The 144179-nt window shown below is 35.7% G+C and overlaps 7 protein-coding genes and 1 pseudogene across 10 annotated transcripts in view; 6 read left to right on the top strand and 2 right to left on the bottom strand.

Annotated features, from left to right (window-relative positions):
* Positions 1-14444: 14444 nt before the first annotated feature.
* On the top strand, positions 14445-59201 carry LOC108985172 (rRNA biogenesis protein RRP5). Of its 2 annotated transcripts, none has more exons than XM_018957364.2 (42): positions 14445-14738; positions 14852-14923; positions 16255-16472; positions 16633-16841; positions 18772-18912; positions 19211-19384; positions 21670-21769; positions 22078-22196; positions 22292-22414; positions 22507-22578; positions 23081-23173; positions 23613-23726; positions 23825-23947; positions 26042-26227; positions 26380-26454; positions 38427-38563; positions 39884-40018; positions 40558-40709; positions 40818-40883; positions 47723-47829; positions 47953-48033; positions 48124-48198; positions 48302-48403; positions 49407-49575; positions 49666-49814; positions 49968-50051; positions 50150-50250; positions 50620-50764; positions 50977-51051; positions 51178-51322; positions 52364-53000; positions 54215-54275; positions 54781-54926; positions 55014-55197; positions 55523-55621; positions 55880-56256; positions 56371-56547; positions 57975-58071; positions 58165-58320; positions 58396-58626; positions 58706-58789; positions 58919-59201. In XM_018957364.2, exons 3-42 carry the CDS (start codon positions 16295-16297, stop codon positions 59024-59026), a joined length of 5787 nt encoding a protein of 1928 aa, XP_018812909.1. In that variant the 5' UTR covers positions 14445-14738; positions 14852-14923; positions 16255-16294; the 3' UTR covers positions 59027-59201. The 2 variants fall into 2 exon arrangements, with proteins under 2 accessions (XP_018812909.1, XP_018812911.1); XM_018957366.2 differs by having other exon boundaries at positions 14446-14738; positions 40564-40709.
* Positions 59202-73770: 14569 nt separating this feature from the next.
* LOC108985169 (metallothiol transferase FosB-like) lies at positions 73771-74966 on the top strand. Its single transcript, XM_018957360.2, has 3 exons — positions 73771-74026; positions 74174-74291; positions 74422-74966. The coding sequence occupies exons 1-3, from the start codon at positions 73863-73865 to the stop codon at positions 74710-74712; spliced, it is 573 nt and encodes a 190-aa protein (XP_018812905.1). The 5' UTR covers positions 73771-73862; the 3' UTR covers positions 74713-74966.
* A 3332-nt stretch (positions 74967-78298) lies between these two features.
* LOC108980667 (B-box zinc finger protein 19-like) lies at positions 78299-80185 on the top strand. Of its 2 annotated transcripts, none has more exons than XM_035693676.1 (4): positions 78299-78649; positions 79443-79539; positions 79683-79798; positions 79930-80093. In XM_035693676.1, exons 1-4 carry the CDS (start codon positions 78557-78559, stop codon positions 79975-79977), a joined length of 354 nt encoding a protein of 117 aa, XP_035549569.1. In that variant the 5' UTR covers positions 78299-78556; the 3' UTR covers positions 79978-80093. The 2 variants fall into 2 exon arrangements, with proteins under 2 accessions (XP_035549569.1, XP_035549568.1); XM_035693675.1 differs by having other exon boundaries at positions 78301-78649; positions 79923-80185.
* A 12359-nt stretch (positions 80186-92544) lies between these two features.
* Positions 92545-98089, top strand: LOC108980668 (probable serine protease EDA2). Its single transcript, XM_035693686.1, has 12 exons — positions 92545-92978; positions 93091-93216; positions 93355-93510; positions 93978-94160; positions 94261-94377; positions 94513-94566; positions 94637-94708; positions 95063-95268; positions 95391-95485; positions 96787-96861; positions 97169-97252; positions 97746-98089. Exons 1-12 carry the CDS (start codon positions 92796-92798, stop codon positions 97859-97861), a joined length of 1467 nt encoding a protein of 488 aa, XP_035549579.1. The 5' UTR covers positions 92545-92795; the 3' UTR covers positions 97862-98089.
* Positions 98090-101509: 3420 nt separating this feature from the next.
* Positions 101510-101902, bottom strand: LOC118349214 (secreted RxLR effector protein 161-like). The gene has a single exon (XM_035692832.1). It carries the CDS (start codon positions 101900-101902, stop codon positions 101510-101512), a length of 393 nt encoding a protein of 130 aa, XP_035548725.1.
* A 7905-nt stretch (positions 101903-109807) lies between these two features.
* On the top strand, positions 109808-113002 carry LOC109015976 (probable pectinesterase 53). 2 transcript variants are annotated; one of them, XM_018998436.2, is made up of 4 exons: positions 109808-110176; positions 110277-110466; positions 111625-112067; positions 112164-113002. In XM_018998436.2, exons 1-4 carry the CDS (start codon positions 109875-109877, stop codon positions 112315-112317), a joined length of 1089 nt encoding a protein of 362 aa, XP_018853981.2. In that variant the 5' UTR covers positions 109808-109874; the 3' UTR covers positions 112318-113002. The 2 variants fall into 2 exon arrangements, with proteins under 2 accessions (XP_018853981.2, XP_035549439.1); XM_035693546.1 differs by having other exon boundaries at positions 109832-110176; positions 111625-113002.
* LOC108980665 lies at positions 112477-115840 on the bottom strand (annotated as a pseudogene).
* Positions 115841-140317: 24477 nt separating this feature from the next.
* LOC109010694 (zinc finger CCCH domain-containing protein 44-like) overlaps positions 140318-144179 on the top strand; it is a 7860-nt gene continuing 3998 nt past the window's right edge. The window contains exons 1-5 of the mRNA XM_018991592.2: positions 140318-141109; positions 141456-141535; positions 141951-142135; positions 142722-143640; positions 143739-143866. Coding sequence (XP_018847137.1) covers positions 140691-141109; positions 141456-141535; positions 141951-142135; positions 142722-143640; positions 143739-143866 — 1731 coding nt within the window. The 5' untranslated portion in view covers positions 140318-140690. The remainder of the gene's footprint in view (positions 141110-141455; positions 141536-141950; positions 142136-142721; positions 143641-143738; positions 143867-144179) is intronic.

Consider the following 144179-nt stretch of genomic DNA (forward strand, 5'->3'; position numbering starts at 1 on the left):
GGAAACATGAGGATGTAATCTGTTGGTTAAACTGTTAGTTAGTCATGTGATGCGCACATGTTGATTCAAGGCTTAATATACGTTTATGTCCTCACTTACTTACTTAGAATTACTACAATACCCTTGTTGTAACGGTCATTAACAGTCATAAGACTTCTATAAATACTGAAGTCTCTTATCATTTAAGGCATTGAACAAAGTTAATAAAAAGTGTTGGAGGTTTCTGATCCCTCGAAGATTAGCAAGTTATTTTTTCCTTTTGTTCTAGTTTGTTGCTACAGAAGGCCTTAGGCTACTGGGCAATGGTGGATGGTGGAGCTCGGCATGGGAGAACACTCACGGTGGCGTTCATGGTGGCGTCACTAGCACTCGAAAGGAGATAAGCCTAAGAGAGAAGGAGGGAGTGCAGGGATGACAGAGAGGAGGCCTTGGGCTGAGCTAGGCAGGGCAAAAGGCATCTGCGAAGGGGCAGTGGCGTCACGGCATGGTGCTGTGGCACACGACGGTGGATCTGGGCGGAGACAGTGGGAAACCCGTGAGATAGAGAGAGGCTGCGTGCTTTGGCTTGGCTGCAGGGAAGAGGTCATGGGGCCAAGGGGAGGAGAAGGGTGGTCCGGTGACTGGGCCTGGTGATGGCGCGATTGCTGCGGTTGGCCGGGGTGGCTGGGAAGCCGAGAGGGAGAGGGAATCGGGGAGGAGGGGCGTTGACTGCTGAAGGGTGGGAGGAGAGAGAGGGAAGGAGAGAAATGGGGGGCTAGGTTTTCTTTTGAGTATTTAACCCTACATTTATGATCTCCAACTTAGATTCAACGGTGAGGATTAAATTTGAAATGAGTTAAATTAAAATTAATAATTAAAATATTAATCTTTAATTTATAAAAATCAACTTTAAGTTAATTATATCATATAATTAAAATCAACTTTAATTTATAAAAATATTAATCTTTAATCATTAAATAAATTATGAAATTTTGCTAGACATTTTTTTAAGAGAAATAACTTTTTTTAAATAAGTAGAGCTTTTAACATAAAATAAAATAATGAATATTAAATAATACTCTTAAGAAACTAAATCATTTAAATAAAATGAGTTACTAAAACTACATTATTTACGGGGCTTCGCAATATAAAAAGACTTACTTAAAATCATGTTTGGTTCAATAATACTGAAAATACTCTATTTACAAATAATTTTAGACATTTAAAATATTTCAAAGACTTTAAAACACTAGACTCCAATTAAAAATCACCTGCAATATTTAAAATACAGCTTCAAGGTTTAAAACGCAAAGGCAAGACTCATGACCAATCGAGAAAAAAAGTGACGGGTTGTTACAGCATGAGACATCATGGAGTTGGGTGGTTAAGGCAGAAATTCAATTACCTTTATTGATGATGCATCTGGTTCAGGAAATGCTTATGGTGATGAAGAATATTCAAATGAAGAGGATCTATCCGCAGATGAAGAGTCTGTGTCATAATAGACAACCTGCAACAAAATTGATAACAAGTAAACACCATGAGTTACCTCTTTTTAACCTGTATGCTTACAATACGTACAAACAATTATGTTCCTTTCGACTAAGTTATAGATGCTCTAGTTAGTTGGGATCGTACATTATAGTGTAACCAAATATCCTTTTATAATCAAAATTATTAATATAAGTATATTTTGACCAGCAATTGGTTGGAAACATTTGCCAATTTGACGATTAACAATTTAAAAAGTTTGTAACCATAGGGGCATTTGTGAAACTACTAAATGAATAAACTCCTAAGTGGATGTTAATTTGACATGTGAGAAGTATATTTCAAGTGTACCTAGATTGAACTGTAACTAATAAATAAATGGGCTTAACTTGGCAAGGACATGGTTATTAAAAATCATTTGCAAAGTGCAAGACAGTTAATTACGACACTATGCAATCCCTACTTTGATTTATTTATTAATAACCATGAGGTATACTTATTGATGAGGGGACTGCAGTAATATACTGGAAATATTATGATTTTTATAGTTTATCTTATAACATCATTGAGATTTTAATTCCTTTAAATTGGTTCGGTAACTGAAATGTATGATATTGTTATATCTCCGGTGGGGGGGAAAAGGAAGGCTTTGTTCTCAATTTAGGGGAAAAATTGGCGTTGGAATGAATGAGACAGTTGTGCCTTGAGAATAAAAGCTTCAACTCCTTGAACCCTTGAACACAAGGTATAATTTGATTTCCTTTGGTATGGACAATTTGGTGGGTGCTACCATTAAACTAAGTGTGCAGGTCACTTTTTTTGTAATTACCCCAATAGAATTTTGATGGATACAATATGTTTATGCATCGTTATTTTAGATTCAAACCGTTAAAATGCATCACAATGAGTGGGTGGAGATTAATGTTGATAGGTGGGTTGCTGGATTTCTTGAGATGTTTGAAGAACGTTGCTATAAAATGCTAAGCCAAATAATGCATAACCAGTTGGATATACCTAGATAATTATTATTGTGTATGAGAGCATGTGCTTTACCTACTTGTTTACTAGAACATGATCAAGATAATAAACGAGTAAATATATACACTAGTTTATAACTTGCAAGTTTCAGTACCTGGCCGGCGTCTGAGGTAATTATTTAGCATGCAGCATTCAACCAAGATAACATGTTTTGTAAGCAGGAAAGAACCTAATTAAGTAAGTTTGTGCTAAGAAAATGGCCATAGCATAATGAATTTATATATAATATTGTTTGGAGAAGAGAATCTCCATGTTTTATTAGTTAATTTTATGTTTTCTTAAGACTACTACTAAAAATGTTTCTGGCAACAATTTGGCTTTTCAAACATATATTTTAGACTACATAGTTGTAAAATGTTGATTCATGATTTCCAACTTGAAGGGAATATATATGCCAATTAATGCACTAACCTAGCTAGTTAGGAGAAGTTTCAAACGTACAAGCTGAAAGATGACCCACATAAATATATACAAACAGGCTTTCATGTCATCTATCATGCCAATTTGATCCCGAGTATCCCAAGTTGTTCAATTAATTATATGAGAAAAAGTTAGGTATGAGTTGTTTAATTTTGGATTTCCTCAAAATAAGTTAGTGAATCCATGGTCAGAAACTTGTGAAAAACTTGATCTTAATTATTATTTTAGTTCAAAATTTGAACAAAAAATTGATTTCAGATTGTGGGAATCCTTTTATACACTAAGATAAAAAATAATAATAAAACAAAAATAAAATAAAATAAAATAAAAAACAAACAAATTAAGTTCAGATTCGCCAAAGAGCTAAACATGTGCTTAAACTAGTCAAAAGGCATGGTTACATCTTCGTATTAGTTGATGTTGTTCAATGCATAAAGTCATCTCACATTAATTATACAAAAAGTTTACACAACTACAGCAATACAATAAGTTTTGTTATCATGGTTATGAATCTTAATTAGGATAATGCATCTTATCTATAACTTCTTGTTGTATACTGATGCATTTTATCTATAACTGCCAGATTGATGTATGCATGCCAATTACACATTGAAAATATCCCACCTGTCTAAGGACATGGTTGCAGTGATGTTGAAGATGTTCCACCCACCCTTGCCAAAAAGCATATTATTATTGCTGCCTACCATCTGTCTATGTAAATAGAGGAGCACTTATATGAATGAATGAAGAGTGCAAAAATCTGTTAGGCTATGATGTGTAAAAAACACTATCGTTGCAATACTACATACTTGCTTTCCATTAATGCACCAGTGTATATATAACTACATTAATGCCAATCTGTCAATACTCATTTGGATGAATGAATGTCCTTTATTAAATTAGCCATCTTAGTTGCCCTGTAAATTTGTTAATGGGGATCTTACATGTTCATCAGAGTAGATCATCAAAGTTTCATATTTGTCCTCTATATATGTTTCTAATTTGTAAACTCAATAGTCTCATGCCCATAGTGCATTGGATCAATAGTCTGTATGTGCAATGAGAATGTGGTTACTACTGTTCATGTCCATTAGAAAAATTCCAATTGATGAATTTATATATTTTACCTTATTTAGTATTATGTTACAGGAAATTCAACATTAAAAATGATTAGTCACTAACAATTTAAATTGTTAGTGACTAATCAGATTATGATTTCATAATATATGGCCATTGGAAAACACATGGGTTGCTTTAATTTTTATGTAACCAGAAAAATTACTTATGCGGTAGTAGGAGAAAACATTGCTAAAATGTTATTTGAGGCGATTTTCGAACTCGTTGGAAAAAAGAAAACTGGGCGCTCAATGCATATATTGCGGCGATTATAGATGGACGCAAAAAAAAATGAAACTTGGACATTTTCTTTTGTGGCGCAATACATTTTCGTTGAAAATGTATCTATTGCGGCGATTAACTATCAACGCAAAGAGATTCTTATTTTTTGTGCCATAGTTTCATATCATCGGCATCTCTTTATTGTGGTGGAATTTCATCTATTTAGACGATGCATATACGTCCCAAACATGTAATTGCGATAGTAAGGTTTAACCGATGCAAAAGGTTATGAATATTTACACCGATTCAAGGATTATTTGTGACGACATTGCATGCTGTAATAAAGTTTTCCCAATGATAGCTTGTGGAGTTTGGTCTGCTCAGTTACTACGAAACATTGGGTAATTACGAGGGAAAAAAAATGTCGGGAATAAGTACTTTCTGCTCAGTTACTTTTTGCTTCCACACAGAAATGAACAAACGACATGCAGCAACTTAAAAATCGACGGAAAAATACTAATGCGGTGATTTATGCACTTTTTGCGATGAAACAGGGCGTTGAAAAAGGCTATTTTTCTTGTAGTGAATTGGGTTTTGATGATCAACAGGGTCTTGTTATGCCTGCAAGGACTTTAACTGGTATGAATAGTTAAATTTTTCTTATGTGGAGGATTTTGTGTGATGTATAGATCGATTTTGTTTTATTTTTTTAATACCATCTGTCTTTTCCACAGACTGGTTAATAGAGATAGATCTATTAGGATTTTGGGTTCGAGAAATTGTCTACGTACCTCTTTCTTTGGAATGTCTTCAATCCTACGCTTGCCATGTCCTAGTGTTCTCCTTTCTTTTTTTTTCCCCATTCCTTTTTATCCATGTAGATTTAGGCCTGGTTTGGATAGCAAAATCCTTTTAACTCATCTCATATCAATATCCAAATATCACAAACACAAACACTTTTCGATTTCAAATTTTCAACATTTTATCTAATCATTATAACTTTTCCAGATTTCAAAACAAAATACAAAAAATAATTCAACTTTTTCAAATCCCAAGACAAAAATAATATATAAACTTTATAATATTTTTATTTAACATTTTATCTCTTATTTTTCAAAAGGCAAAATCCTATAAAACATATTAACTCAAACTATTTCACTGCTATTTACAAATTATCTCATCTTATCTCACTATCCAAATGAGGTAACTTCTTATGTTTGGCTAGGTTACTAGCCTACGATTTCAATGTAATCACATAATAAAAAAAAAGGAAAGTATTTCATTGAATGTTGAAAATATTTTTTTTTACTTAAATTAGTTCGACTGCATGAAACCAATCCAGGGTGGCTATAGAAGCAGCGATGGTGAAGTTGATGTTGTAAAAGAAGATGAGTCAAACGGTGGGTTCGGAAAGAGCTCAGTCAGATGTAAAGGAGATAGAGATGACAAAACCCATGAAAGCGAGGACCACTAGTCACTCCCAAAGTTGCTCCTCCTTGTGGTTTCGCAAAAAAATAAGAGAAAGATGAGTCGAATGAGTGGGGTTAGGACATGATTCAATTGAGGAGTTGGTCCGACCCTTAGAAGGCATAGGTGTGGTTGTGGGTTTGCAATCACCTATAGAGGCACGGTCTACAAGCTCCCGAGCATAACAGGCTTGAGAGGGAGTTAGACCTTGAGGAGTCCGATATACTTCTGATGAGTGTACGAAAGTACACTTTAAATACTCTATTATTGGACTAAAATGTTAGAATATGAATAGAAATTATAGGAATTAATGTGTATTCTTGAATTGAGTTTCTATTTCCTTTGGAATACTCCTAACCAGATTTTTATATTTAATTTCAGGGTTTATAAAAGAGCAAGTCAAAACCTAGTTAAATTTAAAGGACTTTCAAGTGGGTAAGACATTGGAACAACCTAATAATTTTCAACGAGTGTAGAACTCTTCAAATAAAGATAATGATGGGATTTGAGAGTAATTCAGATCAAGAGAAAAAGTCGGAGTCCAAAATGCTCTAGGAAATAGCATTGACATACTTCAGTATTTTGATCTTAACTTTCCACTCAAATATCGGATTGATGAGATTCTTAATGCGCTGGAAAGTTATCTTAAAGGGATAAAAATTTGTCTCTAATATGGATTTCGAAATTGAAACTCCTGAAGCGCATACATGGCTGCCAAGATGAGTTCTAAAATTTAGGTGATTTTGTATGCAGGAATATGAAGACATTAAGGTTTATTTCATACCCTATTTAAGCATATCATTAGTACGAAATTGAGAGCGTTTTAGGAGGGGAGAAGGCAAAATCTAGAGAGAAAAATTCTCTTTTTATTATTTAATTCTTCTATGTTGGGTAAAGCCTAGGGCGAAAATTGATAGGTGAAAATATTTTTACTGTTTTTCAATTCATAGATTAAGCTTTATTATTTAAAATTATAGGATTCAATTCTCTATTTTTTTTGGGATATTATAAGTTTGAGACAATTATATTAAATCTTGCTATGGTTTGATTTTGTTGAGATATAAGATTATGAATATATGATTATGACTTAAACAGACTTTTCATGCCAATAATGTGATCTTTTGCTGTATTATTATTTGAGAACATAGTGTCGTCTTCCCTTAAAAGTTTATTGGTCCAATGATGTGAGGAGAATTCTCCACCCTCGTCACTCTTTAAGATGCATATTTTGGCATCAAATTGACATTCAATATGTTTCTAGAACACATCAAAGTAAGCAAGTAGGTCTGATTCTCAACGCATAGGAAATAATCATGCGAAATTAGTGTATTCATCAACAAATATAGCATAGAATCGATTTTTTTCTCAACAAAGCACAAGGGCTGGTCCTCAAACACCACAATGAATCTTGTGAAAAAGAAATTTTATTGTATTGTCTCTAGGAAAAAATGGTAGTCTACACGATTTTCCTAGTTGAAAACTAACACAAACTGAAGAATTACTAAAGTGCAAAAAGGAAATTTGTTTATTAGAATGCAAAAAATCCAAGATCTGTTGATGAGGGAGCCTAAGACGTGAGTGCCAGCATTGAGAATTAGTCTTCTGAAAGCAGGAGGAAGGGCATCTAGCTTGTTATGTTCGGTATAGCTTTCCAAGAGAGTAATAGGGTTCGAGTAGGAGGGCATGGGAGGACATAATGGTTGTAAAAACTTGGTAGTCTTTGCCAAGACCATTGAGGAGCCACCACAATCATCGTAGATGGACTTGAAACGTCATAGGTAGACTGATAAAAAATTAGAACCCTGAGAAATCGAGGTGAGTAGTTGCTTAAGAACAAGGCTGCGATCGAAAGAGTCACAAGCAAATGAGTGCAATAGAGCATGCCAGACTTCAACTGCAGTGTTGAGGCCGACAACAATGCTAAGGACTTCTTCCGAAAGAGTGGTGATGATCCAACCTTTAACAAGTCTATCATTCTTATGCTATTGAATAAATGTAGGATTTGGATTAGACCCAGTAGTGTCACCTTCGATGGATGAAGGTGGTGGTTGGATTTCACCAATCACAAAGCCCTGGAGATCAATGCTCTCCAGGATATTAAGCATTTATGTTTTCTATAGAAGAAAATTTGTGGGTGTGAGGCGAAGAGAAACAAAGTTTGTGACATTCTGAGTCATAAGGTAGGGATATTCGGTGGGCAAAGTATAAGAAATAGAAGATGGGGAGGGACTAGCCATGGGGAAAAACATTCTCTCTCTTTGAACATAATTGTATAGGCTCTGTATACCACAAAGACTTTGAGAAAAATCTATATCACACAATGATGATAGAGGGATATAGTTCTATTATATAGGATGTTATAGTTTGACTTTACATGTAAAGGAAAATTATACAAGGAAAGGTGGTGTTGTACGTGCCTAGAATAGAGAGTATTAAAAAGAAATATACAACAATGCATAAATCACAGGGTGATGAGTTGTAGAGTGCTGGTATTCTATCGATCATGGCTATCAATTAAAAGGTATAAAAGATATTTGATTTGACCTCCAAGATAGATTCGTCATTCAAGACAAACACTTGAAAATAAATAAGGAAGAGGCATACTCCGGTCTAACAGATAGACCCAAACGTCATAATATATTTTTTATTGACACCGGGTGTCTAAAAAAAACATTTTGATTAATTTTGGAGGTGAATAGGCTCTCCTAAAAAATATGTCCTGCAAGTTCATTTCGAAATATCATAGTGCATCTTATAAGAAGAAACTCAATCTATGTTAGTGAGCATAGATCTTCATGAATAATTCATCAGAAATTTATAAGAGGAAGGACAAGACTCATTTATTAGTCCAGCAAACTAAAGATGAGAGAAACACCAAAGTCCTACCGATGACACTATAATGATGGTGCAATTTTTTGCATTACTGGATTAATAAAAAATTCTTCCTACAAAATTAGAAAACACCAATCAATTTTTTTTTAAAGCTTCGACAGATCGAAGAAATTAAAGGATGAGAATTCATATGAGCAGTTTTAGAGTGTACAAGTTTTGCACACTTCTTTTGTAAAAAGTGAGATCCACCATTAAAAAAATAATTTTTTCCTGTAAATCTTAGATTTATCCATTTTTTTTTTAAATATGCAAGCCTTGAACATCCTAACATTGCAATTAGGGACATTTCAATGATTAAGTCCGTGTTTATCATTTAGAGAGAGCATTTTAATAAATGAAGAGTTGTCAATAATAAATAGAGTTTTAGTACAATACTTTCTATGTTAGAGTATCTAATTTTTAATAGGATTCTTTTGAATAGATCCATAGATGTTCGTAATATGTAGAAAAGTCGTTAAATTAATTAAAAAGAGACTACTGATTTAAAATGGACCTAAGAAATTGCACAATCAGTATTTCAATACATGATTTTTTTGTAAAATGATGGTTGGATATTGGATACCGTTCTGTCGTATAACTCAGTTTTGTTTCAAAATTTGGACTTCCACGAAAACAAATATGTTTGCAAGCTCGTGCGCAAGCGGCACACTGTTGTGTTAGCAATTTTTATTTTTTCATTTTTCCTGAAAAGAACAAGGACTAAAGTTTACATTTTTCTATTCAGCAGTCTTACACTACATATCTACTCGTATAGATTTTCATTGTTTACTTTTTTTTTTTTTTTTACCACAGCAAATGTGTGGTGTAGAGTTGCTGAATATAATTTTTTTAATGTTTAATATCTCAAATAAACTTGAGTCTTTGACCATTCTTATTCAAATTTAATATTTTAGATATCTTATTTTTCATTTAATTTTATTTCATATAATATTTTGATAGAGAAAATTTCAAATCTTAGGAAGATTTATTAGAAAAATAATATTTACTTTTAAACACATTTAAAACATAGGAGAAGATAAATAAAGTATATTTATTTGTGGTCATTAATATTCTCTAAAATTTTATGAAGATTTTATATCATAATTTTTTTTTTGTTTGCTTAAACTTTATGTATACACTTTTTAATTAAAACATTAGATAAAATTTTGTTTTTATGATTTTTATGAAATGTCTATTTTCTTTAGGTTTTGAATTTATGTTTTATTTCTTACTCTTTAATCACTTTTATTTTATCATTATCATTTTGTTAGTGATGTTCCTAAAAGTTTTCAATTGAACTATTTATTCCAATCTAAAATATTTGCCCCCTCTAAAGGTATAATCATGCCTTCATCCCTGATGCCAAAGTTTATTTATTAAGAAAAAATACTCCAAAATGCAAGGGAATAGATTCAAAAAAGTGAGAAGGAGATCCAAAAGAGAGTGTTGGAGCTTATTAATGATCAGAATGAGCTTGAAAATCAAGTTAAAGATACTAATTATGCATGCATGCTACTCTGTGTATATTGGGGACTTTTGAATCTAATTTCACATGGTCTGTTAGGATCGATCAATTGAAGGTTAGGTATATGATAGGGCCTTTTGTGTATGTTGTTAATAGGTTTATCAACTTTGTGAATTTTATTGGTGTCTTCAATATAGCCCAATTGTGTACCAGACTAGTGACCTGTAATATTTATCTTGTAGTATGCTGCTGTTTTGTTACGTTTTCAATGCAACCCAATTATGTACCAGACCTGCTATATTTTCAATGTAGCAATGTCTTCAATTCTCAACTATAATATTTATCCTCTAATGTGCAAACTAGAGTACCCGACTTGTAAACACATTTGTCCTAAAAATTCCACTTGCATACTTCTCATTCATGCTCCATAACATATTTAGTACAATTGCATACAAAAATGTCATCAATGAGTTACAAAATACATCGAGTAGAAGGTTCAAATGACATGATACATCGAGCAGGATTACGTGAACATCGTGGATAGGGAATTGGTGGTTCAAACGATACTCCTGCCGATTTCTGCAATTTCTAATATCAAATTATAAATGTAACCTCGACACACATTTAAACATAAAAACTTCAAAAACTAAAGTTGTCACCTCTTTTCTCCTTAGAAAGGGGTTGACATTTGGACGTGGTGCAAATTGTGGAAAAAATATAGGTGGCATACTTCCATGATAACCATACATATAGTCATACATCGACCAATATGGTAATGGTATTGATATTTCCTAAAATAATATCGATTAATGATTTATAAAAGAATAATTTCAAATGATTAACATGACTTTCAAGATGTAGTAGTGTTGGTAGGTCTTGAAGATGTGCAGTGTTCCCTTTTTCCCATCAACTTGTACACAAAAAATGGACTTGTTTGGAGTAAAAAATTAACATCTTTGCATCAATCACACAATAGGGCATAATGAAATCTCAAATAAAATTTTCTGCTAAGGTATATACAATCTATCTTTACATTAAGCACAATTACCAGCACATTAATATATCTAATTAAGTGAGATGACATACATGAGCCATAGAATAACGAACATGACTCATTAAAAACTCCAAATCTAACCAAAACACTAGCCAAACCAAGGGCACACTAAAGTTAGCCAGAATCATGATTGTTTCTTTTGGCATGAATAACTCACATATCAGCTTGAATTAAATATAATGAGCTAGTAAAGAGAACCAGAAACAAGAAATACCTCTCAATAAACCCTAGAAACCCCATGTATTGCAAGCCACAGATTCGAGCACCCTATATTCATCCACAAAATCATTTGACGTCTCAACCCAAATCACCACATTAGACGCATAGGGTACATAAAGTTGAGAAGTTGGACCTACGGGCCTAATTAAAATTCCTCGCCAACCTCAATAAATAATAGTTTATGGGCATACCCAAATATGACCCATTATATTTAATTTAGGCTCAATAAAATTATTATTGTTTCATCACTAATAATATTGAGTCGGTTTGTTAAAATCTCCACTCCTTATAAAAATTCCATCATCGGAATTTGCTAAACCTCAAATGAGCTATACTTATCTGCCACGCTTCCATTGTGCCACTCTAATATCCATTCCTAAACCTTGCATAATCTCCTAATACTTTAGACGTACATGTCTGCGTACTTAGTGTCAACAATCATACACTTTGAAAGGTCAATTCAAGCTTAACAACATAATCCTCAGCAATGGGTTTGATTAAATCCTAATAACAATTTCTCCCAATTCCTTATCTTAACTCCACCAAAATAGTAAACAAAGTCTCCACATAAAATAATAAACTCAAATAAGTAGCACTATCTCCATAATTTGGATCCTAAACCTTACAACTCATGCTAGGCAATAAAATCGCGTTACCTATAGAACATAAGATATTTTCCACCAGTCGTCATAAAATATCATGCACCATACATAACATATGAAATAACCCTAAAACTTACTAGCTACATTCCTAATGTCCTCAAATAGAACTCCACAATTTATAAGACCATTTCCATCAATGCCTATAAACAAGAAACATCATCAATTCTAAAATCAAAACTTCCTAGTCTCATATTTTTTCTTGTGATCTTGAACCATACATGCATGATCTCTAGGGCCCATAACTAATCCACTACTAATTACCTCAATCACCCATGTAGCCATAACCATAAAATTTTCGAGCCTTGTGGTTTTCCTTTATTCCTACCTCATCCTTTAGAACATTCCTTAACTTAAGCACTAAAACCCTTTTACATAGTAGGTGCTGTTTTGACATGCATGTATTTAAAAATACCATAATACCATTCAAAATTTTCATTAAAAAAAAATAGTAACAATTCAAGATACTTATTGTAGAGCAAGACAAGTCATAAAGAGATTTCAGCCTAGAAATCTCTTATCTATCTTTTTTGCTTGTAAAAAAATTTATTTTCCTTGTCAAAACTTATTTCTTTGCAAAAATTTTATTCTCTTTTACTTTGAAAAATATGCAAAATCTTTTAACCTGAGATTTGGTACCAATTATAACACCTCGTTCTCACAGGATTATGAACAAAGTCATTTTTAGAAATTTTAGGGAATCTAAGTGATACTTACCTTGATTTTAAATTCTTTTCTTCTTAATGAATCACCAGATACAAAAGATTCTATAAATAAATAAAGTCAATTTTTATTAAAATACTTAAAATTTAAAAGAGAGTCTGCCAAAACACTTGTTAAAATCAATCAAGTCGTGTATGCTTAACTAATTATATTATAGGGCTTGCCTATAATTTTCATGGTTTAAGTTAGTTAAAAAACTGAACGAGTCGATCTTAAATTTTAAAAATGAGCTCATTTCATCCAATATATATTTTTAGACTTTAAATAAATTCTTAGACATAATATCAGTTAAATAGGAGTCCACTTGATCCAAATATAATAATATTAATTGGGCTTTAACATAAATATTGAGTCCAATAAAATTCTATAATCCTTCCTAATAAATTTTTAGGCTCGTACGCTATTCAAATTACCCAATAAATCTGAATTGTGTTTACCAATAGTATTGGCCCTAGTATCATCCAAAATCATCCACTAAGCCTTACCGTGCCTTAGAATAAAATTTTGGATCTATGGCCTAACTAAAATTCCTCGCCAATCTTAATAAATAATAATTCATGGATTTATCAAATATGACCCATTAAGAGTATGTTTGGATAGTGAGAATACTTGAGAAGTGTTAAGAATATTTGTGAATAGTTATGAATAGAGATTTGAATGAGTTTGTAGATCTCATTGAGAGTATTTTGAGTTGTTTAGATATGTAAAGTATGTTGAGTTGTTGACTTTTAAATAGATAGTTGAAAAAAGTGTGAGTCTCATAAATATTATAATGATTTTATTTTTACTAATAAATATTATAGTGATTTTATTATAGTGATTTTTTAATATTAATAAATATTGTAATGATTTTATTTTATTTTTATATATAATAATGATAAATATTATAATGATTTTATTTTTAATTTATATATAATAGAGATAAATATTATAATGATTTTATTTTCATATATATAATAGTGATAAATATTATAATAATATTATTTTTTATTTATATATTATAGTGATTTTATTTTTTATTTATATATAATAGTGATTTTATTTTTTTTCATATATATTTGACTTGTTATAAATATAAATAGATTAATAATTTAGTATATGTAAATATTATTGTATTATTATCATACACAATCAAGTAAAGAAATAAGTTAAATACTAGTATAATAACATATAATAAAATATTATAATATAAGTCTAATATATAAATAAATTAGACACTGTCAAAAATGAAAAAAAGAGAGGGTAAAATCGAAACAAACCGGACCATTAAAGCCTTAACCCATACCGACACAACACGAGAGGGCTTTAGCGGAACCCGTACAGCAAGATGATTGAAATTTGGGTAATGATACTCTTGCAACCTGTTCACTGCTTTTTTACTACTTATATTATATTTAAAATCTTTTATTATTATTTTTAAGTATTTTTTTAATATTTTTAATTATTAAAAAAAATTAAAAAAATATATAATTTTATTAATAATTACTTCTTTAATCATTAAATAAAACAGAAATTTAATAAAAAAATCAAATAAAAAAATAATAAAATGAATAATCTTATCATTTTTCTTGAAATTTTGTCGAAAAAGCCCTAACAAGGAGGGGCTATTTATATGGAGCATAAATGACGTGACAAGGGACACGGAGGACTCTTATCATTTTTTCGGTGAAAAAAATTAAACGTAAATTCCTAAACCCCTTAGAAAAAGAAAAGAAAAATACCTAAACCCCACAAAACCCTAATGGCAAGTTCGTCCGACTGGTGCTTATTCTTGAGCCCTCTCTAAAACCATAGCCAGAGCAACTTCGGCCGACTGCTGCTCATCTACCTTCTATTGTAAAAAGCGCTATAGCGGTGTCAATGGTATATTGTGTTTGATAATAGAGGCCAATAGCCAACAACCACTCTGAACTCTCAAGCTTGAAAACTCCTTGTCTCTGCCGCTGTGCCGACTGCCGACTGCCGACTGCCGACTCCGAGCTTCCAGGCCTTCGTTCCACCGCTTCGTTTCAAGGTCCCCCCCTTCTCTCTCTGTCTCAGCTCTGCCTGTCGACTCTCTCCGTTTCTGTTTTTCTAAGACTCTGACATGACTTTTTTTTCTTTGTTTCTCTCTCTTTTTTTTTTCAGTCACCCAAGGACAGAAAAGTTTCTTTCGTTATTTATGGCTCGGGAGAACTGAATATTACTGCTCTTTCAGAGGTACATGAGTCTTGGGCATTTGTTCTTTTTGTTAAGTTTATTTCTAGGGCTTCTCATTCAGTCTTAATTGGTTTAGTTGCACAAAGCCGTAACTTTTTCTATGTGATTTGGTCAAAGAGCTTGCAAATTTTTTAAATTCTGTAACTTGATTGTGTGTCTATGACTTGCTAATTTAGTCTGCTGATGATGGGCTGGTCTGCGTATGCTGAATTGAATTAAAGAAGCAATCTTTATGTGTCTCATTGCGTTTCTGAATTTGTCATTGTAATTTGATGCGTCTGTGGCTGCGCTATACGGTCACACACAAACACACTACACAGTCCTTAGTTTTGTTGAATTTTGAATTAACCAATCATCTGGCCATCGGGTTTCTGTTTTTCAGAGGCAAAATTTTGGTGCAATCACCCTTTCCTAAGATACACAGTTGAATCAAAGATTCAAAATATATCCCAAAAGGCAATGATAAAAAAAGCACACGAATTGTATGTACATTATATGCTAACAGAAGCAATAAAATGAAGTTCTAAAGTGTCAAAATTTAGGTATTGACCACATAAAAAAGGTCAAGGAGAGTAATAGTAGTTAAAACAGATAATTTATATTTTTTTCAAAGAAGTAAAAAATTCTGTTTTTGCACTCTAAGCTCACTAAAAAAGCACATGTTTTCTAAAAGTGCTTAGCAGCTTTGGCCTTGGTGCTTTGTGCTTATGTGCGCTTTTACCAACATCGAGCACAGTTTAGTGCAATCATCCTTTCCTAAAGTTTCAGCCTTTTGGCCTGAGTTACTCTGTATTTTGAACTTAGAGAAAATACGTCATTTAGGCCTCGTTTGTTTTCGGAGATGAGATGAGATGAGATTAAAGTTAAAAAGTTGAATAAAATATTGTTAGAGTATATTTTTTAATATTATTTTTGTTTTGGAATTCGAAAAAGTTGAATTGTTTATTTTATTTTGTATTGGAAGTTGGGAAAGTTGTAATGATTAGATGAGATGAGATGAGATGTTTTTCCAAAACAAACGAGGCCTTAAAAGACTTCATCACCTGAGAGAAACTACATTTTTGTCCTTGAGGTTCGTGTTTGATGAGCAAAGAGAAATTACCTTTTGTATCCCTGAGGTTTGCGTTTGATGAGCAGTGAAATTACTTTTTTGTCCTTGAGGTTTGCGTTTGATGAGCAAAGAGAATTACTTTTTTGCCCTTGATGTTTGTGTTTGATGAGCAAAATTACTTCTTTGTCCTCAAGGTTCTAATGTGTTTGATGGGTAAAATGACCTCTTTGTCCTTGAGAAAATGCACGACTAGACTCACCATTTACTTCTTGAGCCACAGGCAATAAACGAAGGAGTTCGAGCCATAAATTTTGGTAAATATGGGAGTGAAGAAGAATTTTAGGGATGGCCAGAAGAAAAACAAGTCTATCATGGACGGTTCCAAGTTCGGCAAAGCTTCCAAGCAACCATTCAAAACAACCAAGGGCTCGAACGATGCTGTTAAGTCTGCAGCGCTAGCCTTGCAACTAGAAGATGAAGTCCCTGATTTCCCCAGAGGTTTGCATTCTATTCTAAACTCTTTAGCGTTTCTTACTTTCCCGTTTGGGGTTCAGAAAGTTGACGAGAGGAAAAGAAAAATTGGTAGTAAATGGAACTCTGGATATGTTCGTATCAGGACTTGTTTCAAACACGGCTTTGAGTTGTCTCTAATTTTCAGGTGGGGGAAGTTCTCTGAGCCGACAAGAACGCGATGAAATCCGTGCTGAAGTTGATGCTGAGTTTGAGGCTGAGGAGTGGGATCAGAAGAAGAATAGGAGAAAAAAGATGCAGAAGAAGACTCAGGCAACAGAGGACGATTTTGGTTCTCTTTTTGGTGATGGCATAACTGGAAAGCTACCTAGATATGCAAATAAGATCACTTTGAAGGTATGGATTAAATAAACTTGGCTTGCCCATATGGTTGATCAGAGAATTCACCGGAAAAAAAATATGTGGTTTCTCTCCAGGTGTATATAATTTTATGTCATGATGATTTGTGAGAAACATACCAGTTGCAGTATAAGGCTCAGTTTTGTGAAAATCTTTCTACGATCAACCTCCAATAATGCAAATGCAATGTTATAAAATTTAGCTTTTTTTTTTTTTCTTTCCCGTTGACAACTAAGTGAAACAAGTATTCTGTATATTATATTCACGATGGGATTAAAATTCTTTGTTCTCACTTTATGGTTAAACATTATTTCTGTTACATTCTTTGTAAATCATAACGTTGTGGAAAATAACAGTCAACAAGGAAAGTATCAGTCATCAGTTTTTGATGGTGGTTTTTTCCCAAAAATATTGAGATATTCTTTTTCCTGGTATTTTTACTTCCCAAAACTTTGGTTTGAAAGATCAGAAGAGAGACTTTGAGTGTGGCGGACATATTTCTAGGATGGGATAATGGAATTAATGCCGTTGAAGAAGTGGTTTGGTGAAAGTTGTAGTTTGTCTTGCTGATGTTAGAGATCGTATTTACCTAATATCCATTTTATCAGACCATGCTATCTGTAACTTTTGAACAATTTTACTTGAGATGTATAATGTATTCAAGAGTTATTGTCAATGGTGGAATAGGTGAGATTATGATCTGGTTTCCTGAAGGACATAAATTCAACTCTTCCTATTAGTGCCCCATGAAAACTATATATATATATATTTTGTTTTGATAAGTAATAATCTTTATTGAGGTGAATGAAATTAGGCGATGCCCAAGTGCACAGAAAGTATACAAAGTGAGACACCTAATTACATTCTAGTAGGCTAGAAAGAAGATAAAAACTCATGAACATTCCCTCCCTTCAATACAAGAGCAGAAAACCACTGGAAAAGAGAGAATACAAAAAAGTTCCAAATTTCCCCCGCTGCACGCTCCTTGTTATTAAAGCACCTGTCATTCCTTTCCGACCATTAACACCATATTAAGCACAAAGGAATCACCCGCCACACGGCTGCTAGTTGGACACTACTATGAGATCTATTCCAGCATGCTAATAGAGCCACCACACTCTTGGGCATAGCCCAACTCTACTAAGAATACCAGCCCATAGCTCCCCAGCCACCTCACAAGTTGGACACTGCTAGTTCTACATAGCGATTGATATAAACTTTTCAGTTCTAATTCTGCTTCTTTATCCTATTGACAACTGTTTCCATGACCATCATGTGCGTTGTAATATTCATTGTTTAAGTTCTTAGAATCCCATCTGTAATTACTTATTTATTAGGGCTGCAACAGTGTAACTTCCTGTCAACATTTCGAGGCTGCATGCATTTTCAAAATGTACTAGCCAAAACTAGGACTCCTGATTTAGGTTTTTTTTCCTGATATTTATACATTTAGATCGGAAACTTTACTGGCTAGTTTCGGCATGATGGGTTTCTTATGCTTTTTTCCCCACCTCCTTCCTCTGAAGAGATTCTTCTTCAACACCTTATTTTCTTGGGCTTCTGTTATTGTTCGTAATGGGACTGGTTTTCATAATCTGCTTGTATCTCTATCTAGTTCCTAGTGGTTGCTAGGCCTTTTTCGTGTATACTTCATGTGTACTTGGGGTATGCCTACTGTTATTTCAATAAAATCTTATTCTTATAAAAAATAAAAATATGCATCGACTCTTTCAATCACATTCCATCAGAAGTGAAAATTTAGCACCTCTAGTTTCTATTAGGGTTGTATGATGCTGCATTGAAAATGAATGCTGCCCACAGAAAAAGTTTGCTGAGTCTTTTATAATTATTTTCTTTTCTTTTCTCTCTCTTTATGTTTTCTATTCTAGGATAATCTTCCAACCTTTTGTTCTCCAATGTATTTCAGAATGTATCCCCTGGAATGAAGCTTTGGGGAGTTGTTGCTGAAGTAAATGAGAAGGACCTTGTAATTGGTCTGCCTGGAGGCCTACGTGGATTAGTTCGTATGGCTGATGCTTTGGATCTTGACGTGAAAAGTGAAATTACGGTATCGCTAAGACTCTTTTCCTGCAGTTACACATACAAATTAGGTGTCTTCTCTTGTATACAACACATGTACCCGGGTTAGATATTATTATCAATAAAATTTTTGATTACCTATAATAAACAGATATAAAATTATTATTGTTGCCTTATTATATAATTGATTTTATCTTGTGCATATCTTTGTGTACTTGGACTATGACCATTTACTTCATTCAATAATAATTTTATTCTTTAAAAAAAAGATTATGAGTAATAAACGTTCATTAAGAAATCTTACAGTATTCATTTACCCTCACCAGGACTTGGAAAATAATATCCTTCCTAGTCGGTTCCATGTTGGGCAGCTGGTTTCTTGCATAGTGTTGCAGCTGGATGATGATAAAAAAGATGTAGGGAAGCGCAAGCTCTGGCTTTCTTTGCGTCTTTCTCTATTACATAAGGGTTGCACCTTGGAGTCTGTTCAAGAAGGGATGGTAAGCCTGCTTGTATGCTGTTTGTTTGCTCTTTTGTTGCATTGAGAAATACTTGATTTTCACTTTAATTTTTGAATGAGAAGGAAAGGCTATTTGTTCATCTCTCTCTCTCTCTCTCTCTCTCAGTCCCACTACTTTGAAACAGTCACATTTGAAGCTTTGAACTCAATGAAACAATCTTCTGTAAAGATATTGTTGTTAGGAAGCAGTAGCTGGAGATGTGTTACTTTATTTATCATACATCTGTATAACTTACTAAAAACTATTTATGACACCCATATCTAATTTCTATTCAGTATTGAGTATAAGAAAACGAAAGCAAGTACGGTTTTAAATCTTTAGTCTTTGCTGCATATCCTCTGTTCATATATGTACTTTTCCCATACACATGCGTCTATTTTTCTTGTTGTCTTTATTGTTCAACTTTTCAATAAAGGGGAGCATGTATAGGTTCTAGTTTGGGGTTTAATGGAAACATAGAATATATATCAGGCAGAGTGCAGTTTGAAGTTTGTGTATAAACTTACCTATTGATCAGCTGGCTGCTGGCATCTCACATGTGCGTTAAAATTAGTAATTACTATAAAATGTCCCATTCCCCGGGTGTTTGTGTATAACGTCGAGATAACTTTATGCTTTGTATAAATCAGAAGAGATTGAAATGCATTTTAAAATTTCTTTCAAGTTGTAATTCAAGTATAAGAATGCCAGATACTTCATCTTTGTATTGGTCTGTACCCTGCTTACAATAAGTTTATATGATACAATTGACTAAATTCTTAATTTTTAAAGTGGTGGTAGAATTTGTGTCATATGTATAGAATATGCATGCACAATTGTGTACTTGGGCTATCCTACTCTTTAGCAATAGAACTTTTTCTTATAAAAAAATGCATGCACAGTTAGTATTTTTTTATTAGAAGCCCTCTACATATCAAATTTCTTTAAAAGTTATGGTAACTGAATTTTGCACTCACAAAACATTTAGTAGCCAAGAAAATTGCCCTATGTAGGGCTGTAATCGAGCCCAGCCGAGCCTGTTTTTGGCTTGCCGAGCTCGGCTCGACTCAAAATGCTCGAGCCCGAGCTCGAGATTTTTTTTTATTCTTTGTTCGAGCTCGACTCGATAAGCTAAGCTCTCAACTCGAGCTCGAGCTCGTCCCACAAACGAGCTCGAGTTCGAGTCGAGCCGAGCTTGAACTCGAGCTCAAATTGTTTATTTTTTATTTTTTGAATAAGATTTAATAATTAATAAATTAAATAAAAGATCTAATATTGAATTTATATAACTAACAAGTAGAACCTCTATTAAATTATAAAATTATAAAATTTTATAAATAATTAAATTCTAATTTGTTGATATTTATCCAAAATAACAATATATTATATGCCTACATATATTATTAATACATACACTTAATATGATAACATATATCTATTTCATATATGGTTCCCACATACTAGTATATGAAATTATTAAATTTTATTAATTAATTATTATACAAATTATAAAATATACCTATGAAGTTCACAATATAGACATAAGTAATTAGATTACATATTATATATTTAATTATAAAAGTGGTATGCTTATATTATTAGCTAACACATATATATATATGTATATATACATAGGTGTGTGTATATATTTATCAATATATGAATGAGTTTTAATTGAGTCGAGCTAACGAGTCGACTCGAGCATAAACGAGCGAGTCTTATCCGAGTCGAGTCGAGTTTTGTCGGGTATGTGTCATTTACAAATCGAGCGAGTATTTGCTTTCACGAACGAGTTTTTTTTTTTTTCAGGAGTCGAGTTTGATTCGAGTTTAACCGAGTGAGTACCGAGCGGACTATTGAATAGACTGGGTCATTTACAGCCCTAGCCCTATGTTAATGATGGGCATATAAAAGGATAATTTCATCTTTTAAAAAAAAGAAGATTTTTGTCTTTAATTTACCGTTCATAGAATGTATTTAGGTGTTCTTTTGTACACCTCCTGTGTACATGGGCTATGCTTGTTTCATTCACATCTATAAAATTTATCTATTACTTATCAAAAAAAAAAAAAAAAGGAAGATAATGTTATCTTATGCTGGGGAGGGGTTCTTATTTCGTTTTATTCTTAGTCTTGTTATTATGTTCTTGTGGTGATTTACCTACCATCCCCGGCAACGGCCAATTTCAGCTTCCCCTTTTAAAGGCTTTTTAAACATCATTTATGTTGATAATTTTAGATGTGAACATGTGAACTTAGAAGGTGTTTCTGATTCTGTCACTGCAGGTACTTACTGCATATGTCAAGAGTATACAAGACCATGGTTACATTCTTCATTTTGGATTGCCTTCTTTCACGGGATTTTTGTTAAAAAATGACCAAGCTGGTGCGTAATTTGACCAACTCAGCATGCGAATGCCTCCTTAATCATGCTATGTATACCTTGGTGGTTGGTTTTGGGAGTTCTCTTTAATGGACCATTCACTGCTCAATTTGTCCCTGTAGTAGTTTGAAATGGCATTAACCATTTCTAAATTCCTTTTTCCTGCCATGCTTACTTGTTGGTTGCAAATTGCAACCAATTTCCATTAGACTGAAGTTCTGATTCTTCTATGTAGTTTTTGAATCTGCTTTATTTATTGAAGTCTTTCTGTCTCTCCCATGTTTCTCTACTTGATTTTGTGGTCTTTCCAGTGAGGGGGGAGGTTGACGTGAAAATTGGGAAACTTCTACAAGGGATCGTTGGGAAAATTGATAAAGTTCGTCAAGTTGTCTATCTGAATTGTGACTCTGACACAGTGTCTAAATGTGTGGTATGCCACCCACCTTACAAGAATTCGTCCTGTAATTTTCCCTTCTCTCACTGTTTCCATTGTAATTGAACGTTTTTGTGTTGTGCTGCATACAGACCAAGGATGTTAAGGGAATTTCGATTGAACTTCTCGTTCCGGGTATGATGGTTAATGCTCGTGTACAGTCAACTCTTGAAAATGGGGTTATGTTATCATTCCTCACTTACTTTACGGGAACTGTAAGCTTGATATACTCGTCATTTCTCTATCTATGACATTGTTGGAAATAATATTGAGCCATTGATTTTTTTTTTTCATAAAAACTTTGCAGGTTGATATTTTTCATTTGCAAAATAGTTTCCCTTCTGCAAATTGGAAGGATGACTACAGTCAAAATAAAAAGGTAGTTGTTTGAACTTACATCTTGTATTGATCTTGGCGCTTTTCTACCGCACTAATTTTAACAACTTTATGTTCACTGCTTTTGACTGGGATTTTTCAGTGGCAACTGGGAACAAGCATGTAATATTTTCACTTTGCTGACTTCTGTTGCATATGTGCACATTTTACAACTTGATCACAGATTGTGTATTACTCATTTAAAGATTTGGGAATTGTGAAAACTCATTAAAGCAATTCACATTCTATAAGACAAAACTTGATGCAACGTGATTTACTGCTCTTCTGAAAATTAGTTTTTTATGTAGTTCTCAGTTCTATTGCATGATTGCATTCTTGGTTGTAGGCTATAAATCACATTTTTACCAAAATATGATTTATGGCATACTATTGGTGCCCTCTCACTATATATATGTATATCTATGTGTGTGTGTTTTTTTTTTTCTTTCATGTATCTTTGAGTTCTTATTTGATTTACTAACTTAAATATCTAATCTTTGGTTTAGGTTAATGCACGGATATTATTTATTGATCCCTCGACTAGAGCTATTGGGTTGACCCTGAATGCGCATCTTGTTCATAACAAGGCTATTCCTTCAGTAAGTTATTAAGCATTTATGAGACTGCTAGGTTTTTCAAAGGAAATATCAGTCCGTGAGATGGATCTTTGATTCTATATTCCTTTAGTTTTTCTTGGTACTGAATGCGATTTGGGTTGTTTAGAGTAGTTAGATCATTAGCTGAACCCGGCTAAAGTTTAATTGAGTTTGGGCTGTTGACAATTCATGTTGTTGTTGGTCTGGCTGGTGGCAAGCAAGACGCTGTGCAGGGTTTACTTCAAATTCTGTTTGTAGGCTTGTTCTGCTGCATCTCTCATTTAGCTTAATCATACCAGAATGTTAAGAGTGGACTTGGCTTTGTTTTCAATTTCTTGTCGAACCCTCTTGCAGAATAACTTGAATGTGCTCTTTGGGTAACTTTTCAATTTATAAGGGGTCATGCTCTGTGCTAGACTAACATTTTTGTGATTGACACCAGAACGTTAAAGTTGGAGATATATATGATGACTCAAAAGTAGTCAGGGTTGATAAAGGATTGGGCCTTCTGCTTGAAATACCATCTACTCCAGTTTCCACTCCAGCATACGTTAGTGTATGTCAATATATCAGTTTTTTGGCAGCATATTTCCGGAACATTTTAGCTATTCAAGTTTACTGTATTGATGTTAGATATAATTTCTGTTGAATCAGATATCTGATGTGGCTGAAGTGGAAGTCTTGAAGCTTGAAAAAAAGTTCAAGGAAGGAAGTCATGTTCGGGTTCGAGTTCTAGGATTTAAGCACTTGGAAGGGCTTGCTACAGGGATTTTGAAGGTTGTCCTCCTACTCTCACATCATTTTTAAATATACGGAATGAATAAAATAAGACAAGGTTGTGGAAATGAAAATTTTTTACTTTTTGCTCACTTCTGATTATTGTGAACTGAACCAGATTGGTCATAAGTTTGGTTCGAGTTGAACTTTAGCAGGATCAAACCCTTCCATGTTGACCAAGCTGAGCCTTAACAGTGGGATGTTATACTTCACTTGACATGATTCCTGCCCTATAAAGAAAAAATGCTTATGATTCAAATATGCTGATCATTTTCTAACTTTATTTGAAAAATAGAACTCATGCGGTCATTTTTGTTTTTTTAAATTCATGAAGCTGCTTACCAGTTGCTAATTTGTCCTAAAAAATTCTTTCTAGCTTTCTAAATATTTTTCAAAAGATATCGGGGATAGTAATTATTAATTTCCAGTCTTGTTGTCCTTTTCGTGGTCTTGCTCCTATCCTGTGGTATATTGCCATACAAAGAAAAAATGGTTATGATTCAAATATGCTGATAATTTTCTAACTTTATATGAAAAATAGAAATCATGCTGTCATTTTTTTAAATTCATGAAGCTGCTTTCCAGTTGCTAATTTGTCCTAAAAAATTCTTTCTAGCTTTCTAAATATTTTTCAAAAGATATTGGAGATAGTAATTATTAATTTCCAGTCTTTTTGTCGTTGCATGGTCTTGGTCCTATCCTGTGGTATATTTAAAGGCTGACCTTTTAGGATCACTACTAACAATAGGTACCTGTGGATGTTCTTTAAGGGATTGGTTGATGGTTTATAAGCCCCTAGGTACCCCTCCCTTGTAAGCTAGTTTTCAAGGGTGAGTTCTACCTAGTGGGTTCATAACAAATGGTATCAGAGCCACCCTACATCTAAGGCCATGTTGTGACGGTTGCAATCGTGCGGCACGGGGGGTGATGCCGGCATGGCAGTGTTCGCCCGGAGCTAAGAAAAGACCTAGCGTACAGCCAGCCCGTGTGAGCGCCGGGACCGCCGTGGACGTCGGTTGCGGAGCATGGTGGTTGTTACGATCCCACATCGACTAAGTATGGGATTGGTTGATGGTTTATAAGCCCCTAGGCACCCTTCCCTTGTAAGCTAGTTTTCAAGGGTGAGTTCTACCTAGTGGGTTCATAACCAATCCATACCATTTACTTAATGGGTAAAGTGGTGATATTTGTTGAAAAGCAGTTATTTAGTTTTAATGGAACAAATAAATTGTATAATTGCTTACTGATTATGCCTAGTATTTCCTGCAATGCCTTCACAATGCCCTTAAATTGTAAGGGGGCCTAGTTTTACCTATATTACCCTACCACTCTAGTGAACTACAATCTATGAGTGCTTGATGCAAAATAAGTGGCACCCTCGGCCCCATTGTGGCAATGCTTGGAAATCTAGAAACGTTTAATTATAATATGTAACATCTTTATGAAGGCAATATGAAAAAAAATAAATTAACATTATATGCGGATCATATGAGCTGTGGCTAAGGGACATTAAGGGTTTGAATATCCATGACTTTATTGCAATAGCTGTTAATCATGCCTAGGACTGTTACTCTTGTATATATGCGGTATACATGAGCTATGCTATCTTTCTCATCATTAAAATTTTGTTTACCAAAATAGGTTACAATTGTTCATAAAAAAAGGTTACAATTATGAAGATTCTGTGACAATTATTCTAGGTTTACCTCAAGAATCCTCATCTAAGGTATATTGGTCAATGTTTATGGAAAGTGAACGGTATTCTAATGCATACTGAATGACTTTCTGTATGTTAGATATCATACCATATCCCTGATGTCTTTCGAGGAGCTCCATCTATGTCTTCACTTTGTAGCAACTAACACCTAACTGTTCCTGGTCATAAGGATGATATTCATTGCGTTTAAAATTTCAATGTTAATTTGGCATAAGGAAGATTTTAGCATCTATCTTTCTCCGTGTATGTTTTGTTTCCAATATTTTATGGTTTATTAAACATCTGTTGAATTTTATGCAAAATGAAGAGTTGCCTTAATGGTTTGAGAGTATTTGTTACTTGGTAATATATTGTGATGCTGTTTTTCTTTCAAGCAGGCTACAGCTTTTGAAGACTCTGTATTCACCCATGCAGATGTCAAGCCTGGGATGGTTGTGAGGGCAAGGACTCTAGCTGTTGACAGCTTTGGCGCTATTGTGCAATTTCCTGGCGGTATGAAGGCTCTTTGTCCCGTCCAGCATATGTCTGAATTTGAAATTGCAAAGCCTGGAAAAAAATTCAAGGTCATGCCCTGGCAGCATATGCCTTTTGAACTGTTTTTTTTTTTTTTTTTTTTGTTTATGTTTGCTGCAGACTATGGTGGACTATAATAGCTCAACGATGATTCATCTAATTGTGTTTTTTTCCTCGATTCCTGGGGGATGCAACTTTGCAGGTTGGAGCTGAGCTGGTATTCCGGGTGCTTGGTTGCAAATCCAAGAGAATAACTGTGACACACAAGAAAACACTTGTATGTTCTTTCATTTTTTAATGACTCATATCACTAGTTATTTTTTTAGCATGTTGACACGCACACATGTATATGTTTGGTTCGATACTTTGATCTATATTACTTGGGACGCCTGCAATAAATTGCACTTATTGGTATGACTAGATTAGTTTTTCAGAATTTTACTTATCAAAAAATAATTGGGGATGCCTGCAATAAATTGCACTTATTGGTTTGACTAAGTTAGTTTTTCATAATTTTACTTGTCAAAAACTAATTTCACTTCCCTTGGGTGGCCCTTATAAATCTTTGTCGATTTGGGATGGAGTGATTGAGAAAATAGAAAGAAGGTTAGCTAGGTGGAAAATGATCTATTTATCCAAAGGGGGAAGAATTACTCTAATTAAAAGTACGTTGTCCAATCTTCCAACATATTTTCTTTCCCTCTTCCCTTTGCCCGTTGGGGTGGCTTGTAGAATTGAAAGAATCTTTCGTAAATTTTTGTGGTGTGGTCTTGGAGATGACAAGAAGCTCCATCTAGTAAGTTGGGATAAAGTCTGTTCATCAGTTACTTGTGGGGGTTTGGGGATCTGTAATTTGAGGCTTTTTAATAAAGCCCTTCTCGGAAAGTGGCTTTGGAGATATCAATTAGAGAGGGATGCATTATGGAAAAATATATATATATTTTTTTGATAAGTAACGTTATGGAAAAATATTATTGATGCTAAATATGGGAAGGCTTGGGGGTGTTGGTGTTCTAATGAAGTTAGAAGTGTGTATGGTGTGGGCTTGTGACATATGGAATGGTTTGGAGGAGGAGATAGGATTCGCTTTTGGCATGATCTTTGGTGTGGGGATTTGGCTCTCACGAATGCTTTTTTTTCCCTATTTAGAATGGCAAGGGACAAAGATGCCACTGTAGCTGATTCTATATCTTTTTCCAATAATATTCCCCAATGGTTTGGAGGAGGAGATAGGATTCGCTTTTGGCATGATCTTTGGTGTGGGGATTTGGCTCTCACAAATGCTTTTTCTTCCCTATTTAGAATGGCAAGGGACAAAGATGCCACTGTAGCTGATTCTATATCTTTTTCCAATAATATTCCCCAATGGAATGTGAGATTTATTAGAGATGTTCATGATTGGGAAGTGCTGATTGTTATTGTCTTTTTCAGTAGACTGTATGACATAAAAATGGTGCAGGGAGGAGAGGACAGAATGTTGTGGCAACATGCTGGAAATTCAATTTTTTCTGTTAGCTCTTATTATAAAGTGCTGACGTGCCATTTTGTCAACCAATTCCCTTGGAAGTGTATTTGTAGGTCCAAGGTACTGACAAAAGTTGTTTTTTCTGCTGGTTGGTGTCACTTGGGAAGATTCTGACAACAAATAATTTGAGGAAGCGTGGTATAATTTGCCTGGACTGGTGTTATTTATGCAAGAAAGATGGGAAGTCAGTTGATCATTTGTTTCTCCATTGTGAGATGACAAAGACTCTTTGGGATGAGATTTTCAGCAGGTTGGGTATAGCTTGGGTGATGCCCAAGAGAGTGGTGGATCTATTGGCTTGTTGGAAATGATCTATGGGCAGCCATCACATTGCTGATATTTGGAAGATGATTCCTCTATGCCTAATGTGGTGTTTATGGCTAGAAAGGAATGAATGTTGTTTTGATGATAGAGAATGCTCGCTGGGAGAAAATTCTTATTAATTATAAAAAAAAAAAAAGAACGCTTGTTGGGAGAATTTAGAGTTTTTCTTTTGAATTCTTTGCTTTTGGGCAAAAACTCTTGTACTGAATGGGGATTTTTAAATGTTTCTTTTTTAGACTTTGCTAGTTCCTAGTTCATTGCTTGTATTTAGGTGTTTCCGCTTGTATACTTACTGTGTACTTGGGTTATGCCTATCTACTTGCATTAATAAATCTCTTATTACTTATAAAAAAAAGAGTAATTTGACGATATTTAATAAGGCCCTATTGGGGAAGTGGCTATGGAGATATCAATCGGAAGGAGAGTCGCTTTGGATGAAGTTCGGGGGGTTTATGGAAGGGAGGTGATTGATTAGAAGTATGGAAGTGCTTGGGGGGTTGGTGTTCTAATGAAGTTCGGGGGGTTTATGGTGTGGGACTTTGGAAGTTCATTAGAAAGGGATGGGAGGGTTTTATTAGTCATGTTACTTATGCTGTTGGTGAGGGATCTAAGATCCGTTTCTGGTTTGACATTTGGTGGGGTGATCGGGCCCTCAATACTGTGTTTCCTGCTATCTTTCGATTGGCTTCATATTGGTTTGCTACTGTTTCTGATTTGCTTTGTCATTCTAATGGCTCAATTCAGTGTGATATTTGTTTAACTAGAGCTGTACAGGCTTGGGAGATTGATGGAGTTTTAGCTTTCTTCAGTTTTTTGTACTCTTTGAGGCTTGGTAGTGATGATGTGGATAGGATGTTGTGGAAGTCTAAAGGGTGTAAAAAGTTCACAGTTCATTTGTACTATAAGATGTTGACTTCTTAGAATAGTCTTATTTTCCTTGGAAGTGTATTTGGAGATCTCATGTGCCTTCCAAAGTGGCTTTTTTCATTTGGACTGCCTCTCTTAGGAAAATTTTGACATTGGATAATTTAAGGAAGCGGGGTATTATGGTTATGGATTGATCTTTCATGTGTAAAAAGAATGGGGAAACTATGGACCATATACTCTTGCATTGTGAGGTGGCAAAGGCTTTGTGGGATGACATTTTTTGTAGAATCGGCTTGGCCTAGGTGATGCCTTTTTTTTTTGATGTCTGGGAAGATGTCGGGGAACCTCTCCAAGGCAAGGGCCCTTCGGACCCACCCCTGCATAGTAAACCCCTGTCCCGTGCACTGCACCCTCGGTAGTTTCCCTACACGGAGTTGGTTAAATCACTAACTTTTCACAGGGGGGTGTGGCCCCAAAGGATTGTTTGCACCTATGAGGTGTTGAACCTTGGACTTTGAAGGGAGTGATACCTCAAGAATAAGGCTTCACCACTTGGGCCAACCCTTTGGGGTTGCCTGAGTGATTAATGCCTTTGAGAGTGGTTGACCTTTTTGCGTGTTGGAACGGGCTTTATGGTTGTTCTCAAGTGGACACGACTTGATGATGGTTCCTTTGTGTCTTATGTTGTGCATTTGGATGAAAAGGGATGAGTGGTGTTTTAATGACAAAGAGCGTTCTTTGGAGCAACTATGGAATTTTCTTGTGCACTCTTTGCTGTGATGAGAATTTTGTGAATAGTAGTGAGATAGTTGGAGTTAATGTTTTATGGGGTTTTGAGAAATTAGAGAGAAAAAATTGAATAAAAATTTTTATAAAGTTTTTTTTTTTTTGATAGGTAATAAGTAATTCATTGATAGAAAGATAGGCATAGCCCAAGTACACTAGGAGTATGCAAAGACATACACCTATTTAGGAACTAGAAACAGTTAAAAGGAAATCATGGAAGCTGGAACCATTGAAATCTATAGCAATGGTCCACAGAAACAAAGTCTTCCAGAAAAAACTACGAAACTCTTCCAAGGAACGTTCATGATCCTCAAAAAGTCGCTCATTTCACACCAAAAAAATACAAACAGGGACCATCTTCCATACGGCTGCAATCTGTGATGTCCCAGTGATACCTCTCCAACATGCTAGAAGATCAACCACCCTGTCTGGCATTACCCATGCGACTCCCAGTTTGCTGAAAAAATAATTCCAAATACCTCTAGCAAACTCACAATGTAAAAGTAGATGGTCCGCCGTGTCACCACTATTTCTACACAAACAACACCAATCCGTGATGATGAAACCACGTCTTCTAAGGTTATCAATGGTCAAAATCTTCCCTAAAGCTGCTGTCCATACAAAGAATGCTGCCTTGGTTGGTGCTTTGCTCCTCCATATATTCTTCCAAGGGAAATTATGCCTTTGTTGCATGGTAATAGAGTCATAGAAAGAACATACCGTGAATTTTCCTCTCCTAGCAAGTCTCCATACCATGGCATCTTCATTTGTGGCTGCAATAGCAGTATTATACAGCAAATTGAAAAATTCCACCAGGATATTCACTTCCCAATCATGAGCCTCCCGAGTAAGATTAATGTTCCACTCTTGGGAACCTTGATGAAGTATCTGCAAATCGGCCATCATGGCTTCCTTATCCCTTGCAATGCTAAAAATTGTTGGATAAGCATCCTTCAAAGCCGTGTCACCCACCCACACATCCTTTCAAAAGCTGATCCTACTACCATCCCCTAAGCACAATCGAGTATTACTAGCAAAAGAGTACCAAACTTTACGTATGTACTTCCATAGCCCCACTCCGTATGTCCCCTGGCCCTCTTTAGAACACCTACCCCCCCGTTCACTCCCATACTTCGTGTCAATCACCCATTTCCATAAAGCTTCCCCCTCATAATTATAACGCCACAACCATTTACCTCATAATGCCTTGTTAAAAGCCCTCACATTTCGAACTCCCAGCCCACCATCCCTCATAGGAGAGCAAACCTTGTCCCATCCCACTAAGTGAAACTTAAACTCATCTCCTATGCCACTCCATAAAAAATCACGTTGAAGCTTCTCTATTTTTGTTGCAATGCTAGCTGGAAGAGGAAATAAAGATAAGTAGTACGCAGGAAGGTTTGATAAAGTACTCTTAATAAGTGTAATCCGCCCCCCTTTTGATAAATACAACTTTTTCCATCCGGCCAACCTACGCTCAAATTTTTCCAGCACCCCTCCCAAATAGACTTGGCTTTGAAAGCAGCCCCCAATGGAAGCCCAAGGTACTTCAACGACAACGAAGAAACTGCACAACCCAAGATGCTAGCCAACCCCCTAATATTGCTTACGTCTCCCACTGCTACCATCTCTGTCTTGGTAAGATTAATTTTCAGCCCAGATACAGCTTCAAAACAGAGTAGGATGGCCTTCAAAGATTGAATATATCCTACATTGGCCTCACAAAACAACAAGGTGTCATTTGCAAACAAAAGATGAGAAATAATGGTAGGGCCATATGAAGCTTCCACTGAAAATCCTGAAAAAAATCCTCCCCCTATTGTTGCCGACACCATCCTACTTAGTGCCTCCATCACTAGAACAAATAAGAGGGGTGATAATGGATCACCTTGTCGTAGTCCCCGCGAACTGTTAAAGAAGCCCACAGGATCACCATTTACCAAGACCGAGAAACGAACCGTAGACACACAATGCCTTATCCACATCCTCCATTTTTCCCCAAAACCACATCTACTCAACATGTATATCAAGAAATCCCAATTAACGTGATCATATGCCTTCTCCATGTCTAGTTTGCATAGAAGACCTGGAACTCCCGACCTGATTCTGCTATCCAAACATTCATTGGCAATAAGAACCGAGTCTAAAATTTGTGTTCTCCTCACAAAGGCATTTTGAGATTTAGAGATAATCTTTTCCATGATTGTGCTTATTCTATTAGCAAGAACTTTTGACAATATCTTATACACGCTGCCCACGAGACTAATCGGTCTAAAGTCTTGTATCTCCCTTGCACCGGCCTTTTTTGGGACTAGAGCAATAAAAGTCGCATTTAAGCTTTTTTCAAATTTGCCATAAGTAAAGAATTCCTGAAAAACCAGCATAACATCCTCTCTTACCACCTCCCAGCAAGTCTGAAAAAAAGCCAAAGTGAAACCATCCGGGCCTGGGGCTTTATCTTTGTTCATTTTTCTGATTACTAGTATTACCTCTTCCTCTTCAAAAGGTCTTTCCAGACACGTGCTATTTTGATCAATGCCCTCAAAAACTAGGCCATCTACTGTAGGCCTCCATGTATGAGGTTCTGACAACAAATTTTCAAAATAGCCGGCCACAAAATCCTTCAACACGACCTGATCTGAGGATGCAACTCCCTCAATATTCAAAGACTCTATAGAATTAAACCTTCTATGTGCATTAGCCATGCGGTGAAAAAATTTAGTACTTTTATCCCCTTCTCGGGGCCATAGAGCCCTTGACTTCTGTCTTCAAGAAATCTCCTCCAATAAAGTCAATTTTTCAAGTTCAGAAACTACTTGCTCTTTATGGTTGTTTTCGACTCCTACACCCTCTAAAATTTGTAGCTCTTGTGTCAAGCTTTTCATCTGTAAGGTTACATCACCAAACACTTGTTCATTCCATATCTTCAAATTCATTTTCAAAGTTTTCAATTTCCTAGCCAGCACATTACTCGAATTGCCCTCAAATAAATAGGAGCTCCACCATTGTCTAACCAAATCCACAAACCCCTCCTTTTTTAACCACATATTCTCAAACTTGAATGGCCTTCTACCCCCTATGATTCCACCACCATCAAGCATTACAGGAAAATGATCGGAACAAATTATTGGCTTACAAGTGGGTATTGAAGTTCCCATGAAGGGAAATGAGAAATCTGTCCAGTCTTGACCAAGAAAAATGGTTAGACCAAGTATACTCCCCTCCCATTAGTGGTATATCCATAAGGCCTGACTCAAAAATGAAATCTGAAAAATCCACCATAGCTTGATTTTGACGTCCCTCCCCTGATCTTTCACTGGCGAATCTTGTCACATTAAAATCCCCTCCAATACACCAATGAACCTCCCACCAAGAACAAAGACTAGTCAACTCATCCCAAAGCATCCGCCTTTCACTATCTAAATTAGGACCGTAAACCCCATCAAAGGCCCAAAGGAAACCATTGTCTATATTTTTAAACAAACACCCTACTGAAAACTCCCCCACAAACTCATCAGAGCTCTCCACCACCCTCTTATCCCACATAACCAAAATACCTCCCGAGGCCCCAATCGAGGGTAAGTAAGTCCAACCTGCATATGGGCAGCTCCATATGCTCCTAATAATGCCACGATTGACAAGTTTCAACTTCGTTTCCTGCAAACAAATGATGTCTACCTTCCATTGCCTTAATAAAACTCTTATTCTAAGGCGTTTATTAATCTCATTCAGCCCCCTCACATTCCAACTCAATATTTTGGGCTTCATTTATCAACTATACCACCCCTCCTCTTGTTTCTTCCACGACTCGTACTCCTCTCCTTTCCATCATAATTAATGGACCACATCAGCCTCTTTAACTCCCTATCTCTTCTTGACCCTGCACCATGCTGACCTGCCTCTATGGCTATAATCAAAGCCTTAAACTGCTCTTCATAGCCCATACACGAGATCCCCAAACAGCTCTGAAGTTCCTCTACTTTTTTCAGGACCCAGTCCGAGGAAATACTAGGAGGAACCATATTTAACGGAGTAGGATCCTCTCCTACAACCTCCTCCCCCTCAGAAGAATATTTGCAAGGGTCAAATAATGTCAACATACCTTCCCCTTCATCTCCGTGAGCCAACTCTTCACTGGCTCCTTCAGAACCGAAAGCCATATTTTCTTCCCCCCACGGCTTTAATTGTGTCTGGGCCAAAAAAGATGGTGACCCAGGGCCTGCCGAAGGAGACAGAGACACCCCATGAAGAGGTGACCCTCCCCGAGCAACACCAACACCATCAATGGCAGAAGCAGGTTCCGCGCCGTCTGTATTGTCTCCCACCACCACTTCCGGCAACTCTGAGGCCACCGCCGGACCACCACCTGAGGCGCTGTTGTCCATTGACCCTGTCTGTGCCGGACCCGGTTCGAGACTCGGGCCTGAAGTGGATGATTCGGGCCCCTCCCTCAAACTCGAAATCCTTGATTTCGGGCCTTTCTCTTGCCAAACTCGAAGTGGGTTTAGGCCCAGCCCATTTACAACTTTCTTCCCCTTTAAGTCAGCCTCTCCTCCTTGGCCCACCCTCCCAGCCTGAGGCCCATTAGTCTGAATCTGACCCACCTTTAATTTCCCATTAGTCTTAGGCAGCTCCTGAGGCCCTCTTGGACCAAAGCCCGCAGACTTACCCAAGCCCACTCCCAGCCCTTTAGACCCCTTTGCGCACCGTATCATCCAAACTATATTAGCTTGTAACAAATCCACTTGACTTTTCATTTCCTGTAAGGCACGCAACACACATTCCTCATGTAGACCGATAACAGCTCTGCCTTCTACCATCCTCGTCTGATCATCTACAGGAACGGCGACACCCCTTTGCAGACCTACCCCTCTTGAGCCTGCTGATGTGTCAGAGTGATGGCTAACCCAACCACTACCTGTGGACTGCAACACCTCCCTGTAAGTTCGAGAAGGAGGCTGATATGGAGGCAGAGGAGGACCTGCACTAATCACCTTCAGCGCCTCCACCATCTTCCTCCACCTCCTTCCTTCCCTATCCTCTGGAATGAATAGAAAATTTCGATACCCACCCCCCCCATATTCCATCAATGCCATGAAGCAACCTCTTGAGTTAAGGCGACGCTGAGCAACATAGCCCCTATCACCATCTCTATGAGCAGAATAATACCCCTGCCTCACAGCCTTCAAGCTATCCTCCAAAGCATGTAAGAACCACCTTGCCGTGCCTATCCTTAGACTAATCTCCTTCACCACCTTCCAACCTTTCTCTATTATATGGACAAACCTCCCCTCCCTTACTATCTCAAAAGCCTTGGATTCAATAAGCACTAGTTTCGAAGGACCCATAACTCACTAATAACAACACTAACCCACCACTGGATGCACCGAAACCTCACCGCTAACTCACTAATACATGCAAAACAACTCGAATTAATATATTTTTTTTATAAAGTTAAAGTATTGTTAGAAACTTAGAATATATATTTTTTAATATTATTTTTGTTTGGGGATTTGAAAAAATTGAATTGTTTTTTATTTTTTGTTTGACAGTTTGAGAAAGTTGTAATGATCAATTTGAAAAAGTTGTAATGATTAGTTTGAAAGTATTTGTGTTTGAGTGATGTTTGGGAAGAAGAGTAGATGAGATGAGATGAGATAAGAATTTTGGGATGAAAACTTTTTCCAAACAAGCCCTTAGTGATTAACAGCACTTCCGCATCACATGTCACTTTCTGTTTTCTAGAATGTATTTAGGTGTTTTCTTTTTCTTTTTTTTTGATAGGTATTTAGGTGTTTTCTTTTGTATATTGCCTGTGTACATTGGGCTTTGCCTAGACATTCGTTTCTAATAAAACTTCTTCTTACTTATAAAAAAAGATTGTTGAGAATTGCAATGATTCCTTCTTGCTGCATAGAAATGTTTCTGCTATATGGCATTTCTTTGCCAAAAGCATAGACAATTTGGAGATATCTAGTGATTTCACTCGGTGCAATGCAATTTAATCAGAATGGGTGTTGATTGGGACGTGGATGCCTGTACTGCATTCTGTATTACTCGAGTCTGAGACCATGCTGCGATAGAAATTTTGAGGCTCAAGGATCTCCCTTTCTGCAAATTTATGTTCTTTCAGCTTTTGTTTTCCTGATTTTCTTGATCTTCATCGCTCTAATTCCCAAAAAGGTGGGCACTGTTGAAATAAGAGATTTTCTCCCTATTAGCTTGGTAAATGGGTTGTAAGATTATTTCTAAGGTGTTAGCTAACCGCCTTAGTGTGGTTATGGATAAGATTATAACGAAGTCTCAGAATGCTTTTGTGAGGGGTAGACAAATTCTTGACTCAATATTCATTGCTCATGAGTGTTTGGAAAGCAGAAAAAGGATGGGGCAATCTGGAATTTTAGTTAAATTGGACATGGAAAAGGCTTTTGACCATGTCAATCGGGAATTTCTACTCTACTTACTTGGGAGATTAGGTTTTGGGGAGAAGTGATGCTCGTGGATAAGACATGGCATTTCGACGGCCAGATTTTCTATTTTGGTGAATGGATCGGATTTTTCAACAGCTCCCGTTGTTTAAGGCAAGGTGACCCATTATTTCCATTCCTCTTTGTCATTGTTATGGATGCTTTGAGTCGTATGATTGATGCAGCTGTTGAAGGTGGCTTTGTGTCGGGTTTTATGGTGGGTGATGAATCTCGGGGCTGCATCACTGTTTCTCATTTACTCTTCACAGATGATACTTTAATTTTTAGTGATTCCATTCAGGATCATCTTAGAGTTTTAAGAGCTTTGTTGTTGTGTTTTGAAGCTGTCTCCGGGCTTAGAATCAATTTAACAAAGTCCGAAATTGTTCCAGTGGGTACAGTCAGAAATTCTCTTGATCTGGCCAATATTTTGGGTTGTAAGGTAACTACTTTGCCTATGAAATATCTCGGGCTTCCTTTGGGAGCCCCTCACAAATCAGTGTCTATTTGGGATGGGGTGATTGAGAAGATAGAGAGGAGATTAGCTGGCTGGAAAAAGATTTATTTATCAAAAGGGGGCAGAATTACTTTGATTAAAAGTACTTTGTCTAACCTTCCCACAAATTTCCTCTCTTTTTCCTTTACCTGTGGGAGTAGCTAAAAGAATCGTGAAAACTTTTAAGGAATTTCTTATGGGACGGTATTGGGGAGGAAAGAAAATTTCACTTGGTGAGCTGGAATAAAATTTGTGTCCCGGTGTCATGTGGGGGTTTGGGCATTAGGAATTTAAAGCTTTTCAATAAGGCTCTTCTTGGGAAGTGGCTTTGGAGGTACAACAAAGAGAGTAATGCATTATGGAGGCAGATTGTAGATGTCAAATATGAAAGGATGTGGGGGAATTGGTGTACTAACGAAGTTAAAGGGGCATTTGGGGTGAGTTTATGGAAGTCCATTCGGTTGGGATGGGGGGATTTTGTCAATTACATTAATTTCAAAGTGGGGAAAGGGACTAATATTTTTTTCTGGCATGATGTATGGTGTGGGAATTCGGCTCTCAAATCTATTTATCCTAATCTGTTTAGGATAGCTAGAAACAAAGGGGATGCAGTGGCTGAATCGTATCGGATCTCTAATAATCTTTTGCACTGGAATGTGGATTTTAATAGAGAATTACAGGATTGGGAAGTGTGTGAAGCTGCTGATTTCTTTGCAAAGTTATATGATATGAAGATTGATCAGAATAGGGAGGATAGGCTGCTGTGGATACATGATTATAATTCCAGATTTTCAGTGAGATCTTACTACAAGGTGTTAAATAGTCATGGTGACTCAGCATACCCCTGGAAATGTATCTGGAAAACAAAGGTCCCTAGTAAAGTTGCATTCTTCTGTTGGCTGGTGTCACTTGAGAAAATTTTAACCGCAGATAATTTGAGGAAAAGAGTTTTATTTGTAATTGATTGGTGTTTTATATGTAAAAAAGATGGTGAATCTGTTAATCATCTTTTTCTCCATTGTGAGTTTATGACAGCCTTGTGGAATGAGATATTTGCAAGGGTTGGCATTGTTTGGGTTATGCCATTGCGAGTGGTGGATTTTTTGGCTAGTTGGCATGGTTCAGTGGGTTGTGGAGGCAGTGCAGAATTTGGAGGATGATCCCCTTGTGTTTGTTTTGGTGTTTATGGTTAGAGAGAAATGGGAGGTGTTTCGATGATCGCGAACATACTATGGGGGAATTTAGGGATTTTTTCTTTAGCTCTTTTAAGTTTTTGGGTGAAGAACCTTGCAAGGGATGGGAATACTTGTAATGTTTTGTTTTAGTTTTGTTTTTCTTTAGCTTGTAGTTAGGTATAATCACTTGTATACTTCCTATGTACTTGGCTATGCCTATCTACTTGGAATAAAATTTCTTATTACCTATCACAAAAAGATTTTCTTGACCTTCTTACTATTTGTGTAGTTGTTTCTTTTTACTCATTGATGAAGTTATTACCCATAAAAAATACTTACAGGAAAAAATGTTATACAAGCACATCCGTTCTTGTTACTTGGCAATTGGAAAACATTCACTCATTAGTTTATTCTCATTCTTCCGCTTTCAATGGAAGGCTTTGTAGAGTGATGTTGAAGATATTTACTACTAATGATAGTAATAATAATTAAAAAAGAAAAAATCAAAGTGGTAACATAATATTTGGAGGATTGTGTGCAAGCACATTGATTTTAATGGTTGTACACATTAGATTAATAGAAATTGTTATTTGGCTGATGCTTTTACAGGTGAAATCGAAACTTGGGATTCTTAGTTCATATGCTGATGCTGCTGAGGGATTAATAACACATGGATGGATAACAAAGATTGAGAAACATGGATGCTTTGTCCGTTTTTACAATGGAGTCCAAGGATTTGCTCCCAGGCTAGTCTCTAATCTTCTAGAATTTGGAATTTGTATACGTGATTTTTGTTCTGGTGCGATCCCCGCTATATATGCCATGCCAAAATCTGACCTCTAGAGCCATTTCCCACCTCAAATCTGGTAGACCTAGGAAATATCCCCATTCTTAACAAATGTTTTTCTGCACCTATTTTACTTATAAAAAAAAGGTTTATCCACACCCTTACTAAAAAATGCCTCTATTGATTGGGTTATAATACCATCCACCCCACATGCTCCCATACTTCATTTTCACCATTTCCTGCCACAGAAAATCTCTTTCTGTTGCATGGCACCATACCATTTGCCTAGCAGTGGAATTAGACATGATAAGGTTTAAGCCACCTAAAGGAATTGGAGCACATATAGTTGGTCAAGTAACTAGATGATACTTAGGCTCACCCTCCAGTCCACACCACACCTCAAGAAACCCCTCAAGCTTCTCAATACACTCTGCCAGACCTGCCAGGTGGGGAAAAAAGTAACTAGGTAAGTTAGAGAGAGTGCTCTCACTCAATGCAATCAGACCTCGAATTGTGGGCATTGCTGGAGGCAGTGACACTGCCCTACAACCAAGGATTTGAGCCAATACCCTATGACTTCCACATCACTAAACAAAACTTATTTTGATTTGGAAAAGTAGAATTTCAACCCTACGCATCAAAACATAAAAATAAGCATCGCTGTGAAGTGGCTAGGGTGCTCAATCTTTCACCTTTCGGGATTGATTGGATGATGACCCAATAGGTGGGGCGTATGGAGGATGGCCCCTTTGTGCTTAATATGGAGTTTTTGGAATGAGCATAACACCTACAACTTCAAGGACAATGAAAGAGCATTGCTTTTTGATGAGTAAGATAACATTTTATTGATAGAAGTAAATAGGCATAGCCCAAGCACACAGGAGGTAGGATAATGAGAGAGCATTGCCATAATTAAAAATTTCTATGCTTCTATGCTTCTTTGCATTAGTGGACAGCTGCCCACAATAACACATTTTTCTTCTTTCATATGCTTCTGGATTCTTGTTTTTCTTCCCTTTCTTAAACTAGGCCTTCCTCTTTTGTATATAAAAAAAATCAGTGTATCCTAGTTGGGCAGTATTTTCTGTGTAACCGTGATGCAGAGAATGGAGATTTGCTTGAGACTTTGTTTCTTCTTCTCCATCTCTCTGATCAATTAGGTTTTGCCAAGAGTTTTGCTTCTGCCAATTACCCTCGGTTCATGATGTTTCCCTGTGAAAATATTCCATCTCTTTTTTATTTATTTGTCATTGATTGATTGTTTCCCATTATGAACCAGGTCTGAACTTGGATTAGAGCCAGGATGTGACCCAAATACGATGTATCATGTTGGACAAGTTGTCAAATGTAGAATAATGAGTTCAGTTCCTGCTTCTCGGAGGATCAACCTTAGTTTCATAATAAAACCTGCAAGGTTTGCTTCCGTTACTTTCTTTGATTTATGCCTTTATCTTTCCTGCCATTGAATTTGATGATGGAGTTGAGTTCAAAATTTCTTTTCCGTTACTGGAAATACCTTGGGTCATCTTAAGTGGCATATTCAATGAGCTAAAGTTTAGATGGTGGATCAGTGTGAAGTTGTATGGGGGGTTATTGTTTTCAGGTTATTCTTTTATAAGTAAAATAAAGTTTTATTGAATCAAGTAGGCATATTGCCTCTACTTAGATAGGTCGTACCTTTTTATATCTTCTTGTGTACTTGGGCTATTCCTATTATTATTAATAAAATCGTTTACTTATAAAAAAAATAATAATTAAGAAGGCATAGCCCAAGTACGAAAGAGAACACCTAGTTACAAGTTAGGACCATGAAATGGATTGTTATTAGGTTATTATACTTGGAAAAATATGTTAGCAGGTTATTATAATGGAGTTCTATCTTATCTGTACTATGCAAGAATTAATGTTTATGCTAAGTTTCTTTTGTGGATTACATTTAGCTTGAATCTCAAGTGGCAGGGTTTCTGAAGAGGATAAGGTCACATTAGGTAGCCTTGTTTCTGGAGTCGTTGACGGGGTAACCACCCATGGCGTTATAGTCTATGTGAATGCAAAAGGTTACTCAAAGGGCACAATTTCTCCTGAACATTTGGCAGACCACCAAGGTATAGAAGTTTTTTGGCTGAAAAAAGTTTTTCCTCCACTTTTATCAGTTTTATGTTTTTTTTTTTTTAGATTTTTGGGACTGTCCTGATTGAGTTATTGTTATGCAGGGCATGCTGCTTTGATGAAGTCAGTTTTGAAGCCAGGATATGAGTTTGATCAACTGCTGATATTAGGTAGCCTTCAGCCTTCAGTTTTCTTACAGTTCTGCCCAAAAAACTGAAACCAAAGATTTTTAAATGGGTTGTTTATAATGGCTTTGTTTCTCATAAGAATCAGAAATATGTTTGCAGAAAAGAGGAGAGAGAATATAATTCTTGGCATTATCAAGGGGAAGGAAAATGAATATTATATGAAAAAAGAACTAAATAAATTTTTGGTGACCACTTTCTTGTCCTGATAAACAGCATTATATTTATTTGTGTGCACACCATGGCTGTGTTGGTGTGTATGTGATGGAGGGTGAGAAGAGTGGCACCTCTGATAAGTTCAAGGAAGGATAAAATTTTCTTCCCAAGCTTATACTGTGCTGCCTCCCCATCTGCTGTCCAGTCATGTCACCTCCGTACCCATATTACCACCTTTACTCCTAGTAGATCCAAAACTGAGACAACTTGGTGACCGGTTTGCGTCTTTAAGAAAACATCTGACGCATAAGTAGGATTTGATTCTTTAGAACTATTGTTTGTGTTATTGTTGTGGACCCTTGAGTTGTAAAAGATATGCTCACAAGTCCTAAAAACTATATAGTTGTATGTGATATTATACGTTGGATATACTTGAAGAACATAATATATAGAAAAGAACTAAAGGACACATTAAAATGACGTGAACATCTTCTCAGGATGTAAAGAAAGCAACCTTTGAAAAGAGGGTAAGAGAAAAAACTTTTCTCTTCGTACCTTTTTTCTGCTGGTTTTTCTTTCTATTGGTGGTGATTCGTTAATGGATTTTTGTGGAGATTAGCGTATCACAGTAGCTTTGGTTTATCGTAGTGGGTTCGATAAGATGGGGCTGTGCAACGAGGTTCTTATTGATCAGAAGTTATTCGAGTTTAGGAAGGTGAATGATAGATGGTGGAATATCATAGAAAGTAGTCGCCGTATAGTGAAATATATATCCTTAGATCAGGAAGCCCTGGGTTGGCTGGGCTTTACAGTGAAGGAATGTGTAGTGTCAAGGGGTGCCTATGAGTTTCTGAGAACTCATAGAAAAGGAGACATGGTGTTAATGGTGCGGAAGGGGCATAACCGCAACAGCAATTTTATCATTCTCTCGGAGTTTGGTCATGATAAGAGGAGAGGTTTGATAGTGGTGCTGGAAGGGAGGGAGGAAGGGGGAGGGGTGGAGAAACTTCGGAGATGCTTTAATGGAGCTCCATTCACCCTCTGTTTTGAGCATGAGAAACAGAGTCACTCATGTGGCTTAGGCAGGTTACTCTAAGTTGACCAGAGGAATTGGTGGTGGTACACCGTCGATGGTAGGAGGTGCAAGGTCGTATAGCGAGATGCTCCAAGTGAAGAAGGTACTGCCTTGAGACGTGAATGCCGTGGTGCCAGACGTGCCCATCGTGCAGAGGCATGAGGGAGAAGGGAGCAGGCTGTTGGGGTCAAAAGAGGAAACAATTCTGAGGGTACTTGTCGATTTGGAAGAATAAGTGGGAGTTGTTTTAGAAGAAATTAGTTACTTGAAACACTGCGTCAAGGGCAAGGCTGTGTTGAAAACTGAAGTGGGCCGTGTAATGGGCCATAAATGCAGGCCTATTTCATTTGGTGAGATGGGCCAGGCCGCAAGCCCAAAGAAGACTTGGAGGGCTGCATCTCGGGTGACTGTCGAGATTTCAGGTCAAGAACTGAATTGAGCTCTTGTGGAGTCTATAAATATGTTGTTGGCATCCCCACCGGCATAGAAAAAATCGCCGGTCTTCGTCGACCATCCTGATGAGCCAGTAGTGTTACGCTTACAAGAAGAAACGGAGGAGGGAGAGATTGCGGTGGAGACTTCTAGAGAGGATTTCCTGTTGTTGTCACTTGTTTTGGGGTTGGAGATTGGGCAGCCTAAGTCGTGTGTGGTGGTCGAAGGGGCGCATGTTGTTCCTGAGTTTGTTCCCGTGCATGTAGTCTTGTCAGCAGAGGAGGGTTTTTCGAGTTTCCCGTCGCCAGCTTGTGGGTTGTTTTGCGAGAAGGCACAGACTCAGCTGTGCATTGTGGACGAAGGTCCAGTGGTGATTCCAATGCAGTTAGAAGTGTTGGAGCAGGATCTCTTGGTACTGGGGTGTTCGATAGATTCTTTTTCATTGGAAATGGTTTCTTTTGAGGAGAAAAAGTGTGGAGATGGGGTTGAAGAATTAAAATTTTTGCTCCTGTCAGTGGGGAACCAGATTCATTGTGTGGCTTGAAATTGGCTGTTTTTACTCCTGCTAGTACTGGTAAGGAGGCGGACTTTCTAACTCTGTTGTGTACACTCCCTCTCTACACTAATTATGAGAGTTGTTCGTCAAAGTGGGTTTTCAAGAAAGTAGAAGAGATTCAAGCTGTCATTGGGATTTCATTTGGAGGTTATGAAGAACAATTTAAGGCTCTACTCATAGCACTTGAGACTAGCCATTCGAAGTCAGCCTCTAAGCTTGATAGAGAACTTAAAAAGCTAACTTGTTCCATTAATTATGATGTGAAAGAAGGGAGTGGCGGAAGGGATATAACGAAAGGGAGGGGCAATATAGTTTAATCATGAAGCCTAAGATTTTATCATGGAATGTACGGGGTCTCAATGATCGCCATAAATGCATTTGTATTAAATCAATATTGCGGATGTGGAAGGGTGATGTGATGTGTCTTCAAGAAACAAAGTTGCAACTTATTGATAGGAAAATTGTGCGAAGTTTCTGGGGGTGCTCGTATGTGTGTTGGACTTATTTGGCCTCATTGGGAGCCTCAGGTGGAGTGTTACTTATGTGGGATAAAAGAGTGGTTGAGTTGATTGAGGAGTGCATTAGAGAGTTCTTGGTTGTGACCCTTTTAAAAAATGTGGTTGATGGATGGGAATGGACATTTGCAGGCTCCTATGGTCCTAACGTGGATAGCGATAGGAGAAGGTTGTGGGAGGAGTTGACGGGTCTGTACGCCTTATGGGAGGTGTCGTGGTGCATGGGGGGTGATTTTAACACTATTCGCTTTCCTAGTGAGCGATTAAGGCATTGTCGACATTCTATGGCCATGGAAGAATTCAGTGAGTTCATTTTTGATTTGGACCTCGTGGATCTCTCTCTAGTGGGGGGGCGAGTACACTTGGTCAAGTGGGTGGGTTTGGTTGAGATTTGATAGATTCCTTGTATGTCCTTTGTGGGAAGCTAAATATCCGGAAGTAAGACAGAAATGACTAGCTCGAGTCAATTCAGATCATTTTCCTATCCTTTTGGATTGTTGGGGTATGCACAGGGGGCACATACATGTATTTCAAGTTTGAAACCATGTGGCTAACAGCCGATGGGTTTTTAGAGATGGTGCGTGTTTGGTGGTCTTCTTATCAATTTGTTGGTATTCTTAGTTATGTTCTTGCATGCAAGTTGAAGGCATTGAAACAAGACTTGAAGAAGTGAAATTTGGAGATTTTTGATCACATCGACAATCAGAAGACTACACTGTTGGAGGAATTGCAAGACTTAGAGGATAAAGAGTTATTGGGTGAAAACTCAGAGGAGGTGTTATTGAGGAAGGGCACGATTATGGCAAACTTGGAGAGGGTTTTGTTGTCAGAAGAGACTTCATGGGATCAAAAATTCAGCGCCCTTTGATTGAAAGAAGGTGATAGGTGTACGAAGTTATGTTACAAAGTGGCTAATTCACATCGGTGTAATAATGTTATCAAGTCATTGCAATCGGGTATGCAGGTGCTATCTTTTTCTCCCCAGCTAGAAAAACATATAGTACAGTACTATGAGACCCTTCTCACAAAATCGGTTCCTTGGAGGCCGAAGCTTGATACCTTGCATTTTGAGACAATTGACTTGCAGAGTGTGAGTGTTTTGGAGAGACTTTTTGTTGAAGAAGAGATTTACAAGGTCATATCTGGCATGGCAAATGATAAATTGCTGGGGCCGGATGGTTTTTCAATGGGTTTCTTTCAAACTTGTTGGGACATTGTGAAATATGACGTTATGCAGGTTTTTAGCGAATTTCATTCTTTTCAAAAGTTTGAAAAATCACTTAATGAGACCTTTATTGCTATCATTCCCAAGAAACACGAGGCTTTGATTATTGAAGACTTTCGGCCTATAAGTCTAGTTAGTAGTGTATATAAGATTATCTTGAAGGTCTTTGCTAACCGGTTTTGCCCTGTGTTGGAACATATTATTTCCAAATCCCAGAATGCATTTATTCGTGGGAGACAAATTTTTGATTCAGTACTTGTTATAAATGAGTGCTTGGATTACGGAGTACAGGAGGGAGGTTCATGTGTTCTGTGCAAGTTTGACATGGAGAAGGCATATGATTATGTGAATTGAGAATTTCTTTTATACATGCTTGAGAGATGTGATTTTGGGGATAGGTGGATTGCATGGATTTGTCATTGTATTTCAACAGCCCGGTTTTCAGTTCTGATTAATGGCGCACCTACTGGTTTTTTTTATAGTTCACGGGGATTGCGGCAGGGAGATCCTTTATCTCCTCTTCCATGGAGGCATTAAGTAGGATGGTGCAGGCTGTAGTTGGGAGATGTTTCTTATCGGGCTTTCAGGTGAGCAATGGTTCTGGTGGTCCTATTATCATTTCACACCTCCTTTTTCCATATGATACATTAGTTTTTTGTGAAGCGAATAGAAGCCAAATCCAAACTTTATGAGCATTATTACTTTGCTTTGAAGTTGTGTCAGGGTTAAAGGTGAATCTGGACAAGTCTGAGATGGTTTCTGTGGGTGTGGTCTCTAATATCCTAAGTTTAGCAAGCATTCTGGATTGTAAGGTGTCCTCTTTCCCAATGAAATATCTGGGCCTTCCGCTGGGAGCAACCTTTAAGAATAGAGCTATATGGGATGGGGTAGTGGAGATGATAGAGAAAATGTTGGCTGGCTGGAAACGGATGTATTTATCAAAAGGGGGTCGCCTCACTCTTATCAAGAGTACTTTCACTAAACTCCCAACGTATTTTTTTTATCTTCGTTTCCTATGCCTGTAGGGGTGGCGAACAGAATGGAGAAACTCTTTAGGGCGTTCTTATGGGGAGGTAAGGGGGAGGAGAAGAAATTCCATTTGGTTAGATGGAAGACTGTATGTGCCTCAGTTGTGAATGAGGGTTTGGGTGTGTGTAACCTGAGAACTTTTAATAAAGCGTTATTGAGAAAATGGCTTTGGAGATATCATGTGGAGGGGGGATCTTTGTGGAAGGATATTATTGACGCTAAATATGGTGTCGTTTGGGGTGGTTGGTGCTCTAAGGAAGTGAGAGGGGGGTATGTGTGGGTTTATGGAAGTATATAAGGAAGGGATGACGATGTTTTGTAAATCAAATTCGCTTTGTTGTTGGTGAGGGCTTTTGAATCAGATTTTGGAGGGACGTGTGGTGTGGAGACCACTCTTTGGAAAGGGTTTTTCCGGCCTCATATCGTATTGCAGTGAATAGGGAGGCTTCAGTGGCAGATGTGCGCTTATTTTCTCATGATGTACATCAATGGAATATTCTTTTTAACAAGGATTTACATGATTGGGAATTACTATTGTTTCAAAATTTTTCAGCTTACTATATTCTAAGGAGATTCCTTTGGCACAACGAGATAGTTTGAAGTGGAGGTCTAATAACCACAAATTATGTACAGTTAAGGCATATTATAGCATCTTGACAACACAACTTGATATTATGCCGTTCTCCTGGAAGAATATTTGGAGGTCCTGTGTGCCTTCTAAATTAGTTTTTTTTTTTTTTGTTTGGAGTGCTGCTCTTGGGAAGATATTGACCACGGACAACCTGAGGAAGAGAGGATGTGTAGTGTTGGATTGGTGCTACATGTGCAAGAAGAATGGAGAATCTGTGGACCATCTCTTATTGCACTGTGAGGTAACAAGGGTGTTGTGGGATGGGATCTTTTTAAGGGTAGGTGTTGCTTAGGTTATGCCTATGAGAGTGGTGGACTTGTTGGGTTGTTGGTCAAAGATGCAAGGCTGCCATCAAGTGATGGCAGGGTGGAAGATGATTCTGTTGTGTATTATGTGGTGCATTTGGACGGAAAGGAATGCGCGGTGCTTTGAAGATAAGGAATGCACTACGACCGAGCTGAAGAATTTTTTTCTCCACACTCTAATGTGTTGGTTTTCCACTATTGTATTACATGGGGATAATCTCCAGGATTTCTTGTTTTTAATTTATCGTTCTTAAAATGTAATTAGGAGTTCTTATGTATACTTCATGTGTACAAGGGCTATGCCTATTTCATTCATATATATAATATCTATCTTTTACTGATAAAAAAAAAAAGCAACCTCTTATAAGGCTGAAAACATCCTAAAAAAAATTAAAAATAAAAATAATAATGCTTTCTCAGTTGATAATCCCTTGAGCAACTTGAATTGAAAACATCCTCATAAACACCAATTTATTGGTGCTTCCTATTGTTGGAATGTCTGTTTTACTTTCACTTCAAAAGATCCAAATCAATGCAAAGTACATGTTGAAGCCAAGTGGCTTGTAGTGCTGTGGCACTATCTTGATGCTCTTCTTTTCCTAATCTGCTGCTAAAGCCTATCCAGCTATTTCTGATTGCTGATGTGAGTTATTAGTATCATTCATATAAAAAGGTTGAGCTTTGAAGTTCATTTAGGATTTGAATCTTCATCATGGCTTGTGGAAATGCTTGTTGACAAAAGATCTAACTTTCAGGCTTTTTTCCTGTTTGCTTTCCTTGTCCTTTTCCTCCAAGTGAATGCTTTCTTGTTGATTCTGCTGTTCGTCTCTTATTGTTAAATGGAAAAATTAAGATGATGACCTGGTTATTATTTTAAAAATTTTTCTTGCTTCATAATAGATATTGTTGGTAACAATTTGGTACTGTCTGCAAAACATTCTCTGATCAAGTTCTCTCAGCAACTTCCTTTGGATCTCAGTCAGATTCGTCCCAACTCAGTAGTCCATGTGAGTAATTGGTTCTCTTCTTATGTGATATGTTGCTGCAGTTTTTGTTTGGAGAAACACATTTCAATTTCTATATAATATGCATTCAAACTGCTGTGGCCTAAATTTTACTTCTCTTAACAGGGGTACATCTGTAACTTAATTGAAACTGGTTGTTTTGTCCGCTTTCTTGGGCGTTTGACTGGGTTCTCCCCTAGAAACAAGGTTTTTCCCCTTCCATGCAGTCCCGATGTTGACAAATACTTTGCATGAGTTTTGTTTGGACTCACTCAGATTTTTTGTTGTCCCCTGTAGGCAACAGATGACCAAAGGGTTGAACTTTCAGAGTCCTTTTACATTGGACAGTCTGTTCGTAGTAATATTCTCGATGTTGGTGAACTACTTGAGACTAAGCTTCTGAAATTATGATTTTTGAAGTTCTGAAATTGGGATTAATCCACTCTGCTCCTCCTCCTCCTCCTCCTTCTTTCAGGTCAGTAATGAAACAGGTAGAATAACTGTTTCCTTGAAGCAGTCATCTTGCTATTCGACAGATGCATCCTTCATTCAAGAATACTTTGTTCTGGAGGAGAAGGTAAACATGATTGCCTCAATAAAAACTGGCCCCATATACTGGAAATTTGTGATCACCCATTTATCTTTGTGCTTTTTTGTTTTTGCTACCTAAACAGAATACTTTTTTATAAGAATATCTTTATTAATAACTGCAATGGCGCAGCCCAAGTACACAGGTAGTATACATAAAAGCACTGGAAGCACAAAGATCAAAATGAATGTTATGCTTAGAACTTTGAAAGCTTGCGAGAAGATTGTGGATGAAGTTAGATCCATAATGTTAAAAACTCTTTTTAACTGGTTGTCGGTTCAAAATTGTCCTGGAATTTCTATCTTGATTTTATGTCTCTGTTTTCCCTCTTCTTCCTAGTTGGGTGCTTTCTTTTATATACAGATCTCAACAGCCACATTGCTGGTCTTGTGTACTGTTTAAGCAATGTGTTCATCAAGCCGCAAAGCTGTTGAAGGCTCTTCTTCAATAATTTCTTTCTTTGAGCAATAGCTATAGATTTCAATGGACTAAATTTCCAAGATTTTCTTGTATCCATTTCGAGTTCTTAAGCAGATGCTTTCTTTCGTATACGTCCCGTGTGCTTGGGCTATGCCTATTATCATTATCAATAAAATTTTGTTTGTTTACCTGTAAAAAAAGGTGTTCATCAAGCCGGTGTCCTACTTGTTGAGGCTTTCACCTTTTATTTACGGTGTAAGTGGTGGCACAAGTGTAAGCTGCATTTAGGTCCTATTATAGAGTTTTTATCTGAAGAGAAGAGTCCCAAGTTGTCTTTCATTTTGTCAAGCTCATTGGGTTTTGAATTCTAGTTTTTGTAAATGATAAATTCTCTTATACTGGTTGCTTATGTACTATATTATTCCTTGTAATTTGATGGGTTAAATAATTTTGAGATTATAGTGACCTCTAATTAGTATGTAATCTTATATGGTTACTGGCTACTCTCTTAGGAAGATCTTCAAGATATTAGAATATTTTCTAAACCTTGGCCATCTTCTTTCTTATCCAGATTGCTAGGTTGCGATCATTGGAATCCAAAGGTTCTGAGCTAAAGTGGGTTGAAGGATTTAGCATTGGCAGTGTTATTGAGGGAAAAATTCAGGAGGTGAAGGATATTGGAGTTGTTGTTAGCTTTGAGAAGTATCTGGATGTTTTTGGTTTCATTACCCACTATCAATGTGAGATACTCTCCTTAAGTTTTGATTATTTCATTGATTTGTTGCTGTGATCCTGGCTATTTATTATCATTACTAATATAATCTTTGTAGTAGGGGGAACTACTCCAAAAACTGGCTCGCTAGTTCGAGCCGTAGTTCTGGATGTTTCTGTGGCAGAACACCTAGTGGATTTATCTCTAAAGCCAGAGTTTTTTTATGAATCCAGAGGAGGAAGTTTAAAAAGCCAATCTCATAAGAAGGTCAAACTCTGTGCTTTTTATTTAGGGACAGTTTTTTAACTTTTTTATTATGGTGTGGTATAGATGTCACTTCTTTTTTATGTATGAAGGTTTTATGTGATTATTTCTCTGTCCTTGCCTATTTTTCCCTAAATTTTACCGTTATGGTTTCAGAAACGCAGAAGAGAACCATCCATGGACTTGGAAGTGGATCAAACAGTGAATGCAATTGTGGAAATTGTGAAAGAGAATTACTTGGCAAGTGTTTGACTGTTAATATTGTTAGTAGCTTTGGTGAAATGATTTACACATATCTTAAGCTCTTATGTTTCTGAATTGCATTGTGCCTGATACAGGTCCTTTCAGTGCCAGAATATAATTATGCTATAGGTTATGCATCGTTATCCGACTATAACACCCAAAAGTTTCCTCGGAAACAATTTCTGAATGGACAAAGGTAAACATTGAGTTTGATGGTTAAACATTTTAAGCTCTATATTCTTTTGGTTCATTGCATAGGACCACACAAATTGGTCAGCTTCTCTTCCAAACCTTTATGCGGTTAATATTATCCTCTGTATTAATTCCTTTTCTCTAAATTTAGTAACTTTGAACAATAAAACTACTTGTCTAATTGCAGATTTGACATTTTTTTTTCATAATATATCAATGTGGATTTGCTTTTGTGCTTCTTGTAGTTTTTCCGTAATTTTTTCTTAATGTTTTTTGACATTTTAAAGATGTATTGTTCCTATGTATAAACTATTTGTCTTATTGCTGATTATTATGCATCAAGAAGTAATGGGAATTAGTTCACGTGCTGCAGTATCATTGTCACTGTTATGGCTCTTCCAAGCCCTTCAACATTCGGGAGATCGCTATTGCTTCTTAATACGAAGAGTGAAGCCAGTGAGACAAAAAGATCCAGAAAGAAGTCTACCTGTGAAGTGGGATCTCTGGTTCAGGCAGAGGTAGACAGTTTAGAGTATTTGTGATATTCTAGAGATATTCTTTTATGGTGTCTGGTGATTTTATTAATAAAAAAAATTCACAACTGCATAAACCGTGAGGAGTTGACTTTCTGTTCTTTTCAGTGGTGGCTTTGTTTAGAAGCATACTACATAGATTTTTTTGACTGAGATTACTGATTTTTTTTTATCTTTTTTCTTGTATTGCTTGCCAGATTACTGAAATTAACCCTCTTGGGCTGAAATTAAAATTCGGACTCGGTTTTCATGGACGAGTTCATATAACAGAGGTATTGTTTTCCAAATTTTAAGGCATCTATTTGATCACTCTTTTCTTGATTAGTTATTTGATCACTCTTAAAGTAAATATTTTTTATTGTTTTGTAATTAGCTTGCCATGAACAATTTTATTGCAGGTGAAAGATGTTAATGCTTTGGAAGATCCATTTAGTAACTTAAGGATTGGGCAAACAGTGACTGCAAGGGTTATTGCTAAAGCTAAGCAATCAGACAAAAAAAGCTACCAATGGGATCTGTCGTTGAAACCAAAAATTCTTGCAGGTAAACAATATATTGATAAATATCCTTCTGGTGATTTGTTTCGAAACCTATTTCAGTTACCTTATGTTTATGAGTAACATTTCTCAAGTTCCAGTGGTATTAAAGTCAAATGAGCTTGACTTTAGTCTCCCTCTTTTAAATTATGTAACGGGATAGAATCAAAATGTTGTCGTTACTTTCTAAATGCTTGCATCTGGTGTATACTTTAGGCTTGCCTAGACTTGTTTCTAAACCTCATTGTTTTAACTGCCACACAGACACTTCAGATTCTCTTCTTTTATTGTTTTCTGTTACTGAGACTACAATATTTTAGAGCTAAAGAAAAAGTTATTGGCATCTTAACTCAGACCTGTAATATCATAGCTTTTTTAGTTCTAAAGACGCTCATTGTTACACACTTCTAAATTTTAGGTTTGCATATATGCAAATTAATCATTCTGGGCCATTCCTCATTTTATTGCCTATTTGTCAATCAATGTACTTTTTTTAAAAAAATAAAAATATTATTAAATTACTTATGTTAAAAAATGACCTTCTATCGCTAAATTACTTTTTTCATGACTTCCTTGTATCGCTAAACTAGCATGCATAGTCGATGCTCCTGTATATGTCCCGTATACGTGCCTTTGTCTATTTTATTCTCAATAAAATTTTTTTTGTCGATAAAAAAAATGACCTATGCTCTTCTAGGAATTCCTACCCTTTTAAGAAAGAGTATTGATATACACACAACACATTTTCACAACACATTTCACAACAATGCTGTAAGATAAGGGTATTCTTGTAAAGTAATGTTACTTTTATAAAATGTTTTACAAAATTACTCCTCATTTAACACATTGTTGTGAAATGTGTGGTGGAAAATGTTGTGTATAAATCATTTTCCATAAGAAAGGGGAAAGTAGGAGAGTATTCTGCATAGCTGGGTCAACTAATCAATTAAATGATATTGAGAATGTTTCCCATCTCTTCTTGAACCTTTGTATCCATGTTCGTTAAAGTTTATCACCTATGAGATTCTAAGTTTCTGTTCAAATACAGATTCCTTTGAAATGGAGGGCAAGCTGATGGCCAAAGATGTTGATTTTTCAACTGGACAATGCATCACAGGTTATGTATATAAGGTGGACAGTGAATGGGTTTGGTTAACAGTTTCTCGAGATGTAAGAGCTCAGCTTTTTATTCTTGACAGTGCATCCGACCCTAGTGAACTAGAGGGATTTCAGAAGCGCTTTCATGTGGGAAAAGGTGTTTCTGGTCGTATTTTAAGTATTAACAAAGAGAAAAAGCTATTACGGTTGGTTCTACGTCCTTCATTTGCTGTCGCAAATGGAAATGTTGCTGGTGTAGATTTAAAGATGGATGATCATTTGAAAGATGTTACATCTTATGTTCATGAAGGAGACATTGTGGGTGGAAGAATATCCAAAATACTTGCAGGCGTTGGTGGATTGCTCGTGCAGATTTGTCCTCAACTGTATGGTAGAGTACATTTTACGGAGCTTAGAGACTCATGGGTGCCTGACCCATTATCTGGATATTACGAAGGGCAATTTGTCAGATGCAAAGTGCTGGAAGTCAGCCGCTCTGTCAAGGGCACCATTCAAGTTGATTTATCCTTACGTTCTTCTTTAGATGGCATGCTTACCGAGTCTTCTGCTGAAATCTGCAACATACAGTAAGTAGTGAGGATTGCTAATCTGATAAAAATTAGAAGTTTACATTCTTGTTTTTTAAGGACAGAATTTATGAATGGTTAGGCAATATTGTTTCTTCAGAAAATAAGCTTTTTGTTTCTTCTTTTCCATTTAATGTTATATTCAATTTACAACTTGGTGGTAATAGAGAGTTACAAGCCTCGTAAACGTGCATGCAAAGTGTGTAGACATTGTTGGATGGGTTTGAATTATGACCAACTTTTATTGCTAATTTTAAGCTACATAAAAATGCTCTAAGTCAATTTCTCTCTCTCTTTAACATGCAAACCACTTCAAAGGAAGGATGGAGTTCGGGGATGAAGTTAGAATCGAGGGACTAAATTTATAGGAAAAATCTTATTGCAAGCAAGTTTGTGCACCAATTCGTGCACCAATATTGGTATGTAATACATATGTTTAACGAAACGATGTGAATTAAAGATGAAAATAATTTTTATGATATAGGAGATTTTCTTCGTCTCTCAAAAAAATTTTTTATTTTTTTTAAATAAAAAAAATCATCGGTACGCGATATGGTGCACGAACTCGCTTGTACCTAGCAAAACCCAAATTTATATGAACCAAAAACCTAATTATTCGGATGAGATTTTTGGTAGGACGAGTATTGCTTGGGTGATGCCTTAGAGGGTGGTGGATCTTTTGGCTTGTTGGGAAGGCTTTTGGCTTGTTGGGAAGGCATTAAGGGTAGTCATTGTATTGCTGCTATTTGGAAGATGATTCCTTTATGCCTGATGTGGTGTTTACGGTTGGAAAGGAATGCATGGTGTTTTGAAGATAGAGAACGTTCGTTGGGAGGAATTAGAGAGTTTTTCTTTTGAACTTTATGTCTTTGGGCGAATGTTCTTGTTCTGAATGGGGATAAATTTTCATGGTTTTCTTTTAGCTTCTGCTACTTCCTAGCTTGCCTTTAGGTGTTTTCTCTTGTATACTTCATGTGTACTTGAGCTATGCCTATTTACTTGATTTAATAAAACTTCTTATTACTTATATAAAAAAAAATTATTCAGCAAGAGGAATAGTATTGCAAAACTAAAAAAATATTAGGTTCAGTAAATTACGGAAACTATCTGCTTAGAAATTTAATGGTATCCAAGATATTAAAAATTCGTTTCATCTGCAGTTTTCCTTATTTATAATTGTTTATCTGAACACAGTATTCTTTTATGATTTACAGGCAGCCTCATTCCAAACGTGTTGAGAAGATGGAGGAACTTCATCCTAATATTGTTGTACAGGTACTTTTATATTATCATCCTAGGCTCTCCTGGAAGTAATTGCTTTTATTTCTCTTCCCTCGTTGTCTATTTTCTCTCTTTTTTTACTTACTACATCAAGTGAGAGATTGCATTGACCATGATTAATGTCATGCATACAGGACGATACCATGGGCAAAACAGCAGGTGCTTTTTTTTTTTTTTGGGGGGGGGGGGGAGGGGGGGTGGGGGCTTTTGATGGGGGAGCTTTCATTGTGATACAAAAAACAATTTCCCTTTTTAGAGAAACTGTCTCCATTATCTTTAGTCGTAGTCAGTCTTTTTGAGAGAACTGGTGTTGAGTAGGCAAGTGGAACATTCACTAAAAGATATTCAACGTGCACCTTTTCAATTCTTGCTTAGTTTTTTATTCTTTTCAATTATCAAAAAATGCTTCCTCTGATTTTCTTTGTTCATGTATAGTTCATGTTCCAATCACGTAATATTGCTTCATTTTTATATCAGCTTATTTAGTTGTGTTTGATAGGGTTATGTTAAGAATGTTACATCTAAAGGATGTTTCATTTGGCTTTCTCGGAAAATTGATGCCAAAATCCTTCTCTCAAACTTATCTGATGGATATGTCGAGAACCCTGAGAAAGAATTCCCTGTTGGAAAACTTTTGACTGGCAGGCAAGTCTGATTTATCTTTTTACTTGTTGGTTGAAGTGATATGTAGAGGTAGAAATATAGCAATGAACTAAGAAAGCTTGAGTGTAGGGTGTTGTCTGTGGAGCCTTTATCAAAGCGAGTTGAAGTGACATTGAAGACATTGGGCAGAAGCAGCTCTTCAAAATCTGAAATTGATGCTTTGAGAACACTGCGTATTGGAAATATTATGTCTGGCAGAATTAAGCGGGTGGAATCATATGGCTTGTTCATCACAATTGACGACACGAACTTGGTAAGGAATAAGTTATTCAATCGAAGTCTGGTAAAAATGTACTTGAAGTTAGGTCATTAAAAATCAGTTTTTGGAGCCTGGAAAGTCCCAGGCGTGATCCACTTCCCAAATTGATGCTTAAAAGTAACCTGTTTTTTTAAATCGGGATTATTTCGGCTGGATGGTGCGGGATCTCTTTAGTTATAAAATTACACAGAAGTTCTATGCACTGTTGTTGATTTTTTAATTGAAAAATACTTGGTTTTGAGTCTGATTTTACCTTGCATTGCCATGTATGCATTGTGACCTTGGAATTTATTTGTATTTGTGCTCTTTTCTTGCCTAGGTTGGATTATGCCATGTGTCAGAGCTTTCAGATGATCATGTTGAAAGCATAGAAACTAAATACAGAGCAGGGGAGAGAGTGACAGCGAAGATATTAAAGGTAATCATACTGTTTATGAAGAATCGTTGAGAGTTACACTCCCACTTGCATTTTAACTTTTACCTCTCACTGGAAAATATAAGATTCAAAACTTTAGATTATCTTTGAATCATTGTTAGTTTTGATTGGTGGATACTAACAATGATTATTCACCAAGATCAACTGAAGGATATAGTATTCACCAAGATCATTGTGAGTTTTTTGTTTCTTGTTCAGTGATTTCTTATTGATTTTCTTCTATTTTTTGTTCTGTTTTAGGTGGATGAACAAAGATGCCGCATCTCTCTTGGAATGAAAGGTTCCTATATTGGCGACGGTATTGATTTTCAACTACCCTCACAACAAGAACCTGATGAAGCCATTAGAGATAATGGTTTTACTACTTTATTAATATCTCCTGGTAGTAGTTTGCTTGGGGCTCAAAGTATGTATACTGAAGATGAAAATGGAGATTGCTCAATTCTTGCACAAGCAGGATCAAGGGCTTCCATTCCACCACTTGAGGTCAGTCTTGATGACATAGATCAATCCAATATTGATAATTTAGTCGGTCAAGACCAAGAGAATATTGATGAGGCAGCCACTGTACATGAAAAGAACAAGAGACAGGCAAAGAAAAAGGCGAAGAAAGAGAGGTCATTTCAGTTTTCACAATTGTCCATTCCTGGTCATTTCGTTTTTAAGGGCTAGTTCTATCTTCTTCTTCTTTTTAAGTTTTTATGTTTTAACTTGGAAACTACCCTGAGCAGGGAGCAAGAAATTAGGGCTGCTGAGGAAAGACTAGTGGAGAATGGTATACCAAGAACTGCTGATGAATTTGAAAAACTGGTTAGAAGCTCTCCTAATTGCAGTTTTGTATGGATAAAGTACATGGCTTTCATGCTCTCTATGGCTGATGTTGAGAAAGCCCGTTCTATTGCTGAAAGGTATTCTTTGAGCTATTTGCATGTTATTTTTTGCTTCTGGCCACTTCCCTCGTATGCAATTACTTTATTTGGAACTTGCTCTATCTCTGCTCATGGAGGTACCGACCCTCCTCTCCCACGTTGACCATAGACACCCCCACTTTCCTCCCACCGCGTCCCCCTAAAAAAAAACCACTAAAAAAAAGTCAAAAGTTATCTTATGGGAGTTTTCCTGTTAAGCTGTTAGAATGGGTCTGCCACGTGACCAGATGGAATACGTTACTTCTGCTGTGTTTAATTGGAATAGACCTGTGTTATGAAATGGAACCTCCTGGTTCATGAGACTCCCATTTATCTATTAGTTATTTTGCACATTAGCCACTGACTACAAGTTTTCTTTCATTGGAACTGTTTCCTAAATACACAAAAAGTAAATTTGTTTGCTTATGGGCTCTAGCTTTTATGGCACTTTCTTGTTTTGACCCAGACTTAGCCTCTAATAAATAATAGTAGTAATAAGTAGCTTTTTAAATAGTTATTTTTTGTAGCATGAACTGAGATAAGAAAATTTTCTTGCTTACCCTACCAAATACCGTGAGGAACTTTGGTAGAATGTCAAAGATAGGCAGGCTAACAGGATTTTTCCCAAGAAAGTTAGGCACAGTTTTTAACTAAAATTTCAACAGTTTTTTTTTTCAGCGAAGTACTTTTTCTGGCATCTAACTAAACTTTGCTCAGATATTGGGAGCTTTTGAGTTAAAAACAAAAGATATTGCTTTTGCTAATTCTAATTAAAGGGTGATATAAAATCGAAACCTAGTCTCCTCCGTCCCTCGGGACCAACAGGGGCGGTACAGGAATATTCAACTTTTGACCATGGACTACACCTTTCGGCCTGATCTTAGGCTCTCCCTTTCTCATACCTCTTTGTGAAAGCCTCTCACCTTTCGAGATCCAGTCATATCATTTTATTTATTTGATCTTTTGATGCAAAGTGGCTATCATTATTTTCTAAGAATTTATTCAAGCCACTTAAAATTTTTTGATGGGAGCGATTTTCCCGTTCCTCTTTTTCCCCTTTCCTCTCCCCTTGAGGAAAAAGGAATGGCTAGACAATAGTTGAATAAACAAGATAAACATAATTAGCAAAGCAGCTATTTCTGGCAGTGCATGGTTGAATATCGTGCTTTCTATGTAGGTGTTTCACTTTTGAGAAATACTCTAGCCACAAAGTGATTACACAAAAGTAATCCCACAAACTGATGTGGCTTAATGTGGTTTGTCAGATTGTAAAGTTACTTTTATTGTAAAACAGATCTAACGGATCACATTAAGTCACTTCTGTTTGTGAGATTACTTATGAGTAATCTCTTTGTGGCTATAACACTCCTCTTTACTTTTACATACACTTTGACTTTGACTATGATGTTGCTGTTTGCTTTTTATAGGGCTTTGAACACAATTAATTTCCGAGAAGAGAACGAGAAGCTTAATATTTGGGTGGCTTATTTTAATTTGGAAAATGAGTACGGAAATCCTCCACAGGTACTAGAAAAAGACGGCACTTTTTTGTTTTTTTCTTGCTTTCATTGTTGTTCTGGCTTGCGTATTGTTTTATTAATTAGTGTGCTTCTTCAGGCGGCTGTTACAAACGTATTCCAAAGAGCTTTGCAGTACAACGATCCGGAAAAGGTCCATATGGCACTCCTGGGAATGTATGAGAGGACAGAGCAACATAAATTGGCCGATGAGCTTCTTGACAAAATGACCAAGAAGTTCAAGCGTTCATGCGAGGTACTTTCGTCATTTTCCTAGTTCGTACAATCATTCTGTCCTTTAACAAAATATTTAAGTTCTATCTTCGTTCAGGTTTGGTTAAGACTTGTGCAAAGGATGCTGAAGCAACAGCAGGATGTGGTTCAGCCTGTTGTAAATCGTGCTTTATTAAGTCTTCCCCGCCATGAGCATATCAAGTTCATCTCACAGACTGCTATCCTTGAATTCAAATATGGGGTTCCTGATAGAGGAAGATCCATGTTTGAAGGAATTCTGCGGGAGTACCCAACAAAAAAATATTATTGGAGCATTTATCTCGATCAAGTAAAATCCTTTTTTATTATCCCTTGAATATTGTTTGGCTGTCGTCTAGTTTACTTACATTCATGTGTCATACTTGCAGGAGATTCGACTTGGAGATGTGGATGTGATACGTGCCCTCTTTGAGAGGGCAATCAGTTTGAGCCTAGCGCGTAAAAAGATGAAAGTGTGTACAAATTAAATATATTCAGCAAAAGAAAAACAATTGCACAAGTTATTTATTATCGTTTCAAGTTTAAAATAATCAATCCTTTTTCTTTTATATAGTGTTCTTACATGTTGTCTTGATTTGCAGGTCTTATTTAAGAAGTACCTCAAGTTCGAGGAGTCTAATGGTGATGAAGAAAGAATGGAGTCTGTGAGAAGGAAGGCAATGGAATTCGTCCAGAGTACAATGGCTTGATTTTTCATGCTTTGAGAAACGATTTTATTCGGGTTTCTCGGCCTCGTTTTGTTCGTTGGTAGTTAGGCAAAGCCCAATAAAGGCCCAATTATTTACTTAAAATTTTTAACTAGAAAGTGTTGTCATTTGATGTTGAAATGCCTTGATTATGAAAATTTTGCCTACCCTTTTAGCATTTCTCTCTCTTTAATGATTGTGTTTACTTTCCTTTGAAAGCCTCCCATTAATTGTATCCTTTAGAAATGTAACTACAGAAATCTGCCACAAATTAGTTTTGAGCTCTCAAAGACCACGCATATATTGCGGTGGAATCAGAATTAGGTCAACAAACCCCCCAAAACTCCGACCAAAAGCTACCAGCACAAGGAAGCAGTGTTCCGCTCAGCCGCACAACCACCCTCCAACCCAAGATTGGCGCACGAAACCTCCCAAGGATGTACTGTGGATGGCTTGCGAGACGACTTCTTCCCCGGACCCTATATATCAAAAGGCCACACCCACCCCAACTCCTAAGGTAATATCATAGCTATTGAGTAATGTATCCAACAAAGCATCCTCTAATGGTTGATAAATTTATTACATCTTATATAGTAGAATGAAAGTGATATAGTAGTGTGGTTTATAGAATTTTTCGAGCATGAAAGTTATCTCTGCGGCTATCATCCAGTAACTAAGCTTCTTTGCTCATTCCCTCTCTACATGATAAAATGGTACAAACAATATTTAGAACATATCTGAACTTTTTTCATAGAATATTGTAAAGTTTTTGACATATCTATTATTTCTAAATTATTTTCTATACTCCCGGCTTCAAAATTATCTCTTTATTAAATTTTATAATTTTATTATTTTAACCAGCTTCATTCCTTTCTGTTACCACTTAAGTGCATTCTTTCCTATTCGCGCATCTAGAATTTGAAAAACCCTCTATTTTTAAGTTCCAGTACTCCCCCAACGGTCTAGAATCTAGAAAGCCCTTCTTAGTCTCACCCCGCCTCAATCATCACATGAAAACCGCATCTTTCATCATCTAATCTCTAACGAAGTCAGGCATTTTTGATGTTCCAACTTGGAGTTCTCTCTCTAGAACTCTTAATTCTTGAATTCTATAGCTTATCAAGAAGGTAGAAACGTAGCAGTGGTAGCAGAAACTTGACTCCATAAACCACAGCCCTCCCTCCACTTAGCATGTCATCTGGTCCATTTAAATGAAAATGTGTTATGGCCCCATGGAGAAGAGAGAAGGAGCACATAGAGGGCTAGGGTTTGCAGATACGTGAAGACAAAATGGAAGACACAATTAGGGACTTCAGGAGTTAAGTGTTTGGGAAGATAGTTGAGTCAAGAAGCCATTCCAAAACGCAGCGTTCCACTTGGGTTGGTGCATCAAAACGCGCAGCAGCAATAAGGAGCAACGCACTGTTTCATGAAGACACAAGCATGTTTCAGTTATTCCAAAGTCCACCGTTTATCCATTGTTAAAGTGCACCGTTTTGTTTGTTCATTTCTTTTACATGGTCTAGAACCTCGTAGGGAATTTCCTTACTTTATTTCTGTTAGAGTCAGGACAGGTATTCATATATTATTGCTTTGGGTAGTTATCCCTGCGTGGGTATTAGAATCAGACAATTCACAAGAAAAAGGCATTTGAACAATTATCAACAAATCTGAATAGAAAGCTTTTGGAGGTTTAAGGGACCCCCGAAGAACCCTATATCTTTCTTTTCTCCATTCAACTATCTGAAGCAATTTTACAAATAGTTTATCTTCACTCATTTTCCATTACAAATCCCTACAATCTCACATTTGCTACAACCATTATACAACATAGAATTAAAAGAGTCATTACAAGTGGTATCTAAAGCCTAACATTCCTAATGGCTGAGAATATCCACACCAAACAACAACAACAAGAAGATATGCTACTTCAACATGATCAAGCCATTCACGACATCATCAAATGTTTGATATGCTAAGAACAATTTTAGCAAATCAGACTCAACACCCCAACCATGAACAACAACAACAACAAGAACTAAACAATGATGCAAAACCTGATGGGGAGCAATGTAGACAAAGGACCCAAAAGAGTCAAGCTAGACTTTCCTTATGCCAAAGGTGTGCGAAACACGACGTTAATAGTGGCGTTGTTTATGGGATCATTTTAAAAGATCGTGATAGATATTGCGTATCTTTCTCATGCCTGCGACAACCCGTTTCAAACAACTAAAGAGAAACATGGAAGATGCCATGAAAGTAAGGTTGAAAACTATGGAAGAGTGGGTAACAAAACTAACTGGCGAAGTACAAACACTTCGCAAGGAAAACGAGGAACTTAGAAAACCTTGGCAGGAGCTGGACAACTGAGCAAGATCTAGCGATAGTGAACATGTGGGGTCCCGAAACATGCAAGCTGGACCAAATAAAGATGAGGAGCAGAAAAATTTGCAAGACAAGCTCCGCAACTTTAAAGGAAAATATGAAGAGATAGCGATGAAGGTGGGTATATCGTCAACGGTGAACCAGTTGCTCATAAGCACTGGTCTGCCCTATATAGAAGAGGTGATGGCGGTGCCCTTACCACCGAAGTTTAGGGTCCTTGCTATGGAGATATATGACGAAAGAAGGGACCCTCTTGAACACCTAGAAACCTTTATGGCTCACATGACGTTGCATGGTTTCCCAGGGGAAGTAGCATGCAGAGCGTTTCCACTAACCTTGAAGGGGCCGGCACGTGTCTCCACACTCAAAAGGGACAGAACAAAACTTGATCCTAGATCCAAGAAGTGTGTTTTCATTGGATACCCTGTAGGGATCAAAGGGTATAAGCTGTATGATCTCACTACTCATAACAACTTTGTATCTCGAGATGTTATCTTCATAGAATCTGAATTTCCCATCTCACCTTACCCCCAACCTTCCCTGATTTCATTCCTTACCCCTCACCCTCTCCTTTAGATAGGACAGAACCTCAACTCTCTTCTTCCTCATCTCCTGAAAATATAAACATCACTACACCTCCATCCACTCCTATCTCTTTTCCTTCTCTTCTTGAACCAAACAGCTCAGACCCTCTTCCTCAATTGTCTCCTGCTTCACCTCCACATTCTCCATCTTTACAACTTAGGAGATCAGATAGAATTAAATACTAACCCTCATATTTACATGACTATCATTGCCAACTAGTCTCCTCTATTTCCAATCTTTCCCTCTTTACCTATTCCACTGCCCTCCCTTCACAGAAAACACTCTCCTACTCATGGCTATCTCCATCTCATCAAAACTATGCCTTATCTCTTGCTCTCATATTTGAACCAAAGAATTATGAAGAAGCTGTTGTGCATGATCATTGGCATACTGCCATCACTGAAGAACTTGATGCCCTTGAAAATGATGGAACTTGGTCAGTCACTCACCTCCCTACTGGCAAGAAAGCAATAGGCTGCAAATATGTGCTCAAAGTCAAGTTAATATCAGATGACACTGTGGACAAACACAAGGCAAGACTAGTGGCTAACAGGTATACTCAACGTGAGGGCTTTGATTATTAAGAAACTTTTAGTCCTGTAGCCAAGATGTCAACGATCAGGTTATTCTTTGCCCTTGCCTCAATTCATAACTGGCATTTAGAATAGTTAGATGTTCATAATGCTTTTCTACACATGGTGATCTCGATGAGGAGATCTACATGGATCTACCACCTGAGTTTCAGCTTAAGGGGGAGCCTCAACTTGAAGGAAAGAAGTTGGTATGTAAGCTTGATAAGTCCTTGTATGGCTTAAAACAAGCATCAAGGCAATGGAATGAGAAATTCACTGCCTCACTTGTTGCTTTTGGTTTTTGTCAATCAAAATCAGATTATTCATTATTTACTAGAAGTAACAAGGATGGTTTTGTTGCCCTTTTGGTGTACGTTGATGATATCATCTTGGGAAGTAGTAGTTTAACTGCAATTGACTTTGTGAAGGTTTATCTCCATAATCAATTTAAAATCTGAGACTTGGGAATGCTTAAATACTTTTTGGGATTAGAGGTTGCAAGATCAAAGAATGAAATTCATATTTGCTAAAGGAAATATGCTTTGGAGATCATTGAAAGTGCTAGGTTGCTTGGGAATAAAGTGGTGACTACTCCAATGGAACCAAATCACAAGCTAACACACTCTTCTGGTGAGTGCCTCTTAGATGCCACTAGCTATTACTTATTCTGTTGGTATTCTTAGCCAATTCATGGATAAACCCACTCACACTCATCTCATCGTGGCTCATAGGATACTTAAGTATCTTAAAGGTTTAGTTGGTCAAGGAATCTTCTTCTCTTCAAAATCCTCTTTGCATCTTAAAGGATACATTGACTCAGATTGGGCAGCCTGCCCTGAAACCAGAATATCTATAACTGGTTTTTGCATATTCATTGGTGACTCTTTGATTAGTTGGAAATCAAATAAACAGGTGGTGGTGTCAAGGTCATCTACTGAGGCTAAATATAGGGCATTAGCACACACAAGCTGTGAAATCATTTGGCTGAAGGGTCTCTTGGAAGATTTCAACATTGAACATCCATAACCTACCTTATTGTATTGTGATAACCAATCTTCAATACACCTCACCAAGAATCCCATATTCTATGAGAGAACAAAACATGTAGAATTGGACTATCATTTTATTCGAGAAAAGGTGTTGGCAGGTGTTATTAAACTAGTGCATGTGTTTTCAAAATTTCAACTAGCAGACGTACTTATTAAGGCCCTAACAACACCACCTTTCTACTTGTTATTATCCAAGATGGGCATCCTTAACATTGCACATATTGAGGGGGAGTCTCAAGAATTGCACACCAAAGAATCAAGCACTTATTCCCTTGCAATAGAGGACATTGGAGCACTAAGGAAATGCACTGGCTACTCAACTAAAGAGGCCACCACCCCACGATTGCTCCTACACCTAGCCACATGTAGTGAAGGTTGACACTCTAGGACTGAAATGGTGTTTCTGACAGTGACTCACACGTACCATGTAACATAGTTGGTTATTCTACATTTTGTAATTCTCTAGGAGCTTATATTGTTTTTATTCTTTCCAACCATAGTGGCTCCAAGTAGCTGTGTGTATATATATATATATATAGAAACAATGTAAAGCGCCATTGTAGAATGTACAGCTTATGAATGAGAATCCATTTTCTCCAGTTTTCTCCTTCTTTTCTTTCACTCAATCTCTCTGGTTAATTAATTCTTAACACATATCTGAAACAAGGTGACGATCTATTGCACGCTATAAGGCAGGCTTAAGAGACGACATTTGGAAAGATCTGCTTACTGTCCGTTTGACAAGCATCAAAGAAGCTTATCAGCTAGCACTCCGACTGGAGCAGCAATACGAAATTCTCACCCCCTGAAAGACCACTACCAGCTAGACAACCCTTGCACCCATGAGGACTCATTGCTACTAGAAATAAACCGGCTCTTAGAGGAGTTTTTCGGATATCTCCTCGGACAAGCTACCTTAGTCCCTTCCACCCATGAGAGACACCTAGCATGCTGTGGATTTAATTCCCAGTGCGACCTTGCCAAACTTGCCCACATATAGGATGAGCCCGACCAAACACATGAAGGAGCTTCAACAACAAGTCTAAAGCTTACTTGACGAAGGATTTATTCGCGAGAGCCTCAACCCTTGCGCAATACTTGCTCTGCTCACACCCAAGAAGGACAACAACTGGTGAATATGAATCAACAGTCCTGCTATCAATAAAATCATGATAAAATATCGCTTTTCTATTCTTCACTTAGATGATATGCTAAATGTATTGCATGGTACGCATGTTTTTTCTAAGATCAACTTATGAAGTGGCTACCATCAAATTCGACTACGTCCCGGAGATGAATGGAAGACTGCTTTCAAGACAAAGGAGGGACTTTTTGAATGGCTAGTGATGCTGTTTGGGTTTACGAATGCCCCTAGTACATTCATGTGAGTGATGATGCAAATTCTACGCCCATTCATCAACAAATTTCTTGTAGTATATTTACACGACATTCTTGTGTTCAACCACGAATACCCCGCCCACTTGGACCATCTTCGCCAGGTACTACAAGTCCTCCGCTTTGAAAGTTTTTCTATACACTTGAAGAAGTGCACCTTTTCCAAGAACTCAGTGGTGTTCCTCAAGTTTTTCATCTCTAATAAAGGGGTTTCCACTGACACTTCTAAAGTGCAAGCTGTCTGAGATTGGCCCACTCCCACCAATGTAGATGAAGCCCATAGCTTCCATGGTCTTGCCTCGTTTTATCGATGTCTTCATCATAAACTTTAGCAGCATCGTGGCGCCGATTACCAAGTGCACCAAAAGTGGATCCTTTTGTGTGGTCCCCAACGGCAGAACGGGTATTTCGAATGATCAAACAATACCTTACCGAGGCCCTTGTTCTTTAACTGCCCAATTTCCAGCAACTTTTTAAAGTCGCCTACGATGCGTCTGACGTAGGCATTGGAGGAGTACTTAGTTAGCAGGGCCATCCCATTGCCTTCTTTAGCGAGAAACTCAATGAGATACGACGTCGCTATTCGGCCTATGACTTAGAATTTTATGCACTTGTGCAATCTCTGCGCCACTAGAGACACTACCTCATCTACCGAGAATTTTTCCTTTACATTGATCATAATTCACTTCAGCACCTCCAATTTTAGAAGCACCTGAATGCTAAGCACGCTCGTTGGGTAGATTTTCTTCAGTAATTTTCTTTTATTCTCAAACACAACCGCAAGACTGCTCTACTTATCACCCTCACAATGATAACAATTGTGCTTGACTCCATCAAAGCATAGTGCAGTGCTGACCCCACGCTTGGCCCCATATATGCAGTTTTGCAAACAAGGCCCTCAACTCAGCATGCTGACTTCACCCTTGCCGATGGGTTCCTCTTCTTCTGTAATCGGATATGCCTACCTGATACAAGCATTCGAGCTTTCATTACCTGTGAATTACATTCAGGAGGTATTGCAGGTCACTTTGCCCGTGATAAAACCATCCAGCTCGTTGAGGACAAGTTCTGGTGGCCAAGCCTAAAATGAGATGTCCAACGAATAGTAGAACGCTGCCGAACATGCCAACTATCCAAGGGCCAGAGGCAAAACATAGGTTTGTACACCCCCTCTTTCAGCACCAACACAATCATGAGAGGATCTCAGTATGGACTTCATGCTTGGCCTTCCTCGAACCATAAGAGGACACGACTATATTTTTTTGGTGGTCGACTATTTCTCCAAAATGACCCATTTCCTCCCTTGCAGCCGAACGTACGATGCCTCCTGAGTTACTACCATATTTTTCGTCGAAGTGGTGCATTTGCATGGTCAACCACAAACTATCACTTCAAATCAGGACATTAATTTCGTTAGTTACTTCTAGAAAATATTATGGGCAAAAATGGGAACGAAACTTCAGTTTCCTAGCGCCTTCCATCCCCAGATTGATGGGCAGACGGAGTCGGTCAATTGAAGTTTGGGCAACTTGTTACGCTGTCTCGTTGCCGATCAATGTGCGACTCGGGATCTCCTCCTTCCACACGTCGAGTTTGCCTACAATAACTTTGTTAATCGTAGCACAAGTCGCTTGCCATTTGAAGTAGTCATGGGACTTAAGCCAATAGCACTGTTAGATCTTGTTCTACTGCCTTTACCACATTAGAGTCAGTGAAAGGGCTATTGATTTTTGTAGGCACCTGCAAGAAATCCATCAACAGGTACATAACCACATAGCCCGCAGCAATGCGGCACACAAACAACATGCTGATACCCATTGCAGACACATTGAGTTTCAACTTGGAGACTTTGCTCACACATATTCGGCCTGAGAGGTTTCCACAAAGAGCACTAACCAAGCTGCATTCTTGCAAAGTTGGACCTTTCAAAACTCTGTGTCATTTCGGTCCAAATGCTTATCTACTAGAGCAACCCGTAGAAGTGCAGTTTAGTCCCATTTTGTAGAAGACTTGACTGTGTACCTAAGAGATGATACCACGACAATTGAGGATACTACCACTGCCTAGCTTCCCCGGACTTGCAAGCCACAAGAAGCCATTGGGGCCATCTTAGATGATCATGTAGTGTCCACCCGGAGAGGAGGGTACCAAAAGTTCCTTGTCAAATGGAAGAATAGGTTACTATCTTATTGTTGTTAGTTAAAGACGGAGGAAGTTGAACGTCTTGATTTGGATTTATATGAGTTTTATTAGGCCCAACATCCGTCAGAGTTAGAATCTGTCGGGGTGGAGGGAATTGGCGTAGTCCGAGTGCAAGGAGGACTCATTAAGTAAGTAGTTGTCAAGAAGACTAGCACATTAGTCAGTCTTTATCTAAACAACTTAGGTAGTAATTATCAATAAGGGTTGTTGGTTAAAGACGGAGGAAGCTCAATGTCTTGATCCGGACTTATATTAGTTTTATCAGGCCCAATATCCGTCAGAGTCGGATTCTTTTAGGGGCGGAGGGAATTGACGTAATCCGAGTGCAAGGATCAGCACACCTTAAATCTTGATGGGACCTTACACTTATAGTGGATTGTACTTAATCTTATAGTGGAATTAGCATTAAATGTATAAGAATGGAAACCATCTTATAGTGGATTGTACTTCATCTTTTGAGTTGGAAAATCTTGCAGAAGAAAAGAAAAAAATTGCGCTTAATTTCCTTACCTATCAATCGTCAATTGCACAATATTATATTTAAAATATCAACACAAATGTTTAATTAGTACTCCCATTCCATCCTTTCATGTTGTCAAATTTTAACGCTAAGATAGATGAAGAGTACTAAAACCCGATGGTTTGGATGTCTCATGGCAGAAAGGATGATATAGTTTGGAGGTATCAGTACAATTTTCCCAATATTGAATTGAGGTGGTGAGATCAAAACTAAGGCCTCTCCTCTCATGAGGTGATTATTGGTGGTGGTATACTTGGAATGTTCCCTCATGATTTGTTTAATGATATATGGCTGAAAATTAAGAACGTAAATATTTACGTAATTCGATATTGAGACCTATGTCTAAGGATTTTGAGTGTAAAATTCACTATAAACATAGTTGAATACAAGCTCTTTATTCTCACTAAACTTTCTACAATCACTCAGCTCTTAGAAAGTAAAATCGAAACTCTCTAGTTCCCTCCCTTTCTGTCCAGCAGTCCCCCCAAACCTCAATGGAAGTAGATCCCTCTCTCTGGTGTCTCTACTCCCTCTTTACGTCTAGGACAATGCTAGTGGTACCGATGGTTAACAGATAAAGTGAACCGATGCAGTGTAAATGTATTTTTTTAATTTTTTTCTAATTTTCTTTTAATAATTTTTTACACAAATATTTTAAATATTTTTTTAAAAAATAATAAAAATATCAATTCACTAATATTAACTTCTTTAATCATTAAGTAAAATTCAAAAATAAAAATAAAATAAAAAAGTTAATCGATCATTTTTATCGATTAATTTTATCGGTTCAACTAGCATTTTTCTTACGTCTATTCTCCTTAATTTATATCTTGTCTTCCAACTTTATGTTTCATATTCATTTTTTATCCTAACAAGCCTTGTCATTGTCAAACTCTCTCTTTCCCCATTCCTTCCTATTAAAATGAGCTTTCATATTCTATTAGTCTTTGATGGGCTTTACACTTTCTCTCATTATTTTTATTTATTCGTATGTAACATTAATTTTCAGTTCTCTAAAGTGGTGCAAATTAGACGAGGTATTGGTTGTAGGCAACATAGTCTTGTGATAGGCAATAATGGCTTAGGGTTCCATGCTCGACTTAGAATTACTAGCATATTAACGCCAATAAAATTATAAACATAAACGAATACAAGTATAGAGAATTTAAATTTTAAAACTAACAGCTAGAAAACTCAAAGCTTAACTATAGAGAACAGGCGTTGGATTCCTCATTTCATGTCTATTCAGTCGTACTTATAAATATACTCTGTAGAGAGAGAAATACAATGACTCGGAAGAGAAGAATAAATAGAATCAGAGAGAGTGAGAGCTACGGAAATCTAAGAGCGTGAAAGATTTTACACAAGGATAGATCAACAGAGAGACATAAAGAATCGAGATGATGATGCACAACGGGAACGACTACAGAAACATGGTGGTGACGTCGGCATCGACAGCAGCGATGCCCACGGTGCATGACATCGTCTTCATCCGCAATGAATGAGCAATCTTAAAGGCTGAAGATGTATTTCAAGAACGCAGAGGGACGGTACAACCTCCAATACAAGAAGACTCACTCCCCTATTCTCCTCCCTTACTCCCACGGCAAATCTGTTTGGTAGGTTGGGCTTTATTTTTATTTTTATTTTTTATGTTTATGCTTTGGTCTTTATTGTACCTCTACAACAGTCCAGAGGTGTTTATGACTCCCTTTTGAGTTCTAAACCCCTTTATTTGTAGCATTTGCGTTTTGATCCAAAAGCAATTCGACCGAATGTCCAAGATCTGCTATTGACGAGAGCATACAAAACCTGTTTAATTAACTGGGAAGTTTCCTTGACTCATTTCATATAGTTTTTCATGTACTCATGCATGTTATTGCATAGCAGTATCTATTTTTTTTTATAGGCTCGTAAGCAGTTAGTAAATTTCAAGGTTTAACACTTGCAAATTTCAATTGCTTGTTTTGCATTCACTTTTTACCTAGGAGTTTCCTTGGTGCCATAAGATACTTCTTGTGTTCCCAATCACCAACAGACATGCAATGCTTAAAAACTACTATAAGTTAATATTCTTCTGTAGGTTCTTGCTATTTTCCTCTTCTGGTAAAACCACTTGTATTTTGTGATGGATCAAGTAGTTTTCACATGCTAGACCTTACTCGCGGCATACAAGTGTAGGCTCCATATTTAGGTGAAGTTGAATCTTTGCAAAAAATGTTGAAGTTTGTATATGTCCGAGCTAAGTCAAGTTTGTCATAATTATAAACATCATTTACCTGCATAACATGAGTATTGTAGATGTACTTATGAAGAATAAAAGGAGTATTGTAGATGTTGAGAACCTTCCTAACTTATGAGTTCCTTTCTTCATTCCACTCTTGTTATTAAGTAGTTGTTGTTTAGTTACCCATATCCTTTTTATCATATAATGTGTGCTTCATATTGGAACACAGTTGTATTATTTAATTTTTTTTCCTGCTTTCTCAACTCTTTTGAAAATGCAAAGTACTATGAGATTCCATCTTGAGGCATGTGAGGGTGGGGGTATCAGCTAAATGGTGGTTATTAACTGACAATTGGAATGTGCTCAAGCAATTGAGTCGCAAGATTTGCTCATCAACAATAATGCATACCCATCATTCTCACTTCATCATTAGCTTCTCGGATAGTTTTATGCAAACAAGTAAATAAATAATAGATCTCTAAAAATTCCATATGCTTGCTTTTCAAATCACTCTCCACTAATATAGAACAGAAACTATCACCAGGGATCAATAAGTCTTTATTAAACTTGTAATGTAAGGTTAGGGTAAGGACTACTAAGAATGTGGGATTCAAATAAAGCAAGAGAACTTAAGTATAAACATCAATAGAATAAATAGAGCATTCTCACTTCTAACATAAACATCTATTCTCTTCTTCTTCTTTTTTTGGAAATATATTCCATACCTTTTCGATTGCCTTTGTGGATGACTCTCGTCGGCCTTTTCTTGTTGGCCACACAGTAGACGAGTTAACTTTTCAAACCCCTAAACTTATGATTTTGATAATATGAATGTAGGGATAGATAATGCGGTAGAATTGAGTTTTGAATTAACTTTTGGACTTAATTGATCTTGAATGACTCCTTTGAATTATAGACTTTAGACAATCTTTGAGGCAATAAGTTTTATGAATTAAACCAATGCTTGTTTTAATTTGTCCACCAACTTGTCCACCAAAATGGACCTACCTCTATGTAAACTTTCAGCCAATTTAGAAATTAATTTGACAAGGCTGACACTTCTTTAATCATGAACCATTAGTAATAAAGAGAATCATAGTCTAACCATATGATTGGGTTTCATATAACACATCTTTTTATTTTTGGTGAGTAATTTCCTTTGCATTCATTTTATTTTTGGTGAATAATTTCCTTTGCATTCTTTCTGCAGGAAAACTTCAAGGGCTAGACAATATTCATGGGAGTTTTAAATGTTCCACATTCCTGGTACACTAACATCAAGAAACTCAGCACTAACTAATGTTCCTTCTAGGGGAGTTCAACACCTTACTGGCAGCCTTTCTAGTGTGCGTTTTGCATCAAAGAAATAATAGTTACTGGCAGCCTTTAAATGTTCCACATTCCTTCATTTACGAATCATATCAAACTCAAGAAATAATATTACTATTTTTCTTGGTTGACATTTAAATCTAAGCACATTTAACCAACGACTAATTATCAAACATATAAACTAGTATGGGTCTTTTATCGGGGGCAGTGTCGTGGTTGGTGGCGGAGCATGGTTTGTCTAGATCTACAAAACGAGGAAAAGAGAGTGAACTACCTAGTACGTGGCGGCATCGTGGCGGAGATGATGTCGAGTGGCAAGTAGAGGTCTCTTATCGGGGGTGGCAGGCAGGCAGAGGTCTTGATTTTTCTCATTTGGTTTGGGTTGACATTACCGGCTGATGGTGGTGGAGGAGCTGAGCACGACCCTGGTGGTGGAGGAGATGAGCACGATGCCGAAACTCAAATGTGACAAAAAAAACCTGGGTCACACAAGGCTGGGTAGCGGCAAAATCATTTCTCTTTTGAATTTCGAATTATGTTCATGGAAGGTTGCAATTGATTTTGGTCATTCAACCTAGCTGATATGAACAAACGACAAACAGTAGCATACACGGGGACTGCCTTTACGAACTGCACCTAGCAGTTCTCTTTTCCAAATAGAAAATCCAAATGAACATTTCGTGACCTTAAAAACCTAAACCAATTTCGGTAGAAGAGTTCAAGAAGATTCTAGACCATACCAGGACAAAAATCTGAAAAACATTCAAATTCTATCACTGACCTCGACCAAATTGGTACATAGATAGCTAAAAGACATTGTTTATCAAAAGAATAAAATTATAACCTGATTTTGGCAAAAATAAAAAATAAAGTGGCTTCTTTGCAGCTTCTTCCTTCGCCAGCTGATCATGTTCATAAATCCCTTAGGATCAGTCCTTTGATGTGATACAGGAGTTGTGCACTTTGCATCTCAAACTATTAAAATTGACGCATTATGTTATGAAAGTAATTAAAAAAAAAAAACTTGGTTTGTTTTCGCAGATGAGATGAAATGAGATGAGTTGAGATTAAATTTGAAAATTGAATTAAATATTATTAGAATATATTTTTTTAATATTATTTTTGTTTTGAGATTTAAAAAAGTTGAATTGTTTATTTTAGTTTATGTGAGAATTTAAGAAAATTGTAATAATTAGATGAGATGAGTTGAGAAGTATTGTGAAAACAAATGAGGTCGACACTCTTTATTGAATGATAAATGTTACAAAAAAGCCTTACACCACGTACATCCACTTAATAATCAACATGTGATTTATTATTTTTGTATTTCTATTTAAACACACACATATCTAAGCATTGAGATAAAAAAATAAAAATAACAAATCACATATTGATTAGGTAAAGGTGTGTTGACTGCATGGAAGGCTTTCATGTAGAATTTCTCTTGAAATATGGACACAAAAGCAGTAATATAGTTAAAAATAAATTAGTATGGAAAACATGCTTAGTCTTGTACCTATTTCATATTTCCAACTATTGAGATTGATACGATATATGCTACATTATCAAAAGTTCATAAGCTACATTAATTCTCGACCAATTCGATCTGACTCATGTTAAGAAAAATGAAAAAAAAAAAAAAAAAAAAAGACTTGGCGAAATTTTAAGAGAAATCATATTTGCAGTTCTAAGTGGGAGACTACGTGTGCAGTTTTATTGATGAATGATGGTAAAAAAGAAAAAAAATCATTTTAAAAAGAATATTATTGTAAATTGCTAATTTATTTTTAATTATATTAATTATACTGCTTCTGTGTCCATATTAATCCAAATGAAAACCGATAATGCCGTGTGTGTGAGAGAGGAAACATCATAGAAACTACTGAATTTTCGGAACCTTGTACTTTTCGTCTTTATCACATAAGCTTCGATCGATTAGAGGGCAAAACGCGTAGGCAACATGGTTGGGTCACCTTCAGGTCCCCTTTTCATGTACAAATTATAAGCTACGTATACGCACATTATACATATATACTTCAAAAAAATGAAAAGTTTCAAGTACTACTGGTGATCATAAGCCATGCATCTTATTTACTCATGTAATTACTTATCCAGAAAATATATGTGCAGCTGAATGCTAAGCTTAGGGGCTGCATGATTAATGGCTATAAAAAAAAAAAAAAAAAGTCAAATATCAATATTTTTCTATACAGATCTCAGCTGCTTGCTGATTTATAGGCAGGTTGAATTGAATCAGAAACGAACAGTACTTCTGTACCAGGAGTCGAAAACCCCCCAGGATAATGACTGTATTCAACTTGTCTGATTTGGTACAAGAGAATCTGCCAGGAAAGTTCCTCGCCCCATAACTCAGTACTCTACCCAACTGGACAAGAATCGCTATGCATGTTTGAATCAAACCAGCTAGCGCAGGGTGATATTTTGAAGACTTCCTTTATAAAAGGAGCATCCCAGCAATGTGGCTCATTCATACAAGCGAAAGAAGTAGATCAAAAAGAAGAGATCAACTAGGCGAGTGCAAGTGAGGGCAGAATAATATACTATAGAGAGAAAAATGGAGATTGAGGAAGTAAGCAGCTACGAGGCACTGCCTCTTCTCTCCTTAAACCATGTGTCCGTAATGTGCAGATCAGTTTGGGATTCAGTGCGGTTCTATGAAGACGTCTTGGGCTTTTTTCTCATCAAACGCCCCTCTTCTTTCAACTTCAATGGAGCTTGGTTAGCTTTCTAAACCCCTCTGTGAATGGTTATACGTGCTTAAAAGCCCAAATTTTGCAAGAAAAAACCCTCTACTTGGTGTCAAATATAGGAAAGCTTTTTGTTTATGTTCCTGCTATTTTAATCACACCTCTGATATCTATGCAGGTTGTACAATTATGGGATTGGGATACACTTGATTGAGAACCCATCAATCGATGAGTTTGACATGACTATCAATGAACCGCGACCAATTAATCCGAAGGACAACCACATCTCCTTCCAGGTAAAAAGAAAAAGCATATATATTAATAGATCTGAAAGAGAAACCTAACCTTATTCTCAACAAACTAGAGAAGTTGTGGCAATCATATGTATGGGTGCAAAATTCTTAACAAAAGCATGTTTTCCAACAGTGTACAGATGTTGCACTTGTAATAAGGAGGCTGCAAGATTTGGGGATGAGATATGTCACAGCAGTGGTCGAGGACGGAGGGGCTAAGGTGGATCAAGTTTTCTTCCATGACCCAGATGGATATATGGTGGAGCTCTGCAACTGCGAGAATATCCCAGTTATTCCCATCTCTTCCTGCTCATTCAAGCCCAGAAGGCAAAGCTTCAAGAAGCAGGCACCTGCTACATGTGGTTTCATGGAGAATGTGATGATGGAGAGCCTGAGCATGGACATGCTGAACTTCTCATTTTAAGAGTTCCCAAAAGAGGGAAAAATTTAATTTTCAACAGCTTATTTTGTCTGGCTACAAGAAAAAGTTATATTTTTCAAATTTATAACACTGTTTATAATTATGGTTTGTGAACTCCGCTGCTGGTTTGAGAAGAGTTTGTATTGATTTTCTTGTTCCTGGAATAAAGATTAATGTAAGATTGAATTAATGATCAGTTCCATTTTGTAATATATGCTTCAAAGCCAATATGCATCATGTGGCTTTTTTTGGTGTCATTGTTTTCGGCTCCCAATGCTGTGCCAGCCATATATATATATATATGTATGAGTTTTGTTATGTATTAGCAAGTTTGCATATCAATCTGCATATTAATGTTTTGTCTTGATCATATTCTAAACTTAAATTAGTATTGTTTTTAATAAAATCTACTTTCTGACCAATTATATTGAATGAGTATACGTATTAATATGCAGAATTACTTACAATTAAATTTTTCATATATATATATATATATATAATTATTTCAGTGGTTTGTGGTTTTAATGTTTTTGTTGCTTTTATTCTGTATCATTTGCCTTTCATGTGCATTTTGCTCCATAATGATGCCTGCAGACTCGTAATTTGATTCGACTTGTTAACCAATGAATTCGGTTTTTAGTGTTTAAATTGATAAGCCACCCAAGAATACCTGGAGTTATTTTTTGTTTAGGTGATATATATAATTGTTTAAATTATTTTTAGTTCTTGATTTTTAATTTTTTTTGTTTGTTTTCACAATCATTCTCTTTTTAAAAAAAAAATCAACATAATAGTCAATTTTATTGAACTGAAATATAGTATTTAGCCAATACAAGAGGTTCAATACATTCATCAATACAATCAATATCTAGTAACTCATGTTCTAAAGTCACTGCAACTTGAGCAAGTCAATCAGCAACACCACTTAAGTTCCTCTTAACATGCTGAATTTTTCATTGAGCATAATGTAGAAACTTAAAGATATCTGAGGTAATGCACTGCAGACTTCTAGCAGAAGAATCAAACCTCTGAACTGCATGAACAACTTGGCAATAATCTCCTTCAAAGATGAGAGAATCAAGTCCTAATAATATTTTATTAAATTTTTAATTTTTATCTCAACTCATCTTATTTCATATGCGAAAAAAAAACGAAACGTTAGTGAGAAGTTTTGGTTATAAAAATTGTCAAAAGTTATTAATTACTTTCTATGTAAAATCAATTGGCCTTAAGTATCGCATAGTAACTGTTGAGTATAAAAAAGAATGTATGCCCTAATTATGAGAGAATAACAACTCATGAACAAGCAAGGTGAAGAAGGACAAAAGAGATGCAGGGTGGCCATTCATACAGTTGTGAAGGAATACAAGGGTACATTTGGATAGTGAGAAGTGTTGAGAAGTGTTAAGAATGTTTGTAAATAGTAGTAAAAAAGTAATGAAAAAGTAATAATAAAATATTGAATAATAGTAAAAAGTAGATAAAAAGTAATGAATAGTAAAAAAATAGATAAAAAATAATAATAAAATAAAAAAAAGTAGCCAAACACACCCTTAGTCTCAAAAACGTAGACAAAGGTTGCATGGTTGGGGTGGCTTAAGGAGATTGAGGCGTCAGCCTAAGGCCCCCACTCCCCAAGCGTTCCTCAAGTGGTTTTAATGAAATCGAAAATAGCGATTGTTTTGCTGTAAAAAAAATTGAAACCAGCCATTTATATATTTTTTTTAATAAAATTTACTTAAAAGAAATATTAAAAAAATTAGTTTTATAATGAACAGACTTCGTATATTCTTATGTGTTTGCAACGAGTTCTGCATAAACTAAAATAATATATTTAAGAAGAGAAATAATATTTGTAATTATATATTGTGCAAGTGTCACGTACTTTCTTAAAAAAATATGAGTAAATATGGGATAAACATAAAAAAAATTAATATTTTAATAATAGACTCAATTCTTTTTCAAAATGAATACGTGATATTTACACAATGCATAATTATATCTAGCATTATTCATTCAAAAAATCTCTCTTAACATAGTAGTTAGGGCCTACTCTTTCATTAGGCCTTGTTTGGTTATATATAAGATATATAAGATAAGATGAGATGAGAAATTTATTAATAGTAGTGAGATAGTTTGTGAATATTAGTGAAATGGTCTGATTTAATATATTTTATGAGATTTTAAAAAATGAGAGAGAAAAAATTGAATAAAAATATTATAAAGTTAAAATATTATTATAATATTATTTTTTTTAATACTATTTTTGTTTTTGAATTTAAAAAAGTTGAATTGTATTTTGTATTTAATTTGCTTAAAAGTTTGAAAAAGTTATAATGATTAGATAATATTATATGAAAATTTGAAATTGAAAAGTATTTATATTTAAATATTATTCGGATGTTGAGATGTGATGAGATGAGATAAGATAGGTTGAGATCATTTATGAAACCAAATGAGACCTCTGGTTGAAGTAGGCCCAAAAAAAACCACATCATGTAGCATCTTTTTTAAAGAGAAATAGAGAAAAATGATTAATTCAATAAGAAAATATAAAAAATATCTTATAGATCTTATATAATTGATCATCTATCTAATTTTGATCCACATACTATGGATTCTACGATAATATAAACTACCACGTATTATTACTATTACATATTTCGGGGTACCTGATAATTGTTCTTGTTTTCCAATGTCAGAAACTACGGTACAGATTTTAGATATTTCACAGCAAAGAGCAGAACGAATATTGCACGAGCAGTACACCCTAGCAGGAGAAAGAGACGGGTCCGGATAAGGGCAAAAAATACAAAATACAAAATAAAAATAACAATAATAAATTCATTATTTTTTTATATTTTAAATATTTTAAAAAATTGACAACATATTTTTTTAAAAGTAATGTTATATATCACACTTTCATGATATTTTAATTATACTAATTAAGTGGTATGTGACATATTTATCATTATTAATTGATAAAAAAATATGTAATAAATAAGTATTTAATGTGATAAATATATTACATCATATTTAATGAAAAAATTGAGACGATAGAATGGTGTATAGATTTTTCTTTCTTTAATTACTAAATATATATATATATGAGTAATGTTATATACTATACTTTTATCTTATTTTAATTATATTAAATGGTATGTGATATATTTATTATTATTAAATAATAAAAAAATATGTAATAAATTATAATTTAATAATAATAAATATATTATATTATATTTAATATAATAAAAATAAGATAATAATATGATATATAGAATATATATATATATATTTATTTATGGATCCAATCGGACCCAACTGTCGGTGAGAGTAGGATTTTTGATATTGCACGGCAGCGCTAGATCCACAAGTGGCAAAGATGGCGCAAGCAACATATATAGCCAAGCACAATGCATGGGGGCCCTTTCTCAGATAACCAAACTGGTCACTGATGGCTGAGAATGAAGCGAGAGTCGCTGTCAGCCCCACTGCCTTTGAAGCTTGTGGCCACGGAGTGAACTCGTGGGGAACAAGGTTGACAAAACCCTTACCCCACAAAAAAAAAACTCAGTTGCTTATTAAAATCCACACGCTATTGAATATCGATCTCGAATCTCCCCCCAACACCCTCAAGTCCCAACCCAACCCAACCCAACGCAACGCAACGCCTCCCCTTTTGTTATCCACTTTGCTCGTCGAAGTCCTTGTCTTTCCTCATCATTATAAGCATATGGATTTGGTGGTCTTATTCTAAGCGGGATTTTTTCTTCTCTTTTTATGAGGTTTTAGTTGGGTTTCGTTTTGGTCAGTGTCGGAGAAATGAACGTGGAAAGCATCAAGTATGCGAACACTTTGTGACGCTTGCGAGAGCGCGGCCGCGATCGTGTTTTGCGCTGCCGATGAGGCCGCTCTGTGTCGCTCCTGCGACGAAAAGGTTTTGTACTTTTTCATAGCAGTTGCTTTGCTTCTAGTTTCTCCCATGTACCTGTTCTTAATTAATTGTTCTTTCAAGTCTTTTGGATTTTAAGGGTTTGTTTGGATCTCATGGATATAATTTTTTTAAATTTTTATATAAAATATAATAAATAATTTAATTTTTTTAAATTTTAAAATAATAATAATATTAAAAAATAATATTTTATTCATTTTATCTAAAATTATTTCATCTCATCTCATTAACCAAACTAACTCTTAGGGTACACATTTAGCTACCAAACTCACTTTAACTTATCTCAACTCATCATTATAATTTTTTTAAATCTCAACTCAAAATATAATAAATAATTTAATTTTTTTAAATTTAAAAATAATAATAATATTAAAATATAATATTTTAATAATATTTTATCATCTCAACCACGATTAATATCCAAACATAACTTTAAACTCAGTGAGCCTATTTCGATTGAGCTTGATTCTTCTTATTATTCCTTATTGGGTTTCTCTCCTAATTACTTTTGGTTTTTGACCCAATTATTACTTACTTTTGATGTCACATATGAAAAAAAAGAAAAGCAATTACAAGCTCAGATGAAGTTGTTAAGCAGTAACATTCATGTATCGTTTCTAGCTATTAATTATCCTAAAAACTTGAGAACGTACGTGTATATATATACGAGTTTACAGTTTCCAGACAAAATGATTTTGTTTGATAAAGAAAGAAGAGTGTTTGAAATGAGAAGTTATTTTTGCTATCTGCTTTAACTGTACATGAATGGGAGTGGCAGGTTCACATGTGTAATAAGCTCGCTAGCCGGCATGTACGGGTTGGTCTGGCAAATCCCAGTGATGTTCCCCGCTGTGATATCTGCGAAAATGCACCTGGTAATGCATATATTTCTCATGTTGCTCTTCACTTTTTCCATTTATTTCTTTCTTTTTTTCAGAAATGGTTCCTGATCGTGAGTCTTGGTAGAAGATTTTCAAGCTTATGGTTCTCCTCTCTTTTTCTTTAAACATGTGTGCAGCTTTCTTTTACTGTGAGGTAGATGGGAGTTCCCTTTGCTTGCCATGTGACATGACTGTTCATGTTGGAGGGAAAAGAAGCCATGGAAGATATCTTCTGTTAAGGCAGAGAGTTGAGGTTTGTCACCGAAGAGAAAGCAGAGTCATGCATGCTCTTCTGTTTTGTATAATTTCCGTTCAAAAACTAAGATAAACATTGCATTACTCATTGCTACAGATTCTTAAACGTTTTAATTGTTTAGTTTCCAGGAGATAAACCCGGTGTTCTTGAAGAACCAGCTTTGCCACCTATATTGACAGTGGGAGATCAGAACCAGCAAAATCACAGGGCCTCTCCAGTTCCAATTTCAGATGCTAGTGCTGATGGGCATCTAAAGATGGATAAAATGATTGATTTGAACGCGAACCCTTGACAAATATTACATTTACATCTACTGTTACTGATCTTTAATTTATTTAGTTTGCTTAGTTTTAACATGGATGCCTCTCATTAGTATTATTGGTATATGATATAGATTAATTTATCTGATTTAAAAGCAAATACAGCTTGAAAGAGTAAGCTATATATTACATCCAAAAAAGTCATTTACTTGCATGTCGATGTAAAATATCATGTCCTCTTCAAGCTACTGACATTACATCAAATCCAGTCGTATCAAGGGATAGAGAGCATAGACCGACTTACAAGTAGAAAGACTCTTACACAAACACAACTAAGTTTGCTATGTTCGTGGCCAAAGTAATAAAAGTAGGGGCTGTTGAGGAAATATCAACCATACATTCGGTTGTGATTTATTGTATTATAAATAGGGAAATACAAGTGTAATGATAAGAGGAAACATAACAAACCGATAAGATGGAAAGTTCAAAAACAGATTACAACTGAAGCTAAGTTCACGGAAACTGAAATACTAGTTTCCTACTTTTCCTATGTCTTCAACTTGATCCTTATCTTCATTAACTGCATTATCCTTAACACGCCCCCGCAAGTCCAATGAAGTGGCAACTACATTGAGCTTGGATCGAAGAGATGCAAATCTGAATGAAGAAAGAGGTTTTGTAAATATATCAGCTAGTTGATCCTTTGATGACAGAAATTTCACCTCAATTAGTTTCTTGGCTACCATATCCCGTACAAAGTGAAAATCAATTTCGATATGCTTCGTGCGAGCATGAAAGACTGGATTAGATGATAAGTATGTAGCTCCGATGTTATCACACCATAAGATGGGAGGAGCTTTTGTTCTAAAACCAAGTTCCTTTAGTAAGGATTGAAGCCATTGAAGTTCAGCAGCGGTATTCGCAACTGCCTTATATTCCGCTTCAGTACTAGATCGAGCAACGGTTGCTTGCTTTTTGCAACTCCATGATACAAGATTTGGCCCAAGAAAAATACAAAAACCTCCAGTGGACCGTCGATCATCACAGGATCCTGCCCAGTCAGCATCTGAAAATGCTTGGAGGGTTTTGTTGCTTGACTTGCTAAATACAAGACCATGATTAATGGTCTGTTTTAGATACCGAAGAAGTCTTTTTACAGACTGCCAGTGAGCAAGTTTCGATTTATGCATGAACTGAGATAGTTTGTTGACTGTGAAAGCAATGTCTGGCCTAGTGACTGACAGGTATTGTAAAGCACCAACTGTACTACGGAAGAGTGTTGGGTCACTAAAATCTTCACTATCAAAGGCACTCAAATTAGTAGCAGTGGCCATGGGAGTACTAATGGGTTTTGCTTCATGCATTTTTGTCTTTTGAAGGATATCCATGATATATCTATTCTGAGATAGTATAATCTGCCCATTGGACTTGATGGCTTCAATGCCCAGAAAAAAAATTTAGACTGTCCAAATCTTTGATTGCAAAGTCACTATGTAGTGAGTGTAATAACTCGTCAATGGCATGTTTGTCTGAGGAGGTGATCAAAATATCATCCACGTAAATAAGAATGTACATAGTGAACTTAGATGAGGTGTGAATAAACAGCGAAGGGTCTGAACGGGAGCCATGAAAACCAAGCTCCAAAAGCCGATTACTGAGGCGTGAGAACCACGCCCGTGGGGCTTGTTTCAGGCCATACAGAGCCTTTTTCAATTTGCAAACGTGATTTGGAAATTGTGGATGTGCGTAGCCTTGCGGTTGTGTCATGAAAACTTCTTCAGTCAGGGTACCATGTAAGAAAGCATTATGTACATCAATTTGTCTAATTTCCCAGCTTGAAGAAATAGCAATAGAGAGAACGGTTCTTACAGTGGTGGGTTTAATCACTGGACTGTAAGTCTCTGAGAAATCCACTCCAGCTTGTTGAAGATAGCCCTTGGCTACTAGACGTGCTTTGTAGCGTTCGACATCGCCATTAGCTTTTCGTTTGATTCGATAGACCCATTTCGAACCGATCACATTTCGGGCATCAGTGGGAGGTACAAGAACCCACGTACCATTTCTGAGTAGAGCATCAAATTCCTGATTCATAGCTTGTCTCCAGTGAGAGTGCTTGACGGCGTTGGTGTAGCACGATGGTTCGGTAATGGTTGAAGCAGATTCGGCAATTAGGGCTTTTGGAAGGGGGTATCGGATGGTGCCATCTGTGCGTGTTTTGGGTTTAGAAATATTGTGTTTTGAACGGGTGAGCATAGGATGTTGGGACGGACGAGATTGTGAGGTTGATTGAGTGCAGGGGATTTCAGAGGGGTTCGGCGCAGAAGTTTCGAGTGAGAGTGAGGGAGACGGGTTGGAGAAGACGGGTTGAGAAGGGGAAATATGGGTTTGGGTTGGAGCGGTTGGATATGATGAAGGCTCGGGCTGGACCGAAGAGGCTTGGGCTGGATCTGGCAAGACCGACGCCAACGGGGCTTGTTCTGCTGCACGAGACGAGTAGATCGTGGTCTTTAAGTTGGGAATAATGAATGGGACCGAGTGACTGGTTTGATGAGGAGCAGATGAAGTTTTATACGGAAATGTGGACTCTTCAAAAATAACATCACGAGAAATAATGACTTTTCCTGTGAGTTGATTGAGACATTTGTATCCTTTGTGATTAGGACTATACCCAAGAAAAACACAACAAATAGATCGAGGTTGTAACTTGTGGCGATTATATGGTCGAATGTTAGGCCAACAAGCACAACCAAACACACGAAGAAAAGAATAATCTGGATTTGTGTGAAAAAGACGAATGAAAGGTGATTGATTTTGAGAGACTGTGGAGGGCATTCTATTTATTAAATAGCATGCTGTAGCAAAAGCATCATCCCAGAATTGAAGGGGAATTTGACTGTGAGTTAAAAGAGCCAAACCAGTTTCAACAATATGACGGTGTTTATGTTCAATAGCACCGTTTTGTTGATGAGTGTGAGGACAAGACCTGCGATGGGCAATACCAAGAGAGGCCAATAATGTGGAAAGAGAACGAAATTCACCACCCCAGTCAGATTGGACAGATTTAATTTTGCAATTAAATTGTCGTTCCACATAAGGATGAAATTTTTGAAAAACGGTAATAACATCGCTCTTGCAAGTTATGGGATAAAACCACGTGTACCGACTGTAGGAGTCAAGAAAAGTAACATAATATCGAAAACCATTATGAGAGAGAATAGGAGACGGGCCCCAAACATCACTATAAATTAATTCAAGTGGTGCCGAGGCACGATTACATGACTCGAAAAAAGGTAACTGACGACTTTTAGAACTTAAACATGCGGAACAAGATGGACTAGACTTAGACACGGTTACTGGTAAGGAAAATTTTGACAAAACATGACGAACAATTTTAAATGCTGGATGACCCATTCGAGAGTGCCACTGAGGAAGAGAAGCTCTTTCACCAATGAGTGCAGATGGAGAAGGATTTTTATTGGTTATGGAGAAAGGATAAAGTCCATTCTTACTCGGCCCGTGTAGTAGAATTTTCCCTGTTGTTCGATCCTTCACAAAAAAATAAGATGGATGAAATTCAAAGAAAGTATTAGTAGATGCAGTGAATTTTTGAACGGAAATTAAATTCTTGGTAATCTGTGGCACATGAAGAACATTGTGAAGTAAAAAAGAAATTGTAGGAGTGGAAAGTTTTGAAGAGCCGAAATGTGTAATATTCAAACCAGTGCCATTTCCAACGCGAATTGTATCTGGGCCAGTATATTCTTCAGCATTAATATTGAGATTTGAAAGATCTGAAGTCAAATGATGAGTAGCACCCGTGTCTGGATACCAGTCCAAATCTCTTGTTGAGGATGAATCAGTATAATACGCTTGAATAGAAGACGGCTCACGTTCATAAGATTCATCATAACGATGATAACATCTCAAGGCAGTGTGTCCCGGTTTGTTACATACTTGACAAACGGGACGAGATTCAGAGGAATTTTGACTGCGACCGCGACCTCGCCCACGATTAAAACGACCATGGGTACGAGCACCAGAAGTAAAAGTAGAACCACGCCTGGAACTGCGTCCACCACGAGACCCACGCGAACGGGAAGTGAAATTCGCACTACCCAGGGTGAGATCATTCGGTGGATGATGATGCTCCAACCGAATTTAATGCACGATGAGATGCCCATAAAGATCCTCCAACGAAATTGGGTCTACCCGAGTTGTTACGGATGTAACGAAGGAATCAAATTCTGGTCCGAGACCCGCAAGTAGAAATGAAACTAACTCAAATTCATTGAGTGGGTGATCAACAGCGGCTAGTGTATCTGCAATGGTGGTGAATTTGTGGAAGTAGTCTGAGACGGAAGAGCCACCTTTCTTGAGTGTAGCTAATTGGTAATGGAGATTCATGGATCTTGCACGAGATGTGGAAGTGAACATCCTTTCTAGTGTCGACCAGACTTGATGAGAAGTGTGGCATTTTATAACATGAGCAAGAACCGTTTCAGAGAGGGACGAATTCAAGGCGGAGAGAATTAGTTGATCTTGCATAATCCAGTGCATGAACGCAGGATTAGGAACAGTTTGATTCGTTGCAGTGGTAATCATTGGAGACGGACAAACCGACGAACCGTCGACGAATGAGAAGAGATGCTGACCTTTGAGGTATGGCACAACCTGCGCTTTCCAAAGCAGGTAATTATCCCTTGTAAGTTTGATTGGTGTGAAATTGGGAAGAGATGTAGTGGGTGCAGGATAAGTGTTTGTAAAAATGGGTGGGTGAATAAATGGAGAAGAGACATGAGTCTCTGAGACGGGTGGGGTTGAATCGGCCATGACGTTAGTCTTAGGCTCTTGATACCATGTTGAGGAAATATCAACCATACATTCGGTTGTGATTTATTGTATTATAAATAGGGAAATACAAGTGTAATGATAAGAGGAAACATAACAAACCGATAAGATGGAAAGTTCAAAAACAGATTACAACTGAAGCTAAGTTCACGGAAACTGAAATACTAGTTTCCTACTTTTCCTATGTCTTCAACTTGATCCTTATCTTCATTAACTGCATTATCCTTAACAGGGGCCAATGTATAAAAGATGATTCCATAAATCAAGGCCAAGATCACATAGAAGCTAATTAGGTAAGAATCATGTCTGTAACAGTCACGAAATCACAGAAAAATAGTCTCGCTAGGAAATTATAGCCACAATCTTAGTTTACTTTTCTAGAATAGAACTTGTAAATCTTGTATTTATGCTATACGAGTGTATGTATCAAGAAGTGTGTTGAAAAGATTGTTGATTGTGAGTAATAAAATATCTGTCAATATTCAAACTTCATCATGGTATCAGCAGAGTCATCCTCTCATGAGAACTCGATCCCCAACTCAGAAATTCCATCTTCTACAACACACACTTCTACCACAAATCCATCATCTCCAACCAATACTCATTTGATTGTCCTAAACATTACTGCTCAAATCAATGAAAAACTCACACATTCATCTTTTTCCCAATGGCATGCCCAGTTTGAAGCCATTCTCATTGAATATAATCTTCTAGATTATGTCACCGGCAAAAATCCATGTCAAAACCACACTAGCTCCTCCATCTCCTCCCTTCAAAAAACCCCACTAGGTAAGGCAGGATAATTCATTCTCAGTGCCATTTTGGCCTCTACCACCACCATCACCCCATTTATCTCTATTGCTAAAACAAGTCAAGAAGCATGGCAAAAACTAAATACCATGTATGCAAGCAAATCATGCACCAGAGCAATGCAACTCAAAGAGGAGCTCACCTTGATTAAGCAGGACAATCGAACGATTCAAGATTACCTACACACTGTGAAGTCATTTGCAGATGGGATTGCCCTCATTGATCATCCCATTTTTTATGATGATTTTACTCTTTATATTCTCAATGGTTTGGGTCCTAATTTCTACGAGATCGCTACACCAATTCGAGCTCAAGAAAAACCATTGACATTTGAGAAGCTCAACGATCTTCTCGTCGGCCATGAAGGATATTTGTGCTACCTTAAAGCCACCACACAGCAGTTGGTTGCCACTGCAAACTACTCAAATTGCCGCTCTAGTCAAAATCCCTCGACCGGAAACAACCCCTCTCGGGGTTTCTATAAGCAACATGGGTCATCTCCTTCTTCAGCCCCATCTTGCAACAATGGTGGCCCACGAGACAATAGAAAGTTGCCTAGCTCCACAAGAAGGGCCTACGGGTCAGCAATGCTTTTAGCCCAAGTGTCAACTTTGTGATCAATTGGGCCATACTGCAAAAAATTGTCCTCGGGTGCATTTTTCTAAAGCCACTGCAAATTGTGTATCCACCTCTCAAACGAAGGATACTAAATGGCTCATCGACTTTGCAGCATCTCACAATATTACTAGTGATTTGGCTAATTTGTCAGTCCACTCTGAATATGATGGCACATATGAAGTTGTCATTGGTGACGATTCAGGTTTGCCTGTCTCACATATTGGTTCCTTGGTATTTTATTCACCTACACACACCTTTCTTTTAAATGATACATTTTATGTTCTAAGCATACGTAAAAATTTAATCTCTATTCATCACTTTACTAAACAAAATCATGTTTTTGTTGAATTTCACCCATCTTATTTCCTTGTCAAGGATCAAATCACGGGGGTGATCCTACTCAAAGGTGCATGTGAAAATGGTGTTTACACATGGCCATGTTTGCAGGTTACGCAAGGCCATTTATGGCCTCAAACAGACTCCTAGGATGTGGTATTCGGCTCTAAAGAAAAATATAATGGAGTTTGGGTTTAAGAATTCCAAAGCTGATTCCTCATTGTTTATATATAAGAGCAGCTCTGTTATCTGTTATTTCTTGATTTATATGGATGATCTGGTCATCACAAGAAGTGATATTAACTTTGTTTGTTCAATCATTGAAAATCTTGGAGCTCATTTCTCTCTAAAGGACATGGGTCAGCTTCATTTCTTCTTGGGCATGAGGTTATCTCTACTAAATCTGGTTCATTCTTGTCCCAACATAAATATATTTGTGAACTCTTATCCAAAACTAATATGATTAGTGCCAAGGATGTTTCTACACCATTGTCTACAAGTACTGCCCTCAAATTGGTTGATGGTACCTCCTCTGTTGATAACACAGAGTTTCGACGTGTCGTAGGTGCTCTTCAATACCTCTCTCTCACACGTCCGGATATCTCATTAGCGGTGAACAAACTCTCTTAGTTTATGCAGAAACCAACCGTCACTCATTGGAAAACTGCAAAGAGACTCCTTCACTACTTGAAGCAAACCATTTTTCATGGCATCCACATCCACAAGAACTCCAGTTCAAATCTCACAACAAATTCCGATGTTGATTTGGCTGGCAACTTTGATGATCGTACATCTACTTCTGCATATATAAGTTTTCTTGGCTCCAATCTCATTTCTTGGAGTTTAAAAAAATAAAGGGTTGTTGCTCGATCATCCAGTGAAGCCGAATATAGAGCTCTTGCAAGTGCTGCATCTGAAACAATATGGCTACTGGGACTATTTACTGAACTCGGTTTTCCACTTTCATCCCCACCAAAACTGCTATGTGATAATCTAGGATCAACACAACTCATTTTCAATCCAGTTCAGCACTCTCGGATGAAGCATATTCAGATTGACCTCCACTTTGTTTGTGACATGGTTCAACGAGGCACACTTAATGTTCATCATGTTAATACTCAAGATCAACTTCGGATCTTCTAACAAAACCATTGTCGCGACAACGTATGGAGCTTCTTCAATACAATATTGGCCTTGTCAATGACAACTCCATCTTGCAAGGGCATATAAATGATGATGCCATAAATCAAGGCCAAGATCACAAAGCAGCTAATTAGGCAAGAATCATATCTGTAACAATCACGAAATCACTAAAAAATAGTCTCTGTAATAGCTAGAAAATTATAGCCACAATCTTAGTTTACTTTCCTAGAATAGAACTTCTAAATCTTGTATTTATGCTATACGAGTCTATGTATCAAGAAGTGTGTTGAAAAGATTGTTGATTGTGAGTAATTAAGTTTTTGTCAATATTCAAACTTCATCACAATGGCGGTTTGGTTCTTGATATTTAGTTGTATATTCTGTCAATTGTTTCATGATGAATGCTACTAATACAACCAAACCCAAATTTTAACGTTGTAATCGATCCGAGTCGAGTTGAGCTTTCGGGTTATCGAGTCGAGCTGGACTCAAATAAATCTAACTCAAGTTCGAGCTCAAACTAAGAGCTCGCCAAGCCAAGCCGAGTTCAAACTAATCAAACACGAGCTTGAGCCGAGTCGAGTTATTTATCGATCTTTATTTGTATTCTTTAACGAGTCTGAGTCGAGCCGAGCCGAGCTAGGTCGAGTTATTACTCGAGTTTTGTTTGTACTCTTATATATATTAATGAATTAAATAATCAAAAATACCAAATTACAAAACAAAATAATAAATGTAATGAAATTTTTACAATTAATATATAAACTATATTGAACTATAAAATTATAACATCTTTATGAATACATTTCTTATATGGTTATACATTATAGTATATAATGAAACTACTAAGTCCTATATACTAACTATTGCACATTATAAAATATATACTATAATTAATCACTTAAGTACTTAATTAACTAACATATACTTATGAACTATATTCAATATATAGGTATAAATGATTAGGCATAAGTAATTGGGTTGCATACTACATATTTAATTATAAAGGCAACTATGCTTGTGTTATTAAATTTAATATTTATAGAAGCATATATGTGTGTGAGTGTGTGTGTGTGTGTAAAGAATACTAATATATAGTCAATGATTTATGGACGAGCTCTAATCGAGTCGAACTAACAAGCCGAGTCAGGCATGAACGAGCGATCTCTAACGAGCCTTAGCCAAGTCGAGTCGAGTTTAATCGAGTACTTGTTATTTCCTCGTTTGCTTTCAAAAATGAAACACAAAACTTTGAAAACTTTTCTCAAGTTTTGTATAGTCAGACACTCTCAGAAAACAAACATTCATTTTTTATCTCACTTTTTTTTTTTTTATCTCAGTTCATATCTCATTATTTTATCAATGTTCATTGACTGTACTATACACAAAAGTTGCGTCCGACCCTCTCCTTTCTCTCTCTCATCTGCTGTCTACGTCATTAACTGTTCATTGACAGCATTTTATCTCTATTCATTAACTGTCTGCTTGTCTCGTACGGGTAGTCTCCCATTGGTTGAATTGACTGTCTGCTTTCCATCTTTTTTCAAACACACTCTAAAAATATTACCCAAAAAACACACAATCATTGGTGGTCCCAGTTTTTCTTCTTTATCAAATACTACGAAAAAAGTCAAAACATTTTCATCTCATCTCTATAAACAAACACACGCATTTTAACAAAATTATCTCATCTCATGTCAACTCACATATCTCAATACTATTCACACATATTTCAAAAAAATCTCATCTCATTTTATCTCATTTGCAAAAACAAACGATATCTTACTAATCGAGCGGGTTTCTGCTTTCACAATCGAGCTTTTTTTTTACGACTCGAGCTCGGTTCGAGTTTAGCCGAGCGAGGAATTCCTTTTTCTTAGGTTTGATAATAAGATCAACATCCAGAAGCATGTACGACTCTTGTTGTTGTGAAACGACTACAAACATGTATAAGTAAACACAAGCAAATCAATTACACGATACAAAATTAGCGTGGTTCGGCAACGTGCCTACTCAAAGCTGCAGAGGATTTTACTATACTGAAGAATCACAAAATACACTTTGGAGCGAAATCTTATTGTTCAGAATACTTAGAGCGTACTAACTGTTCATTAAGTATATATTTATAGTGTCATATAGCGGAAACCCTAATTTTCACTTTTCTGCATTATTCGTTTGAGCGGAGTGTCAAGTGCGCCTCAAGCGAGATCTCTATCTAATGCTCACTCGAACTACCTGTCAAACGAGAATCGAGCGAACTCTCTGTCTGATGCTTAGCTTGAACTACCAGTAGCGTGGACGTCGAGTGAACTTTTTGCCTAGTGTTTTTTCTAACCACAAACAATGCCAAAAACTTTTCTAAAAAATATCTACAAAAAAAAAAATCATAACATATTCTTGTCGAGTCAGATTATCTTGCATTTATCTTTCATTGATCATGCTGAAAGAGTGAGCTATATATGTTTCATCCACATATACTAATTGCGTCGTCACCTGCCTGCCAGTTTCCGTGGAACTTCAACTTCTCGTTCCTCCAGATTCTAGTGCGTGGGAAATATGACTACCATGCCACAGTTGTTTTTGCAAGTGCTTTGGAATTGTAATAGGCACTCATTTCTATCAAACCGAGTTCTGTAATTACTTTTGTACATGCACAACTCTTGTTGAAGTAACATTTCTTATAATTTTCATTATGGTTTTGAGATTTCTTGATATGTTAAACACATCATGGTCAAGCTTGAGAAAGGTGAGAAAGTGGACTGCCCTAGCACACCTCTCACCCTCTCCATTTTCTCTCTAAGCAGACCCCCCTCAAAAAACCCAGACCAGAGGAGGGGGAGTTGGAGCTTTGGCTCCTCCCTCCCTCATCCCTCCTCCCTCTTTTCTCTAGTTTTTTCTTTTATTTTTTCTGGTTTTGTGTGTTTTTCTTTTAAAGTAGGGCGAAGTGTTGATTTGTTGTTCTCTAGAGTCCGACGACCACCACACACTCCATCGCATGATTCCCAAGGGGCCAATCCTTTAGACAGGAGAAGAATCTCGTTGAATGGAGCAGCGCATGAGCCACACGCGGGGTCCAAAGTGTGCGCATGACATCCATGCACCATTTCAAGGGGAGCTCTTCCGCCGCCACGCGTGGCATTTTTTAGACCAGTGCCATTGGTTTCTTCAGACTTGACTGTCCTCTATACTTCCAGGGTGGTGCGTGTCCCTCACGTGTCACCACAGTCCCTGTGTTTGCATTTTTTATTTCCTCTAAGGTTGAAAATGTAGATCTACAGCTTTCCAAGCTGTATTTTGTTATTTTCTCATGTATCATTTACATTTTATGTTATTTCTTTTATTTTAGGTTAATAATAAAAAAGAAATAATCTCTTAGACATTTTTTCTATAAAGTGAAAGTCATCTCTTCCTCTGGAGGGTGGGATTTGAAATCTTTGCTTTAAACAGAGTGTGGTCTCTCAGATAGTGTCTGTAGAGAGTTCTAGAAGTTAAGATCATACCAGTCACAAATAAATTTGTGTACTAGTGGAGCCTCAACTATTAGTAGTTGGCTTGTAATATGAATTTTTTCTTGTATTTATCAGTCACAGATATAACTTCGCTTTCATGAATAAACGCAATCTATTTCTCATATAAAAAAAAAAATGCTTAGAAAGTCACCTAAATTTGACATCATTTTCTTCATTTCACTGAGAGGATCATAACCTTACAAACAAGAAATGGACAAGACATTAAAAGGGTTTTAACTACTTAATATTATCTGTCCATATGTTTCAATAGCAGTATTAAATATTCGATAAATTTTGTAAAATTCATTTCATATAATTATTTGTTCTACTCAGAGGGATTTTTTTTTTTTTTTTTTTAATTTGACAAGGCGGAGCTACCTTCTTTTTTATGAAAAAACCATTAATTTGCATGATAAAAGGTAGGGTATATGGGGTGTATGTTGAAGGAAAAAACTATTTCGCCAATTAAATTTTATCGCTCTATTTGACTGTTTTGTAAATTTTTTTTTTATTTTTATTTAATAATTAAAGAAATGATTTTTATTAATATATATTTTTATTTTTTAAAAATATTTAAATATAAAAAAAATTATAAAATAACAAGCGAGCCCGACTCTTGAATGCCAGTAGTTCTCCATGTCTGAGTTTTGAGTACTTTCCCTTCCATGTTTTGACTTTTTGTCATAGGTAATGGGAGAACAACTATTCATGATGGAGAACAGTTCCTTAATCGGCTGCAGCCAGAATGGTCCTCCCATGCACAGTTTCTTTCTAGGAAACCGCAGCTTTTTACACAGACAATGGTCCTCCCAGTCCAAGATACTTCCTAGGAAACTGCAGCTTCGATCTCTATTTATTATTATTTATAAATTATCATAAAATATTTTTAAATTGCATCATTGTTTTGGAAAAAAAGGAAAAAAAATGAACGAATTATCTTATTTTAATTCAATTTTCGTAAAAATGATTTCGGCCAAAGACTCCATGAGTCGCAGGTTGTAGCATTATATGTTGTCGAAGCAAAGCTACAAACAAAAAAACAAAATGGATATTTGCCCCTGATCACAGTGATCACGGACCTTTGCGCGCATGCAGCAGATGTTCCAAAAATCATATCTTGTCGTCTCTTCCTTGCTTCCAATTCATTTCCTGCAAAGAAAACGACGAGAAACATTGGAAATTTCTTGCTCTCCCTTTTCTTTTTTGGGCCATTCGGAAACTTCCCTTTTCAAATAAGCAAAACGGTTGGAATGGGATTTCTCTTTGCACCTTTGTATGACTATTCTTTACGCCAAATTGTTCACCAAACAGCCCTTAGTAAATTAATTAAGTAATTTATCAGTTTATATTGAATCCGAAACAAATAGATGTCTTTCTGTTTTTAGTTGGAGAAACGCCGCGCAGCCCAAGTTGTCTTTCCGTTGCGAGAAGAAAACAGGGAGAGAAAGAAAGGACTGGGGACGACCGACGATGAGGCTGTGGTCGCCGATGACGGTGGCATTGTTTTTCTTGTTGACGCTATCGACCTTCTCTCATCAGAACAATGCCTTTGTCACGTCTCGGATTATGCCGAACCGCTTGTCTGGAACCAGCAGTTACTTGACCAATAAGGAGCTCTGGTACTCTCAGACGCTCGACCACTTCTCTCCCTATGTAACTCTCTCCATTTTTGTTTTCTCTCTGTCTGTTCTCTCTCGCTATTGGCTTATTCGATTTAAATTGTGCGAATTAAGGCACAAAATTGATCAAGTCTCTGTATTTGCAGGATCACCGCCGGTTTCGGCAACGGTACTATGAATTCCTTGATAACTTCCGGCTTCCAGACGGACCCATTTTTTTGATAATCTGTGGTGAATATCGATGCAATGGGATAGACAATGACTATATCAGTGTAAGTTTGTCATTTGTAACCTTACTGGTCTTGAGAGAGAGAGAGAGTTGCTTTGTTGTAAAATAGAATTTTATGGTATAGGATTTACGTATATTTGCTACTCGCATTCTCAACTTTAAATTTTGTGATGCCTGATAGGTTTTAGCGAAGAAGTTTGGGGCAGCTGTGGTTTCTCTTGAACATCGCTACTATGGGAAAAGTTCTCCTTTCAGTTCACTGAGGACGGAAAACTTAAGGTATCTTTCATCTAAGCAGGCGATCTTCGATTTGGCTGCTTTTCGGCAATATTATCAGGCAAGTTTCCGTCTCATTTAGTAAGTAGTTCTTTTTTTTTTTTCAGGGCTATTTAGTAAGAATTCCGGTCGATGATCATTTTACCGGGGAATGAATTATAGTTACTGGTCATTATCAATAACTCTCATAAAGAATACACGAGGAGACTAAAGAGGTTGATATAGCATAGCTTGGTTCAGGGGTTAAGCTTTTGGCTCAAGTGGTGTCCAAGTTTCCCAGATGTTTATATTGTCAACTTTCTATCATATATTTGTGTTCTAGTCATTGGCAACTCGAAGGATTATGAAAGCAGACTGCTTTGGAGGAGAGTTAAACTTCTTGGCTCGAATCTGTAAAACTTATTTTCTATTGGACCTTCGAAGTTTATTCTCATTGACTATTGCCAAGCTGTTAGTATACCCTTTTTGTCAGTTAGATTCTTTGACGCAAATATTTTGTGGCCTTATTGCTTTCCACTTCTCCTGCAGGAATCATTAAATATGAAGCTCAATAGATCAAAAGCTGAAAATCCCTGGTTCTTTTTTGGTGTCTCTTACCCAGGAGCTCTTAGTGCCTGGTTCCGTCTTAAGTTTCCTCATTTAACATGTGGAAGCCTTGCAAGTTCTGCAGTTGTTCACGCCGTTTATAACTTCACTGAATTTGACCAGCAGGTAAAGATAATATTGGTTCTACATTTTTTTTCATGTACACATCAACATTGCTCTTATTTGGTGTTGGGAAAAACCTTTCAGTATTATCTTCTAAATGCAGGTTGGTGAATCAGCTGGTGCAGAATGTAAAGCTGCATTACAAGAAATTAATCAACTTATTGAACAAAGGCTTGCAACAGATGGAAAAGCAGTGAAGGCATTATTTGGCGCATCTGAGGTTCATCAATTCTTTTCCCTGTAATACTTAACCATGAATTACCTCAAAACATATATAAATTTTAGAATGCTGACTGCGGAGAATTTTCTCCGATGCAATTCATCATGCATGATGATCTTTATTCTGTTTCTGCAGCTTGAGATTGATGGCGACTTCTTCTATTTTCTGGCTGATGCTGCTGTTATGGCGGTAGGTGTGGTCTCTTTTCCGGCCCTGTTGTTTGTAAATTAGTGATCTTTATCTGTTTTATATTTCGCAGTTCCAATATGGAAATCCTGATAAACTATGCACCCCTCTTGTTCAAGCAAAGAAGGCTCGAGGCAATTTAGTGGTATGCTCCTCATTCTGGCCATCATTTCGGTTCTTTCGTTTGGGATTTCTTTAAACCATTAATTATGTACATGTTTTCCAGATAATCTATTAGCCACCTTCACTGGTTATAACTTCGTACTGTTAGCTTATAAGCAAATGAGCAATCTGTCTTATGCTTTTTCACATGCTACTTTTGATCATTGTTATTATTTCTCTTCTTTTCTGTTATTGTTTTTGTTCCTATTTCTCTGTTCAGCTTATTAACATAGATGACGATACAGTTTCTTTGGCTTGGATTTCATCCAGATTCCTATATCCTTTATTATTAGTTATCTTATCCATCTAATTTGAAAATATAAATTACTTCATGCAGGATGCATATGCCAAATATGTGAGAGAGTATATACTTGGAGATTTTGGAGCTAATGTTCAGACGTATAATCAGAAACAACTGAAAAACACTACTCTTTCTGAAGGCAGTACCGATCGGTTGTGGTGGTTCCAAGTTTGCACTGAAGTTGCATATTTTCAGGTGGCACCATTAAATGATAGCATTCGCTCCAGAAAGGTTGACTCAAGGCATGTTCTCATTACGATGTTATGTTTAATTTTTAATGAGATTTTTAAAACTTCCTGTGGTTGGGGTTGTGCTCAATTATGCACATCTGAGTATACAATATGGCTGTGCTGATATGCGACAGTTACCATCTGGACCTTTGTAAAAATGTCTTTGGAGAGGGCATCTACCCTGATGTAGTTGCAACAAATACATACTATGGTGGCACAAAAATAGCTGGTACGAACAACGACCTTTGTCTTCTTTCTATATTTATTTTAGGCATGAAGCGAGAGGGGACTTCCATAATTAGGGTTTTGAATAAGACTACCTTTTCATTTTATAATTTTAAGTTTATTGTTCATATGATAAAGTAGCAAAAATGAGAGTTGTTAAGCTTCTTATTATGCATGGATCAGGATAATGACTTCTACTCATTTTCATTCATTTAAGTAATATTCAAGTACTGAAAAGTCTATTTTAATTATTCTAAAATAAATCCTTTGAATCTTTGACTTTGATGAAACTGGAATAATTCCTTTCATTCTTATACTCCTAGAATTAGCTTTGATTGGTCTAATCAGATTCAAGTATTTCTTCTCTTGTATTGATTCCTTTAAATAGATAAATAGAAGGTTGCATCTTTTTTCGAATGTTCCTTTTGTTGTAAAATCAATTTTTGCAAGAGGTAGGCAAATTAAATTATAAATGAATAGCTACCTATCCGTTGATCTCGCATTAATGGAAATTTTATTGACAAGACCTTTTCAAAATATTTATTCTATCTCAGAAGGGGGCAATGCATTAGAATACCGATATATACCATGCACTGGAATTTGCATAGATATGTGCGTCTGCATTTGGCTATATGCACCTATATAAGACTTTTCCATGTTAGCTCTTGATGGCCAGGCAGTGTTCTCAGTTTTATAATTTGACAAACAATTTATTTTTCTTTGGTTATCTCCAGCTATGGCAAAAATTTAGATTCAAATGCTTCTTTTTCTCTCTTGCACACGCACACCCCATGATACCCACTTGTGTGTTGCATGGAGATATCAGAATCAATCTATATTATTCTAAGCTTCATCTCCTAGTAACTAATAGCTGCTTTTAAGAAAGTTTTATGATATCATTTCATGGGTTAGGGAGTTTTTCTTTCATGCATATGATGCTTATAAGCTTGCATCACTGGAAATTTGAAGACTCTATGCACTGAATGAGGAATTTAAGTAATACGTTAAATCCTTCAGAAAGGGAGGGTTTTGTATTTATATGAATGCGCATCAGAGAAACTAGTTCATTTCAGAGGAAAAATTGATTTTCGTGCATTTAATGGCTGAAAGTATGCATGTACTGGAGATTATTTTCTACATATGGCCGTTGACTTGCTGTGATGATTTTTTTAAGGGGACGGAAATCCAAATTTATTAAAATAAAAACCCTCACTTGTGGTGGAGGAATACCATGGTGTTGTGATGAAGTTACCATCAATGTATTTGGTTATTGTTCATGTCTTCTCAAGAAAACTTAAAATGCAGGTTCAAAAATAGTTTTTACAAATGGCTCTCAGGATCCCTGGCGTCATGCATCCAAACAGATTTCATCAACAGATAGTGAGTTTCTCTGCTTGATCTGAATTACAATATTCCTATGATCGTACTTGAATTACAGTGAGGTAGAGTCCTTAGATGTCAAAATTGCCTGCCTCCAGTCCAGACCAAATTGGACAAGGGTCTAAAAGATAGAAATGGTAATCAATAGTATGCCATAGATTTTCATCCTCTATTTATGATCATCAGGATCGCCTGCAGATTTATTTATGCCTGCTTCATGCAACAATTTTGTGGTCATTTATGCTTTTATTTTATCATGGTTATACCCTTTTACTAAAATCTCATCTTTCTCCCTGGAACTTACTAGTGCCTTCCTACATCGTTTCTTGTCATAATTGTGGCCATGGGAGTGATTTGCGAGGATGTCCTCAAGCTCCTTTAAGCATTGAAGGTATGAATAACTTTTATCAGCTTTTATATTTGCAATGCCCATTTGTGTTTCTAATTCAATTCATTTGGCTACTTCATGGTTTTCAAATGAGCTGATATATGGCATGCTCAATATATATATAATCTGCCCCCCGAGGGAGGGGGGCCGGGGGGGCTGGCGTGGGGTTGCTGCTACATTACTGTTCCACCCTTCACTGAACGGAATACAACATGCATCTCGCTTGGAACCTTGTTCAGTGTTATCACTTACTGCAGAAGTTTATATGATGTCTCATCCCTTGCGTGTAGTATTGTTGTGGATGAAACCCTATATGGTTGGAAGCCTTCATATTTCAAAGGCTCACAAAAAATAGATTAAAACTCAATCACTTATTGTATCTAAAGTCTTGCCACCATGCACCACATGCATTTTGACATGGTATGTATGAACATTTATGTTCTCTTAGACTTTTCCTCCAAATAGTTGTTTCTGAGGCCATGCCTTTTCTTCTCAGGCAACGCCCAGAACTGCAGCTCTCCTGATGCAGTTCACAAAGTAAGGCAACAGATTATAGAACACATAGACTTGTGGCTGTCACAGTGCCAAGACTCAGCTAGGAGTTCTATGTGATGTTTGAGAAACATGCATCTGTAAGATGATTGTTTAAAGAACCTTACTCTCATGTATTACCTTCCGTGCAGATGTTTATATGTAAATCTGTCACGGATATTTCCAAATGAGTTGTCTCCTGTGTGATGTACCCCATATCTTATATCTTTTTAGGCAATAATTTAGGGGCACAGTTGATTTTGCTTCCCGATATCTAATATCTAGAATGTAACCATTCATCATCCTTTTATCATCTTCTTATGTGACATTAAATTATTGAAAAATAGCATTTTTCACCCATTGTATACATGAAAACAACACCTATGATAAGATGTATCATGTTTGTAAACTAAATGAATCTGTTAGGGAATATTTGGATAGTGAGTTGAGACGAGATGAAAGTTGAAAAAAATATTGTTAAAATATTATTTTTTATTTAAGATTTGAAAATTTGTATTATTTATTATATTTTGTATGAAAATTTGTGAAATTTGTAATAATTAGATGAGATAAGTAGAGATGAAATTTGAATCCAAACCTCCCAATTCATATCGTATGAATTTTCGGAGAAAAAGATGGACTAAAAAGGAATTGAAGAACTGTGATAAAGCATTATATATAGGGACATTTGAAAGCGTAGTCGGGAAATTAACATACTTGTGAAGAAAATTCAACACATATGTAGAATTTATTGGTGGATTCAGCTTTTATGATAGAAACATTTTTTTTTTGTCATCCTTTATGCTATCATTTTTTCAACATTCCTTGATATTTTGTATCAAATAATTAGCCAACAAGTTAAACATAAGAAATGGTATCCAGTTATATAATAACATATTATGGGATAGCGGGATGATAATGGTAAAAGGGATGGTGAGTAGCATTGCTCTTTATAATATATATGTTTGTGTATGCACATTCAAAATGTGCATGTATGTTCAGTGTGTATGTGCACATGCTAGATTGATCACTACTTGAGTTTTAACTCTTTTGTTTTTTTTTAAGAGAAGATAAGGAAATGAATGAAAATTTGAAACTCACAATAGTAAGTTTTATTTTATTTTTTATTTTTTATTTTTTATTTTTACAATTAACATGTCAATATCAATAAGGCTAAAAATGGGATCACGACAAACATCCCATAATAGTTCACGTGAATGCTGTAAAAAATAAAGGAAAATATTTTAATCACAAAAGGATTATACAAAAGTGAAACACAAAATAATGTGACTTGATATAATATATCAGATTGTAAAATTATTTTTATTGTAAAGTAGATCTAACAGATCCCATGAAGTCACGTCATTCTATGAATTTACTTTTGTATAATTTTTTTGTATTTATAACAATTCTCGAAATAAAAATCAAATTGTGAAATGTAGCCAATAAATTGGTCTAATCCTATATTTTCTTGGTCACGACGCCAACGAATTAGTGCTTGCTGAAGTAATGGATTGTTTTGAGTAATCTTCTACAATAAGATACTTAGAAAGTGTTTATTGATGCATGGCATTTTTTTTTTCAAATCAAGCACGCATAGTATTAATAGGAAATAAAATGGGTACATAGTGTTTCAAGGTTGATCATTTCCACCGTCAATATACAAAATACATCTAGGTAGAGTCTTTGCAACCAAATGAGAGATTAATCACGTACTCTGCCCATTGCACTACTGAGTGTGTATATCAATTTTAAGATTGATGAATTTTCTGAACACTTCAATCAGGGGTGTAGATTTTGACGGATATCATCTACGATTGAAATGATTTGCCATACTAATGATGAAAGATTAGTATTTTCTATTGTAGTGATGACATGTTGTGCATGGCCCTCCAAAATAAAGGATTTTATTTGTAGGGAGGAGGCTAGATATGTTGCTAGTAGAGCTGTGGAAGCTTCAGCAATGACAAGAAATGAGGAGAGGTTTTTTGAGGTCCATATGGTTGAGATCAAACCTTCCGAGTTACGACAACTGCTGATGAAGTAGAGAATGAGTCTCTAACCGTTACATCAAAAGAAATACTCCAATAGTTGGGTGGAGATGGTGACCTAAAGTGGAAGAGAGACTTGCAGCTTTTTCCCATGCATGCATGACCTGCTCGCTCCATCATGTTTTTCGTGAGGGAAATAAAGTTGCAGATTGGTTAGCCAAACATGGGGCTTCTGGTAAAGATTTAGTTGTCTCTCAATTACTAGAGACCCCCCATGCATTACGTGGCCTTATCCGCATGGACTATTCCGGGTTGCCATCTTTACGTTTTAGTTAGTCTCGGGTGTCTGGTGTTTTTTGTTTGTTTTATTGGTTATGTTAGTTTTTTTTCTAGCTAGGTGTTTCCCGAATTCTGGGTTTTCGTTTGTACTCCAGATGCTTGTTTTTGTAACCACAGTTTTCCTCCGCCACAAGTGAGGGTTATTAATAAAATTGGGGAGGGGTCACTAGTAGACAGGTGACCCTAACTTTTTAATAATAAAAAAAATATATATAGGCTAGATAGGATTTTTCCAATTGGGTACTTAGCCTTCCTCAAAGTCCCTTCAATATTATGGTCATGAATTATTTTGTTTTGGAGCTACCAGATAAGATCAAGCATTAAAACAACAAATATATGTACCTCTAGGCCAATTAATCCTAGAACTGGTTCTTGGTTGATAATCATTAATACCCAATATATATCCATGATATGTAAAACTTCTTAAAAAGAATAAAGAGATCTATAGAATCTTTTACCTCCATCCATTTGGGTTTGAGAATTGAAAAACCTACAAAAGAGAGTAGAGATTTTTCTGTAAGGAAGGGACTTCTAGTCTTTTGCCTTAGAACTTTTTTTGAGTAAGTTTAATGGAAAACACAAGCCCATTTATATAGGCAAGACTAGGGACCCTTGCTTATTACTCCTACAACTTTTGGGTTACCCTCATTATTTCATCCATAAAAAAATAGTAAGGGTTAACCACTTTATTTATTAAGGGCAATTACTTATGCTTGATAGATGAAGTGAATCATCTTAGATAAAGTGAACCACCTTAGGGAAGACAAATGGTTTTCTAGGGAAACCAAACCAAAAGTCTAATATTCTCCCACTTGATTCACTTAATAGGTAAAACTGAAATGGCCAAAAAATAATGCCCTCAATTTTATCAAAGTATCCTATACACGAACCATGGCGGTATTGCTCTCTATAGTAAGCATTTCACTTCCATGTGTCACAATACACAGTATCCCTTAAAATACTTTATGAACAACTAATTAAAGTCATTCGAGTCCAACTTAATCACCCAATGGATATAACGAACTCATTACTTTATGCGCAAAACTGAAACTGAATTCAACTTCATTCTTTGTGGAATATGTAGCAACATGACAAAAATTACACTTTAGATAGGCTCATACGATCCACATGACCCTGAAACTATTTTACTAGTAAACATTTGTTCATTGGGTCAACTAACATCAAATTTGTATTGTGTGCTCAATATACACCACATTATTTTTTATGCTCTCTCTCACACATAGATATTTTATGTCGATATGCTTGCTTCTACTTCCGCTTTTATTGTTCTTTGAGAAGAACACTACAACGGTGTTATCACAAAGAATCTTTATTGATCTTTGAATGGAATCGACAACTTTAAGACCATAAATAAAAATTTTCAACCACATGGCTTGTGTCATTGTTTCATAGCACGCAATGATGCCTCCATAGTAGACGTAGCAACTATTGATTGCTCCGTACTCTTCCAAGATATAGCTCTCTCAGCAAGGAGAAAGATATATCCAAAAGTAGAATTTCTAGTGTCTACACAACCAGCAAAATCTGAATCTGAAAAGCCAACCACTTGCAAATTCTCTGTATGCCTGTAGGTTAGCATGTAGTCCTTGGTTCCTTGCAAATAACGCATCACCTTCTTTGTAGCTATCCAATGTTGAAGACCTGAGTTACTTTGATAACGACCCAATAATCCAACTGCTAGACATATGTCTAGACGGGTGCAAACTTGAGCAAACATCAAGCTACCCACTGCAGATGCATAAGGCACACTTTTCGTCTGCTTTTGTTCCATTTTCAGGTGATTGACATTTATGAAATTTATCACATTTGATTATGGAAGCTACGACTTTTCAATCTTTCATATCGAATTTCTGTAAAAACCTTTTCAATGTAGGTCTTTTGAGATAGTCCTAAGACTCTTTGTTTCCTGTCTCTGTGAATCTCTATGCCAATGACATAAGAGACTTCACTCATATCCTTCATTTCAAAGTTTTAGGAGAGAAATTGTTTAGTCTCATGTAGTAAGCCCAATTAATTGCTTGAAAGAAGAATATCGTCTACATATAGGACTAAGAAAATGTATTTACTCCCATTGACCTTAAGGTATATATATTGATCAACAAGATTCTCGATAAAACCGTATGAGATAACAATCTTGTGAAACTTTAAATACCATTGACGGGAAACTTGTTTTAGTCTATAAAGAGACTTCTTCAACTTGCATACTTTGACTGTCATCACTGAAACCCTCAGGTTGTTTCATGTATGCCACTTCATTAAGATCTCCATTAAGAAAAGTCGTTTTCACATCCATTTGATGTAGGTCTAAATCAAAATGAGCTACTATGGCTAAGATTATCCTCAACAAATCCTTCTTAGAGACCGGAGAGAAGGTTTCATGATAATATATGTCTTCCTTCTGAGTGAATCATTTAGTGACAAGTCTAGCCTTGTATCGTTCGACATTACCAGAAGAATCTCATTTGGTTTTATAAACCCATTTACAGCCATCTGTTGTCGCCCCTTCTGGTAATTCGACGAGATCCCAAACTTAGTTCTTATAAATGGATTCTAACTCATTTCTCATGGCATCCAACCAAAATGTAGATTTATCTCCACTTATGGCTTGTGAAAACGTAATTGAGTCTTCTGGAAGTCCATCATTAAAATCAGACTCAGTTAGGTATACAATGTAATCATTTGGAATAGCAGGCCTACATATTCTTGAGGATCTTCTTAGAACCACTACTTCGTCATTTGGGGATGACTCAATTAGCTCAGACTGTAAATGTAGAATAACTTCAAGTTGAACCTCATTTACGGGGACCTATTGTTCTTGAATTGGTGATAAAAGGGAAATAATGTTGTGTTAAGTACTCTTATTACACTTAATTAAATTAGTTTTATTTGCAAAAAAAGTATTTAATAAACAATGCATAACAGTTGGGCTGTTGACATGTAAAGACTGATTACACCATAAAAATAGACTTGAGCTCAGTTTTACTTAGACTTACACGGGCTTAATTATCATGTGTGTATCGTAGGTTGAGGCCCACGTCTGCAATAAGGCTTACATGATTCATAACATAACAATGGAAGATAGAGGCCCACGTCTGCTAATAGGAGAAGAAGGGAAGATTCTAGATAGAAGGTTACGAAAAGCAGAAGAGAAGAGAAAAAGAGGCAGGAAAAAGAAAACTGTTATGGGAGCACAGAGAAGGGAGAATTAGTGGCACAGAGAGAGAAATAGGAGCTGAAAATGGGTATAAAGAGGAGGAGAAATGCTAGAGAGAGGATGTCAATTAGCATACAATTTATTTCCCTAATTTTATATTCCAGAAGTTTTCGGAATATGGTAAAACTTTCCTTTGCTCCTTATGTTGGCTGGATTTCTATAGATCTCGATTTATATACTTCACTATATCTGAAATCACGTTTCTGTGAATGGATTTCTGTTGGATTCTCTTGTTCTTATTCTTGTTCTGTTGTTGACACTAGACACAGCAGAACCTTGAATCAATCGAGGTGTCTCTCAGCCAAGTGATAAAATAAAAATTGGTTGATGATTAGTGATAAATTCTTTAAAAACCTTGGTACATGATCTCCGAGTTTATGTTCTTCAAATTGCATTTTATTAATACATTGATTAGATTAATAAAAGAAGAATAGTACCCAGAAATCTTGGTGATATGTGGAGTGAAAAGAAGTTCTAAAATCGCAACCCAGGTGTTTGTCAAATTGTTTCTACAAAATCTGTAATTACTTTAGTGTCCATTTAATTCTATGTTTACAATAGGGTGAAGTTAAAATTTCAATTGTTTTTCATAAGTCGATTAGTTTATTTTCTTGAGATTTGAATTACTCCGGTTTAGTCTATTTCCTTTCCAAAAATTTCAGACCCAAGGCACTCTAAAAATCAACCATACATATCAATGGCAACAGATCCTTCTTTGTGTATATAACATTTCTTGGTTTATTTTCTTATTTTTATACAAAACTCTTTTCCAACTTAATAAATCATCCAAACTGTTTTCAAATATGAATCCTCGCAATTTCATACAATCAATTGGCTAGAAATCCTCTTGTTCCTGTGGAGATGACCTTGGGTGCTACCTCGTATTACAACTAGTCCATTTCTGCACTTGGGAGTAATAGTTTGGAAGCCATCAATTGATGTCACCGCATGATCTTGTGTTTTATTTTGCGTTAATACAACCATTCTTCCTCCAAAAAAAGGCAAAGTAGCATGTTCAGATGTTTCTTCAAAAGTGACCTCTTGAGGATTCACACTCCCATTAAGTTCAACATCCTCAAAAAAACTTACATTTTTAGATTCGGCAATTCTATGGCTATGACTAGAACAATAAAATCTATATCCTTTGGAGTTACTTGGATACCCAATAAAGAAACCACTAGTTGTCCTTGGGTCTAACTTCTTTATGTTAAAATTATAAATCCTAACTTCAGCAGGACAACCCCATATGTGTATATGATTTAAACTAAGTTTCCACCATTTCTAAAACTTGAAAGATGTCTTAGAGACAGACTTGGATGGAACCTTATTCAATATATACACTGCAGTTTTAAGAGCTTCACTCCACAAGGAAAGTTGCATGTTAGATTTACTAATCATGCTCCTTACCATATCCATTAGCGTATGGTTCCTTCTTTCTACAATATCATTTTGTTATGGTGTGCCTGGCATTGAATATTGGACAACAATGCCTTCCTCCTGAAGGAAATTTGTAAATGGACCCTTTATTTATCTTTATTATATGTACCTATCATAATATTCTCCTCCTCTATCAAATCTTACAATCTTGGTTTTCTTTTCATTTTGATTCTCTATTTTTGCTTTATAGGCTTTGAAAGCATCTAATGCTTGAGCCTTCTCATTCAGAAGATAGAGAGATATATATACCTAGAATAGTCATCAATAAATGAGATAAAAGATCTCTGACTATTTAGGCAAGGGGTAGGAAATGGTTCACAGATATCTGTGTGTATAATCTCAAAAACACTTGAGCTTCTTCTTGAACCTTTAGAATTTTTGTTGGTCTGCTTGCCCTTTATGTAGTCCACACAATTCTTGAAGTCAGTAAAATCAAGATCCTGTAGGACCCCTTCTTTTATTAACTATTTCATCCTCGTTATAGAGATGTGTCTCAATCTCTTATGCCATAGTAGAGAAATTTTTTCATTCAAAAAGTTTCTCTTAATGCCAACTAAATGTAGGGAGAGATAATTATCCTCAAAATGGAGATGAATATCTAATTTAAATAAGTTATCAAATAAAGTTCCAAAACTAACAGGAATCTTATTCTTAAAAATAGTCATAGTATTCTCAAAAAAGAAACCGTAACCTTTGATAATAAGTCTGAAAACATAAATTAAATTTCTACAAAATTCTGGAATATAAAAAACATTATTTAAATCTAAAACATGTCCCAATTTGAGAATCACTTTAAAAACTCTAACTGCAACAACTTGTGAACACCCTTTATTTCTAATGAAAACCCTAAGTTCACTTGTTGTTGGTTTCCTTCTAGTGAGAAAACCCTGCAATGTATTCACAATATGAATTGAAGAACCAGAGTCAATCCACCATGAATTTTTAGGAGCATCAATGAAAAAAGATTCATGACACACAAGAGAGATAGAGCTACCTTTCTTTTCAAGCCACTCTTTATACTTGATGCAACTCTTCTTTACATAACCCTCTTTCTTGCAAAAGAAGCATGTCACATTTTTGCCATTAGATCCATTGGATTTTGATGGTACATTATGCTTCCTTTTCTTTTAAGGTCCACCTTGGCATTTCTCGATCTTAACTTTATCATTCACGATCATATTTGCACTATCAAGTCAATCATGTTTCATCATTTCCTCTTCTTGCACACACATGGCCAGAAGATCCATAACTGACCAATTTTTCTTATGTGTGTTATAAGAGATCTTGAAAGACCCATACTCAGATGACAGTGAGTCAAGGATGAAATGGACCAAGAACGGCTCAAATATCTCTATCTTTAAGCCCTTAAGTTGAGAAACAATGTCTCTCATTTCCATAATGTGTGCACGCATACCCTTAGAACTATCAAAGGCTTTAGTAGTGAATTCTCTGATAAGAGTACTAGCTAAAGCCTTGACAAGGCAAACAAACTGTTCCTCAATTTCCTGCATTAATTCCTTAATTGTAATGCAGTCACCAATAAAACCTCTAATGCTCTTACTCATACGAGACTTTATGAGAATTAGACTTAGGCGATTAGATCGCTCCCACCATTGGCAATTTTTTATGACTTCATGTGTATCTGTATCCATGGCAGCAGGTGGTTGCTCCACACAGAGTGCATAGTCAAGGTTCATATACTCCAAGGTAAAATAAATCGAATCTTTCCAGTTAGAATAAATAGTGTCATCAAGCCTTAGAATAAAATAAACACCATCAGCTAAAAATTGTGGAACAACGGCTATAAAATCAAGAAAACTTTAATACTATGAATTCAAGTAAATTTTAACCTTCTTGTGGGAAAAGGTTGCATAACAGTATAAATTTACTTATATTTATTTATAAGACAAATTATCCAGAATATTAACAAATAAAATTATCCACACCTATAGGTAGAAGACTAATTTTATTGTCAATACCTAAAATCATTTTCTTATACTAATTAAATCACAAAAGTTAAAAGATTTTTCTATAGGGATAAATCCTTAAAACTTATGATTTAGTTACAATGAGATTCTAAATTTATTTATGTATTCTTTTAAATAATAAGGATGTTGTAGCATTACCTTCATTATTCAAAAGAAATACAATTAGACATCTACTAAAATAGGTAAAATTCTATTAACTGTAAACTAGCCCAAAGGCCCATCAATATGTATAAAGCTTGAAATTAAGACCAAAGTCAAAACATGCATTTGAAATCCATTAATATAGTTATGAGTACGTAACCATCCAAATATGAATTCAAAGACAAAAACTTAAAAGTAGAAAGTCAAGCCCATCTCCGAAATTATCATGGACTAAATGGATAACATTGTTCCAATACATGCAGAAAGACTTATGTTATCAAAAATTTATTTTTTCGAAAAATGCACTCTAAATCATGACCCGGCTACTCTCTTGCAACACAGATTATGAAAAAATCCATTAATCACGCCAAGAGAATAAAACAAGGAACAAAACTAGATTTTAGAAGCCCACCATATGAACAAAATTGAAATGCTAATAATTCAAATGCAAAGCTAAAAGGTATGGCTCTGATACCAACTATAAAACTTCTTAAAAGAATAAAGAGATCTATAGGATCTTTTACCTCTAGCCATTTGGGTTTCAGAACTGAAAAACCTATAAAAGAGAGTAGAGATTTTTCTATAGGGAATGGACTTCTAGTCTTTTGCCTTAGAACTCTTTTTTGGGTGAGTCTAATAGAAAACATAAGCCCCTTTATATAGGCAAGATTAGAGACCCTTACTTATTATTACTCCTACAACTTTTGGGCTACCATCATTATTTCATCCATAAAAAAATAGCAAGGGTTGACCACTTTATTTATTAAGGGCAATTACCTATGTTTGATAGATGAAGTGAATCATCTTAGATGAAGTGAACCACCTTAGGGAAGACAAATGGTTTCTATGGAAACCAAACCAAAAGTCTAACATGATAGACACAAATTGATTCTCTGGAAAATCATTTGGAATGCTCTTCCAACTCGAGTGAGGCTCAGCAACTTTCTTCCTGATTTTCAACTTGAATATTATATGCTTTGTCCTTTCTGTAATGGTGAAGAAGAATATGTACTCTTTATCTTTTTATAGAATGCCCATTCACTCAGATTGTCTAGAGCCAAAGTATTACTTCATTAATAAATAAGAGCTTGACATTGGAGTCCCTGGAAATTTGATAGAGACGTAAAAGACTTGTGCGAGGGAGAATTGAACAATACCCAGCAAAGGGCTTAGAGAACATCTAAACCCTGTTTGGGTTGAAGAATTGTGACTAATCTATGATGAAAGCTACATTGTAAAATCAAGGGAGCCAATTGGCCAATTCCTTTGAAATCCAATTGGTCTGGGAGTTAGGCCTGTCTACTTAAGAGATTATTCCTCGTTTGGATTGGAAACTGATCTCAACTCATCCTAACTCATCTCATTATTATAACTTTTTTAAATTCCCACACAATATAATAAACAATCAATATTTTCAAATCTCAAAACAATAATAATATTAAAAAATAATATTTTAACAATATTTTTTTCTATTATTCACCAACCATCTCAACTCATCTCTGAATTCAAACGAGACTGTTAAATGTTGGATGACCGAGATAAACTTAATTATTTATTATAATCTTTCTTTCAGTCTTTAAAATGATGCATGGATGTGAGCTGAGCTGTTTTTAAGATGCTCGACTCTCATTTAATTGACCGACAACAGGAATAATTTGTGATGCTGAGATGAGCTGTTTTATAATTTCACCCTTAAATTATAAAGTATTTTATATTTTGCACCCTAAATTACTAAAGTAGTGGATGCTTGGATGGTGTTGATCGAGAAGTGATAAAGAGTTTTAGAATTTTTTATTAAAAAATAAATGGTTTGAGATGAAGTTTTGTAGGTTTTTGTGAAAGTTGCGAGTCTCACTCGAGATGACCGTCTTCATAACCATTTCCTTTGTTGTTTCTCATGGCACTTTATCAGCCTGATTTGGTTTCATAAACCTTTCAAATAATTTCATCTCATCTCAACATCTAAATACTATTCAAACATAAATATTTTTTAAATTTCAAATTTTTTAATTTTTTTATCTAATCATTACAACTTTTCCAAACTTTCAAACAAAACACAAAAAATAATTCAACTTTTTCAAATTATAAAATAAAAATTATATTACAAACCTCTTTTAAATTTATAATTTTTTTATTAAACTTTTTCTCTCCTTTTTCAAAATCTCATAAAAATTTTAATTCAAACTATTTCATTACTATTCACAAATTATTTTATTAATATTTACAAATTTCTTATCTCATCTCATCTAATCTATATAACCAAATAAGACCTAAGTGTACTTTCTGGTGAGGCAAGATCAAGTAACCTTAGGGATAATGGGAATTGTTATGGCGCTATCAAATTCAGTCTGTTTTTGTAGCATCTCCATCATGAACATGATGCGTCATGACATAATTTTGTCACGATATTCTCCCACGCCTCTACCCAAAACATATCCATTACTTTTGTTCTTTCTCTCAGCACAATAGCGAAGTTACCTCACACTACACACAGAAATGAAGCTATTTCACAATAGCAAAGTTCATGCCATTATGCTTTTTTCTCCCCACTGCACTATTTAGACTTGGCTCGTCTAAGAAAAAGCGTCACAAGAGATACGACACCAATTGCATGATCATCATTCATCGGCATGATGATTAATTCAGTTTTTGGGTCAGCTGCAATAGTTTCTTTTATTTTCTTGCAATGCCATTACACTTGCAGAATTCAATACTTGGAAGACCAGAAAAGACAAGAAGAAACACCACTAGACTGCAAATTACTGCTGGGTCTAATGGGTGTAATAGGAAGAGACAACACAGATACAGCCACAAGTTTCTGGATTCCCTTGACCTTCCCTCCATTTTCTTTTTTAAACTTCCATTGAAACAGCTCATCAGCTTCCCACCTTTCCCATATTTTATTTTCAGTCTTTCAGCTAAAGCTAGAGACTTTCCTTATTTCACTTAACAACTTCAATGAAATGGTACCAAAGCTGTTATTGCTATTTTTGCTGTTTGAGAGTTCAGTCTCTCTATCTCATCCAAACGTCTCTAATGGGGTTGTGGTGACTGAAAAGGCTTACCTGAATTGGGTGAAACAAATGGGTTCCTTCAAGCACTCCCTCTTCCAGAAAGCAGTAAACAAGTTCAAGCCTTGCTTAACCATAAAAGTAAATAAAGTCTCGAGGTTAGGTTATTTTGTTTCAGTGCAGAAGGCGATCGATTCACTGCCAGTCTTCACTCACTGCCGGGTGGTTATCTCCATTAGTGCAGGGATTTACAGGTAACATTCTAAGAAATAAGATCCTATTTAGTTTCATTTCGTTTGTGTTTATACCTTATATAGCAACTCAAATAATGGGATTTAAAAAAAAAAATTGTAGGGAGAAGGTTGAGATTCCTGCGAGTATGGCATACATTACCCTGGAAGGTGCTGGTGCAGACAATACCATTATTGAGTGGGACGACACAGCAGACAGAATGGGACAAAGTGGGCGTCCATTGGGTACCTTTGCATCTGCAACATTTGCAGTTGATGCTCTTTACTTCATTGCAAAGAACATCACCTTCAAGGTCAAACAACTTGCGTGATTTTGGCTTTTACATTTGTCAATAGGTCTGCTATAATTTTAGACATTCAAGCTAGAGAGAGAACCTATTAACCACCGAACCATGTGTGAGTGAGTGGCTCGGGACCATTGATCTTTCCCTAGTAGTATATATAACTCTTTAAATTGAATTCTCTTATAAATTAAATAACGTCAAATCAACAATGTAAAATATGTCATTTGAGAAATTCTATTTACAGTCTCCAAATAAAAAAGTATCATTTTAATAAAGATATTATTATAATTTTAAAAAAACTTAAAGACAAAAATTAACTACGCTTGCAATGTATTTCCCATTTAGAGACTACACGTAGTATTGCTCATGTCATTTATACTGGTATGCAAGTTGAATGACTCTTTTCTTTATAGGTAAAAGGGGTAAGAGGGGGCAACTAGATGTGTGTGAAATCACAATTTATTCCAAAAGCTTAAATTAATGGGAAGAAGTAGTTTTTTATTGATTTTTATTATATTCTTAACACTCTCCCTCATATGTGAATCAGTCTCTTCCTCAATGAATAAGTTTAACACGTGAAATATTTAATTAAATGAATAGTATAGAGTTAAATTCAAACTTAGAATTTCTACTCTAATACCATGTAAAATTATCTCTTATCCTAAAAATTTAATCTAATAAAAATGAGTAATGCTACATACAGTCGTGGAATGCGCAAACGCCGTGCAGTCGCTTTGAAAAAGAGTGGGGTCCACTATTAAAAAATTAATTTCTTTTCAGGTGGGTCCCTTATTTATTCACTTTTTTCAAAGCGACTGCACGCTCACGACTGCAAGTATCATTTCTCTTTACTAAAACCCAGACAAAAAGTGCCTTGATGGCAGAAAGCCACGGGCCCCTCAAGTCGAGTTTGAGCCATAGCCTTGACCTTAGGGTGCTAGAAACTTCATGAATACTTACGCGGTTGAAGGCTTGAAGCTAATACCAAGTCTTTATGAATCCCTAGTCTAGGCGAATTTATATTTGGATTTAAACTCAAGACCCAATTCACACATGGAAGTAAGTCAACGACCATTCAATGCAAGTAGATGACTCTTGGGAGAAAGAATGAGGCTTATGACAACGGTAAGGGGGTGTTCAATTTTTTTTTCAACAATGCCTGAACAGAATAAAGCACCATCGCCACCATCAGGAGCACTGGGAAAGCAAGCAGTGGCACTACGGGTTTCAGCTGACACAGCAGCCTTCTTCGGATGCAAAATTATCGGAGCACAAGACACTCTTTACGATCACAAAGGCAGGCACTACTTCAAGGACTGCTTCATTGAAGGCTCCGTCGACTTCATTTTCGGAAACGGTCTCTCCCTCTACAAGGATTGCCATTTGCATGCCATCACCAGTAGCTATGGAGCCCTGACTGCCCAAAAGAGACAGAGCTTGCTTGAGGAAACTGGCTTCTCTTTTGTCAACTGTAAGGTCACTGGATCAGGGGCCCTATACTTGGGCAGGGCATGGGGCACTTTTTCTAGGGTAGTCTTTGCGTACACGTACATGGACAAGATCATCACTCCCAGAGGATGGTATGATTGGGGAGATAAAAATAGGGAAATGTATGTTTGTTTCTCTCTCCTATTTACTTCCAAGGCGTGCCATGATTTATATGCCTGCATAGTGTTTTTAACCAATTTGAAACAACATCGACGCAGGACTGTGTTTTATGGACAATACAAATGTTGGGGAGCAGGGGCTGATTTCGGAGGACGAGTTTCATGGTCCAGGGAGCTTACTGCCGAGGAGGTTGAACCATTTATTTCACCGAGTTTTATTGATGCCAATGAATGGCTCCCAAACCTGCAATAATTTCAATTTCTAAACTGCAGTTGTTAGGCCATTAGAGGAACGTTCAGAAAGCTAAAATGATATTATATAAACCCTAGAATTTATTGTGGCTTGAATAACCCCATTTCTAATAGCTTATTTAAGTTGAAAGCATACAAAAAAAACTAGCATCAGTGGCATAATCATTCCCATAATGTGTATGTCCGGACGGTTGCAGTATAATAACCATTCTTCATCAACTGCTAATATCAAGGAAATACTAATCAGCAATCCCTATTACTACCATACAGTAGCTAAAATTAAGCAATGTAATTGTCAACAAACAAGAGGTTTTTGTTTTCAATAAACTTTCCACCTTCCAACTAACAACTGTTTTATACTATGCATCCCAAACTACCAAAACTGACACATTGCATGCTCACTACCATTTTTTGTCAACTACAGGTCAGTTTTGATAGTTGAAGTGTAAAGTGGAAAATAGCTGTTAGTTAGAGAGTAGAAAATATATTTGTCCATTTTCTTAAGACCGGAGAGGGTGTTCCAATATTGGAAGCAAGCAAGAAGGATTGTTAACTCACCTCAAACACAACATTCTGATAACCATATACAAATGTAGATCCAAAAGGATTGTTTGTAGAACCTTAAGGTGCTGTTTGGATAGTGAGTTGAGATGAGATGAGATGAGATGAGTTGAGATGAAAGTTGAAAGTTGAATAAAATATTGTTAAAATATTATTTTTTAATATTATTATTGTTTTGGGATTTGAAAAAAGTTGAATTGTTTATTATATTTTGTGTAAAAATTTGGAAAAATTGTAATGATGAGATGAGATGAGATTAAACACTTTCACTATCCAAACGGAGCTAGTGGACCTTAATAGCAGCCAAGTAGACAGATATTAAAGAAGGATAAAATGGGAGCCTCTTTTCTTTTTCTGTTATAATGTCCTTTGGCTAGACTAGAAAGTGGGAGAAAAAAAATTACCATCACTTGCTCCCACTTGGTGCTTGGTGCAATCGTCAGTCTGCTGCCATTTACATCCTCAAAAGACCCCTCAACTGCAGAAAACAAAACGAAAATGGTTAATCTGTTTCTCTAATAAAAATCTTAATAGGAAATTTCAGAAAAAGAAAATAACTTACCGTCTGAACCAAAGATAATAAAATTGCACTGCCTATATGAATTGAAATCTGCATGACCGGGATAGTTTTATGCAAAACAAACTTCTTGATCTTATGAGTCTGCATGTACAACACAGTGATATTAGAACTTTAAGTGCAAAGGTTTTCATGCATAGTATCATGATTATTTACAAATCACTAGAATTAAAGAAAGCCAATACCTGTCCATCAAATAAGATGTCCAAACCACGTGTAAAATAGTTGTAGAAATAATCACCACAGAGTGCTGTCCACAGACAAGGGTCTGATGCATTAATCAAAAGGCATTAATCAAAGTTACATTAATCAAAATGCATCATGATGTAATCATACATTTATGTTTTGGATAGATAATTAACTTATGGCAGCAAGGCACAAGGCTGAACAACTATTAGGCCACACTAGACACAAGATACACCACCAAAATGCATTATCACACCCTGAAAAAATAAAATGGACACCCACCAACAAATTACAGAGAACACAGTACCAACATGAAATCCCTCAAAACTCAAATGAGAATGGGCCTCATAGCATAAAGTAATTGCAATAGCCGATCCAATGAGGCAGATACCCAATCCATAGTTCTATGCAATTGCCAAAAGACAATTACTCAAATCCAATGATTGATTTATTCATTATGTGAATTGGAAAACCCACAAAAAAGACCATTTATAACAACAATTATAGATCCAAAATACATTGGATTTATTTCCATTAAGGTCACAAGTTGACAATTTTAACAGATTGGGGTGATCATGTATGTATTATCATGCTTGTAAGAAACATTAAAATCATCCATTTTCAAGCAATAGATTCTATTGTTTTTTATATCCTCTGTAGTCCTTAGCATGAGCTCCTTATGTGGTGTTAACCTGGCGTGCAATATAAATGGTAAAAGACCATTTTTAACAACAATCATAGATCCAAAATAATAATAATGATAACAGAGATAATATCAGAATGCAAGATTAGCACTCAGAGAATATGCTTTAGAAACGGCCATTGTCACTATCAGATCAAATGTGGAGTTAAAAAGTGATAGGTATCAAGAGTAGTACACTAAAAAAAGTGGGTATCCAGACGAATACAAGAAGGAACCTCTAGTTTGCCCAACGATTCAGAAAACAAAAGCTTAATTCCGTGACATAGGCATCACCTTAAACCTCTGGATCACACAAGCTCTTGCCACATATGGAAGAAGACTAGTGATCTTTCAAAACAATGTATTAGTAATTAAAGCTACTAAACTAATTGCTTCATTAGGTACAAAAATTAATCTTTAATAGTTCCCTCATCTCATTGATAATTAGAAGAAAAGAATCTTCCAGATCACATGCTCACTATGAAGCACAGACAGAAAACCTAAACAAATGAATATATACAAAGCAATGTAACACCTGGGACCAAGGATCAAAACAAAGATGAAAACCATGATGTGGAAAGCTAATAACGATATATAGTTTCAGTGGCTCCTGCATTAAACGGGCTCAATAAGAGGTTCTTACAAGATTAAGACCTAAATTAGACTTATATGAACTCAGTACATAAGACACATGTATGTGACAAATTAAATGCATAAGTAACGTAAGTATATGACTGTGAATTTCATATACAGTACATCCACTACAAGCCAAAGATGGCATCCATTGAATTCCCAACAAAAATTCAAAGCAGTTCACAAGTGTTTATGTGCATAGATGCACACATAATATAAACCATCTACAATCAAAACCTCATCAAAGTACTTCACGTGGACGACATCGTAAATGTTAGGCTGCTGCTCTATCTGAGCAAATGCTTCGCATATTGGCATTCCTGAAAAAAATAAAAATAAAAAATAAAATAAAATTTTAGTGCCGAACAAGGGCAGTAGCTAACCAGAGCTTTCGACAACCAAAACTCAATCCAAGAAACAAGGCCACATACTGCGCACGAATGCTGAGCTCACAAGACCAATTACAAATCGTTCTGGCAACCAATAAGTGAAGCATCGTAATCATAACCTAAACCTAAGTTTGGCAGCTGCAAAACCGGAGATTGCATTGGAACTCATCCGTTTTGAGCTCCACTGAATGTATGAAGAAGTTCGATAAAGATGCAGGGTGATTCATCTTATCGCATTTGTCGGGAACCATAACGGTAAATGTTTCAAAACAAACGTAATTAGGATGAAATGACATCCAATCCAAACTTCGACATGATTCTAAATCGCCACTCAATTCAATCGTTCAAATTTCAAAAGATGAAAAGCCAGAAACCAATCGAAAATTACCGAGAGAGAAGAGTCCGATACGGAGACCAGGTCGGAGATCGAGAACAATGGCACCCATGGCCATGCCCCCGCACCGTCGTCTTGGTCTCTGAACATAACTTTCGTGAAAGAAACTCACAGTTATTATATTTAATAACTTATCATCCCCTTACATCACTTTTATTTTAATTTTTTTTATTATAATAAATATATAATATATAAATAATAAATAAAACAATTCAATTAATTAAACAGAATAAAATAAAATAAAAATAATAAAAAATAATTTTAAAATATATAAAATATGAATATGAAATGATGAGTAACATCCCCTATTATATTTGAATGTCCATCCATCAAAGTTGCATTTGAATATTAAATTGAATTGAGTTGAGATGATAAAATATTATTAAAATATTATTTTTTAATATTATCATTATTTTAGAATTTAAAAAAATTGAATTATTTATTATATTTTATGTTAAAATTTAAAAAAATTGTAATAATGAGTTAAGATGAGTTTAAAATCCAAACTAACTAATTTTAAATCTATTCAAATCAATTAATGATAAAAAATTTTTTTTTTTATTTTTTTGTAAAATATTATCAATAAAATCTATAAAATGTTATTATTTAACCAAATCAGATCATCATATTCATGCCCAAACACAAATTAAGACTCTATTATTTAGATAGTAAAAGTATTTAATCTCATTTTATTATTATAATTTTTTTAAATTTTTATATAAAATATAATAAATAATTTAATTTTTTTAATTTTAAAATAATAATAATATTTTATTTAATTTTTAATTTTCATCTAAATTATTTCATCCCAACTCAAGTCGCGGCCTTATTTGTTTTCCAAAAACATCTCATCTCATCTCATCTCATCTCACTTCATCATTACAACTTTTCCAAATCCTCACACAAAATAAAATAAACAATTCAATTTTTTCAAATCTCAAAACAACAATAATATTAAAAAATATATTTTAACAATATTTTATTCAACTTTTTAATTTTAATCTCAACTCATCTCATCTCATCTCTGAAAACAAACGGGTCCTAAATAAACAAAAATGTCGTTGCCTAAATAAACAAAAATGCCGTGTGTTGATTCGTTTGGCTTTTATTTTTTGGGTTTTCCCACGCGACAAAGTGCAAACTGATCATTTTGGATATGATTACTTTTTTCACATTATAAATTGATCCTTTTTATACGTAAAAGCTCATAGCACGTTTAGTACGCGTGGAATGAAAAACTAGAATATTAACTTATTATATAGTTTGACAAGATTTTTTAAATAAGAATAGTTAAAAGGTACTCTCATGAAGGGTACGAGAGGCATATTTAGGCTTGATTTGGATAATGAATTGTGATGATATATGATAAAAATTAAAAATTAAATAAAATATTATTATAATATTATTTTTATTTTTGAATTTAAAAAAATTGACTTGTTTATCCTATTTTATTTGAAAATTTAGAAAAATTATAATAATTAGATGAAATAAGATGAGTAAGATGAATTGAGATGGTTTCACTATCCAAACCAAGCCGTTATTTGGAGTATCTTAAAACTTTGTCAATAGTTGTAAAATGATTTGAATGAAGATGTTTTATTAAATTTTGAGAAATGAAAGATAAAAATGTGAATAAAAAAATTAAAAAATTGTTTAAATATTATATTTGTTTTAAAGTTTGTAAAAGGTGTATTGATTTTTGTGTTTGAATAATTATCAGTAGTGGGTACCCCATGACCCATGTTATATCCACATGGGTGAGAAAGTTACAAGCCTCCAAAACTAGCACTTAACTTCAGGCAAGTTAGGTAACCACCCTATTAGAAAACTCTATAAATTAGCGTTTTACATATGTTAATTAAAGTGACTATAAAAAAAGTGAACGTACAAAATAAAGGCTCTGATCTCTCTCTGCAATTTCTTAAAACAACCATATTGAGCTCTTGATCTTAAAGTGTGGAATTATTTTAAAAGACTCTAGTAGCCTCTTAAGTGACGTAGAGGTGCAATTATAACAATGTGACGTGGGCTATAAGATGGGCAAAAATCCAGACTTGTGAGAATTATGATCCACTTGAGATAATTCGAATTAACCTTATTTAACATTGGTATCAAAGCTATGCTACTTATTTTCACCCATATGAATATGATTAAATATTAGATGTTTTACATTGAGTTTAAAAGCATGTAATTGTTGATATGCCATAATTTTTTATGTTTCAGAATTTTTATTAGAGGCTATACTATGACATGTTTAAGGTCGAATTCTCTCTATAAAAACATTTTTTATAATGTTATAAATATGTCCCTTAAATTTGAAGAAGTTTTATTGCATGTACAAAAAAAAATTTGAAACCCTAATTTAAAGTTAATGTTGGGACCGTGACTTTAGCCAACTTTTAACCAACCAAATTTTATTTTCTGGAAATAAATCTTATATGGTTAGAAAGTTGGTTCATAAGCTTTAATTTGATATATTATACACTTGATTCAGACTTAATATGAGTAAATTATGGTCAATTGAAAATTGGTGGTCAAATTCGAGAAAAAATCAGAAAAATGGGTTAGGAAGAAGATGATGAACAGTAAAAGTTTTAACTATCCCACTCTTAGCCATAGAGAGTGTGATCCACCCTTGCACTTCGGGTGCAATTTTGCTCACATTATAGACAGACATGCACATTATGATGACTGGAATTTGTATTTTGACATCTGAAAACATCAGGAATTGAGGTAATAAACACTCTGCCACGGCGAGTGAAGTAGAGACAAGACACCCACGCGCATAGGAGGCACGTGCGGCGGCTTTCGGTGTCCATTTTTAGTCACGTGTGGCACCTGTACTCTTATGTTGGTCTGTAAAGTTGATTCATATATTTTTATGTTGAGACCGAGAGCTTAAAACGTATTTTTAAAATCATTTTTAGTAAAATGCTTTAAAAAACACATGATAATAAAAATTATTTTTAGAACACTTGTCATACTTCCTCAAGTCTAATTTTTATGTATTATATGAACATTTATATAGATTATTTGTGGATGCATGAATTGAATTGTTTTTGTTAAATGCATATCTATATTCCCTAGATTTGATGACCTATTAAACCTTTCTCATTAGTTAAAGAATGTGGGTTCTCTATCCATTGAATCATCACACATACCATTATAATTGAATGTTTGAGTTCATTGGTATTTTATTATTAAAATGGATAGAGTTGACATTGGTAATTTGGTGTCCTCATATATAATGTATGTGGTTATTTTTATGTGAATGAATAAGGTGTACCTTATATGTATATCAGTGACGTGGCGTCCCTATATATTTATTGTTTTTCTAGAAGATTTGTACTAGGATTTTCTTTAGAAATATAATATTGAGAATATAATTTTCTTATTGAAGCCATGTAAATGGATGTGTTCACGTCTATCAATATACTTTAAGGTCACCTTAACATAATGTAACAAATTACTTATGAGGATCTAGGTGGAACCTATGCGCAATGTGTTTAGCGCAATAATTATGGATTTTTCATACTTGATGAATGAATTATATGTGCATGAGTTTTGAATTTTTTTTTAAAACTCCTTTATAAACTTTATTCAAAATTAACTAGTATGGGTGTTCGACCAGACCGGATTTTTTTTTTATCCGGTTCGAAACCCGAAATCCAGGTGGATCCGGGCGGGTAAAAAAAATTTCATACCTGCCCGAATCCAATTACGGATCTGGTTTCCATAACAGCTGCTTTTTTAAAAAAAACATTGGTTTTGATTTAAAACGGCGTCGTTTTTGCTAATGGAAAAATAAGCCGTTTGCACCCCTAAGATTTAATCCTCATTTCTTCAAGTTCTCGACTTTCCTAAGTTTCCTTCTCGTCTCATACTCATACTTGTTTCTGTGTCTGTCTCTGAAACGGTGAAACCCTAGCCCTCATCTCACTGGTTTGCACCCCTCAAGCGCCTCTCTGCCTCTCATTTCACTCGAGTCCTCGAAGGCTCATAACCCTTTTCTCTCAACTGAGCTGAAAAGTGAAACCCTAGCCACTAGCTGTCACTACGAGCGCCGAGTCTGCGAGCCCCATCTCTCTCTCTCAACTTCGAAACCTATGGTATGTTCATCGCTCTCGCTCAGTTTGTATAGATATTTTTGTGTTGTGTTTAAAGTTAGATGCACTTTGGATTTGAATAAGTGGGTTTGGATTTGTGTGGGTTGTTGATTCGTTTAAAAATGGATAAGAGAGTCATTGATATGCTTTTGGTTCGTTTAATTTGGGTCAAAATAGTATATACAAATCTAATGCTGTGTTTGTTTGCTGAGAATATTCTCGAACGAGAATACTCTTTACTTAATTCTCGTTGTTTGATCTTGGTTAATTTGTTTTCTTTTTAGAAGTTTTCTTGTATGATGCTTGTTAGATTTGGTCCTGTACTTAGATTTTCTTATCATGGTGTTCATATCAAGCTAAAAACTATCAAACTTTGATCTGATTATCAATTTCCAACTAAATAAACAAACAAGATTTGTCTGCAGTAGGATTTATGAGCGATCTATTGTGGTGTTTCCTTCATTAAAGCCCGTAGGGATATGGGCCCATCATGGGCCACCCAATTTCACAATGCAGAAAAGGATTAAGATTTCGCCATCTCATTCAAATGGTACAATTTTATTGAATGAAAAATAAAACTGTAGAAAATTCATGTTAGCGTTTGTTTCGTTGGTAATCTCTCTCGCTCGGTTTGTAAAGATTTTTTTATGTTGTGTTTAAAGTTAGATGCACTTTGGATTTGAGTAAGTGGGTTTGGATTTGTGTGGGTTGTTGGCTTCCTGCTAGCTTATGTGACAATTTGTGAATTTCAGCATAATGTTACTATAGTTGATACAAATTGTTAATTAAACACTATTTTCTCTGCCTATACATATACAGATATACAATCAATTATAATTTAAACTTCTAATTTGTTTATGGAGATCAACTTGTAGTTTCTTATTATATTACTCCTGAGAAAAATTGTTGTTATGAAATTATAATTTTAGGTTCAGATTGTTCTCTGTTTTTTCTATCCTGTTTCTTTCTGTTTATTTGTTTTATACATCCTTTTACATTTCATTGTCCTGGACTCTTGATAATATCATTAGACAATGTTGAAGCATATACATTATTTTAGTAGTAGTGTTGGTGGATCAGAGCCTATTTCCTTGGACATGGAGGAAAACATTAGTCCTTTAGTACCTTCATCTATGAATACCCAAAACCCCACACAATCTCTCCCCCTAAAGTCAAAAAGAGCCAAGAAGGCTACGAACCAATCTCTTGTATAGGATCATTTTACAAGGGTGGAACCTATTGATCCTATTGCACTTAAAGCTCAATGCAATTATTGCTTTAAGATTTATGGATGCCATTATAAAAATTGCACTTCATCAATGTCACACCATCTAAGATATTATTGTCCGAACTCTCCCATTAGAGAAAATAAAAATCTTGGAAATGATAAATCACCATCACACACTGGAATTAGGATGGATGGTAAAGGATCTAGTCCTTAAGTGTTAGGACAATATGATCGTGAAAAATTAAAGGCGATGATTTCCAATTTGTTTATCCAGTGTGAATTGCCATTCAAGGTTATAGAGCATCCAACATTTGTTAAACTTTTGGGTTATTTAGAGCGTAGACACACTTTGTCATCCCGAACCACCTCCAAAAAGAGTGTACTATTTTATACAAGGAGGAGAAGCAAAAGTTGAAGGCATTGTTGAGCAGTCAAAGAGTTTATTTGACCATCGATATATGAACATCGGTGCAAAACAAGAATTATATTTGTGTTACATGCCATTATATTGATCAAATTTGGGTATTACACAAGAAAATTATAATGTTTTTCAATATTCTTAATCATAGGGGTGAGACAATTACTTGGATGTTAGAGTCTTGCTTAACGGATTGAGAGATTAATTGTCTTTGTATGATCACCATAGATAATGCCTCCTCTAATGATCTTGCTATTGATCATGTGAGGATGAACATAAGAGATAATGAGTTCACAATTTTGAGAGGCGAGTTCATACATGTGCAATATGCTGCACATATTTTAAACCTCATTATATGTGATGGTTTAAAAATTATTCATGATGCTGTAAATAAGATTAGAGAAGCAATAAGATTTGTGAGGTCCTCACCTGCAAGGCTTGATATGTTTAAAACGTGTGCAAACGAGCTAAATATTGTGTGTAGAAAAATAGTGTGTCTAGATGTTCCTACAAACCTAATGCTTAGTATTACTGAACAATACGAAAGAGTTTTCGTACTAATGGGAGTGAAGGAGTCACAGGTTTTGGCGCCTCCGTTTAAAGATTGGCAAATGGCTCGTATTTTTATTAAATTTCTAAAAGTTTTTTATGATGTCACTTTGAAAATCTTTGGCTCATTGTATGTGACTTCTAATATATTTTTTCAACAAATTTATACAATTGAGAACACTTTAACCAACATGGGTCAGAGCGAGGATGATATGTTGATGAATATGGCTTCTACAATGAAACTTAAGTTTGATAAATATGGGGGGAAAACAAATAGGATGAACATGATTGTTTATGTAGCTTTTGTTCTTGACCCTCGATATAAGATTACAGCCTTGTCATATTGGTTGAAAAGGTGCAAAGGGGATGAATGCGGAGATAGAATTGAGGTCAATGTAAGATTGCTCATGAATCGTTTGATTGAGCAATATCACAAGTTTTATGAGCTAGGTAATGGAAGATCAAATATGGCCCATAGAAATTCGTCAAGTATTATTGGTGATGACTTGGACTGTGAAGATTTTGATACAGCTCTAGAGCAATATCTTGAGGAAGAAAACAGTTCAGTACTTAGCTCGGACATGGATAGGTATTTGTCAGATGTGATTGAACCAAAAGTACCGGACTTTGATATTTTGGATTGGTGGAAGAAGAACTTATTTAGATATCTCATCCTTGCGGAGATCGCACGTGATGTATTGGACATCCCTATTTTCACCGTCACATCCGAGTCTGCATTCAGCACCGGTGGACGTGTAATAGACCCATACCAAAGCTCATTATGTAACACCCCGTATTTTAGTGTATTTTTATTGAAAGAATTATTTTTATTAATTCAAAAATTTATTCTCTTGTTTTAAATTGTCGAATTTTTAGTGGGTTTATTTTTATAATTTTAATTTTGTGAAAATTATTTTGAAGTGTTTTTTTTATAATTAATTATTATTATGCATTTAAATTGCTTTTCATATTTAATTAACTTGTTGTTGGGTTTAATTATTTATTTTCATTTTAATCACTATGTTCGAATTATTTTATTTTACTTGTTGTTTTGAAATTGTTTCCGTTGGATCATTTTTGTGACTCAAGATGTGAGGACTGAACCTCTTTTCTTTCCTTCAATTTTCTTTTTCCTCTCTTTTCATTTCTTCTTTTCTTTTCTTTTCTTTTTCTTTTCTTTTTCTTCTTTTTTCTCTTCTCCCTCTGCTTTCTGCGCAACACCCCTCTCCCTTTCCCTTCTCGTGCGTTACTTCTCCTCCACCCAGCTCGCCGCCGTGCGCCACCGTTCGGCTACACCGCCCAGCCCACAACCTTCCCCACCCACCGGCGACCTCCCCCTCCGGTTTTCAGCTCCTCACTCGCCGGCGTTCTCCTCCACGCACGGCTTGAAGCCAAGGCGTTCCTTGTGCTCGCGCGTCGCCATCGCGCCACCTCCGGCCACCATTTCTTTACCACTTGATCCTCAACTTCCTAGCAACCCAATGCACCCAACCCCAGCTCCGATCCGCCACCGATGAAGTACTTCCAACCTCATTTTCGATTTGGGTATTTTTGGTCTTCAACCACCCTCTACGCTGCCACCCATGGCCAACCACCACCACCACCACTAGCTTCACCGACATCCCTAAGCCCTACCCTATCAATCTTGGGTCTTGGTTTGTCCCCGTTCAAAAGTGAGTTTTTGAGACTCACGGCCACAGTACATTTTGCACTGATACGTTGTTGAGCCGCCACTTCTTGCACCTCTGTGATCCTCCGGAAATTATTATATAGCGTTGTAAGTATTTTTCCAAATAACTTTTGAGATTTAAATGTATTTTTGCACTAACTCATTACACTGTAACCTAGTTGGTTTTACCGGACTGAGTCCGAGGAGTATGAGGGTCGAATGGTATAGTGGAGGAAGTTTGATTGTGTATTTGGGCTGTGTTGAACTGTTGGTTGGGAATTGTGTTGCTAATGTACATTGCATATTTGCACGCATGATCATGTTTGTAAATGAAAACTGGGTTTTCGTGTAATTGCATTCATGTTCATGTGTTTAATGAAAACTGAGTTTTCATATGAGAAATGTTTTTGAGTGCGTGTGTATCAGGACCCCAAGCCGAGATTGGGCATTATCTCGGTGGAGCTCCTCTTGTCACTCGGGAACGGAATATACTGAGTGACATCCCCTGGATTGTCCCTGGGCGACAATGGGATCGGGCGAGATGGTCTCGTGCCGACTCCGTGCCCCTCTGCTGGCGGGGACAAGAGGATGCTTGGCCACGAACGCGCTAGGCGCGGAACTGGGCATCGCTCGTTGCGTATTAGATGCTTGGCCATGAACGCGCTGGGCGAGGAACTAGGCATCGCTACGAAGTTAGGACGTGCGGATGGTACCTAGGGGAGATCATGGTGCATATGGTAATAATGGATTAATAGACTATTTTCTAGGAAAATAGCGTGTTGAATATGGATTTTGTGTGAGTCATTTTCTGGAAAAATGTTTTATGGATATGTTTGGGCCAAAATGGGATTTTGGCTTGCATGGAAAATAATCATTTTCGGGAAAAATGACGTTTTGGGGCATAATGCATATTTCATCATATGCATGCATTATTGTTGGTAGCATTAATGCATTTGTAATCTCATAGTTGTTTGGTTTATACTTACCTATGGTACCGTTTTTGGTAACACAAATTTTGATGCAGATGATGCTGAGGGTGAGCCTGAGGATTCAACTCCGCCCTAGGAGTGATTTGGGATCACTTATTTTATTTTGAGACTTGTATTATATTTTATTTGGAATGATTGTATAACTTTTAAACTACTTTTACTGATATTTAAATTGTGTCAATAATTCTGGTACTTAGTTGACTTAAATTATCCGCTGCGTTGTTTTTGTACACTATTGCATGTACACACACTTGGCACTATCGTTGAGATGCGTGATCGTGTTGTCATCATCCTAGCGTCTCGATTCCCGTGTTTCCTTACATGGGGGTCGGGGGCGCCACACATTAGTGCCAAACTGTCCAAGCACTAATTTGCACGCAAAATTGGTTGACTTGTGAACCACTTAGTTCTTGAGAGGTGGAGGAGTATGTAGAATGCGTTGATATCGAAGGTAAACACTTTTATTTGGTAAGTTTGATTTTTTGTTATTAATTTATCCATTTAACTTAACCTCTGCATTTTTTTTCTGCTTAAGGTAATCATCTTCCTTCAACTTCAACAACTTAAGGAACTTCAACTTCAACTTTACCCTCTTCTTAAGGTTCCCTTTATTTTTGTAATAATTCATTGTAATTGATATTGTGCTTAAGAATTTTCACATATATGAAACTGCTTTGTGCATTTAATATTTGTAGTATGAGCCAGTAATGGAACATGAATTTGAGAGTGTATTAGAAGAAAGAGGAGACTTTTTCTTGGTGATATAGACCCAAGAACTAAAGTTGTAAGACATTATTCTTTTGTTTCAAGTTTTATTCTTTTATTCTTTTTGACTTATTGTTTCTAATCATTATATCTTTTATTTTTCTTGATATTCATTTCCCTTTGTGTTAGGAAAATATGAAATTTTTATTGCAGGTGTAGAGTGCTTTGAGAAACCTTTTCATTTTTGGTATCTAATTATTCCAAATAGGAACTAGAGTTGAAGTAGGCAAGGAATAAACCCTGCATTTTTACGTTTTATTTTGTATGCTTTTCAATCAGTGCATGAGGGGAATCTATATGTCCTTTTGCCTCTTATTGTTGGAAAAGACTCTGTTTGACTTTTTTTTTTGGTCAATTTATATAAAAAAGACTCTGTTTGACTTGTTGCCACTAGGGGAATAGAAAGAAACATTCATATTTCATGCATAATTTTCTATTATCTTTGTTGATTATCTCCTCAAATAACTGTAAAAGAATCAGTCATGTTTTTTGCTTGGTTGCGTCTGTCTGCTGATATAGATCCACCAGATGGTCCCAGCCACAAATTTGAAAGAAAGCATCATTTTTAGTCATGCAATTTTGAGGTCTCCTATCACATACACTCCACAAATCTTGAGCAGTTGGGTATGCCAATAAAGTCTATTTTTCCATTAAAATGTCAAATACATGATTAAATAATTTGTAATTATAGCAGTTTCCTTTAGTGAATGTTGGAAACAGAACATTTTGGTGTTCTTTGCTAAAATGAAATGTTTAATTTTTGGGTTTATTTTTCTGCACTTTAAAATTGTCCTTTCCTAGGGTGAAATTTGAAAGCTGTGTTCTAAAATTTAACTTTGTGTTCTGAAATGACCCTTTTTGTTTCCTATGCAATGACCTTAACATCAAAATAATCATGCTCACCTCATTCCTGATGATTTTGCACTAGTTTTTTCTTCCTGCCAATTGGAGATAGTCCATGTTGAAGCATAACATAGTCGTGCCAGTGGGGATTTCCATGCCTGATCATTACATGCTTGATGATTTTCCCTTGTTGCTTTTTGGATTGTAATGATTTGTTTTGTTCCTGGTGATTGTTCTTTCATTGTTTTGTTTCAAGTTTTATTCTCTTGTTCTTTTTGACTTATTGTTTATAATCACTATAGTTTTCATTTTTCTGTTGTAATGGATGCTATTGGCAGCTTATGGAGACTCAGTCCAGCAGAAAATATTCCAAAATGGTCATCACCAGATCAAGGTGAAAGAAATCAATTTTTCCCCCAATTCCAAATTCAAGATGTGAAGACTAATGCATAATTAGAAAATATTGAATAATGTTATTTATTTTGCATTGTTATGTATTAGTTTAATTAGTTGTGATGTATTATTATATATTTTGTTCTTTGTAAATTTATGTTTTGCATTGTGATGTAACAACAATATTATTTATTTTGTATTTTTATTTATTTTGTTATTTAATTTATTCTTTTTATAAATTAATTTTAGAAATTGATTAAATTATTTTTAAAAAAACAATCTGGACAATTTAAGCATGGTATCATAATTTTTTTTTAAAAATCAGCTATAAATTTGTTTTAAAAGTTTGTTTTTTTAAAAAAATTAAAAACCAGATTAAATCCGGTTATAATCTGGATATCCTACCCGAATATCCGGTATATCCGGCGGATAACCGCTCGGTTTTTAAAATCTAAATCCGGATCCGGTTGTGACAGGATATCCGGATCCGGATGCATACCCTTATTAACTAGATATGGTATTTTGACTTATCTAGTAGGAGATGATTACTAGTTTTTTTAAAAAATTTTCGATCTCATTATGTAGAAAGAAATTACATGGTCAAGTTAGATTTTGGAATAAAATTAAATATATGCTAATGTTAATCTCGCACAATGAATATAATGATAATGGCTACTAAGAATATAATTTCTGACCTTATTAGAGGAGAGAAATTGGGTGGGACCAACTATGACATGTGGCAAAGCAAAATCCAATATCTATTTAATGAACAAGAGGTCCTAGAAAATCTGTCTCACCTTATGATACAACCTGGGGAAGGAAAACTTTATAACATCGTCATGATATGGAAGCCTATCAAGTTTGGGTAAAGAAAGATCAGTACGCACGCTTTACCATGCTTAGCAACATGTACAATGATCTTATTAGGGAGTTTGAGAATTGCCCAAGATATGTGGAACCAGTTGAAAATTGCCTATGGGAGACATCAGCTACTAGGCTTCGTGCTCTCACTTTAAGGTTGATATCTGTCTTAATTTGTGATATAAAGGTTAATGACAATAATTTCACTGATGAACAACAAGTTCTCATTGTGACATGATCTTTGCCCGAGTCAACATGGGGGCAAATGAAACTCATTTTGACACAATGAGAATATTAAGACTTTTACAAATATATCTTGCCATTTGGAGCTAGAGGCAAAGTGCACATATGTACAATGTAGTACTCTTCTAGTTGCCCAAGCTGGGAAGCACAAGACATTTAGGCCTAAATGCAAGCAACATGAGAGATTTGCTGGAGCGACAAATAGTATTGAGCCAAGAGATGGAAATGTAGCAAAGTGTCGCAGAGGCAAGCTTGCTAGCAAGGAAAAGTCCAAATTGAAGTATTCTAACTGTGGAAAAGTATGACACTTTACTTGTGAGTGCATTGAGGCAAAAAAAGTATCCACTAAATACAACTCTTTCATTACTTATGTTTGTTCATATATTTTTGTTGCTCACTCAATCCATGAATGTATTGTAGACATAAGAGCAACCAAACATGTAGCTCAAGATTGAGTTGGGTTATAGATTATAAAAGAATACCAGCTGGCAGATAATACATTATGTTAGATAAAGGAACTCAAAAGAAAATGCTTGGAGTTGGCACCTACCAACTCAAGATGCATCTGGGACGCTTGTTACTTCTTTATGATGTAGTATATGGACCTGATGTTCAATGCAATCTATTTTTAGTTATTTTTATGTTAGAACTTGGTTTTGCTTTTCACTTTGATGGCCCTCAGCTGGAATTTTATTTGGATAGGATTTTGTAGGGACATTGTTTTCTTTCAAATGGTTTCTTTATGTTAGATTTAGATAATTTCTCATTTTCTTTTGTGGTTTCAAATGATGATGATATTGTTTCTAATTTACTGAAATGACATGCTAGAGTAGGCCATATAGGAAAAGATAGAATGACTAGACTATCTAGAGAAGGCCTATTGGGGTTTCTCACTAATGTAAGCCTACCTGTTTGTGAGCCTTGTTTAACTGGTAAGGCCTATAGGAAGCCTTTTGGAAAGGCTCATTGGACATCTTATCCTTTATAGCTAATCCATTCTGATATTTGTAGATCTATGAATGTGAAGGCATGACATGACGCCTCTTTTTTTCTCACCTTTATAGATGATTTCTCACGTTTCAGTTATGACTATCTGATCTCTCATCGCTTTGAAGCTTTAGACTACTTCAAGCACTTTGTGGATGAAGTTGAGAATCAGAAATTAAAAAATTAAAAAAGTCTACGAACTGATCGGGAACGTGAGTACTTATCTAAAGAATTTGAGGGACTATGTGAACAAAATGGAATACATAAGCAATTAACAATTCCTGATACACCACAACAAAATGGTATTGTGGAAAGGAAGCATCATACCTTATTGAAAATGGTTCGATCCATGATAGCACAAGCTAACATGCCAATATTTATTTTGGGGATGCTCTTTTAACTGTTGACTACATTTTTCATAAGATATTCGTAGAGTTCAAAAAGCTATGTAATGTTTGATGAACATCCTAACGGAGGAATGACGAAAATATAGTCACGTGATGTCACATTTATTGAGATTGATTTTTCCAATATTGGTGATGCAAAGAAATATATTGAACTTTTTGAGTTGCAAGAACTTGAGAGAGTTATAATATTTTTTAGCGCAACTAATTATCATATCCTAAAATTGTAAAAGATAGTGTGAGTGATTTGCCTCCTAGTGGAAGTGTATCACTAGAAAGTGATTCACAAGAGTCTCAATTACGTAGAAGCGAACATAGAATCATTCATCGTCGTCATTTTAAGATTGAAGGAGAATCTTTCATGTGTGCTCTGTGTGACTTTGATGAGCTTGCTTCTTATGAGGAAGCACTAAGTTCACCTACTTCAAATAAATGGTTGGCTGCTATAAGAGATGAGATGAGTTTTATGACAAAGAGCCAAGTTTGGGAGTTAGTTGATCTTCCACCTAAACTCAAATATATTGAAAATGAATGGGTTTTAAAAATTAAGCGTAGGGAGATGGATCAATTGACAAGTATAAGGCATGGCTAGTGGCGAATTACTATACCCAAAGCAAGGGTATGGGTTATGAAAAAACATTCTCCCATATGGTGAGATTTGCTTTCATTCGCCTCATTTTAGTTATTGTTGCATATCTAGATTTGTAATTTTTTCAAATGGATGTAAAAATTACAATTCTAAATAGAGAACTAGAAGACAAGATCTATATGGATCAACCTATTGGTTGAGGTTGAGGGACAAAAGCGCAAAGTATGCTAGTTGAAATGTTCCTTTTATGGCCTTAAACAATCTTCTAGACAATAGTACTTCAGATTTCATGAGATCATTACTTTAATTAACTTTGATAAGCTAAAAAAAGACCACTGTGTTTATATCAAACATATAGAGGAGTTTTCTAATTTTGTATTTGTACGTGGATGTCATCTTATTAGTTGAAAATAATATGGAGATAATTGTTACAAAAAAAGAGTGGTTGTCCTTTATTTTTGAAATAAAAGATATGGGTGACACAAATTATGCGCTTAGAGTTAAAATGTCAAATGATCAATTTAAGAAGTTTCTTGATTTGTCTCAAGAGACTTACATTAAAAAATTCTAGAACAATTCTACATGCGCAACTCCAAACTCATAGACACTCCAGTTAAAAAGAGTTATACTTTGAGTCCAGAACATTTAGAACATTGCCCTAAGAATGATGAGGAAAAAAAAGAGATGTCTAGAGTTCATTATGCAAGTGCAATTGAAAGTCTTATGCACACTACGTTGTGTAAATGACCTAACGTTTTCTTTACAGTTGGATTGGTTAGTCGTTATCAGAATAACCTAGGGCATGCTCATTGGCAAGCAGTTAAGAAGATTTTTCGATATCTTCATGGGCCAGCAGACCTCGTTCTTTGTTATTAGGATGGATACATGAAACTGAATGGTTATAACACTGTTGATTGGGCTAGTGATAATAATGAGCGTAAATCCACGACGGGTTACACATTTATGTTTAGTGGGGGAGCTGTTTCTTGGTGTAACAAGAAACAATCATGCATTGCTTTATCTACGATAAAGTCAAAGTATGTTGCTTGTTCAGCAGTTGTACAAGAGATTGTTTGGTTGATGAGATTTTTTCAGCGCCTTGTGCTACGACTCTTGCAGATGAAGTTATTAAGATATACAATGATAGTATGGCAACTTTGACTTTTGTAAATGAGGCTTTTATACCCTTCAACCAAAAGCTGTCACACTAGTTTTGTTTAATCTTTAGTAAAATACACGTTTAATCTTTAGTAAAATACACTCATCCATGCATAATCAAAACTTCTATTTTCTTTTCCAAGATTAATAGTTGCCTGATTCTGACCACCACAAGCTACTAATGGCATTTCTTTTGGTGAATTTTCAATGATTATTATAATTCTAATTTTCTTTCAAGGTGACAACTGTCACCCCAACCCCAAAAGATGGAAGGAGTGGTAAGTAGATGTGATTTAAAAATTAATCAGGGACAATACTTTTTGGGTTGAAATTTTCTATTTTAAAACTTTAATAATAATCCCATGTGGTCTAGTTTATTCTAAGAATTGTATAATCCTTAGTTAATAACTTGTGGTTGGAGGGTATAATACTTTTATTTTATACGGCACACTTATCTTTTAAGAATGAGACTACTCATTATGTAAATTAAGCGTTTTATTATATATAGTCATTTTTATGTACTTATTGTGCATTTCATTGATGTGATTGGTCAAATCAGTTATTTTATATTAAAAAAAGTGACGCAACTAATCACATTAGTAAAGTACATAAAAAATATGTAAAAGTGACTGCACGTAAAGTTTTTGGCAAATGAAATATCCCATTAGGCTTTATATGAAAATCTTGTTCCTCCATCTATCTTTTGGATAACAACATTGACACGTATATAGAGATATTCACACCTAGTCATCATCCCACTCAATCACATAAATAATTAAAAACAATTTAAAAAGCTAAACTTAAATAAAAATCATCAAGACCTGGTGGGACAGAACGTATAATTTCACATATTAGACTACAACTACCACAACATAATAATTGCAAACAATTTTCCCACTGTAGTTACTATCATAAGGAAGACCCCTCTCCTTTTTGAGTGGCCACGATACACCCAATATGGAAAGAGGTCCTCCCTATCACCCTCGTAATAAGGTGGTTACAAGCCACCCCTGTCAGGGCGGATTGCTTCCTTTTCATATGTGCATCTTGGAGATTAGTCGGAATACTATTTTCGAACACCTGGAGTCAATAAAAAAAGTACATAGTCATGGAAGGGATATTTCCTCTCATGATGTCATTTAGCATCCTCGATAGGAGAAAACCTTCATTTCATGTATTTATATTTTAAATATTTTTTTTTAAATTTTATTTAGGGGTCTTAGATCTATATATATTTTTATCTAAATTGTTTGGAACAAAGTTCGTGTCTTTTTCCAATCCTAATTGATATAAAATAAATTATAAATTATGCAACAAACTTTATATATGGAGGACTTTATTTCTAATGATAAGTACAGCTTTAATTAATCTAGATTAGAAAACTATAATTAAAGATAAGTTATTTAATTCAAAAAGTCAATAACAAGTTCAAACCATGTTTTTTGCACCAAAAACTTTTTTCATCCACAAATAATAATAATAAAAAAATCATATTTTTTAAAGAAAAATTATCATTATTAATTTATCAGAGAAACTTACATCCATTACTGGATACATTCTGGGATGTATCTATATCAAACATGACATCACAAACTAAAATAATACATTTAGAGTTTCGCTAATATATTATTTCCTTCTGTGAGTGATTTGGTGGTGGCAAGCCCAATGATCTGAAATGTGTGTCGAAAAGAGTTAGCGGAAGAGGTGGCACATGAGGACCATGCACAGATATGGGCGGCACGTGAGAACCATGCGTGGTGATTTTCACAAAACTACCACTTTTTTCCAAATGATTTTCGACCTGTGAATCTGCTTGTGTCTCTAAGGAGTTGTCAGAAAAAGTGCTTCTAGACACATAACTAGGTAACTTATAATTAATATGCATTATTATATATCAATATAACAATCTAATTAAATATACACATACACACATTATCTATCAAAATGGACAATAGTATATATATATATATATATATATATATATAATATAGTTGAAGATGTTACGTGCCTCAGGCACGTATGCCCAATTGAATGTTTTCTATACTTTTATTTCATTAATAGACACCTCTTTAATTTACATAATTTTCACAAGTAGATAAAAAAGTTACAAATTTGACTAAAATGTAATTTTTTTTTTTCTTTTAGCCAATCACTCATTACTTGAAATTTACATTAGATTAGTTATCACACGCTCTATAATAATAAAATATTAGTATTCTTTATTATTAATATTCCTTTAATTAAATTATATAGATGAACATTACTTATATTATAATTTGTTATAGGATAAAATTATTGCATTATCATTTACTTTGGACGATGCATGATGGATGTTTCGATCTGTCATCGGTGAGCTACAGAGAGTGAAAGAAAGCAAAGAACCTAATAAATTTTGTACTTTCTTTCATCTCCTACACTCTCTTACCCAGCAACCAAACAAAGAAAAGCTTAAAGAAATACCTTACGGTTAGAAAACCATTTTTTCTCTCTTCTCGCATTTCCAAGCAAGTAACAGATCAGGAAAAAAAAACCATATAATAAACAACTAAAATTCCTCAAAACCCAAGATCGGCAACACCATTTCTCCCTCATGCCACCTCTCCTCAACCAACCGCCGCTGCACGTTGACGATACCACAAGCACGCCGTCACCGGCAACTTCCCCACCTTAGGTCCTTCTCTCTTTTCCTTCCCGAAGCCCTCTCTCTCTCTCTCTCTCTCGGATCTCGTTAGATCCTTGTATTGCCGCCATGCGTTGCCCACTAGGCCTAGCCCCGTCGACCTCAACGCCACGGATCTCCCCATGCCGACCACCAACGTAAGGTGGCAAACTCTTTCCCTCCCCTTGGACCCCTCTCTCTCTCGGATCTAGATAGATCCATGTACTCACGCCTAGCCCTGCCACCCACAGCCGCTGGCAGTGCCACCACGAGGCACCATGGGCCTCCTCCCAGTCGAGCCACCTCGATCCACCACTGCTTAAGCCCAGCCCAACGTCCCTCTCCCATTCCCTATCTCTCAACCCGCAGCCTCCAGCCCTCCCCGTGTTGCCACCAATTGCCTTAGACCACCACGGCCCATGTCCAAACCCCACCTCCCTTAGCTACTGCCTTTGTTCCCTACACCACCAAGAGAAGACCAAAAGAAGAGAGAAGATGTAGAGAATAGATCTATCACAACGTGTAAATAAAAAACAAAAAATCCAAAATCACATTTCGGATAATCTTTGAAAGCATGCAAAAAAAAAAAAAAAGATCTATATTTTCACAAAATTTATACCCAGATTGCAGCGCACCAAGAAAGGAGAAGACTAGCTCCTGCTCCTTGAGGAAGGTTCCGACTGATGGAGAGAGAGAGAGAGAGATGAGAGAAATGAAATATCACTTCACATAGTATCTTAAAGCTGCAGAACTGGACAAGCGGAAAGTGTTTGTTTTCCAAAAACATCTCATCTCATCTCATCTCATCTCACTTCATCATTACAATTTTCTCAAATCCCCACACAAAATAAAATAAACAATTCAACTTTTTCAAATCCCAAAACAACAATAATATTAAAAAATATATTCTAACAATATTTTATTCAATATTTTAACTTTAATCTCAACTCATCTCATCTCATCTCTAAAAACAAACGAGCCAATCACAAAACAAGTACAAAACCGTAATATAAGACCCAACCACACATGGGCATAGATGGAAGAAATAAAGTGTTAAATGCAGGTTACTATTCATTCATGTTCATCCGTTTATAGCCTCTTTTAAATATAAGGAAATATGAAATAACAATTCGAGCTAAATTTATGTGAGTAACACTGAAAAATAACTCATTTATCAAATCAATTGAATTCAGAATTGAGTTCAAACAAATAGAGTTGACTTAAACTGTTCATGGACACTTTAGATCATTTACTACAAATCTTAAGCCCTTTTTGGTGCACAGAATATTCTCTATATTTTTCAACATCTCGCATATTTTCATTGCCTAACATATAAATCACAAAAGCATTTCACTTAGAAATTTTTTCACTTTGCCTCAAAATATTTTTCCATTTCTTCAACTAAAAATAACATTAAAAATAAGATAAAATGATTGTTCAGGACCCTGGGTTTAATTTTTTTTTCAAAAACTATATTATAGTTTTAAAGCTTTTAAACTTATCCCTATATAGGGTTAAATGTCTATTTTAGAAGGAAAACGCTATAGACATAAATAGATTTCACACACTGATGTAACACATTATGAATGTGCCACGTCTCTATTTTTTTTTCCTCCCGTGCGTCTCCTCTCCCCTCCTCTGCTCTCTGCCTCCGCCTACCTTAGCCACCTCGTGGTGGCCATGGTGGTCGGAGACTCATGGGAGAGGCGCTGCCTTGAGGGGAAGGGAGACGACGGTGGCTTCTGCCGGCTTTAAGGTGGTCCCCGACCACTATGACGGCAACAGAGAGGGCAGAGGCAAGTGGAGGCGGCGGAGACGCACGGGAAGGGTGAAAAAAGAAAGAAGGAAAAAAAAATAATAGATGTGGTACTTACACATCAGTATGTGATATCCTTTTATTTTGTAACAACTCCCATTTTAGAAAGATCCCTCCATTCAAACTTCACAAGTTGTAATAAATGAATATGAAAGTATCGTATTTATGAATGGTTAGCATTCCACGTTAGTAAAATATTTAAAAACATACAAATAAAAAATAAAAAAGCCAGCCACTTTTTGACCATTTTAAGATGGTGTCGTTGCCACTCAAGTAGTCCGATCTAGATCGCTCAAAAGGGGATCAGTCACCTTACTGCAACTTATATATATCCTTTTTGTTTTTTTCTCTAAAATATATTTATACCGACATGGCATGCTGACTGTATATAAAATTGTTATGACGTTGCATATATAAATACATATATATATCTGTATATTTATATATTTGCGATTTTGTGATTTTGTTGCTGATGTCATTGTTGATGTTACTGTTCATTACTGTTGATGTCACTGCTCATTAGACGATAGACACTTTTAAGTATAAGGAGATATATGTCAAGTAAGTATTTTCCGTTGAGCTTGGACGAATGGATAGTTTTTAAATAAACACCTAACATTAGATTTAGGGATGAATTAAAGTTTAGTTTAGATAATGAGATAAAATGAGATGATATATAAATATAGTAAAATAATTTGTAAATAGTAGTAAAATAATTTGAATTAAAATGTTTTATGAAATTTAAAAAAATAAGAGAGAAAAAGTTGAATAAAATATTATAAAGTTAAAAGGAAAATACTTCAACTACAAAGTATTTACATAAAAATAAACTCACAAACTGACGTGGCTCGATGTGATATGTTAGATTGTAAAGTTACTTTTATTGTAAAGTAGATCTAACGGATCCTATGAAACTACGTTAGTTTGTGGGTTTATTTTTGTATAATCTCTTTGTGTCTATAGCAGTTCTCAAGTTAAAATATTATTTTTTAATATTATATTTATTTTGAGAATTGAAAATTTTGAATATTTGTTGTGTTTTGTTTAGAAGTTTAAAAAAATTGTAATGATTAGGTAGTGATTAAACAAAATAGTTGAAATTAAAAAGTATTTGTGTTAATAATGTTTAGATATTGATATGAGACGAGATTAGATAAGATGAGATAAGATGAGATGGGATGAGAGATTCTTTCTATCCAAACTAGGCCTAAAAGTTATCAAATTACAAGGACTTAAGGGATGATTGAGGAATGAGATAAGATGATAAATATGTTAATATTAGTAAAATGATTTAGATTATGATGTTTTATAGGTTTTTAAGAAATAAGAGAGAGAAAATTGAATTAACATATTAGAAATTAAAATATTATTAAAATATAATATTTTTTTTTAGATTTGAAAATTTTGAATTATTTTTTATATTTGGTTTGGAATTATGTGAAAGTTATAATAATTATATAAAAAATAAAAAAAATATATTTTAATAATATTTAAATATTAAAATGTAATGAGATGATATTATAAAACCACCTCAACGCCCAAACAACTCCACGTATACTTTCTAAAAGAAGCTTTGATCGCTGTATGCTGTATGGTCACAGCAAGCCACCAAAGGGGGATTGAGTTGCCACGGCCCACGACTTGGGCCGCCCCTTGAAATCCATGTTTTGAAATAATATCATGAAATCTTTTTTTTTTTTTTAAATTAATATTTTTTCTTGAGAGATTTTTGCAAACTTGTAAATATCTTAAACATATTTAAATTCTCCTATAAATATCTTTCAAACATTTTCTGATTTTCTTAGGTTCCTAAAACTACCAAATCACTTGAAAGTCTCGATCACGGCCAGACTTTAAGCAATTTCACACTTCGACACGTCGCTATGTGATGGAGGTTGACCACGATTTGCACTAAAAAAAAATCCAACGGACAGGAATAAACTTGGTATGAACTGATGATCAAGTACTCAACAAGATTCTGAAGAGTGTCCACTTTGCAATCAAGAGAAAGAGACTTTACTGCATCTTTTTATACAATGTCCTGTCATCAGAATCTTGTGGCAACAGAGCAGCTAGCCTTTAAATCTTGCTAGATTGCCTATAAATTCCATATCAGATTGGATTCGGATGATCATCTATCTAGATAAAGAATTGGGCCTTATATCAGAAGAAAAGCATCATTTCCAGCTATTTGCAGTCATAATGTTAGATTTTATCTGGAGAAAGATGAATGATATAGTCCACAATCACACTTCCCTATCACTTCTAGAAGCAAAGATCCAGCTTCAACACACTTTTGAAGTTTATAAAGTAGCCTGGAAAACAAAAAAGAGTCAACAAAGCAAACAAGAAGAATGGAATTCCCCTCCATTAAATTATCAAAGCTTCTCTTTTGATGCAGCAGTGAGGGATCATTTCTCAGTAGGCTCAGTAATACAAAGAAATCATAGAGGAGATATCCTGGGAATCAAAACGGAAAAATTCCAAACCACTAATCCTCTTGTCGCAGAAGCCTTGGCAGCTTTGTTAGCATCTAAAATGGCTTCCAATCAAAATAGTGCAATAATAGAAGGGGATGCTTAGTCAATATTTACATCTATTGCAAATCCAGATTCGACTCCTTTCTGGAACATATCAACTATTATTGGCGACATCATTCACATTTCCCAATTTCACCAGGACTGGAAATTTACCAAGATACATCGATTTCAAAATCGATGCGCGCACTCGGTGGCGCAATGGGCAGCTACAAATCTTGTATTTGGAAGCATACCTTTAGATACTATTCCTAGCTGTTTTTTGTATATTGACAATGGAAAAGATCCACCTTAAACTCTTGTTTCTTATTATTTATAATATGCTTGATTAGAAAAAAAAAAGTACACAAAATTCCGAATTTGATGCTTCTTCATACACGAATATGTGTGGCGTAAAAAAATCTCAGATAGAATTATTCTCAGATATTAAAAAAAAAAAAAGAAAAAAAAAAAACCTTGGTGCTTCGCAGTTAAAAGCATAATTTTAAATTTCGTACAGTACTGGTTGGTACAATCGAAATTTTTCGTACCAGCCGTCTGGCCGATACAGGTACTATATATATTTCGTACCGACCAGTATCAGATGTACCGATCTCAATTTCGGCCTGTACCAACCTCAATTTCAATCGATACCGGTCGATATTTCAGTCAGTCTTTTTTTTTTCAAACTACAAATTTATTTTTTAACCCATAATTTAGACTAGATTATTTATAATTTATATATATATTTATATATAATTTATTTATATATAAATTATTATTTTAAAATATAATTTTTATATATAATTTATTTATATATCAAATATTTTAAAATATTATTTTAAAATACTATTTCAAAATGATATTGATATCGAAATATTTCGTTTTAATATTTTCACCAGTACAACATCCGATTAATATTCAAAATATTAGTTAAAAGTAGCAAAGCGATAAGAGCAGAACAGGATGTTATTCTTGTCTCGCCAAACCCATTATCCCAACGTCCAATCAAATTCTGACACACCCTAAGCTATTAAAAGCAATAACCAAAATCTTAGACTTATTGTCAGTCGATTATTTAATTGTTATCAATTGTCATGTGGCCGGTGGTACCTTTTTTAATCCTCTTTTTCCTTTGTTGCGTGTGCGGTGTAAACTATTAATTAATTAATTAACAAATTAAAAAACTAAGGGACCATAACATGCCACTTCCTCTGTCTCCAGTTTCATTCAATCCCCGAATGATTCCCTTCCTTCTCCTCCTCTTTATTTATTTAATAAAAATTATATTTTATTATTAAAGAAATACAAGAAAAACTACCCCGTTTATTCTTCAAATTAAGTCATTCAAATTATATTCTTAATTTATTTTTTCCTCCAAATAATCAATATAAAGTATATAATATTATAATGAGATTTTAATGTAGGATGTGATTGATGAGTGATAATCTTTTAGATTACTTTTGAATGAAAATTAACTATAAATAATAATATTTTGTAAATTTAATTAAGATACATTTAACTATAAGAGTCGGGATAATCCGCACAATTTGACTACTAGGTTAAATGTAAATTTTTTTTATTTTTTTTCTTATTTTTTTAACATATTTAAATATTTTTTAAAAATAAAAAATATATCAATACATTAAAAATTACATTCTTAATCATTAAAGAAAAAAAAATTAAATATACAAACGGTTAAAATGAAGGGGTAAACTAACATTTTCTTAAATTTAATTTCTTTTATAAATATTAAAAAAGAAGTGAATCATTCTCAATAATTGGTTTGAGATATTTAGATAAAATATTACATGTTTATGTGAATATATATTAATAAAAAGTGGATGATACACCATTTATGGGGTTGAGATATGATAATTTGATTTGTAAAGAAATTTAATTTTAAAAGTTTTCTACAAATTAAATTGTGACAGTGTATTTTCTGGAGTTCGATTATACATCAATTGGCACTCTCCACACATTGTGATTGTTCTTTTGTTTTATTAACTCGATACACTAAAGTTTCGTTTGTATTCACAGTTTATCTCAATTCATCTCATTATTATTTACTGATAGTCAATAATTTTAATTTATAAATTTTATTACTATTTATAATTCATCTCACTATTATTTATAATCTATCTCAATTTGTTTTTAAATTTAAACGACACCTAAATATGTTGAGGATGCAATTAACAGTAGACTGACGTAAATAATTTCTCATTTTCCGTAGTAGCCAGTCGTGAATATAATGTTGTTGATATTTAGGTGGTAAAGAATTATTAGGTGCGTGGTTTGAATCAAGTAATTGAAGTGGATGTCCACCACGATGCTGTGGTATAAAAAGTTGGGGGTACTGGTTCCTGTGGCTTTTCGCGGTACCAACTGACCACGTGGTGCTCGAGATTGGAGAATTTGACTCGCAAGGGCCGTGTTCGACGCTTTTTCTCGGAAAAAGGCATGAAAACAAACAAACAAACACAAAGAAATTCCCCAAACCAAACCCTCCTTTCGGCCAATCCCGAGTGCCCCGTCTTTCTGTGTCCTCCTGCTCGAGTTTCGACCTCTTCCTCGTCTCTCGCTCGCATCTTCCAATCCCCACTTTGATTCTATCTGATTTTGACATGTTGCCGTCCTCTCATCCAGAGTCCACTTCCATGTGCCCATCGTGTCTGGATTGCTATGAAATCTAGGGTTTGTTTTTGGAAAGCCAGCTCGAGTCCTAGCTTAAACGAGCTACATATCCTTCCAATTCGGCCATGGAAGGAACGCATATATCGCAGCAACAAGCTTCGGGTCACTACAGGCCTTGTCTTCAGGATGGAAGAGTGGAGCAGGGAGGCTTTGACGACTCAGTGCCGACCGTGGACCTCATGAGCGTTGACCAACGCGAGGCTATGAGGGATATGGATGATTCGCAGCTCGTCGGAGCTCCGGAGGCTGGTGTGGCGGCCAAAGAGGACGTGCCCATGGCGGAGGTGGAGATGTTGATGATGATGAAGAAAAAGTTGGAGGCGAATCCGGTGCAGACGATGGTGGCGAAGAGAAAGCGGGGGCGACCGCCCAGGGGTCTGGCTAAGCCGATCAAAACCACGCCTCCGGTAAGGAAGAAGAAGGACGAAGAGGATGTGTGTTTCATATGCTTCGATGGTGGGAGCCTCGTGCTCTGTGATCGCCGGTGAGTGTTTCCAGACTAGCTGAGGAATTCGTTTCTTTCTTTCTTCTATCTTTTTCGCTGCGTTTGGTTGCTTATAAAGTTTAGAAAATCAAGGGGAATTTTCTTTTTACTTCATTTTATGGCGCTTTAAAACTAAAACAGTTACTAAATTTTGAGAAATTCTCTGTACATGAGGTGGGATTGGGAATAATTTTTGACGCGGCAGCGAAAGGGCCGGGGGAGTTTGGGTTTAAGTTCTGCTTTTATTGCCTAGGCGTTAGTTGTATACTTAATTTAGTTAATTTTCCTTTTCCATTTCCCAGAAGTAAGTGCGTTTATTTACTCTGTGCTTTATATTACTTGGTAGGGGCTGCCCTAAAGCATATCATCCTGCCTGCATTAAACGAGACGAGTCGTTCTTCAAATCAAGGGCTAAGTGGAATTGTGGTATGTTGTAGCCTATAAACCCTTCGAATTCTTTCTGTTTATAAATGCAGTTGCTTTATTCTCTTCTGGGCATATATAGGAAACATCTGATCGTATGGTATAAGAATTTCAGGACGTGCATGTTTATATAAGTTGATAAGTAACTTGATGCATAAATCATTGAGCAAAAAATTAATATTATTGCTGTTGAATGTTGTATACCATTGTTTCCCACTTGTGCATTATTGTAAGCATTCCAATTCACGTCCTGCATATATCCTTCTCATACTTGGAATGATTTTCCTACATTTTTTACTGGGTTATTTAATAGGTTGCTAGTTTGGATCAGATTATAATTTTATATACCCATTAGTAATTTGAGTTCTGATTTATTGGTTTGTATTTGCTTGTTCTTTTCTATGCTTATGCATACCAGGTTGGCATATATGCAGCAATTGTCAGAAGGCTGCACATTATATGTGCTATACTTGTACATATTCTTTGTGCAAGGGTTGTATCAAAGATGCTGATTATCTGAGCGTAAGAGGAAATAATGGATTTTGTCGGATGTGCATGAGAACTGTGATGCTGATCGAGAATTTTCAAGGAAATACAGAAGTGGTATACTCTTTAAATCACGTTGACCCTCCTGTTCAATAAAGGGAAAAAAACTTAAGAGGAGTTGGTATGCTGAGGCTTGAGCTTCTTGGTTTTTGCTTCTTGTTCCCCCTCGTGCACATTTTACTTGCTTTCTTTGATAGAAAAGCTTAAGCATCTTTGAATGGAAGATTTTCCTGAAAAATCTTGTGAGATGAGATTTTTTGAGGGTTTTGTGAAAGTGGTGGATAAGTAGTGGGGCTTGTAGAAGAATATGTTTGGATTGATAAAGTTTTTGAAATATCTTTTATCAGGGTTGTAAGAGTAGTAGGGATCATTGAAAATATAGGCTATGAACATAGGCAAATAATTAGATGACTGGCTGAAAAAGATGTTTTGGTATCTAAAAATGTTTGGATCGAAAATGAAAAAAATCTGAAATTTGTTTTCAAAATGTTTCAAACCAAACATGGTCTTGAGACTTATGGAGTATGAAGTGATTTTCAGTAACGGCCTTGGAGTGCTTAGAATACATGTTTATGCTGTTTATACAGTATGCTTCCCATTATTTTTTTCTCATTGATAGTGAGTAATTTATTATCTTTTGCAGCCTCAAGTAGATTTTGATGACAAAAGTAGTTGGGAGTATCTCTTCAAGATGTATTGGATATTTTTGAAGGGAAAACTATCTTTAACTTTAGATGAGCTCACTCGGGCTAAAAATCCATGGAAGGAAGCTTATGCTATAGCTCAAAAGGGGGGATCTTCAGGCGAACTTTACGATGGCATTGATGAGAAAGCTTCTAGTTTTAACAATTCTTGTGCAGCCCTGCAAACAAATAATTCCAGAAAAAGAAAAGCTAAGGAGCTGCCTATTTTTAATAAGGACTCTGCAACTAAGGAGAAATCAGGTAGTGACAAAGATCCGCATCTGCTTGAAGGCACAATATGGGCGTCAAAGGAGCTCTTGGAATTTGTTGCACATATGAAAAATGGTGACACATCTGTGCTATCTCAGTTTGATGTCCAGGCTCTTTTGCTAGAATATATAAGGAAAAACAATCTCCGTGATTCTCGCCGGAAATGCCAAATAGTTTGTGATATGAGGCTTATAAATCTGTTTGGGAAAACGCGTATTGGTCACTTAGAAATGCTAAAGCTTCTTGAATCTCACTTTCTTATAACAAAAAGCTCCTCAGCTGATTATATTTTAAGGGCAGGAGTTGTCAATGATACTGCTGGCCAGGTGGAGGCTGATGGGAACTATGATAACCAACTTCTGATGGGAAGTGACGAGAGGCATAAAACATGTAGAAAAACGGATGATGGGGGATCACGGGCTAATTCAGATGTTTTTGCAGCGATTGATGTTCACAACATTAACTTGATTTACTTACGCCGTAATTTGATGGAGAGTCTTTTGGATGATGCTGACAAATTTCATGACAAAGTTGTTGGCTCAATTGTGCGAATAAGAATTCCCGACATTGGTCAAAAACAAGAAAAGTGTAGGCTTGTACAAGTTGCAGGTATTGATTTATGCAACACTGATCCAAGTTGTATTTTACATGCACACAGTAAAACATGTCACACAAAATTGTAAAGCTGTAGTTGTTCTTGTGTATAGGTACAAACAAGGTGGCCAAACCATATAAACTCGGAGAAAGAAATACTGATCTCATGCTCGAAATCTTGAATTTAGACAAGAAAGAGGTCATATCAATTGATGAAGTTTCAAATCAGGAGTTCTCTGAGGTGATTAAACATACTGCTGTATGCAGCCATCTTTCTGTCCTAGTTTTTTTTTCTTCAATTCCTACAGTTTCTAGAACAGATTTTCTGCCTTTTCTCTCGTTCGTATTAAGTACTCAGATTTAAGTAGCTGTTAGTGCATGCTACAGTTTTTGTGTTCTATGTGAGTACTGTGTTTTAAATAAAACATGATTTATGTTCTTTTGTGCTTTACCTATGATGTGTATACGTCACACAACTCATTCCCATAATCTAAGGAACGTATAAAACTAGATATAACAGTGGATCTCACAATCCATTGGATAAATCCATCCTT

This window comes from Juglans regia, chromosome 8, assembly GCF_001411555.2.
Source record: "Juglans regia cultivar Chandler chromosome 8, Walnut 2.0, whole genome shotgun sequence".
Lineage (NCBI taxonomy): Eukaryota > Viridiplantae > Streptophyta > Magnoliopsida > Fagales > Juglandaceae > Juglans > Juglans regia.

Bases quoted from the DNA above. Each gene is read 5' to 3' on its own strand.
- LOC108985172 (XM_018957364.2), top strand. From the start codon at position 16,295: ATGGGAGTGAAGAAGAATTTTAGGGATGGCCAGAAGAAAAACAAGTCT. The intron at 48,199-48,301 runs GTTGGTGAACTA...TCCTTCTTTCAG, and splicing joins TTCGTAGTAATATTCTCGAT to GTCAGTAATGAAACAGGTAG. The intron at 55,198-55,522 runs GTAAGGAATAAG...TTTCTTGCCTAG, and splicing joins CAATTGACGACACGAACTTG to GTTGGATTATGCCATGTGTC.
- LOC108985169 (XM_018957360.2), top strand. From the start codon at position 73,863: ATGGAGATTGAGGAAGTAAGCAGCTACGAGGCACTGCCTCTTCTCTCC. The intron at 74,027-74,173 runs GTTAGCTTTCTA...ATATCTATGCAG, and splicing joins TTCAACTTCAATGGAGCTTG to GTTGTACAATTATGGGATTG. The intron at 74,292-74,421 runs GTAAAAAGAAAA...GTTTTCCAACAG, and splicing joins ACAACCACATCTCCTTCCAG to TGTACAGATGTTGCACTTGT.
- LOC108980667 (XM_035693675.1), top strand. From the start codon at position 78,557: ATGCGAACACTTTGTGACGCTTGCGAGAGCGCGGCCGCGATCGTGTTT. The intron at 78,650-79,442 runs GTTTTGTACTTT...TGGGAGTGGCAG, and splicing joins GTCGCTCCTGCGACGAAAAG to GTTCACATGTGTAATAAGCT. The intron at 79,540-79,682 runs GTAATGCATATA...ACATGTGTGCAG, and splicing joins TATCTGCGAAAATGCACCTG to CTTTCTTTTACTGTGAGGTA.
- LOC108980668 (XM_035693686.1), top strand. From the start codon at position 92,796: ATGAGGCTGTGGTCGCCGATGACGGTGGCATTGTTTTTCTTGTTGACG. The intron at 92,979-93,090 runs GTAACTCTCTCC...CTGTATTTGCAG, and splicing joins TCGACCACTTCTCTCCCTAT to GATCACCGCCGGTTTCGGCA. The intron at 94,378-94,512 runs GTTCATCAATTC...CTGTTTCTGCAG, and splicing joins CATTATTTGGCGCATCTGAG to CTTGAGATTGATGGCGACTT.
- LOC118349214 (XM_035692832.1), bottom strand. From the start codon at position 101,902: ATGGAACAAAAGCAGACGAAAAGTGTGCCTTATGCATCTGCAGTGGGT.
- LOC109015976 (XM_035693546.1), top strand. From the start codon at position 109,875: ATGGTACCAAAGCTGTTATTGCTATTTTTGCTGTTTGAGAGTTCAGTC. The intron at 110,177-110,276 runs GTAACATTCTAA...AAAAAATTGTAG, and splicing joins ATTAGTGCAGGGATTTACAG to GGAGAAGGTTGAGATTCCTG. The intron at 110,467-111,624 runs GTCAAACAACTT...ATGCCTGAACAG, and splicing joins CAAAGAACATCACCTTCAAG to AATAAAGCACCATCGCCACC.